At 32.2% G+C, this 144,179-nt stretch overlaps 4 protein-coding genes across 5 annotated transcripts; 1 reads left to right on the forward strand and 3 right to left on the reverse strand.

The window, feature by feature from the left end:
* The first annotated feature begins 3,455 nt into the window (after positions 1–3,455).
* Positions 3,456–15,534, forward strand: LOC144469193 (uncharacterized). The gene is made up of 3 exons (XM_078179175.1): positions 3,456–3,558; positions 13,925–14,386; positions 15,005–15,534. Exons 1-3 carry the CDS (start codon positions 3,544–3,546, stop codon positions 15,098–15,100), a joined length of 573 nt encoding a protein of 190 aa, XP_078035301.1. The 5' UTR covers positions 3,456–3,543; the 3' UTR covers positions 15,101–15,534.
* Positions 15,535–15,765: 231 nt separating this feature from the next.
* Positions 15,766–32,914, reverse strand: Nes (lysophosphatidylcholine acyltransferase 3 protein nessy). Its single transcript, XM_078177680.1, has 8 exons — positions 32,782–32,914; positions 31,237–31,344; positions 25,779–25,901; positions 23,342–23,457; positions 20,541–20,699; positions 19,727–19,957; positions 18,899–19,207; positions 15,766–18,441 (listed from the first exon to the last, which is right to left on the reverse strand). The coding sequence occupies exons 1-8, from the start codon at positions 32,864–32,866 to the stop codon at positions 18,169–18,171; spliced, it is 1,404 nt and encodes a 467-aa protein (XP_078033806.1). The 5' UTR covers positions 32,867–32,914; the 3' UTR covers positions 15,766–18,168.
* A 989-nt stretch (positions 32,915–33,903) lies between these two features.
* LOC144468303 (uncharacterized) lies at positions 33,904–56,981 on the reverse strand. Of its 2 annotated transcripts, none has more exons than XM_078177679.1 (2): positions 56,763–56,981; positions 33,904–38,863 (listed from the first exon to the last, which is right to left on the reverse strand). In XM_078177679.1, the coding sequence occupies exon 2, from the start codon at positions 38,819–38,821 to the stop codon at positions 37,097–37,099; it is 1,725 nt and encodes a 574-aa protein (XP_078033805.1). In that variant the 5' UTR covers positions 38,822–38,863; positions 56,763–56,981; the 3' UTR covers positions 33,904–37,096. The 2 variants fall into 2 exon arrangements, with proteins under 2 accessions (XP_078033805.1, XP_078033804.1); XM_078177678.1 differs by lacking the exon at positions 56,763–56,981 and adding an exon at positions 45,923–46,213.
* A 471-nt stretch (positions 56,982–57,452) lies between these two features.
* LOC144468659 (G-protein coupled receptor dmsr-1) lies at positions 57,453–78,897 on the reverse strand. The gene is made up of 4 exons (XM_078178278.1): positions 78,568–78,897; positions 71,839–72,076; positions 68,430–68,831; positions 57,453–59,397 (listed from the first exon to the last, which is right to left on the reverse strand). Exons 1-4 carry the CDS (start codon positions 78,892–78,894, stop codon positions 59,192–59,194), a joined length of 1,173 nt encoding a protein of 390 aa, XP_078034404.1. The 5' UTR covers positions 78,895–78,897; the 3' UTR covers positions 57,453–59,191.
* Positions 78,898–144,179: the final 65,282 nt, after the last annotated feature.

Below are 144,179 nucleotides of genomic sequence, written 5' to 3' on the forward strand. Positions count from 1 at the left end.
GTAAATGTTTCAGCTTTCATATAAAACGAACTAAGTGTTGCATACTGCAGGGCATTTTTTAAGATAAATATTGCGGCATTTCTACATAGATTGGACAATGCTTAAGCACTAACTAAATACCGAAAACGCGTCTATCAATACATAAGGTTAATTAAAAATGTAATTTCTAGCTTCATTTAGAATTGATTTCAATTTAAAACTCCGCACTTTGACTTGCAACCCTTGCGGACTTTTCTAATATGCTTACGATCATTTATCCAGGAGCATTAGGTTTTCAATAGGCTTAAATAAAATTTTATTCTAAAATTTTAACGGATCAAAATTATTAAAAAGAAAAAATTATTTCTACTGAATCTCTGTTTCTTACAATTTTGAAAACTACTATTTTGCATAAAGATCAGTTTAGTTACCAACAAATATAAGGTATCCCATTTAAATTCTATCCAGTTAACTATATTTTTTTAAATAGAATTATATATTTTTTTATTAGACTACTTAGCTCGTCGTAGAAAATACGACGAACAAAAATATTATGACATTTATCGCGAGATTGGTATAGGAGATACTTAGAAAACCATTCAAAGTTCGATTGAAATACTTTTTAGCATCACCTACAATTTCGAATATATTTAACCGGATTGATTCAAACGGGTCACTATGTAGAAACATTTTCTTGAAATGTAAAATAAAATCCGATAAGCGGGTTTCCAGCCCACAGTGTTAACCCATCGTCGTTTCTCCTCCGCTTTCCTCTGGTTTTCGTTTGTTTCGCATTTAAATCCCGAAATTATGCCGGCGAATTTTACGCTTTGAATATCACGTACCGAACATGCTGATACCCCGGATTCGACGATTTTTCGGTCGCCATGATTTACCCTGAATTTTAATGGAGCGCTCGCGCTCGGATGCCGCATCGTTATTCCATCGGTGTGGCAAAGTTTAGCGGAATAACTAAATTATGTTCGACAGCCGAACAAATTGATTGAAATCGAGGATGTACGGTCGAAATTGTTGCGACACCGATAGTGACGTCAATGAGCCCCACTTTTTTTTTCGTATATCTTTGGGTGCTTTAATGAGTACATATTTGCTTAAAATGGCGTCGCGATTTTGTAATTGCAAGTGATACCATGCTCGTACGCGAGAAATTATAAGCAGAGTTATACAGTAGACATTCCCTTATTCGAACATTTATTTTTATAATGAATGATACATCCTATCGATACGTCTTGTTATCTAAACATTTTTTAGATAATAATTTTTATTAGACTATTGCCTAATAGTATTGCCTATACGACAATAGTACATATTTAAAATTTTGTATACTGTAAATTACAATAATTTTATTATATTACCTATATTTTTTTAAATAAATAATTTACTACGATAATGTTGTACAAACAAGAAAAAAGTTTTAATAAATGAAGAACAACGCCAAGCTTGATACATTGTATTTACGTGTACTTATTTATCAGTGAAGTATAACAAATATAATAAAAAATTGTTGACAATTAGACTGCGAATTTTATGCATTTATGAAAAAAATAATGCAAAACTATCTTCACATAAGAACAATTGAAGGATATTGTCAAATGATTTTTAATTTTGAAGGAATTAATAATTCATTTTCATTGTTTTATGTTCGTTAAAATCAACTTAGTTTTTTTCTACAAGGTAAAATATGTGAGAAAATCTATTCGAATATGAAAAATGCATCATTTTTGTCTCGTGACCCTGTTTCATTTTCCGTGTCCGGTTTTACCGTCGTATCAATTGTAAACACATTTTATTGTGGACAGTTCTGTAGTTATAAATAGCTTTATTTTCTCTCTGTGAAACTAGTCAATAAATCTGCATATTTCGGAATAAATCTGAATGTACGAAATCGAATTCACCAAATTCTTGAAATGGTTTCGGTAAAGTGACGCACTAAATTAATTTCATCGGAAGTTTCATAATAATATTCATGGCAACACTACAGTACGTCTGATATTATACCTGTCTATGCATGAAATATTGAGTATTATGAACAATAATATTTGTTCACAGGTTGTGAAAAAATCTAATTATGTAGATGCATGATAACTAGGTTGCGGATTAGATTCATTTATAATAACAATGATTAGATCAAATGCAAAATAGCAAAAGTGTTTAGACAACTTGAAAATTTTAACTTATTAAAATTATTAAGAAATAGGTCTATATTGTTTTTGCATTTTGTAATTAGTTATGATAATTTCTATTTCGCACTAAAATCCGCAATCTAATAATAATATACATTCATTACAATCACTTTTTCTATATATTACCTTTAATTTACTATATTTTGAAAATATTATCTAATAATAATATACATTTATTACAATTACTTTTTCTATGTACTACCTTTAATTTACTATATTTTGTATACATTATAATCGATTCTTATTAAATTAAAAATGTTGAAGACTTCGTGGTACAAAGAGTGTACGAAATATATTATCATCAATTTGTTGATTAATTTATAAATCATTATAATATACATTTATTTATTAATCATTAATATATATTTATATATCATTATAATAATATAATTTTGCAATTTGTCCGAGTGTAGTGTAATTTTTACAGTATAATTTATAATTACAATATAATCTAATACAATAGATTGTTTTCAATATTCTATCTTACGTTTTATATTATTAAAATAATAACTATGTCATTTTATGTTTAAGATTACCGAAATAAAATATTTAATTTCATGATTCGGCTTTAGATACCTAACTATTTTACTTTACGTTTCACATCATTATAGATTTTAATTATTGATATAAAATATTTTACTTGCTGAAATTTTATGTCCTACTCGAAATATTATTTTATTTATATTATGAAAAATCTATCATTTAAACTAGCACAGATTTCAAATATTTTCTATTTAAAATATTTTTCCTATTTTTTGTATAAATATTACGTAAAATAGCGAAACTGGCTCACTGCCACCCCGCGTGCACCGCACTAAGTTCTGGAATCCGACCATGATAAACAAAATTCAATTACCCGAGACTCGTCGCGATCTGTTAAACGACGAAATGTCACGAAGATCGTACACAGACTCCCCAAACAGACTCGTTTCGAGCCGATGAAATAAAAATGATACACAAAAATGAAACCTTTTTGTTTGCAGTTGCATACTAATTGCAAATGCTAGTCGTTCGGATGGCGCAACGTTTCCTAAGGACTAATCGCAAATTTCGCCTCTCCGTGATTCGTCTAAGGCAGACGAACGGGAAAAAAAGGAACAGCCGGGGATGCCGTTGATCGTAATAAGATCAGGGTTACGTAGTCCTGTGAACGAGGATCGACCGATCGATGATTGAACAGGCGAAGAAAGAAGATCGAGGATGCTCCTTTTCCCCTCTTCGGGCCCGTATAAAAGTCCGAATGTGTCGATCCGGCCAACACAACGGTGAAAGATCGCCAGTGAAAGACGTTCCTCTTCGCGACGTCCACGTTTCGGCCTCGTATACCCTCGTAGTCGCCCGCGAAATTCAACGAGCGAGCATGTTGCTCTATCTGGTGAGTTCTTCCGCTCCAACATTGTGGCCCCGCACGAAAATTCGGTGGATCCTATTGTCTACGAGAACGAAATTTCACGATCGCGCGGTCGTGATCGGGCGTCGATTCGAAACCGTAGGGATCGTTTTGTTTGATTAGAAGTGAACTTTTCGGCCGTTCGGGATCGCGCGCGCGTTTTGTAAATTAACGCTGAACCTGCCGAGCACGGAAAGTGATTAACGTAACAATGACATCTATTCAATCGCTTCACAAGGCGTCGTCTTCGTAACAATTTGAAAATAAGCCAGGTTCAGTGCGAAACGAACATAGTCCGTCAGTGTACTTTGTAAAGGACACACGGAATTTCGCGGCACGACGTTCAACAATTTGAAACATTCTTCGACTTTTGTTGTTGTTCTGATATCGTGTAAAACAAAGACTATTAAGTTTAGTTTCGGCTGCTATTGTTATAATTAGAACGAACATTGTTCGCATTGTTTTCTAGGAATAGAACATAGCAATAACTTTATAGGACCTTTAATCATTTTAATAGATATAATAATAGTGAGTGCTTCGACGTTTTAAAATGCTCACTATTTTTACATTATTTTAAATTACAACTACTGGATTTGATCATGAACGTAGAAAGATACACAATCAATAGTTATAACTGAACAATGGTTGTTCGAAATCGCAACGCGTACCACATTTTCGTGCGTGCATGTACACTCTGTGACACTTTCGGGGACAAATGAATTAAGTGATCCGTGTCGATTCGTTCGCAGGTTATAATTATACCGTGAATATTTATGCATTTAAGACAAAAATTAATTGACGAAGTATAAAACAGTGAAAGAATTTGACGATTTTAAGAATGCCGGTATATCGGCTTATTAAAAGAAGTATATTATTATCAACGTTAAATAAGTTTATTTTTATATTTTTACTATTAGTATATATTAATTAGAAGAAAATTTTTTACCGATTGTTATCTTGTTTTGTATAAACATTCATAGTTTAATTCTAATAGATCGAATTTATAACCGCCTCTAGTGACTTTCTTAACAACGGTACATTGATAATAGACAAAAACAACACATCCACGTAATTTTTTAATAACAATGCTTTCTTCTTTTTTTAATTTATCTTTTCCGCGAGTCTTGTAACCATTAATCACATTTCGAAATGTTGCTTTTCGATTCTGCTATGATGACACGTTGTCGAGGAACTTTTTCGCCGTGATATACGTACGCAATGCAATGTGAATTACAGTGAAAGTACTTGCTCAAAATTCGGTTTCGCAACGTGTAATCGAACGTGTAATATCTTTCATCGAGTCCCACGATCCCCGGCAACTCCATTTTTCAATACTTCCACTGCAGCATCGATGGCGACCGGTTCTCACAACTTCGGACCTTTCTGACCGCCCCACGAATTTCACAATTTCACTCAGAAATTGATCGTCCCCTTCTCGGTGTTTCGAAATATCGATTCCGTAATCGAAACCTTTGTTCTCAAAAAAATTTTCATTTATTATTTCACAGAGATTCGCGATTTTTAAACGAGTACGGCGTATACTTAAATCATTTCTCACGCGTCTGTATGTATATGTCACCGTGTATACGGCAATTCGTTCAAATCTATCCAGTCGAACGTCTTCTAACCCGTCGCTGATCACTATTTTTATTTGCACGGAATCAGATATTTTTATACTTAAATTTATATACATTTTATATTTATATATTTACAAAGATTTAATGCAAACTCAAAATTTGGTGTGCTGTTATTAAATCCGAATTTTTAGTTGTTCGATGTTGAACCTACAATGTCGAAATTCTGCGAGCATCGATTAGATTATTTATAGGTTTTTCAATAACACGGTAGCTAGAAAACAATCTCTAAATCATCGCGTCGCGTTATAGAGGCAGAACAAGCGCCAGAGAAACTGAAATATCCTTATTTCGGAATGAAAAGTTAATTTTCCTTTTAAACAAAGCGCGCGAACACGGTGCGCGGTTCAGGCGGCCGAAAGAAATCGAGTTGAAAGAATTCTTATTTATGATAATGTGTGATAATGTTTACTGTGCGAGTTCATTTTACGCTCTGAATCGCCGGCGAATTAGCAAAGCGATTCGCTCAAAGAAATTCACTCCGGGGAACCGTGTCAAGCGGAATGCGTCTTCAAATGATAGTTCGGTTCCATTTCACCGCACTCCTTCGTACTTTGAATCGCGTTAGAAAAAAAAAATGATAAATGACCTTACGAATTAGCTAAATTTAGTCATCGAGAGAAAACGTTTACTTATCCGCCGGCGTTGTAGAATCGTTTCGCACGCGGTTCTGCCATTCTTTTTGATTCAGTGATTTCTTGTTGGCTATATTTGTATTAGTACTCTCTTGGCACGACTTGAATAAACAAAGAAAAGGGATTCAAACATTTTACGGATAAGTGAGATTATTATTACATAATTCTCCAGTTTCTCATAAATTTTTAAATAGTGAAAATGTTCGAACGTTCATAAGATATTGAGAGAGTAAACTTGATAATGCCATAATCTCTAGTATTCCAAATGATTCTTTGTATACGATATTAATATATAGTAAAAAAGTATGAATTTATTTATTTAGAATATTATTATATTAATTATTATATTTAGGAAGTTATTTTAACTCGTGAAGTAATAAATAAATTGATCTAACATTAGTAAATGAATATCGTTTCATAATTGAACATAAAAATTGTCGGATAAATAAGTGACAAAAGCAAAAAATTGCAAGGTAGTATATTCGAGTACAATTAAAATAACTTAATTGCTTCTTTTCCGTCAATGGGAGATTATTCTAATTTTCATTAGAAATTATACATTCATTATATTTTACTGCCAGCATGGTTAACCTTTTATTATTTTAGTAAAAAATTGTCAAGAAATAATGAAGTGAAATTATTATACTACTGTCTATACAATATAGTCTATACAGCGTTGCCACAATATTAATGGTGTACTAAATATTTGAAGCATAAAATCAATCGATTAAAATCCAATTAAAAAATTGAGTGGAAGGATACCGATTTGTACATATGTTTCCATACGAATTTATTAACCCGAAAAAGATTTTTTAGTGCTTCGCCGCGCATGAGAATAAGCATGATGTATTACGCAAACAAAAAATGGTGATTTAGAAACAACAGTAGCGATTTATATTTCCTTCTATTCTTATTATTAATATTTTTTTATTACTAATAATTTTTAATCAATACATCACACATATCAAATATATTAATTATAAGAATATAACAATATACCAATACTTCAATACTTCAATATATCAATATATAATATTCGAATGGATAAATAATATATAAAGTGAGTAAACTTTCATCTCTCGCAATTAACTTATCTAGTTCTTTATTTTCTGTAATATGTTGTCCCTAAATGTTGAGTTATTATAATAATAACACTCTTCGACTGCCAGTTCGTTGTTCTATTTGCATTATTTTAATGCGGTAAGCGATCAACTTTCTAAATGAACAAATCATTTTTGTGTGTAACGATGCACTAAAACAATCTAGATTGCTTTAATGTGTTATTTCCACGCATAATGCTATTTCGATGAAACTGAGTGCACAAACAATTTTTTATCTGTTGTTACAAATATGATTCTCTTTAAAAAACCATCATCCTAATCAGATGAATTTATAGAAAGCTAGAACTTATTAATTCATCTATATGTGTATGTGTATATACAAGCATGTAAACTTTTCTCGTAGTCACAGTTACTTTTTAAATAGTTAAATCGCTCCAAATCACAAACGTTATCTCTATAAACATGAAATTATTCGCAGCTGTTTCTCTTCGATTGAAAAACCCCGTCATCATTTAAATTACGCGCTATACAAAAATTTTAAATGCAACTGAATACATCATTATTATTACGTAACATAATATAAATTAATTTTCTTTCATAACTTTGAAAGGTTAAATTGAAGAACCGAATAATTTAATGAATAATTATTACTTGATAATAATTAATAATTATTACTCTTAATATATTAAGAATAACTTTTATAATAAATTTTAAAAGTTTATAATTCTGTAGATTGTATAAAGTAAAAGAAGATAAATACGCCAATATATTCTGTGAAATTACTATACTGCGACCAAATATAACGGAGCAATAAACTTATAAAAGTAATTTCTGTTAAATATACTTTTCGAAACTGTGTAGAACTTTCCAGACGAGCCAACACCTAGAACCCTAACGGTTAAGATCGCATTTTGCATTTCACCTTTCACAAAAATGAAAGGAAGTTCACAAGTACTCGTATTACACATCTGAACAGATTAATTACCATAAAGTTCTGTTTAAACGTAACTCGCACTAAACTTTTGAGCGCTAAAAGTTAACGACCCGTATTTCTTCATTAAAATATCATAAGAGAGTTCATTTTGATTACATCGTGTCTCTAAAGTTTAATTTCCAGTAAAAACAGTTTCTTTATGATTTCGGTGTTATAAAATGAAAAAATTGTGAAACTGATCATATTAGTCTATACGATTGTTTTAGTGTTGAACTATTCCAACATGTACGGTTACAGTGCTGTTAGTATAACAAGTATTAGTATTCTTACGCGACAGTGTAGTACTATAAAATACGGTAATCACAAACCACTGGCAGTCAATATTTAATTAAATACTGAATGTTTACACATTTATATATTTATACTGAATATTTATAAATATTCAATACTTATTTTGAAATCATATTTGTATCTTTGAAGACGACACACCTTTTATTTTAATTAATTTATTTAATACTAAGCTAAAGATTAAACGCTACAATGCGTACTTGGATTAAGAAATTTACTATCATTTTTTCCAAAAGAGTCTTTATAATTTCTGTAAATTGTAATGTACAAAACGTAGGACCGACTTAAATGAAACAATTCAGTGAACAAGTCTCACTGAAAATACGGTTGTAATTTCGGCAATTATAAAATCAGACCAGTAAAACCGTTTCTGTTAACGAACCTGCTATCAAGGAAAGGATCAATCCGCAATACTGATGCTTGACCGAAGAAATTGAGCCACCATTATTTCTCAGTGAAAGTGTCGCCATAATTCTTGATAATCGTAAAATCGAAGAAGCGAGACCGGTCTAATTTCGAGCAACGCGGACACATCCTCGGAAAAGGATCCAATCAATTTGTTACAGCACCATTAAACGGTAATATTGCTCGCTTTTACGCGGAAAAGGTGTTTCGTGGAAGCCGTTCGCGCGAACATAATTTATTGTCCCAGTGGCGCGGCGGCGTGTGGTCGCACGAAAGTACCGAAATAGTTTTCCCGAAGAAAGTTAATCGCGTATTCCGTGTAGGTAGTAAGGCGGTGCGCGTCCTCACGTAGCTTCGCGTAGATATGTACCAGAAAACGCAACGAGGGTACGCTCCCGTTCGTTTCGCAACCGATTTTCTACCATGTTAAATTGTGATGGTTTACGTAACCGGTCTTCTCCTAATACGCAACGGGATTGAACGGAACCGCGGCAAACGCTAGCCGCTACCGATCTTGATGGCTCTTTAACTGGTTTACGCATCTTCGAGAAAATTTCACTGTTCGCCGTGGCCGGTGCTCAACGACCGTTTCATTATCCGTCCAGATGCGCCGATTACTCCTTGCCTAGCGCTTCCTGTGTAGAAAAAAGAGCCGCTCGGACACGATGGCTACGTTAAACGTAACAATTTGCTTCTACGGTCTACTCTCTCACACCTGCGTTCTCATTTGTTAGGATCGGACGAGCGAAATTTTACGGACAAGAGACAACGACCGACGAATAAAATTTTATTCGACGCTATCGAATGAATATCCGATCGAATAGACGTTTATCTAGATAAAAATTTAACTGAATAATAGTTCAGTTGAATAGGGGTTTATTCGCATAAGAATTCATTCGCACAGAAGTTCATTCGGATCAGAATTTATTCGTACAGGAATCTATATTGAAAATAATTAATTCGAATAAAAACGATAGAATAGAAAGTGTTTTTTCATCGCTTGTCGATTTATTGCTTGCGTATTACTTTCAACAATTAACTGATAAAATTGGATAAAAATCTCTATTCGCATAATTTATTCTCACGACGGTTATAAACTAGCACTTTTCAACATTGAACCAACTATTATTTCAGATAGTAAGCAGCAATAGGTTAACTTATATTGTAATTATGCTAATCTTGCAAATATATAAGCTGCTAATTTTGCAACGATATTCTTGCAATTCGTACTATTACAAAACAATTTAATTCGTGGAAAACGATTTCAATCGTTGAAGTCTCTGCTGCAATCACTTTCTACATTTCGCAGTCTACAAAATTAATTAACGATATCCATTAATTTCGTGGCAGATATTCAACACTGCATGTCGATATAACGTTTTAATTAATCGTACGATTTATCGATATATTGAAGGATCGTGTATCCTTTCGAAGGATACATTTTCCTCAGAAGAATATATATTTTTGTTTCGTACGTTTTCACCTGTAAAAGCACAGCGAACGATCGATATTGTTGTTGATGAACGCGAAGAATAAAACGACATGTAGCGAAATATGAAGCGGGCAAACAAAGTCATTAATTGAAATCCGCTGTATAACGTGCAGGTCGTTGATTAAGCATGTTATTCAATAAATTTCGTAAGCAAATTAAAAATTAAGGATCAACTAACCAGAAACAATGCAATAGAACGAGTTGTTCAACATAGAAGGAAAAAATAGAGCGGGCAGTCTCGAAAGGAGAAAGCTAGAACCCGAAAGTAAAAGTAAAAGATGCCGGCTATTTTTCCAGATGTACCCGCTGGAAATAATTAGCGCGATAGCTTAATTACACTATGTAGTTCTGTACATAATGATCTCATTCTCCTTTTGTTCTGTTTCAAAATGTGAATTCCGTTTCGATGAGGCGCTTCGGTGAAACACGATCGAATTGTTAGAAAAAAAGTATGTTGTTCCGCGTACTAGCGTTACTTAACCATTGTCTAACGAATCAAACAATTTCAAATAATAGTTATTCACTGATTATGGAAAGGTATCATTGTCATTATATAAATGATTTTACGTACTTCTGACAAAAATTTAGTCGGTTAAAAACAAAAAACACTATAGCTGTCCGATGAATTTAACGATATTGTTACATTATTATTAATTAATTATTAATGTTATTAAGATGTAAAATAAATACCTACGTAGATTCTGTATCTTGAAACTCGTTCACGTTATTCTTGTTTGGCATAAAAATGCGTGATCTAGTTATTTCACGCTCTAAACATCGTATTTACTTACTATTCATCAAACTTTTTCTCGATTCAGGACTAACAAGATTTTTAATATGACAAATACTGAATAAAGATTAATTTCTTACGTGTTTTTCACGCAGACTGAATTTTTCATCGATGCGAAGATTATACGTTACGTCAATAACCACGAAACTAATAGCTCTGCTTGATTAATTTTAATGGTCAATTAGACCTAATTGACCATTAAAGATGACACATTGAATTGAAAAATTAAGTTCCATTATATGAGCTCTATCAAAAAGAGAGCAGATGTTGTATATAATACCTGATGAATATTCTGGTGAACTGTAAAATACGTTTTTTAAAAACTGTGACAAAGAAAAATTAGTATGTTTCGATTCGCAGACGACTATATTCGAATCTACAGTACATAATATGTTATCTTGTTTTATATAAATTATTGCTGTGTCACGGTTAATAAATATTTCTTCTTGTCATTAACAAATAGCAAAAGACATATATACATTGTTAAGGGCTGTGTTCACTGAATGATATTTGCAAACTGTCACTAACATATAATAATCTTGCTAATTTATTCTCAGCTATTTTTAAACAAATATTTCAACAAATTGTATATTGTATAAGAATTAACATATAACAATATATAATTACATTTTCTCTCAAATTTAACTTATTAATAATCTTACTAATTTATCTTGGCCTATTTCTGAAAAAAATGTTTCACTGGATTGTATGTTGTATAAAAATTAACGTATAGTAATGTATAGTTACAAGTTGTCTAATAATTAACTTATTAAAAATGTTTTACGAATTCCAATATTAACGCTCAACAATTCTCCAAATGAAGATTACTCGCGTTTTAATAATTTGTTGCCCGTCAATACGATCAACAGGAACTGCATACTTCGAAGAGACAGTCCCGTTTGCCAAATTGCTGCTCGCATTTATCACTTTTTTGACATATGAAAGTACTGTTCGCAAAGTCACGGAGTAAATCTGAGTCGATGATCGCATGCCACCAATTTCTCGTGTCGAAGGACACGTTACACCACGAAGAATCCGCTTTCCCAATTTTTTTTACTGCACGAATTACCTTCGGGTGGCTGCGGGCAACAAGTGCCCGATCTCTATCGAAATCGACTGGTTTTTCTTACCGTTCCTCTTGCAAATTAATTAACCCTTCACGCTCCGATTTCTTTCACATCGATGTAAAAACAGAACTATACCTCGACCTATACTACAATCACTAATATATAACAACGAATTCGCAAATTCTTTAAAAGATTGAATTTACCGTAGTGCGTAAAGTGAAAGTTGATGTTAAAAATAAAATACGATTGGAAAGCATAATAAATTAATGCGGAACTTCGAAAAGTATATCGAGCTATATATAAGGTTGATTCTTGTTCTACCGATGGTAATATTTATTTACGAGACATATGTTGCTAGCTGTTACTATTCTTTAAATAACTATTTATATTATGCAGCTTAAAAAAGTCAACATCCAAAATTTGTTTACAAATTACTTGTGAAATATCTCTACGAAACAGCTGCAGTTAACAAACCGGTTAAAAGAACCTAAGATCAAAAAGATAACTCCATTTCATAGCGTGGTCTACATGTCGAAATAAGATGTCTGAAAGTCGTAACAGCCGTTCAAATCACACTTATCTTGCAAATCTGGAGCACTATAATTATGGTAGATACAGCTATTATGACGCCAGCTGTTTTCTTTCGAAAAAACAGAGCAATATATTTATTTGCACTGCTATCTGATTTTCGAAAGAAGATGCTCAGAGTCGTGACTGTCCACCCTACTTATCAATCTTTAAAAAGGTAGTCTAGGTGTGTATATTTTTAACTCATTCAGAGATCATAGTGTAGACATGTAAATTACCAATTCATTTGAAAAATGGATGATAATGTAAACATGTATATTGTCTTAATTTATTTTCAATACAGATAATAGTACAGATATACGTATAAATTACTGTTTGAATAATTAGACTTATTTCAACGATGTCAAATAAATCTTTTCGACAATTCTGTGGTTATTGTGAAATATTATACAATGTTTATTCCGAGAATAGTCAGATTATCGACCTCGACATCTTTATATGTGGAACAGAGATACTTATTTTCGGTCGACGCTTTCATAAATTGCATGAATGGTGCAGCAGATTTGCAATCGAAACAAGGATATCGAAATTTCACTCGGTCTCGAATCGTGGAAGGTTATCGGTGAAAACGTTGTCCGAGAGAATACGATTAAAGAGAAATTATGTTAAAAGTGTTAATTACGCGCTGGGACAAAAACGTTAAACACCAGTAACGGATAAACTTTCTTTTATTTTGCCACCTTAATTGTTCGATAATCTAGATTTTCATATAAATGTCCCATATGATTTTGCATCACTCAAGCGTATCAAATTACACTTCTCAATTGATTAGTATTATTAATATGCGTATTTAATAAAATGAAAAATACAAAGATGGCAATATTATTATTCTATACCTAGTCATCTTTGAATTTGATTTTATTAAATTCGCGATGCCCTATTTAACTCTTAATTTATTAATTACGTGCCTAGAAACGTCTTCAAAATATATTGGCTAATCGAAAATCGATATATTTCAAGTTGAAAAATATTTTTTAGTATTCCTGGCAATACTGTACCATCAAACCTGTATTTAAGTATTCTGCTGACGCAGTTCTGAGTTTGTTTAATAATTAATCTTAAAGAACCGATACTTCTGATAAGATCGATTCCATGTGTGAGACATGCCATTTTAGCGTTTTTAACAGACGCCACGCTATATTTAACATTGAGAAAAGATTTTCACTTGCAGGTACTCGTTATTACTCGTTATTTTTCCTTGTCGCTAAAAGTACAGTGGAGTTGTTAGAGGATACTCTCCTTAGATTCATATGGGAATGAATAATTTGAACATAGCCATTGTTGTTTTCACTTACACCAAATGAAGAAATCATAGTATATTAATCTGCTATACATGATCTGAGTTAAAGTATTTCGAATATGGACGCTAACGATGTTCTTTTCGCATTAATTTTCAGACGACGCTACTGTTAGTAGCTACCACAGTGTACTCGAAACCCGCTCCGGAACCACCGAGTTCCTACTTCCCCCCACCAAGCGGTGGCGGCCCAAGCGGACCCGGCAGTTATGGGCCACCTTCGCTTCCGGATCGCTACGGACCTCCTCAGCAACCGCCCGTCGTTCACAAGCACGTCTACGTCCACGTGCCGCCACCGGAAGCACCGGAATACAAACCACCGAAATACATACCGCCCGCGTCACCACCACAGAAACATTACAAGATCGTGTTCATAAAGGCGCCAACGCCACCAACGCCAACGGCTCCGGCTTTGCCACCGCTCCCGCCCCAAGACGAAGAAAAGACCTTGATCTACGTGCTGGTGAAGAAACCAGAAGAAGCACCGGAAGTCGTGCTGCCCACACAGGCGCCCACGCAACCGAGCAAACCCGAAGTCTACTTCATCAGATACAAGACACAGGTAAGGATATTGTTTCGTGCTTTTCGACCAATTACGGGGAGAATTTCTTTTTCTTTTGCATGTTATCTTTAATGTTACATATCTTTCTTACGAAATGCTTACTATTTCCAAATGAATTTCTAAAAGATGGTATAAGTATTAAAAAATTGCAGATTTTGAAAATCGGTCATCGTCTATGGCGAACACTTATTGTATTTATATGTATTTCGTTAAACGTAATAACAGATAGCAGATAATAATAGATATTTGTGAAAGTAAGGGTAATTATTATTAAATTTTTAATTCTATAGATCTTTATAAATTTTAATTTAAAAATTTATTTTAAAAATTAATTTTAATTTTAAATTTTTTAATTTTTCAAGGGTGCTAAAATTTCTAATTTTAGTTATTTGATTTCTTTTACTGTTAATTTCATTTTGTAATACATACTTAGAAATTACATTGAGAATTTTAATAGCAGAGTAAGGTTATACGAAGGGGATTATTATGAACAAGATCATAATTTATAAAAAATAATAAGATGTTAAAACGTGTTCGTAATAGAGAAATTATATTATTCTGGCATATTCAAATGAAAATAGAAGGAGATAATCAATGTCTTGTTCCACTGTTTTACAGAAGGAGCAACAGAGCGCGGAATACGGACCTCCCCCACAATCGCCACCGTCGGACAATTATGGCGCTCCTCCATCGAGCTCCGGTGGTCCTTACTAAATAGCTTTACTTCCCATAAACTCGTTTCCTACGAACGAAATACTCAGAACATATGAATCTCAAACTACAGGGACTTTGTTCTAAATAGTTGCTCATCGATTACGAGATCTCGTAAACGTTGCGGCAACAGGTAATAAAAGTGTTACCGGTATTAATCATTATAGGTTCCCTGAATAGATTTAGATGTCGATACCATTTAGCCTTGTACATTTCTAGCTACTTGCTCGCAACACCCTAAGACACAGATTTGTTATGTGCGCAAAATTTTCTGAGAAACCAACGAGGTAATCGAATGCCGGAAGTAAAAACATATTCAACCACAAATTTTGTATCCGTTCGTCGTCTGTGTTTTTGAAAATGAACGTCCCTTGATATCTGTTAGGAAGCTTTCTAGATGATGTTCGCGAATTTCCGATCGATGTAAATGATTGTAACCTGTGTATGTGTATTTTAATAAATATATTTGTACTTTTTTAGAAACCCTTTGTGTCCGTTCATTTCATGTTAAATCACTGTCTTAGTTTTGGAGGATTTAAGAAACTCGTAACACATACGAGTCTCAAGCTTTGTTTTCAAAAAGCTCGTTATTTTTGGCGTTCCTAAAAGTTTTGCGGGATCAAGGAAGACCTCCTATGATTTACGGAATGTACAATAATACAAGAAAATTTAGTTCGTGTTGAAACAATTTTATTAAAAACAAAAATATAGGATCCCGGGGGTAAACACTTGCGGGGATGATACAGTTTCTTCGAAAATAAATTTGTCTATGAATTAATGTAACATTTAAGCGTACGTCTAAATGTTTCGCTTACATACACAGCAGTGATTGTTTATCAAAGTTAATAGTATAATTTTGTAATGAAAACGAATATCTTCCTCGAAAGAAAAGTATATTACATTTTTTAAAAGCCAATAAAACAGGATCACTCTTGGTTAAGTAATTTATACGTTATTATTATCGAAAATATATATTATTTTGAAATTGAAATGCGAATAGTAAACCTACATTACAGATTCGACATTTTATGTCTGATCGTCTAATTTTCTATATTTATCAAAAATATTTAGAAGAGCATGTACTCCCGGAACTATGTCTAAAAATAATCCTGAGTACACTTTTCTTCATGCACGTTTCTTCACAAAAATGTATCTGCAACACCTACTATGAACAATGAAATTTTCTTAACAGTTCTATAAGTATTAAAAATAATGTTATACTTTTTAATCGGTCATATTGAAAGTTTAAATAACGCGTTGAGTGTCGATGATCAAACACTAAAATTTCCACGAAATAATTTGATGAATGAAACTGAAACTACAAATTTAATTTATTATGACAATCGTCCTACTAAAATTCAATTTGTTCATATACGTTACAATAAAAATGGATTGTGAAAACTAGTCAAAAATTAATGTCAATCATATGTGGCCGACGGAGCACTCAACGTGTTAAATTCAATGACGATAACGTTCGATATATGATATTCCGTATTAAGAGTGATTATTGGCATTATATAAAATCTAAACACGTAAATTACTTTGTACGTAACCAAGCATGTTTATCAGTCATGGTCATTAACATGTGATTTATTGTTATTGAACTTTGGTACAAATACTTTCAAGTTGCGCAGACTAGCATATAATAAAATGTATTGTCAGTCATCCACTGTTTACAGGGTCTCACAAAAAGTCTACTTCAGACATGTATATCTATAGCCAAAATATTTGAATATATGCAATAAGTGATAAACATGCTTTATTGATGACCATAAGGGTCAATTATTGATTCTAATTTTTTCATCCATTAATTTAAAGTAACACTTACTGTTATATCACAAATATCCCTTAGGAATGAAACACTACACCAAATAGCAAGATATATCATTTCAGATGCAAATACTCCTTTAAACAATTCCATCGCAAACTACACAAATTTTTGAAAATATTTAATGTTAATACGATGCATTAAAGGAGTGCTTGAATCCTTAAATTGGAATTCTACAGAAAGAACATGAGCCGCAAATAATTACTACAATAAAATAAATACTACATATCTGATTAAAGCAGGCAAGACAAATGTTGAATTAAAATAATACCTAATTAGAATTGTAATTACACGTACTATTACATTCATCAATTAAGCATCCGTAACATTAAACCTTTGCCTTATGATTTCTTCTGCAACTGAGTTCATTCGAGCTGCTTTATCCTTAATAGTTCATTAGAAGAAAGAGAAATATTGGCATCGGAAAAATAGTGTTCCATTTATATTATAACAATTGAATGACATTCATATTTCTTCAAATCTTTTTGGAATATTCGTCATAAATTTTGCACAACATTATAAAACAAAAGCTTAAATACTCTACAGATAAAGTCTTAGTCCCAAATTAAATAAGATAAAATAAAGAATAACGCCAGAGTCGTTTATACAGGGTAAACCTTTTAACCAACACGCATTTGCTTATCTTTAGTTTCCAATAATACAAACCTCTGGTGCGAGTAAAATTATACATTTGAATGGAACAAGAATTAAAACTGGAAACAACTTGGGTAGATTTATTTATAAAGACGTGTTCTTTTAAAAACTTCACCCCGTACTTTCTCAATGAATTTTTCTATAACAAAAGAAATAATGTTCCCCTGAAATGTAACAGAACAAGTTTAACAACATTGAATAAGCATCTTTTTTGTACATGTAATAAGGTGTTTTATACTTTTCACAAAATGCAACTATACACAGTTACACTGTGCCACACTTTGTAATGTGGTTATACCAACAGTAACGACTTTAAAATCAATATGACCCATAAAAGAAAATACATATTTAAAATCTTTTCGAAATAAACTTTGTACAAAGTTTCATTAAAATCAGTTAAAAATTCGCTGGTATAAATTCTTAAAATATTTGAATATATATTCCGCGTAAAAACACGGCGTATAAAAATTTTTAGACATAAAAAATTCGCTCTTTTTACTTCTGCAACAAGATTTCTTTAAGCACCAAAAAATATATCACATATAGTTTTCTTAAAAACTGCTTTATGATAAAGAGATTAATTTTTTTCTCATTCTATTTGCCTGGGACGTTTCTTCAGGAGAGCCTTCTTAAGTGGTATAGATAGTAACGGGTAAGACAAGTAGATTATGTGACCACAATAATAAATGGAAGAATAAACTTGATTGTAACGAGAAAATGATAAAAGATGGAAACAGGTGACGCTGTAGCCCATAAAAATGAACGTGTAGACGAACGTGAATATTGAGAACAGAATTCGAATCTCGGGATGATTTTTCAGTAAACTTTGTAATTTCTCTTGCTTCTCGAATATTGAAGTCAACTGAAACATGAAAGAAGATTCTATTAATTAGTTGTTTAAATAAGTTGTTCACGATTATGAAGACATAAAATAACATTATTAATAGCGATCTCATTTAAAACTAATTGAATTTAAACATGTTCTGCTATTATTTACATATCCTTTTTGCAAAGATTTGAGTTTGGCAGAACACGAAATATGATTTATCGTTTTCTTTCAAAAAATTTCTCTTTATCCAGTCTTTTAAAGATTTTAGTGATTTAACGAGTGAAAATATTGTGAAGACAGAAAAAAATACTTTATAATATACATCTAATACATATGCAAAATAGATTAATTATTTGGAAGGTGTAGTATCTGTATTAAAATTAATTCAACCACGTAGATAATCAAAAGCTAAGATTATGAGCAGGACGGCTCACAATTTCCCTGTTTAAAAATATAAATGTAATTATATCTAGAAAGAAGTTATACTTACATCTTTCTCAGCATACATAATCATGAACTCAAGGGAAAAGCATACATAATATCCTGAATGAAATCCATGCCACAATGCAAGGAAGAATAAAGTGAAAAATTGGCTATAGAGCTTCGATCCCATGAATTTCAATCTTTTGTATATATATTCTGCACACCAATTATTGGTATTTGTGTTAAATGACATGATATAATGATTAAATCGGGTCGCTGTTTCAAAGATAAACAATTTAACATTTTCACAACCATCCCAAAGGAGCTCGCCTTTTTCATTTTTTCCAGTGTACGTCAAACCGAATGTTGTGCAGACCTAAAATAACAATGACGACATTAAATTCTATTAATGGAATACTTTCAATAATTTATCCAGAAGTAACTGCATAAATATATTGTAGTTATAAATGAATGAAATTGTGTATTATGTTGTCGACCGGAGAAAGTCCATTCTAGATGTGAACGCATCTTTAAGTTTACAATATGGTTTCACTAGTTACAAATAGTATTCATGGAGAATTGTGTAATGTACTTCCCGAAATTGTAAAATATTATATTGCACATATTAACTGAAAATTATAGATGTACATGAAGTTTTTATACAATTACACATTTGTGTATTTATTTGAAGATAATTCTCATTTATTTAGACAATTTATCACATATTTCTAGGCAAAGTCTTTTTGATATTGAAATGAAGTACCCTTACTTTTTACGAACTTGAAGAATTTGAATGATATATGAATATTACACAATTCAATTTAGACATCCTATTGAAAAATGTTTGTGCAAATTAGTATAGCTACAATATTTGAGTATCTTCTGTTCTACTCACCCCTTCAGAAAGTAGCCAGCAACAAATATATTTGTACATATTCACATGGCCCCAGAATCCCATTATAAGAAGCCGTTTGAAGAATGGCTGTTTCTGGAATTCCAAACTTAGCATGTACTGATCCGATATGTACATTGTTCCTAATTGGTAGAGCGACACGTATACAAATCCAAGAAGCATACGACAAATCCCGGGAACAACACAAGGTGGTAATTCTTCCTTCCGAAAACTCTGAAAACATAAAAAAGTCAGTTAATCACATTTGTACGACTATTATTAGCCACATCGCGTTATAAAATCAATATTTAATTCAGAGTTTGTAGAGTATTCATCAGTATAGCAAAGTTATTAAGCCATGTTTCATATAATCAACAATAGCGATTTAACATCATATCAATTCTGTGCAAAACTATAATTGTAATTCTGACAATTAATAGAAAGTATCGTAATAATAATTTTAATTTTAATTTGCTGAAACACCCAAAAATTTATTGCTATATCATTGCTTTTTTAAAATGTTCTACACAGAAAAATACACTATTTTAACTAATGTTGATATTGATGACTAATTTTGTTGCTAAAATAGTGTAATTGATACATTTAATAAATTATAATCAAGCATACATTTATAAGAATTATACAAAACTACTGTCTCTGACACAATTATATTTTTACATTACATATACATGTACAATAAATTCTTTTGTCATGAATGAAGATGAAGTTGTTATTTTCGTTTTGTTTTAACGCAATTAAATTTACGACAAATCAATGAGTTATCCAATTATTAATATGTCATTGAACTGTAACTTACGTCTGCCATCAAGGTTCCGTTTACGTAATCCAAGTACCTTTTCATACTAAATTGTGGTCCAACAAGGAAAGAGCCTGGGAAGTACGAAAACGCTGTAATTTCTAATAATGTTGGTGGCTCTTTTATCGCCGCTTTCTTCTGCGATACTGACAATTTCTCCTGAAATAACAATTATACGGTCTAACAAAAGTTAACTCGTTTACAAAATTCCATAATAATTTCAAAGAAATGTTCGTTTTTATATACATTAAGGTGTTAAATACCAATCTTCGAACTATTTTTACCTCTTACGTATCATTTCAAAAACAAACGTTGATTTTCTACAAAATTCTACTGTGCATATGTACAATTTAAACAGTGTGATCCGAGGGAGCATGATTTGAATATCATTACATTACATTTACGTAAATATTCACCAACATGTAAAAAAACTTGGGAAAATTATAAAATTAGAGTTTACGATTTAAAACTCTCAGAACCATATTTTTTGTAATTAATAAAATAGATTGCGGATAATTGTGCAAAATAAATATTCTTGAGCGTAATTACAACAATTTGATAAGAGAGATAATTATTTTATCTTTGGATAACGCTACTCCATCCATTTTATTGCATTTATTTTGCAGTTTATTGTTACTACAATATAATATATTTTTCCATTGTAATATATATTTAATAACAATATTAATGGGTTATTTTAAAAATTGTTACTTATTAGGTCGTCGCGTTATGACATTATTAATAACCCTTTCAATATAGAATTTAGTACGGACACCAGTAATTGTAAGAACGAGATCGTTGCGTGCGTGTAATCGGATAAGAAGAGAGGTACAGGCGTAACCTAGGGTTAGTAGCTAGCCATTGGTCAGTCGTTCATATACCGTCCTTTCGGCACAGTTGTATGCGTTCTCCTTCAAGTGCTTCATATGTAGTCGAGCTCGTTTTAGTTACTCTTTGTTATCAATTATAAAATTAGTGCGACACAATATCGTAGTTAATCAATAAAAAATGTTGTCTCTGTGCCGATAGAAAGATCATGAATTTAATATTCGAAATAAAATACGATCCAGATTAATTATATAAATATCTGTAAAGGCGACATACATAGTATCGCATCGTATTCCCAATTGAAATCGAAAAGTGCCGAAATGAATAGAAAGGAGTTTAGAAGGAAGAATAATAGCGGTAAGTTTAAAGATGGAAACGTTAACTAATATTAACTAATATTCAATCAGCGAACCCAGTTTCAATGGGTTTTCCATGGGTTTCAATCGGGTGGTAGTTCGCGGGAACCTGTTTCTAAAGTTTTTTGAGTTCGTTAAACCGGTACCCGAGGGTGTCCATTTCTTACTGTAATATCTTCTATTAATTGCATATCTATCAACTACAATTTTTGAATGATTTAAATCTTAGTGTTAAGCACTTAATTAAAAACACTTGATTAATCTTAGCGTTTCATATTTAAAATAAGTTCTCTTCTTATTGGACTTGGCACCACGATATAATAAAAACTTGTTCGACCATGAAGTAATAAACAATTTACCATGAAATTATAATTTCAAGCTACGCATGTGATGATAGTATTTTTTATAATGTTTATTAAACTTTATATCGTAAAGGGAATTTTAAAAAACAGTGTATACTGTATACTATCGGTTTTCCCCATTTTTGTTTTGTGGAACTAATCAATTTGGCGCAAATGTGTGACACAAACATAAAACGTTTAATAAACGGCATTTTTATATTGGATATGATTTGTCAAAACATGTTTATATAATCGCTTAAAAAGTGGTTTTCAAAATTTTTCATTACTCTATTGCTACTATCGAATTTATTAAGAATAACGTGGATAGAGGTAGTTTAAGAGCATAAATTATACAAAAACAAACAGAATAATCTATATAGAAGATATCTCAAAATCAGAACAGATGGTAAAAGCAGATGTGAGATCGCATGTGAGAATGTGTGGGTTTTCGAAAAATTCAACGAATTGTGTCTATACTACATGTATCCCGTACTACATAAACCTAATACATACAACATTTCGATTTATTTAAATTTAGTACAAATTAATACATCGGCAATTTAGCAAATAATCATATTCGTTAACAAGCTCAATATTTTGTATTACGATATAATAGAGAAAAAAATGCCACTGACCTTAATGAACAGAACTACCAATTTCACAATAATTGACGCGGAAAGTATAAATATTGCTATTTGATTTCATTATTTTACATTTAGTATCGGACAATTAGTTGAAAATTGGTGAAATGAAAAGGTCTATACAAAAACTACGTTACTGCAATAAGTATCTTAAAACATCCATTGACAAAGATTGATACACAAAAAGAATCATAAGTGATCCTATTCACATTCGATCATATTTTTGTGAATAAAGATCCAACGTTCGAGCGTTAAACGATAAAAATAGGACTTATCGAAACGAATGAATGAGAAATTGATACACTTGCATAAAAAAAGGAAAGTCATCTATATTTCGTCAACATTCGTACTGACCACGTTCGACAGGATGTTGGCCGAGTAAACATGCACTTACGGAATGTTCAAAGTTCAATCTTCTACATTCTCGAAATCACGACCGAAAAAAACATTCCTAATTTTCAAGAGTTTTTTGTTTGCACGTGAAATGATGTCTCACGTGCTTACATCGCTCGTGCACATCATTTTGTATAAGCATGCAAAAGAAATTCTTACGTTACTGTATGTTATTAGAGGTAATTGCTTTAAAAAACAATATTACTAATCAGACATTAAAATATTCATTATGTATTACGTACATCGGGTTGTCGGCCATCCAGTACATTGAACGCAAGACCTATTAACCGCAGCGTTAGCACACACTGTGGCATAGTCCATTTTATGTCGTAATCATCCGTACCTGTCATGTAATATCCTGGCAACGGTAAAAATAAGTATTAGTTTTGCATGTACGGATTTATTACATTCACTCGTTTGTCATCTGCAGACCGTGGTTATTTACGCAAATAAAACACGAATATATTTTCATATATTACTTCAGAGGCGTTCGAATAAGAGAAATTTTATTAATTGAAAATTTCCTTATATTAAAAATGGAGTTCGGAAGATCATTTAACAATTCGCACTCGAAGCCATTTTACACATATATCCAAAATGAAATTTACAAATTATTTTGGAACTTGCGTTCGTTATTTTAGCACAAAATGCGCACTATTTTCAACAAATCTTTTGTGTGTATTTAGCTATTGTTACCAAACTAATTTCATAATCATTAAGAATAGAAAAGTCAATCGAGGAAAAGTGATTTATTAATCACTTTTACAATCACATTTACAACATTTACAAGCATTAATGATATAGCTATCATAGAACTACAATAAAAAATTATCTAGTTAGTTATCGGTGATCAAAGTTATAAAATAATTTCATATTGAAATTTCAAAACACGCGGTTTTGATCTCTCTGAAAAAATAGTGTTAAATTCAAATTGTAAATGATGCCTCAATACCTCTTTGCTAAACACAGCGTTGAATTAAAATTTTGGAAGCTACCACTTGACCCTGCTGGTAAAAATAGCATTCAATTGAAATTATAAACAGTGCCGTTTGACCTCTTGGTAACAATACTGTTGATTTAAAATTTCAGATGATTTTATTTTCCAACTTTTCAACTTCGAGAAATTAATCAAAATACTGAATAAATATTTCAAAGAGAATTTCTTTCAATTTGGATCGAAGAACGAATTCTGCTCCCTCGGGAATGTTTAATTTTATGGTAAATATTTGGGAATAAATAAGTTTATAATGTTGTTTAATTTTGACAAAAAACATCACATGTTTTATACAATTTTATCTGTAGCATTTGTAGTTTTAATATAGTATCGAGGCATGAACTTTTGTGAACTTTTTTTGGAAGAAGAGATCTGTGGACAGATTATAACGGACGATGATACAATATAATCTACTCTCTGTCAAAAAGCACACTATAGTAGGTCAGGTTATCTCTTCAACGCAACGCTGATAGTTATTTATCAGTCATTCGCTCTACACAAAACCTGTTAAATTATTTCCCTCCTTGAGAGACATTCTTTTCCGGCCATAAGACACAGATTTTATCATTTATTGTACAACTGTTACATGTACTTTTTATTTTGTCTAAGTGAGTTAGTATCAATAAATGCAACATGATCTAAAAATCTGACTTATATGTCAAAGAAAAATACCAAAATTTCAATTTTATCATTCAGATTGTAAAAAAGTTCTCTTACTTAATAGCCAATTAATCTGCAAGTCGACTTGATACTTTTTAATTATTAAAAATTGTAAAAAGTAATTTTTGCTTTATTTTAATTCGATCGAAGTGTAAAATGAGAAACGAGGCTAACTAGAATTGGATCGGCTCAAGTTTATAGAGTGCAAGAAATGATAATAAGCCTTACGCACCCCGAAGTAAAAGAAATTATTTAATAAAAAAAAGAGTTAGACTGTAAAACATAACAAATAATTGATAAGAGAACAATGCTTCTCTTATATCTCGTATGACATGTTCGAACGTATGAACACGCAATATTGAAGACCGCATTAATGAACTCCCACGCACATCTCAAATGATAAATTAATATTGCATGCTGCAAGTTCCGCGACGTGCAAGTGTCAAGTTAAAGCATTAAATTACTTTCATATTTATGTAAGCTCTTGCACGAAAACTTTAATCAAATTTGATCACTAGACTGCGTATTTTATGCATTTATGACAAAAGAATCGTTACATTATTTTCAACTTGTAATAATTATTAAAAGAAAGAAGACATTTCCAGCCAATGTTGGTTTCTTGCTAATAACTAAAACAATTTTTATTTTGCATAAAGATCCACAGATTACTGATCATATTAAACTCATTGTACACAAAAACTAATATTTCATGGAAATAATCAATTTTTGTTTCTAATGCCAAGACTTTTTATAAAATGAAAACTTGTCACATTATTCCTGAAATGATTGATGTTGCAAGTTACTATTACATTAAGTGTGACAATTTTGAAAAATTTTAACATCATTTTTACCAGCAGAGTCACGTCTCAATTGATTATTTAACATTTTCTGCACTAATTATAAATTAATTTGGTATAAATGGGTGTATATAGAGAAGATCGATAAAAATAATGTTAAAAGATGCATAAAATAGCTGTTAATATTTTCATCTACAAGTTATCATTTAAAGAAACAGTATTACATACCCAACAGTAGGTAAACCATGTTGAAGATGAAAGTCACTATCACTGACAGGGTAGTGCCACCGAGATACTTTAAAATAAGATAAGTGGCACATATCGTAGTTCCTGAGTGGACAGTGTTGAACCCTGTAAATTATGTTAATATTATATATATAAACGGGAATTAATAATAAATATTACATTTCTTGGATCAATTCGAAGCAAAAAAGAAAGCGACCTATTGAAACGTTTATAAAAATACATTATTGACAACAATATAATATTTTAGGTGGTACACAATTTCAAACGTGTTAAAATTGAAATTTCGCTAGAATTTAATTTTCGCATGTCATGACTGAATAGCAACAATAATCGATTATTCTACGCAAAACTTTTTATTCGAAACAGTTTGTGTGTGTGCATGAAAAAGTCGAAAGTAGTAAGAATTTAAGTATAGTATTATCGATTTTGTCAAACTAAGCTACGATTCCAAAGAAAAAACAAAAGAATAGTTATAAGGTATGCTGTCATTTTCGTTTAAATAATTCTTTTTACAAAATCCACATACGATTTTATATCGCAAAAAATAAAAACCCTAGATGTCCTTATAATTATTATTTGTACAGTATTGCCAAGAACACTCCATGCCTTTATTATTCGTGATACAATATTGTAGACGAATTTTACTATATAAAATTACAAAATGAAAAATGAATAATTTTCAAATTATTTTTCTTTGTTATGATAAATCAGTAATAATGAAATGAATGAATTGTGCACAAGGACAAAATAATGTCAACGTAAAACTGCTATTGTCAAGTTACTCATGATATCTGCAGATTAGGATATGAACGTTTTCATTTGCATAATATTTCATTGAAAAGACAGAATGAGAATATTTAAAAAAAATGTATACTATATATTAATTTGACAATTATTTTACCACTTCAATGTTCCTGAAATGGAGCTGTCTTTTGAATAAAAATTAATCTGAATACATGTAATCATGATTAACGATCGGAATCACTGATAGCAATGTGATTCATCTATTTTCTGTAATATGTAGTCGTTCGGTAAAGGATAGCCATTGAATTAATGGAAGAATGACAGAATGATTGATAGGAGCGTAAGAGGATAAATAATCGTCAATGATGATATACGATTGAACATGAAAGAAACGTGTGGTCGATGAATTTCCAAATTACTAGTCATTTTGATTAGTTTTCATAAATGAAACCACTTTACATATAGATGTGCCGCGATATTACGCCGTACATTATATAAATAACTTCCGAAGTTTCTGCCATTGTTTGCTGAGCATACATTTGCATAAGGTAGTTATTCCTAAACAAAATGCATTCGCAAAACGTTACGACTGCCTTATGACAGCAGTGCACAGTCAAATTCACATGGAGTCAGAAACAGACATGTAAATTTAAACGTACTGAACACCTTTTCCTTCCAAGAACTGACTTGAGTTCCGCTCGACAAAATATATTATGTATGTCAAGCAGTAACGGTTAAAGTTTACGCTCGAAGACATTTTGACTCTCATTTCGATTGTTTCTTGACTTTATTATGTTCCCTATATGGAATTTAACACTTACTCCTGCCACACTGAAATTGTTATCTGTTTATTAGATACACACTTCGGTAATGTAAAAGTTGCTCGGAATTACAATATAGTTTTCATCACAGTCTAAAAGTTGCCATTCGATTCTAATGGGTTAAAGGTCGTCTTACCTTCGTAATTCTAGCGTCAATGGATAGCTAGGATTATTCTGATTAAAATAAACCAAAACTCTATGCAATTCTGACTACGTTTATTATATACATTAATAATAATAATAATTATTATTATTATGCTATAATAATTATACAATAATTAGCAATGAACATAATAGACGTAGTCAGAATTGCATGGGGTTTGGGTTTATTTTAATCAGAATAATCCTAGCTATCCACTGATGTTACCATGATGAAATTAAAATAAAATTTTCTTTCTTCTCGTCTGACGAGAAAATCTTATCGAAACTTTTCAAAAATGTTTATTATAATTCAAATATCGATTCAAAAATTCGATTAACTTTTATATGAACTATTTTTTTATTATCTTTTGGCTTTTGCGATTTATGAGCACTCGGGTAGGTCTAATGAACACTTGCGCAGAGTCTCATAAAAATCGGTGTGCATCAGTTATCTTGTGAGTGGTATACATTTAACCGTGCGTACAACGACTTCCTAAATGCTATTTATTACATACTTACAAAAGCGTCACTTTAATGAGACATTCTTTCACCGAGACTAAAGTTTGTTACGACTTGCAAGATTAAAAATGAAGCTCATAAAATTAGAAGACGACGACATGAAAGCTGCTCGAATTGCAATCACTTTAACGTCACAGAATAAAAAACGCTTAACGACATTCTTACGGGAAGATTTATTTATCGCTGTAAAGAAGTGCGGTGCACGTCGAAGAAAATGTTACGCGTTTCGTTTAAGACGTAGTAATGTTCGCTTCGGTACCCGATACACGTGCATCGTGTGACAAACGTTTTTTTCTAAGAAGACATTCATAAATAATAAATGTTAGTCAACATTTCCTTTCCAAGTAGTACCGAAGCCAATATTATCAATATTTTCATATCAATTTAACGAGGAAAAACATTTTGATTTCATTTGATACTACATTATATTTATGAAAAAAAGTTTATTTAAATAATTCTGGAAGTATCGGAATGTTTTCAGCGAAACAATTTTTACAGAAATGTTCTTTAATACTGTTAGAATACTACTCATTGAATAATTTTTAGTGTTTGTTGTAATTATGAAGCACTTTCGATTAAAAACTTATCTATTGCTATTACAAGCAAATTTAGAAATTCTCTTCCAATTGAAATGTCTAGTTCCAAGAATTTGTCTCTATCTGCTCTTATTTACATTATACTCTGTACTCTGTAAGTGCAAAATGCAAATATAGTTTCTGTGATCAAAATTACCTTAATATCGGCGGAGATATTGTTGAAATTTGTTGTAGTGATTTCTCCTCAGCCATTACCTGTAGGAATGTAATTTCTAACTAAAAATCGAACGAAACATTCAACCGATAAAGTTCATTTACAAATATAATGATCGCATGAGCTGTGTGAAGAAGCTACGTTGAATTTATCCTTTGATTATGTAATTTCGAATTTTTATAAAGTGACACCCCTGTAAGCAACTACTTACAGTACCACATCTGTCGGATTTGCATATTTTGTTAAATTTAAATGGGAAGAAAATATATTCAATGTTTTTTATAAATAATAAAAATTTATTTTGTAAATGCTAGTTCAAAGGAGTTCTATTAAAAAATTATGAAAGAAATATGAAATATTTGAAGCAGAAATGGAAATAATAATGAATTTTCATTTACTGCGTTAAATCAATGATATGTACAGAATAAGACATATTGAAATCCATGCACTAACTCTATTTGGATTAATTTTTTTAGAAAAATAATCCTAGTATTTGTATGTGGTATATGCGATACTTATACTCAATACATTACTTCACTTTATTGTTTGGAGAAAATTATGTTAAATTTTCTATGATAATCTATTGATAATTATAAAAAGTATCGAATAGTTTTCAGTTGTGTAAAAAGTGTGTTGTGAATTGTTTTACTATTTTATTACTTGTTTAACAGTGAACTGCTCCTTGGAAATAGCATTATCACCTTTTTTAAATGTTTCTAATAAAAGGGAGAATGAAAGTTTTAATACGAACAGCAAAAATTATAAATAAAGGTCATACCATCGTACAATGTACATATTCTTGGTAATAACTGTTGCCTTTTATTTTGAGAATCGTAAAAAGAAAATGCAGTATCCATAATATAGATTACTGTTATAATACTCCAATCCACTTATACGAGGCCTAAAAACCCCACTCAATATTGAAAGAAAAAATTTAATCGCACTACATTTTTTCAATTATTATTCTTGGGTATATCTTTTTCTCAGTCAATTTTCATTTGTACGTATACTTGGAAACAGAAGCTTTCATCGGCAATTGAACAGGTGTTAATACCTAGAAATTACCTAGCAGTAAGTCAATCATGATACTAACATAAAAAACGTTCAGCTCTAGGAACAGGTTCAACTTTCGACATATGTTGAATCATATATCATATGTCTGATAAACACAACAAATTCGAGGAATTGTTACCATTTTATCATGGGTTACGGTTGATTGCGTCAAAAACTATCGTGAATACAAAAATGTATTTTTACAAAAATTGAATAGTTTCAATTATTTGCTTATTATTATTTTAGCAGATGCGATGTCTAACATTTCATTTCTTGGTACAAAGTTCCATGTTAAAAAGAGAAATTTGTTCATCGTATTTCCTAAATTAACTTTCAGCATTAAAAAGTTTATTCTTCCATAACATTAAAATTTTGTAAATATAATGAAATTATAACTTTTTTATATTTTCGATACTATATGTGCTAATCAACAGTACACATACCAAACACGTTGCAGTTACATATATCTTTATAGTACTGTATCAACGTTATTACTACATAAAACTTGACTGTTCCAGTAAAGTTATTTTATTTTTATCTAACATACTTGATCGAAGCAAATAGATGATTGATGCAATGTGAATGATTATATATACAAAATATCAAAACCGTTTCATATATGACAAATATAACATCATTGGTTGATTAATATAATAATATTACCATTGCAATCGTGAAAATGAAACAAAATATATAGCGTCCGCTCTAATTATGAGGTGCAGGAGCTACACAGATATTTATTTCTCTTTTTTAATAACTTTAGTTGAAAATAAGTCAATAGTATATATTTAAATTCTTTAAATGCTTTTATTGCTTCGTATATGGTGAACTTATTTTTGTAATACGTGCATAATATCCGCAATATACTGTTACTATTCAACTCAAATTTCAGAAACAGGATCGGTTTATCTACCTCAGATTACATAATACGTGTACCATTATTGACGCGAAATTTACGACAAAGGTAAAATATTAAATCAAAGATTAATTAGTTTTTAAAGTTATTTTTAGCAGATGCAGTTACATACTTTTTTTCTTAAATAACTACAAGCTGTTACCAGTGGTTACAAAGATTGCTACTATGCTCACTTTCTATATTTTGCAATTCTGTGAAAAGTTGCTTATCTTTCTCCGATTATATGTAACTTCGATATTTGTGAGTTGGAAAATCGTCTCATAGCAAATATTATAAAATGTCTCAGTTAACGCTAAACGTACCAAGTATGTTTTTATATGTAATATACTATTTTATATGTATATCAATACTGTTACGTATGGATTCAACCATAACAACAGTAAAGGATTTTAAAAATGCCATGAAAAAAAAACATTTTGTGAAATTTAATGCAATTTGAAAGTAATTTTCTGATATTATTCTATAATAAGTAGGAAATCAAAACAAAAATAATTACCGTAATTCCAGTAGCAAATTAAAAGGCCGCAACTCGTGAAAAATAAATGCTGAGAAATTGGACTCTTTCCGTAAAATTTGTACCTGTGGAGAAGGGCGATTGGAAATCCTGAAAGTTCAATTACATTTCCATTATCTTTTAGTTTTTATTAAAACCCCTTGAAATTTCACATCCATAAAGCAGCCGTTATTCAACACCCAAGTCTATATACAATTTGGGGCTTAATGTTAATAGTACTTTCTACGCTCCTAAATTCATGATCACTTCTCTTAATTTTAAACTCAACAGCTATTTTTGAGAAATTTACAAGGAAAGGAATTTCCAAAAAGATTTTTTCTTTTTTTAGAAAGTATTATTTTATATATATTAAGTTCCGAATGCTTTTTACGGAAAATTCTTGATTACTTAAGCAAGAGCACCGAATATTTTCTCGTGCAAATATTAATTTACTCTTGTGTTATGTAACGCAGTAGGCAAACACATATTTGACTCGTTGAAGACAAATACAATACAAACAAATCGAAATGCAATACAATTCTAATTTGTATAAGCAAAAGCGAAAATTAGCATCTTTTTTCAAATTCTTATCACATCTATAAAGTAACACAGTAAAAAACAAGAATGGTAAGGATAATTTTTCCGTTAGGCAATATTCACATTAAAATGCGGCAGAAAATATAAAAATACTTAAATTAATTTAATTATTACGTTTCACCTTCTTTGTATCATCATTGTTACAAACATTACTATTTACAAAACCATTGCTACAAGAAAAGGAGAGGACCGAAAATTTGATAACAGGAAAAGTAAATGATCGTTGCTTTTTTGTTGGAATTATTATTGTAATATTGCGCGAAGAAATTCAAGCTCCAATACACATATGTACACATAAACACACTTGCAATTTTTCATCGATTGGGATAGTGGATACAATAATTCATTAGACAGTTGCATTATTTCTGTACAAATAATAAAACCAATTTATTAATAATAGTATCACAAAGAAATACTACAAGAACACACAATATCCAAACAGAATTAACGTATTCATTATCGATGGTAATAACATGAATCGAATATCTAATAATGCCTTGTTTTCAATAATCGTTAGAACTTATGTAACAATATTCTTTTTGTACAAAGAACAACGGGAAAAAGGAAAATACATTAAATACCATAATAAAGCATCAAATTCTGTTAGTAATGACACCGTTATCATTATTTCCAGGTTTGAAGCGAGAACTTATCCTATGCGCATGAGTCAACTATCAAGTGTAGGTAACCTTATCCAAACATTTGAATGCCATAACCAAATCTGATTGTCATTAAATCTTCAAAAATAGCGTAGATATGATGGGAAATATAAAAAGACAGCAGGTTAAAATAGATAAGAATCGAAACTTATGTCGATTATGCAATCAATGGTTAAGCACAGCAACTGGATTCAGGTTATAGGTTAACGAACGCCAACCACAATTCATGGAGACAATACAAAAAATACGAAGAAAGGAAAGGAAATCATATTTTGGTGACTGGTTCAATTACCAAGTAAAATGGAGATAAGAAGTTGGAATGCTGCTCCCGAGACACCTATGGTATCGGAGATACTCGACAATACACTGTTGGACATTGCCAGTCCTCGAACTTGATCTTCTACTTTAAAAATTTTACTATGTATTCGAACTGAATTTGTTACGTTTGCGTTGAATTTGCGTTCAGCTAACTAATTTTTCAAATAAAAATATTTATAATTTTTCGTAGAGATACCGTGATTCGTCACCACCGAGGTTATCAAACATTTGTACTAAAGAGACGATCAGTAGCAGGAAATGAACTTTGCGTAATGGTCAGAAATGCGTTCGGAAATACGCTCAATTAATGTGAAAAAATATTTTATCGGTAATGTTTTCAAAGAAAGAATTGCGTTTTTAGATTACATATCTACTTGTAAGTTACGAAATTAACAATATAGCTTCAAATTTTTATCTGTACAAGAGTCAACATTTCGATTAATTTGGGAACGCTCGTAAATGCATCTCAGCGATGCACACCAGCCAAACCTATATGTCAATGACAGCGTCATTTCTTATACACTTAATTTTGAATTTTTTTTCGATTGCATATATTAATACCAAATTAAAGCGATTTGCACGTTCAGTTACAGAAATTTAAATTTATAATATATTTCCCGAATCCTTTGTAAAGGACTTAACTTAATTAAAATAAAGAACTATTGTACATATTGTAATATGTAAAATGACATCTCTGTAAAGTTACTTGTAACAATTGTTTGTATATAAAAACGTATGTATTTATAAATAGCTAATATAGTTCTTATAAACATGAATGACAATATATATTCTTTTTTTTAAATATTTTGCAAACTATAAATAATACTTACCGTGAAAGTAAAGGAAATTTATGTAATAATAAATGGAACTATTTAATTATTACTTAGTTTAGTGAACTGTGTTTTGAAATACTGCGAAAAATGTAAGCTGAACCTTAATTGTAACATATTCGTAAATAAATTTTACCTACAAACATACAAATCGCTAAGATATATAATTTTATTCGATTTTAAATTAATAGAATAATAATTATGTAAACAAAATCGTTAAACAGAATTCCACCAGTTTGATTTAGGAACGAAAATTGAAAGAAATATTCTGGTAATAAATAATCATTTAATAACTTAACTCGTGTCATACTATACATTGTTATAATCGCAATATAAAACACGAAATCGCAGAATTTGATGAGTGGCAGTTTTCAATGATAAACACGCCTTCGATTCGACTCTTAAAATTGGAAAAATCGAAATTAACTAACCCTTCGCAATCCAGCTACAAAATAGCACAAAGGTATTGGAAATTGTAAAATATTAATAACTAGTGCTCAGTAGGCATTATGGGCTGCTCTATGTATATGGGCAAGAGGTAGCAATGAATTGAAATAATCAAAATACAGAAGATGCAATTCTATGCTAATTAATCTGGCGATAAGTATTTAAAGGAAATTTATGAATATAAAAATAATTCGATGTACAACAAAATTTTGATCGAACAACGAATTTTGTGAATAAGTACTTCAGAATCTTTTGATTTAAGATCCTCTATAAGAGGACTTGTGTAATTAAAGCATAAATTAAGTTAATACTATACATTAAGATCTTGAAATTCATGTAAGATTCTTGTAAATATTGAGATTCGCAATTATTTCAAGATCATAATATAAATTGCTGTATTCATTACTAAAAAGATATTACAAAAAACATGGTTATTGTTAGCCTGACTCTGAATTTTTTTGCATTATTTTAATCATACTGCAAACACTATATTTTTAGCGTTACGATAAGCACGTTATATGCCAGAATAGAAAATTTAAAGTATTAGTAAGTATTCATAACTACCCGTTGCCCGTAATTTCTTTCGACATTTACAACTTGAGCTTCTGAAAATTCAAAGCATACTATAAATAATTTTAAGCTACCTATATAATCGTAAAACAATTTTATTTAAGATTCTTCTAAATATCAAAATAAATATTATTTATAATTAATACAGAAAGTAGCCCTTTTGTATTAAATATTCTGTTCACGAAGGGTAGATATAAAATAGTTATCTCTAATATAGAGACAATAAACAAGCAATTCTATATTAATTTATATAGGGTGTCCCTATCAAAGTATGATAAATTTTATTTGAAAATGCAGTATTGTAACGTAGCTAAAATTTTAAATGATACAAATCCATTTAATGAATTTAATCATTACGTACATATTTTTGAAACACCCCATATATTTCTTATTAGAAAAATTCTGTATGCTTTGAAAAAGCCGCCGATTCGTATTTAGAAAAATATATCGACCGTAAGTTTTGCAACATTTTGATCGCCCGTCTTACTTTTAAATATAAAGGTATTTTTTACGTACATACATTTTAAATTTTCTCCTATACACGCGCACGAGCATACGTACACACGCACACATACATTTGAAGAAATTTGCTAATACACAACGAGAATTAAATTAATTTAGCGTTTGATTCATCTGCAAAGTTTAACTCTTCTTTTCTGAAATTATTGATTTCATTACTACATGAGAGGTTTCTTTTTGTATAAAATATAATCACAAAATATTTATCTTATATACTGTCAGATTGTACATTACAGAGACAACAGTCACATTTAAAATTTGATTTCTTCGTTACATTCAATATTTGTTTAAAAATAAGCTGCACTTTGTAAACTAATCCATAGGCAACCAATCACGCTTAATAATTATCTGGGTCGGATTTCAGTAAACAAGATACACTGTCAAGAAATAGTATCTATTCCTATTATGATTATGTAATACGCCAGCTCAATATGTGGAAGTTAAAAATATTAATACATGTTTCAACTATTTTTTGGCAACTTTTATGCACAAACATCATTGAAATGTTTGTATAAGTAGAATAATTAAAAGATGTTTTTGGTCGTCTATGGATTACTTAAATTAATTTAGATGTACCTTCAGAAATCGTATGAAAAACATTCATCTGTACATTTCTCGCACTAGGAAATTATTTTATACATATGCACTCCCATACGCAATAATTTTTGTATAAACTACTTTTTTCATAGCTATGTTATCACTTTGATTAGGAAATGAAGAGTCAAATCGATGCTTTAAATTCTAATACTGCCTTATAATTCCTTCACTGAAGCTGATTTAATATCATTCTTACTGTTCTTGAACAGTTTCAGTGCGGAGCAATGATTTGCAACTATAAGCACACATTGCCAACCACTGCTCAAGAAATATCAGAAGTGACCGAGCTTTGTATTAACTTAATTTTCCATTAATAATTCCATAACGTATCTTTGTAGTTTTTAAACTGTTATCTAGAAGATCATTTTAAGTAAGCATTTTTCTTCTTTCACCATTTCAAAATAATTACGTTCACTATCATGGTAAAAAAAGTCCTAGTTAATTATAGTGTTGGAAAAAATTGATTAGTATATGCGTTATGGAAAACTTAAAACCACATAATTCCTCTAATCGTTAATGAAGGAATAGACCGTCTACAATTTTATTTGGTCCAAGCAGGGTATGTAAATGGTACCCTGTCCTTCAGAAGGATTTTAAAAGATTAAAAAGGACTCGGTCAAACAATCAATCTTTTAATATTATGCTTTACTGACTACAAAATAAGTGACATACTTTCATCTAACTTGAAAATTGTTATCGTTACGTACCCCTTTCATTAAATATGGCCCACTATTCTCAATTGTTAATCAAATTTACGAAAATGTAGCTTTCGATACAGTTGATTATACGGCGTATTTCGTATTACATCGAACATACAAATTCCGATACAAGTAATTGTAGAATGTATAAAAATAAAGGTATTCTTGGGTGTTTCTGATTTATGGAACTATCATTTTGACATTACACTAATATGCAACATACAGTAAATTCTTCCCAATTGTCTTTCAGCTTGTAAACAAGAATGGACAATTTGAGAAGAAGAAATACGATCCGCAAGGCTCGAATAATCGTATCTGATTTCCCTAATTGTCTATTTTTGTTTAAAAACTGAAGGACAATTGAAGAAAATTTACTGCATCAGCTGCATTTAATCGATTTAACTGAAACGTTTAACTAAATAATTTATTTCTATTAAGTAAAGTAAACTGTGTTTGAGAATTATACAAAAGATCGTATTTTCAACTATTTCAGTTATTGAACTTTCATATAAATATTGTCCTTACTCCGAATGTCTTATCAATTTATTGAAACACTGTTTAAATAAATTTTAAAGCACTGTGAAGTGAATACCTCCAGGAATCAGAAAAACGCGTGACGCATTATTTTTCAAAGAGTATACGGATATTCTGCAAGATAACTTTTAATTAGTGGCGGCAAGTGTTCAGTAGGCAATTTGCACCTATTCACAACGAGCCTGGCTAAATGACTAAGAGACCTAACTTCCTTAACTAAAGGCTTCGTCAAATAAATCTCGCTATAAAGTTGGCCGCTATAGTCTACCCAAACTTCTTTCCTGTGTTCGTCAACGCTTTTTGAATATTCCACGTAATATTCTAACATTTTGATTGGACAATCAAAAAGTGGGATAGCAAAAGCAAGTCTAGGTTCAGCATCTAATCGAAACTGTCCTACAAAATAGTGAACTCGAACAGAGGTAGGTCCTCTGGCAGTTTGTACAGATATAGCAAAGGTAAATCTGCTATCCGAACTGTCTCTCATTAACCACCGTCCTACCGCAGCTTTCTTCAATAAATTTTCACTCTGTTGCCAACTAAGGCCTTCGTGATACCAACCACATATATGTAAAAGTCTTTTAACTTCGCTAAGTCTAGCCGCATCTCTATCCATTGCATAACTATCGAAACTCCAGGGGCAAGGCATTAGCCATGAGACTGGTGTAGTCGGCGTTCTGTCTCTTCTTTCTTCAAAATGTTCTTCGTTGTTCTCGACTTCATTTTTTTGTACCAAACCTCCACCATTAAAATTGTTTCTAGTTTTCGATGCTGTACTTGACACAGAATTTGGAGGATTTGCAGCAGTTGCCGTAATATTTACTGTACACTGTCCTAAACTGGCAGGAAGTTGTACAGTTGCATTTACTTGTATTTGAACTCCTGGATTAGAATCCAACAGTACAGAATTACGATTTTCGGACACTGGAGGATTATTGGGTTTAATATGATAATGATTTTGCATATGATTGCAACAGCAGTTGAAATTTTTTCCTGCCTCTGCTTCTTGGTCGTTTTTCTCAGAATTATTGGATTGTTGAATGTGCATAGCTGATGCAGTATTAGCTTGGAAGTTGGAAAGATTAGATTTTTCTTCACAGTTTCCGGCCATGAAATTTCCCATTGATGTTTCCACATCTGTTTTCTGAGGTAAGAGATTTCTTCGAATTCCAGGCAATTCTTGACATCCACTTGGTGGTAAGAGAAACATTCTACCATCTCGTTCGGCATTTTCTTGTTGACCTTTTTGCTCCGAAAGTGTAATTGATACCTCTTGATTTTCAGTTGCTAATGTTTTTTGTACAAAACAGCCACCACCAGATAATTTTGGACGGATTTCCATATGCGGCGCCTGCATGAGGACACCAGAGTCTGTGCTTTGAATCAAGCAACCTCCGGATTGTATACTTGGTGTTGTTATTGTTACACTACCACCAGTTAAATCACAACTTGTTGTGATTTGACTCCCACAGTTCTGATTCTTCTCAATTTCGTGATTAAATAATGGAAATCCATGACCTCTGAGGTCTTTTTCAGATCTTTGTAGGAAGATATCCTTTTGTTTATCGATTTTTGGTTTTTCTAAATCAAGTGCCACAGATGGGTGGTTAAAAGAATTAATAATAGGCTGACTGTGAATAATAGTGGGAGCATTTATAAAGCAACCACCACCACTGGTGTATCCTTTAGGAACTAGAAGCCCACCATAATAACAAGCTGTCGGGTGAATAAAACCATTATTTTTCTCTATGTTTTGTGGTTCACAGCAACCAGGAGCTGGAAACCGATGACGACAGTTTGGACACATTACTGTCAACATTTTGTGCAGATTTATATTACTTTCAGCATAACAGTCTTGTATCTGTAACAAAAAAAAGGCTTTATGAAACATTTTTTCGGACATGCAATTCTACAACAAAATTAATTTCGAGAAGTACATTATCTGTTTTTATTCTGTTTACGTAAAAATTATATTTTCCTAACACTTTAAATATTAATTTTACGTATCTTGAATCCTTAAGTTTTGTAAATGTTAATTAAAAAGAACTTTTATTTCGTGTGATAAATTTTTAGGCTACATAAAACATAGAAATGTATTCGAGTTTTATTTTCATATGAATATTATATAAAAGAGAATTAGAAACATTATTTTGAAACTACATATTATTATTGAAATTATAAAAGTATAAAATACATAATTTTACCGCCTAAAACATTTTTAAGGCAATGTAAATATACATATATAAATAAATGTTTAAACACATTCAAAAAGAGGCTTCTTCATTTTGCTTTAACAACTAACAAATTATATACTTCCTTATTTCGAACATATATTATACATGATTATTTATAAGTGACTCGGATAATTTACGTAAGTGATCGCGTTGCGCAAGACATTTTCCATGAAAAACAGTTCCAACTAAAAATACACCTGCGTAATTTTGTTTTTAATCATAATCTTTTGGCTCGTGAATGTTGTTTATATTTAACAGGAATTGTGCGATTAAATAATATGTATATTTTCTTAATCGTATTTTATAGGATTTTTTAAAATTTTCTTTGTTTATTTAATACCTCAAAAAATAAGAATATTCGGTATTTGTACATTATACATCAGCTCCACAATAATTATAAACATGTACATATAATGTCCACTTTGTTTTAATGAGGTAAATGCTTTAATTTATTTTGATTTAGAATTAAGTGATGTGCATACGTATGCTAATTATCAAAGAATTATTTATGTATTCAGTTTTTCAATCATTCTAGTGATTATATTAAACTCGATACATAAAATCAATACATTACGCATTAAAAGCTTCTTGTTCCAAGAATAATATACGCAACCGCTTGAATTCTCGCAATCTCCGTTAACGAACGCAAAAAACAATGAATAAACGTAAACAAAAAAGATCGAGCGGTCTGAAATTATTCATATTTCTCATAAACAGACACGATATAATTTGTGGAAATACATACATATGTATGTATATTAACACAATTTTTACCGATTCAAATTAGAGTTAATTATTTCTCGTACCAGTTTTTCTACATTTCAGCAATGTCATATTTCTTATTCCTTCACATATGCATATCTGAAGAATTATTTCAGAAATTATTTAAATAAAATGCAAATGAAAATCAGTTTGATATGAAATACAATACAAAAACCATATTGAGAATTTGCAGGTGTTCGTTGAAAAGAATTAATAATTTTCCATTGACGTAAGACGGCAAACAAAAAGGAAGCAACTGACTTCCGTCAAGCTCAAAAATTGCTCGAGTTCGAACGAAAGAGTACATTTACGTTTCCAGAATCCTTGAATAGTGACAGAATCGAACCGAACGCTCGCAGAACAAAAATTTTGCCTAAAAAATTTATTTCCCCGAGTATACGTCAGGATCATTCGAGGGGCTGGTTCATACAAGAGTCCGTTAACCTTGCCAGTGTCTCATCGGGTTATTTAAATAATCGAGCAAAGCAAACATCGAGTCCGATATCCATGTACTTCCTTCCATGATTCGCGGCATACAGAGGGGCCAGGTGTCGCATTCTACCGTGATCTCGACAGGAATAGAGATGCATCTCTTTCGACATCGTTCGCGCGCACCGCCAGCTGCCTTCTTTTCTCATTGTGTTTTAATGGGCCACGTGGCAGGGAGACGTCCGAGTGTTAGTAAAGCGGCACAGAGCCGCTTTTCCACGAACGTTTCGCAACGCTAGAAGGCCAAGCCCCCATTTAGAAGTTGTTCTTGGCCTCTCCAACTCCCCACTACTACTCTCACTAACCCCACCATCCCCACCTCCCCCTTCGCCAATGCACTCACCAACTGTCACTCGCTACCCCCACCACGCCCCACCTCCTGGACTACTGGTTTCCTTGTATCAAACATATTCAGAGCTCCAAATATTTATCCTGCAGCGTACGAGATCGATCTTGTCACGTACCGGCTACCAAATTTAAAGGACCAAAGCTGTAATTCTCTGTTTACAGAGATCCGAACTATTCGACTCGTCAGAATATTCGTGTTTCTCAATTGAAAAAAATATTCTATTCGAATATTTTTAAAAGATTGAAATTTTCATTCTCCCATTTCGTAATATCTTGGAAATTACACGAATGTTTCTATGGGAAATTGTTTCCCATTGATTCGCTTATTAATAGAAAAATCGTTTCAAAGTACAATGAACCGATGTTCATAACTTATGAGTAAATACGAACCTGTCACATTTATGTTAAGTAATACTAAGTTCGTATTGCTTAATGCAGGGGTTTCAAACATGCAAAGGAAAAGGAGAACATATTCAGGACAATAGAAAGTTGGAGGAAACGTAGCAGTTTCTCAACGATTACGATAAAATTGCTTCCTTTTAACAGAATTATTGATAATAAGAATTGCTCTTTTGATTTTCTTGGAGATGGGTGTGCGAAAAATTTTGAACAAAAGAATATTATTCGTTTTCATTTTCTAAGCGGGTATGTTACGATAGGTTCAGGTATTACTAGATCGGTAACAATAAATTGCGACGTTTGATACAGAATTTTCTAGTTGATAAAAGTTCCTCGATGCTGCTCGAATCAATAGAATACTAAACAAAGTTTAGCGGGAATCCGAAGAATCAATATCTCTTGTAACTCCAAAGAATCAATGTCTCTTGCGACGCAATGTTCCAGTGAATGGTACACTTTCACCAGAATTATCGCGTCACGATTAACAAACCTCTACAATATTCATTGTATGGAATAAAAGGAACGACAGTCGCTGCCAATTTCGAGAAACGATTTCGCATTGCGTCATCGATAAAGTGGTATTATCCGGAACCCTGTAAACGTTTCCATCAAAACCTCTCCTATATTCCTGCAACCCCCTTAATTCTCGTTATCGATAGCCGCTATAACGATGTAAATATGGTATCAAGAGTTGTGACGACAATCAAGATAACAGTTTCCACGAACGTTCAAGTTCAAATGCAAAATCTATTTAATCCACGATTCTATAACAAAATACGGGGAACTATTTAAATAGTGAAATTATCTTAATTGCTCCTGTTATGTAACTGACGTTTTAGATCATTACATGAATAACAGGTAATGATTGACAATTAAAGAAGATGCCAGGTTTAAATTAACGATGAGTGAAACTGAAAGATTGATCATCGATGAAATAAAGAGCTATGCTTAGCTGGCGCCGAAGTATACCGTTTTAACATTTTGGAAGAAATGAATTACGAAATAAACAGGAGATGCAGTTTATCTATCTGATAAAAGGGATCTAGTGTCCACTCCACTCCTTTGTATAATTCATATGCTATATATGGGCCTAAAATAATTAAAGTAAAACGACAGCTAGAGTATCGTGGGAATTGATGTATTTCGAGTCAATTTAAAATAAGAGAGTTATAGTTTAGGAGCTACTGATTAAATATTGAAATTACTATTTATCATTGTTAATTGTAGACATCATGTTGAGAAGTAATTAATTGTAAAAATATTTCGTTTGATGACGTCAATCGGCTTTGTTATCAAATCTTGCCTGAAATATTGGTCGGGAATAAACTGATAAGAGACAGGTATTTTAGAGATACTAGAATATGATGTAGATTTTCCTTCTACATTTAATATTTTAAAGAAAAAAAATGTATTTGTTAAACTTTTCTTCTTTGAATGCATTTTCTTACTCCAAAAGTTTCATCTTTTATTTTAATTTTTCGACTTTACATGGAATTTCATTGGATGATATTTCTTCTTTGTATGTTCATTAATCTCTATTTTTTATTTATCGCATCACCCAGCCTTTATTCTTCTCCGGCCATCTGTTCTCTTCTGCCGTTGGAATGCTAAGGGGAGTGAAAACGACGAACGCAGGGAGAAAGATAGAGAGAGGGGAGAAAAAGAGAGAGGTAAAGAGAGAGAAAGAGAGAGACAAAAATCTTCAAGCAAAGAGGACTTCGCAGAATTGAATGTCGTAGTTTTATTTGAGGAAACAGAACGAGGCCCCAATGGAGGACCACAAAATTAGAAGAAACCCACGGGAATACTTTTCTATACGTATCAACTATTCATGAATCGTTCTAGACAAAACTATCGTCTATCTTTCAAATTACTGAATTAATTATAAAAATATGATTTGAGATAATAAGCGTAGATTTGTTAAAAGTAGGATTATACACACGCGTAATTATATGAAGTAGATGAAATAAATTAATATACGTGCTTTATAAATTTGACAAAAACGTTGATGTTATATCTCATAATCATAAATTACTTTGAAATAATTACAATAATACACTAATGAGTAATTTGAAAATATGGCATTTCGAACGTGAAGATGAGTAATTTAGAAATTTTTTTAACGAGACATTTCAGTGCGTGTTATTGTAAATATGTATTTTGTATACAACGTTCGATAAGGTATCTTACGATTTGATTGCAGATGAATTAATCGACAAGGTGCACGACAAACCGACGAGAAAAGGTTGTTTGAATGAAGTAACCTAATACAAAAGTTCACAATGCGTTGTAAAAAAAATAGAATTGCAGAATGCCTGCTTAAATAAAAGCGATATTTAGTCAAATGAAACAGCAAATGAGAATTGAAAGATAAACGACCGGACGGGGGAATAAATGATTATTTCGAGCAAGTATAAATAAGGATAACAGGGAATCGGAGGAGTGCATAAATTTTGAAGATGCGACGAACGAACCAACGAACGAACGAATGAGCTGTGCGATGCAGGCTCGTAGTTACAAGGTGGTTCGAAAACATCATAAATCGAAAGAAGGGTTCGGAGCCTACCCTGCTTTGAGGGGTCTGGCTAGAAATTCGTCTTCTCGGAAAAAGACGAACTGGGCTGATGACCTGTACGCCAGCGAAATACAGTTCGTCGTAGCGAATGCTAATTTTACTGGTCAACTTCATCGATGCCTCCACGGTCTTTGGTCTACAGGCCTGTTCAGGAGTCGCGATCGGCTGATGAAATGCTGAGATAGCCAAACAGGTTTTGCATAGACACTTCTATTGCTGCGTTGGCAGACTTCGACGAAATAGTTAAGAAATCCGTATTCATTTCACCAGAAATGACCGACAGACTGATTTAATTATGTACGCGGAATTCTAGTTTTCTGCATTCAATAGCTAACATTTAAGCTAATCGTATATTTTATTCACACCGATCATGTTCTATATGCATTTTTTAATTGTTCGATAACTAGGTAATGTAAATTTTGTTGAGTAAAAGCATGCATGTAGCCATCGAATTACTAAAAAATATTTGTATTTTATTTCATGTCTCTATTAAGATCTTTCATTCGTGCAAGAAATGTATACTTTGAAATTCCTTAGATTCCTTAACAAGAAAAGTAAAACTCCAAAATCGTACACTTAGGTACGGAATTTGTAATTATAATGCAAAATATTTTACTGTTTGTATAGTTGTTAAGAAGGAAATAAATATGATAAATATTGTATGTACGTCTGAAAAGAATTTCATGCATTCAAAACACACAGAATTGACGTCAACGAGTACAGCAATCGAATAATCACCATTCCTGAATGACGCTGTAGCTGGCCTCGTTATCGGCAAGATTTCCAGCAAGTATAATGAGAAGAGGTTCGCCGAATGAGTGGTAACACGGATTTTATCTCTTACAGATAAGCGTGAATTTTATTTTACAAGGCTTCGGGGAAATGAACCTGCTTCCGTGAATGATTCTCTTTTGTCATAGCAAGTATTTAGAACGTCAACCTCTAGACGTTGACGAAGTTAACATTGTTCTGAGGAACGTGACGAATTTGAAACAATAGATGTTTTTTTTACGCGGAACGTTTTCTTGGAAATGTTTAAATTTAAGTAGTCTATTTCGTTACTCCTTTTAATGAAGTTTATGAATAATAATTACTTCCAATACTGAGTATGCTTTGTAACCTTTTGTAAAGTAGTAGATATTTTGTTAGACTTATTCGTCAAAATATATTTTCTGTTTATAACATTTAGCATTGTTATACACTATATTAATATACTGTAATTAAATTGTATAACATTTTTATTACGTAAATATTTATGAAATTACTGTCATGTATTAATAATGATTCAACTGTTTAGTAATTCTTTTAATTATGAAAGAGACATTATAAAAAGTTCTAATTCCATATAGTTTCTATTTGTGCAATCCTTTTAATTTTCAGTTAAAACTGTCTCTTGGCGAAAGCAAATCAAAAGGAAGTAAACTAACACCAAGTGATTCATACAGTGTGTTAAATATTACAATTCGCGATAGTAAGGCCGATTCTAATTCTGGCATAGATTATGCTTAATGAACATGAAATTTATAACAATTTCTAAACCTTTCAAACAAGTCTGTCATGGATATCTGTTGATAATAGCTGCAAGCATTTTCAAAACACTTCTGACGTGCTAGAAATGACAACGAAACGTCTAACTGACATGAAAAGTGTGAAGCAACGTTACAAAAATTAAATGCTTGACTAGTAACGATTTCAAACATGTGCTGGATCATTTTGTAACATTGTTTGCTTCCTCGAGAGTGCATTAATATTTATACCCATTTGAACTCTTGTCAAACAAATTCTTCCCTACCTCCAAGACCGAAGAACTTTTGACATTTTTTCAAATATGGCAGTGACATTTTGTTTAAATAAAAATTAACAATATTCTAAAATAACCGTCGACGTAATGAGAAGTCGAAAAGTGACAAACAAGTGACTGCGTTCAGCCGATTAGTCAGTTGACAGTTCCTGATAAGAATGGCATTCTAAGAATTCGAAATATTTGGCACAATTTGAAGTTTGAATTGTTCGAACAATGAATCGGTATTCGAACTGCATCCGAACTTCGAATAGTTCGAAACTGGTTTGCATGGTGGAAGAAGTTTAGAGCATTTATTAAAAGCCAGCTCACCGAAATAAGTTTTTGTAATCTGGTGACCACCGGGAAGAAATCCCCTATGAAACTTTCTCCGAAAAGGCACTTCCACTTTCACCTCACGTCTCGAAAATAGCTCGAAGCACTGCTAAAAATAATCTGTCGTTGAAGCACAATTGAAATTGGCAAAATTGTCAGGCTAGCTCGTCGACTAGAGGAGAAAGCAGTAAAGGCGGAGTGTTCATTTCTTTTGAAACACAGTTTCTACTTAAATGTTTGATAAATGAAATATCAAAAGACCATGGAAACGATCTTCCTGACACGAGGGTCTGGACAGCACTGGCGCTGCTGCCACTGAATGAATCTATAATTGCTTTTGTAGAAGCATGGAGTAGGGGCGAGCACGTGATCCGGCCAACAGTGGTGGTGGAAATCGTGGAAAACTCGTTGAGGGAGCATTAAGAACTCTATTCTAGCAATGGCTATGATGGCGGTATGACCAGGCAAACAACTTTCGGTAACCGTTGTTTCTCTGGTTTGGAATACGGACAGAACAAATAATTATTTGTCTGCAGCAATAATAAAATATGAAGTCATAAACTATACTGATCATCAGATGTACTATATACTTCTCAGCGTTCAGGTAATAAGTAGATATTCGTGGTGGAGGTAAATGTTTATAGGGAAGGGGGCTATGTTAGTACAAGACAAGCACAAAAGTTGTTTAAATGGTTTCAATTATTGGAAGATAAACATCGTATAGAGCGTTCATTTGTAACGTTGTTAGATACCAATTTTGCATTTTAATAACTATGTAATAGCCAATTTTTATAAATTTATATGCGTGGAACTCGAATTGGGAAATCTCTTTTTTCCTATCATTTTTAACTTTTAGAAAATTTAATTTTGAAAACAAAGTAAAATTTTAATTTTCAAGGATTTTGTCCGCTTTAACTATAAAAGCTAGAAGAATGATTTTTACACATGTCGACTCTGTAGATTACGAATGATACATGCATATAAACATTTAAATATGTTTAAATAACAATGTTTAAACAAGTTGAAACTTCAATGCAACAATTTTACGGAAATTTTCCAATTTATTTTGAAAATTAAGGGACCGAGACAAAATCTAATTACTAATTCTAATTTAATTTTAATTAATATCTAATCTAATTAACGTGTTGAACTTACTGTTAAAATTGATATAATAAATTTCTAGAAATGGCTACTTTGTAAGCTATAAAAACTTATAGTCATTAATGTTTAGAAACACTGACATGGATGTATAAGCTATTTTATTTATTACTAAAGGGAAAAGGTTTACTTAATTGCGTAATATAAATCATTTTGGTTCAGATATTTAAGTTTTAAAATAAATTGGTGCGATAAAATTAATACATTCAAAATGCCTCGCTTCATTGAAACAAGGCTCATATTTGTCAAAACGTTTATATTGTACCATTAAAGAATCTACCATTGCATTTGAGAAAGTATACAAAATTGTTAACTCCAGCAACCAAATGTTTGGCTGCTAGAGTTAAAATAACAGAATCGCTTAAAATAGAAAAAAACAACTAAATAGAAACTCAGGATGATGGAGGAAAACCATTTTTGAATTAATGTTTAGTGCATTGAAATTAATAATAATTGTTCACTGGTGAATATTTTTACAACGTTTATTAAAGAAAATAAATTGTTAATTTTGTACGAATATAATACACGTATTATACGAAATATTGAAAATATATTGCTGGCGCTGCTGTCGAAATTTACAGTCTAAATAAAATTTCCAAATGTTTTGTATAACTTACATATTTTTACTAGTTTGTCTTTGTTTAATTGTTTAAAATGACACAAATAAATAAAAATTAAATTCAAAAGACCTACACCAACGTATTACCAAAATATGTAAAGTATAACGAAAACTTGTATTGTCAACATTTCCATAAATAAACTAAATAAAGAATTATGATTATTCAGCTCAAACCGAAAATACGTAGAAACTGAAAAAAGTTTCTATTCGAGACATTTGTACTTTCGTAATATTCAGACTGCGGCTTTTTATGCTTATATAAAATATTAACAATAAAAATTTTAAGAGAATTTCAAACCTCTAATACACCATTTTCAACTTACTAAACTTATTAATAGGAATCCTCATAGCTCTTACGATTCTATTTAACTTCAGTTCCATTCAATTGACTCAGAAAATATATTCTTCGCATGAAGATCCTCAATCCAGTAATAATACTGAATGCAGCACAGACGTATAATGCAAGTGCTGGATTCCTAAGGCAGCTATTATAAATATTTCATAATACTTTAGACTTAGCTGCAATAAATTCTTGGATGTTATACAATGGTATAACGAGGGAAAATACGCCGAGGAAAGGACGTTTGTTGCAATTGCATGATAGTCACGCGACTATAATACTGTCTGCAGTATTATAATTATTATAAACTAAATTACGGAGAAAATAATCTTCGAAAGTTTTGCAGAAGAGAAGTCGTTTCTCAATCTTGTAAATATAACTCGGAATATTTTTAGAGAAAACATATAAAATGCGAATTTCATGTGTTTGTATGAAAAAATTGAATTTCATCCTGTTTATAAACTGAATGTAATCCTTAACAAAAGATAGAAAGTTTTATACATTAAAGGAATTATACTCTGAAATATGAACTAATATTTTTTTAAGTTCTTAGGAAGCATTTACGCCTTTTATGTTTAAAGAACAGAATATCCGTAAGCATTAATAATTTGAGATACTAGTGTTTTTATTTAACATCACGTAATGGACAGTCCGATACGGCTTAAACCCATCACTTGAGCATGTGCTCCGGCGCACATACCTCGTGGAAAAATGGATTCCTTTTAACTGGTTTACGTGCGATCTCGTCTACGCTATCACGTCATCATTCTCGCTTACGAGTTCGTATTTCCGTGGGCCTCTCGTCGAAACGTCACGAATTCCGACGATTTGACGCCGCACACTTACGATCTTGGCTGCCAATCGATTCTCGCTGCCAGTCTGCCTCATCCCTCCTCCATCATTCTCCTCCCAATGTTCTCGATATTGGCAAACATTTCGCGAACTGTTATTCGGGCGGAGAACAGTTTTCGCAAAATCGTAAGGCGTAACGCAAACACAAAAATAGTCGTACATTGTGCAAGATGTTAATTCAAAAAGACGCTTTAAATAAATATGAACGCTTCATGAAGTTGATGTTCGTGTGAAATAATTTTACATTTCGTGTCAGTTTTTTTTTTTTTAAAGTTCGCGTTTCTAACTCGCTAGTCGAAAGTACTACATACCATGTTTACTATCAACTAGAGAACGTTCGAAATAGTTTATAATTTCGCAGCCAGGATGTTTATATACATTGCCTTATTAATACGACATGAAATACGAAATTGTCGTTCTCAGTACTGAAGAGAATTTAGATTAAAATTACTTTCGTAGAAAAACGATTATAAATGTATCTGTTTACAATGGATTCATTTCAGATTACTTTTAAACAATATTTTCACACACGTGACACAATTTTCTGAATATCATCGTATTTACTTGAATCAAAAATATGCATCCAAGAAATATTGTTAAATACATATTACACAAATATTCAGTACATCAACCAGTGGTTGATGCGACAATAAATAACTAATTAAAAAAAAAAAATATTAACTTTGATTTTCAAATTTTTTAATTGTCAAAATTTTAACGAAAATTTTAAGTAATATGTAATATTACTTATTATTTACTGTAAAATATAAATTTTCAACGTTGAAATTTTGTTAATTAGCATTACGGATTTAATAAATATTATTAAATAAGCATGGCAGAAACATCAGCCTTGATTTTCGAAATTTCTAATTGTCAACATTTTTTTACAACTTTCAAATTTTCTGAGTACCAAAATTTTATTAGATCTGACAATACTTATAACGGTTCAAAGGAGCAGACTGATGGCCATATCTGACTATTGATGAAGAATTCTGGAAGGGAAAGAGATGGAGCAGGGGGAAAAAGGAAGAAAAGAAGAGAGACAGGCTGAGGTCTATAGAGAAAGGAAAAGAAAAGGTGTAGAGAGAAGGGAAGGAAAGAGAGAGAAAGAGAGAGAGAGAGAGAGAGAGAGAGAGAAGAGGAGGGGAGAAAGGGAAAGAGAGAGAGGAGCCGCGTACCTAAGACACGTTATTCTTGTTCATTTCCAAGAATAAATCCGTAAGAATCCAGCTGGTCGCACAATACGAGTTTCTCTCAACAAAATACATTTACTCCCTCGGTCCCTCTCCCTTTCAAATATTTTGCGAATTCTCGAAATCCTAAAATCCGAAATATCTGAGTTCCATTAGTCGTTTTTCGGATCTTTTCGGAGAAATATTGAAATCTTATCTGAAGTCTTTATCGGTTACAAATTTTGCGATATCTATTGCGAAGATTTTTCGCGATACGGTGTTAATACAACATTTCGCGCTTTAAAAACTATATTTCATAATGTATTTCCACTTATTTTGATTAAAACTCATTTTATGTATTCTAGTTATTTATGAAAATTAGAAAAATCATTATTTAATAAAAATAATAGCAACTCGGATGTTCTTTCCGACTATAAAAACTAAAACAATATATTAATTTATCTTGTAAATATAACAAGATATCCAATTACGTTATATCTATTATAGTAGTAAATAACCATAAACTTCTAAAATGATTACCTTAAAATTTCCGTGAGGTTACTCAGAAAGCATAACGGACAATTGACACAAGGCAACTTTTTTCTTTCGCAGTCCCGAGGCTTTCAGGGAAGATGAGTGCATTGCAGTCGACCGAATTATTATTCATAGATCCCATGAATCGTAAAGAATCATCAGGAAAACGCTCCCTTCTGATGCTACATGGTGTGTGAAAGAGGAACACCTGGTAGTGAGTCACGATTCTGAAATATGTATCCTAGCAGACCATGTGGCGTTTCTTTTACTCAGGCATTTGTATCTTCCGATTAACGATTACCTCTTAAGAGCGTTGCAACATTATTAGCAGTTTGCAACCGTATAATCTCTGTGGGGAATCGTGAAATGCATCATTCGTATTTTTATCTCGAATTATCGTCTCGATCGAAATTAATATTCAAGTAGTACTTAATTCAAAGAATTACAAAATATGTAAGTTTTTTCAATTACATCACATAGTTCCTAACAGTGTCGCATTTTTAAAAATCATCGCAAAATTCACAAATGTGAAGTTTCTTAACATAAAATATTAAGAACGTTTCGAAGACAATGATGTATATTTTATAAGATTTTATAAGACCTTCTGAAATGTTATTCGATCTTAGTCGAACTAAGGAATTGTCCCAATCGAATGTGTAGCGATAACAAATGCGGCTCGTGCAGTATTTGAAACGTGTCTTCCTATATGCGAGTATTTCCCGAAAGCTTTTATGTTTGTTGAACAATGAATGGAGGTCGATTCCGTTATTAGGGACACAATACGCTCCATTGTACATTGACGGAACCCCTGGTGGGGAACATTTCGTGGTAACTTGCCGGCTTTTACAGAAATCACTTTTTTGATACTGTCAGGTTCCTTGAGCATGTCTACACAAAATTCGCATTTCACGACACTTCATAGAATCATTTTTTATCAAGCGTTTATTCTTGTTATCGTGATAAACGCCTATAAAAATTCTCTTCCAAGAAACCAATGCTACGAGAAATCAACTCTTGTTAAAGAAATTGAACAATTTGTGGGATTGACGATCGTTGATCAAATACTGTTACTTTTCTATTAGGAAAGAAAAATGTGAAGGACGAACAAGCTACTGATATAAACGCCACATAGATAAACCGTTACTGATAAGACAAACGGTAAAGTTGGAAATAATTAATGAGAAACTACAATTATGTCTTCAATGAGATTTACGTAAAACCAGAGCTGCGAGGTAAAATCGGAGCTCCATAAAATTTTCAATAAGTTGAAATATATTAGTAAAAATTGAAACACTAAATAACAGTAATATTTCTTATTTAAAATATATAATTTGCACAACGAATAATAAAAATCACGAAGTACTACTCCAAGTGTTTGATATAATCTAAACGCTCATTTAAAATTAGTATTTGAATAAGTTAGTATTAATACATATAAGTAAAACAAGTATTTGTAACTAAAATTTCAAAGAAAAGTTCATCTGCAACAGGAACAGATAAAAATATTTATTTACGAGTATCTATTTCAAAAGTTTACCTTGGTCAGCTACGCCAAAATAAACAATATACGACTATTGTTAGTTTCACTAACAACTTAATAGAGCAATAAAACTGAAATAAAGATGCGTAAAAAATGTAGGAACATCAATGTTTTAACACAAACTACGCAAATTAGAGCCAAGGTATTGCTAACGTTTGTGCCTCCACTGCAGAAAATAACTTCGAAATCTAATTCGGACTTACAGGAAGGTCCAATAGATGTATCATGCTAACAACGACTTGACGTACGTACATAAAGGATGTAGTAAGACCAAGTTAAACATGTTAAGAAGCTTGCGAGATTTCGTAATGGAGAAGATACAGCTCCCGGAAATTTCTAAGAAAACCGTATGTGTATTTTGGTGCCCACGTGTAATGTTGGTCTTGTTTTGATTAGATTGCAGACTTTTATGGTAAACTCTATTTTTACAGTAAAAATCATAAAACTCTGATAAAAAGAATCTTATTTTCTGTGTTGATACTAAGAATTACCGAACAGTAAATATGAGTTCTCCAAAATGCTTTACAAAAGCTATGAGATTCCGAAAATCAAAATTTTCTTGAAACATGATATGATCACGAGTGAATCAATTTGTTCGTTAACTTTTTAAAAAGGCTTTTCTAAATTTCCGATAATCACAAAATAAAGAATTTCGGTTGGATCATTTTGATGCTTCTGGTAAATAGCGTTAATGGCTCCAGCGGATTCAGCGAATTTTATTAGTTTTCAGACGTTGCAGACTATAATTATAGCTTGGTTGTTCTACGAATCAGCAATAATGTGGGTTCTGCTGTATTGGAATATTCGAATATGTCGTCAGCCCAAAAGGTGACCTAATGCTTCACGTTCAGGCTATTTAGCCATAAAAGTTGGCGATAATTGCTTTCCAAGGAAAGCGAATGATTTTATAATGTTGCATTGCAACTGCACATAAATTAGAAAGCTTTCCGCAGAGGAGGAATTACAGGCTGGGAGCATAAAGGTTACTATATGGACGCGAGCGGGTCGTTCATCGGCGGATCGGGGACTATTTCAGAGAGGATTCCAGGAACGTTTCGAACAGAGAAATCGAGAGACACGCTATGCTCCCATTTCAGCTGGTCGCATATATGGTCCTCATAGAGCCTGTTATCGTATCTGTTACTCTGTGGTAGAGTCGAGCATCTTATCACAAACAAACAAACTCCTTTATGACGATTATACCCGGTTCTCTCGAATCGACCTTTCCTCGAACTGGTTGTCCAAGGGCGCGCCTCCTGATTCAAATCGAGGATTGTCCGAAATATTCCGCAGCCATTTCGCTCTTTTTTTTGTATTGTTTTGAATCCTTCCTCTTAAGAGATATCGCAAATCTAATGGCATACTCCCTCGATCATTCTTCCAGTTATCGAGAATGTAAAAAATTAATTCTACAAAACCTGTTCGGTTTGTCGCCGGAAGCAACAATCGCTAAAAGTGTGTCCAGGCTTTTAGTGGCTCGTGAAAATTAGAAGAGCGACATTCTTGCAGCATGTGCGAACGAATAAGTAAGTTTGTTTAATGATCTCTCGTGGAGGATATCTCCTAATTCCAGCATTTCTGAATAAAAAATGCCCAAGCAGACCATTTCGACACGTTTGTTAAATGTAGAATGCAGAAGACTATTTCCGTCCATTCGTTCTAAATTCGTATCTATTCTATAAAGAAAATGTTTATTTTATTCTTAAAGCCATATTATTATTGTTAAAAACAAATTGGAAACATAAATTAATATATTTTTCATTCAATGTATGGATTTTGAGAAAATAATTTTCAAACTGTGTTCGACTATCTTTACTATTTTAAGACGTTCTGATTTGATTTTTCCGATTAAATTTTATTCCTCTGCATGCTGCATGGAAGTCCTGTACAGTGTACTTGTGTAATAGAAGAAAACATAGAAGAACCTTCGATACTCTGAGGCGTAATACGAATTAATTAATCGATGAATTAGTGTGAATGGTAAACATTTGAATATACCGTCGTTCAAAGACTATGGTTAGCTAATGCGACTACGACATTCCAAAGGATTCAGCTTACTATTCTAGAATAGCATAAATGAGAAGGAGAACATTTGTAGGAATGTTCATTTTCAAATTACAATTTTTCAGTTGAATAACTGTGCTCACACTCTGAATTTTAATGAAATTTCCTGTATAATTTAATTTAGTTACATAGATTTAGAAATAGAGAAAATAAAAATATATTTGAGGAAACTTTTTCATGTACAAAATTGTATCTTCTTGAATAATTGTAATTACTATTTATAAATATATACTTTAAAAAATTTCCAGAAGGAAATTTCATTAAACAAATTTCATTTTAAAATATGTAGATAAACTTAGCTTTTTAATTTATCCTCTCTAATTTTAAAGATTTAATTTTTTCGAAAAATATAAAAAAATTGAAGTACTCTAATTATTTTAGTAGCATTTTTTAATTACATAAAAACAAACTTAAATTTCCAAATCCAGTGTATGTTTATTAAACGAATTTAATGGTAATACATTTAAGCTATTTTAATGGTAATAATTTAAATAACACTTTTAAGAAATCAATATTTTAAATACCTATTTAGGCATATGCAGCTCTTTCAACTAAATGTGCAAAATGTGATTGATTGATGCAAAAACAATAGAGAAGTAACGTTAAATTAGGTATAGTAAATGAAAGCAGTCATATTTGTTAAATATTAACTCTTTTTTGAATTTTTATATCCATATTTATTATTCACATTTTATATTTTTATATCCAGTTTGACTATGCCTTCCGAAAACATTATTTAACTTCTTAGCTTCCACCAGCTAACAGAAGGTATTAATTATTAGTACAATGCTAAAGAGAAGGTCAATATGTATTTGAGAAATACATCTAAAAATAACTATAGAAAAATGAATAAGAATACGATTGAATTTACAGAGAATATTTAATTTACAAGGGCTAATGTTTTCATGCTATGGAACATTTATTATAAAAAGAATAAAAAAAAAAGTTATGAATATATATGAAGATCAAAGTTAAATTCAGTAAAGTATGTACATTATTTAAGTAATAGAGAATGACAATTTTTAATCATAAGAAAGAAACATATTTATCTTTTAAATTCGTGAAATATATATATTTGCATGCAATAGGGTTATATTTTACAGTGGCAGATTAAAGAAGTGAAAGAATATACATATCTAGCAGTCCCCTTCAGACATGTAAGTACATTTTATGGAGCCACAATAATTTTGTAGTAAAAGCAAAACCTGCATTTGAAACAATATGGAAACTACTCATACTATCAAGATCTAAGACCTCGTACGCAGCAAAAAAACTGAACGGTGTTATAGTAAAGGCAACCTTACTATATAGTGCAGGAATCTGGGGCCTGAACCATACAGAGGCACTGGAAGAAATGCAAACAGACTTCCTGAAAAGACTAATGAGCGCACCCAGATATATTCCAGGGTATATGGTAGGAGCATAATCAGGAGTAATAAAATTAGAGCTAGAGTTAATCAAGGGAGCAATAAGATACTGAAACAAACTGGAAAGCTTAAACGATAAAAGATCTTTGAATAAATACTAGGGAAGACAAAAACTATGGTAACATCTTAATTAGAAGACAATTTGGGTCACATAAGATCAAATTCCAAAAGTTCTGTATCGATATCAATAACATACCTTGTACATTAGAAGGAGAGGAGACATTAACCAATATCCAAATATAAATATTGTGAAATTTGCAAAGAAATAATTGTACAAACTAGATTAATGGATAAAATTACATGGAACTTAACAGAGTCAAAGTCTAATCATACAAAGAATGTGAACTGCCTTATCTGCAACTTCAACTTATATTATATTCACAAACAAAATATAAAACATATCTTATGGAATGTTGTAGAGAATATGAACCATGATATTATTATGGACCATATACGAACCATGATATTAATAATCAATAATAAAATTACCAACTTAGTTATCAAATGTAACTATATCTTTTATTTTATAGACCTATGTAAATATATTATTATGAGTTATAAAGATTACTATTTGTAAAGGACAATAATATTTTTCTTGCACACAAGTATAATTTTTAATAACACAGAAACATGCAAGAATTCCAAAAATGAAAATCTTTCACAGCTACATTGGTAAATATGGCAAATGTTTGTGGTATATAAAATCATTGACATATCAGGTTTCAGAAAAAAACGGGATTAAGATGTTTACCAATTTCGTGAGTACTTGGAGTTGTATACTTATCAATTAAGATTAATACTGACGCATACCTTATTCAATGGACAGCTTTTTGTGTTACATGTAATATCAAGATAACAAACAGTAAGAAGTACTATGAAAGATAAATATTACGTCATGTTTTCAGTAGGGGGTTAAATCAATGTTACAATAATTAGTAACATCTACTGAAAAATTAATTTTAAAAAATTACGCTTTCTTTCGCTATACCGGTTCTTTGAAATTTCCATTTTTTTTCGTGACACGTACTTATAATAATTCAATAATTTACATGGAAAGTGACAGATGGAGGAAAAGATATAAAATTTGCATGATGTAAAAATAAACATTTAGAAGGATAAAGGTGAACGTACCTTCTATGTCCGTTCTGAAAGCGTCTCCTTCTTCGTACACGCACAGTTACAACAGCAGAATGGACACTTAAGTCTTGAACAGTTGCACCAATGTTTCTTCATCTATGAAGTATTGAATTTTAAGACTATCACGGATCGTTTTCACTGGTTTTACATTTGTAAAATTGTTTGTGCGTGCGTTTCGTTTCGAAAATTGTTTTGTAGCGTCTCGAACGAGCTTGCTCCGCCATTGGCGTTGCTAGTTCGAGGAATTAACAACAGAGTGAGCTCGATTGACAGCGATGCAATTCTTTTCAAATTTCAAATCGAAGAATCGAACACCAATTGGAAATAAAGGTTTATATACGCAGTACATTTTACTAAAATTTAGTTAACAGTGTAGTATAGTTTTACAAATCCTGTAGCTCATTATGGTTCGTACGAATTGCAGATACAATTGATTAAATAAATAATGTAGTGTTGAAATCAAGAAGCTTGTTAAGAGTTTGAAATTTACGAAAGTTGAATTCATAGCTGACTGATTTGAAGAACAGAAGAATGTTATGACAGCATCATTATCATCACAACTATGTAAGTAGTATAACCTGTAAATTGATTTACATATTTCGAAATATACGGGCAGGAATAGAAGGATAATATTTGATAATCAAAACTACAATGAGTGCTGTATATAATTTATAATATGTCAGCATTTGTTACTAAATACAGATGATACGACTTAGCAACTATTATCAAATATGGTTTTCCGTAGAAATATGAATATTTACAATTTGTACATTTTCCATGAAATTAAATGCTATCGCGAAAGTATTATTTACATTTATTTAATTCTTTATTCCGCCATAAATATATTTCACTGATAACAAAATTGATCAACATGTTCAGCGTTTAAAAAAATATTTACACACTTGGTACTATTCGTAATAGATTTATGTAAAGAATTAACACCTTAACACGATTTGCATTTCTAGTACATCACAACAAAAATGACATGTATTTAAACGAATAACATTTCAAATAATGAAAAAATAGACAAAATCTTGTGATCGTCAAATATGTTCGAAATTACAATTTTTGTAACAGACTTTTAATAGTTTGCGTGTGTGTATCTCTATATTTTTAGTATCTTGTTTATAGCTTTCCCGAGATTAACACTGTAAATTTTTCTGTCTTATTAAATCAAGTTTTTTGCCAGTCTTATTTAAAAACAATTTTATATACCTTTTCTTAGATATAATTTTTTGTTCGATTTGTAAATCTATTTTGTTACAATCCAACTACTAAGACAGTGCAACATGTTCTTCAACGAGAGTATATGCTGTTCTTCTTTGGCAGTGCATTTTAACTCGTTGTTCTACTAAAAATAATGTCGCCCTTTTGTATCTAATCGGACAACTATTTCGGAGAAATTATTGCGCAACGGTTTAATGTAACATTTGGCATTCACCGTGCCATCGAGAAATGCGAATCTTTCATTGTATAACAATGTCACCACAACATTTAATGATCAAGTTATGTAGTTGAGATCTTATTTCGCAGAGTGTTGTGTCCCAATTTTTTTCATACGACCTTTTGCCGTCTATTCGAATAAAAATTATGTTTTTCTCTCGTAGCAATGTCATGACTAATGCACTAATGTTCTCTCCAAATAATGACATAATATTTGTAGACAACTTTGATACTTTTCTGTAGCATGTTAAATGTTCTAATTAGTAAAGGTACTTTAGATCACGAGATTTTCTTATTTTTTCGATTATTTATAAATGGTACGATATCACCGTATGTAAACGTACTTATTGACTTTGAATAATGAAGATATACGCTCTGTTAAAGCAGTATTTCTTTACAAAATGTTATCACGAAAAATTCGGGTGTACAAATTATTTTTCAACACGCTGTATATCAATTTTGATGCATTTAGGAATACATACGTGGTAGTGTATTTAACTTTATTCATTTATCTTTCGATGGAACATTGCTTTGTTGCAATGATAGAAATGATTTGTTTCTCTCTTAAATTCAGTACGGCAGTGGTGTTCTTCAATGGTATTCCTAAATTCATTAAAATTTGATAAATATTTTCGAGAAGTCGGTTCTTGGCGCCATCTACCGACACATTAGTGCAACTGTTACGGCATTCGTAACGGTTACCTCATAAGATAAATTCGAAATAAAAGATTTCCTTTATTAAAAACATTAATAAAAAAACCATTAGAGTTACGTTCTCATTGATGTATATGTAGAAATAACTATTTTACAAAATTAATAACTATGGCTTCGTATCGGATGCCTAATAGAAAGGAGAATGTTATGAGATAACAGATTGTTAAGTACATAAAATTTGTTATTCAAGGAACTGATTCTTAACGATTCAGTGTTTCTGGTGGACGAAAACATAGTCGAAGAAAGGTCCACCATTTCCTTTCTAACTACACTTGCGTCACTTGCGTTACCGTATGATTTGTCCCTGTATGCCCATTGTTGTCTATAAGAATCTGTTTTCCTGTATTCCTGGTGATTCTCCAGTTCTTACAAAAGAGCTCGTTAAACGTTTTTCGGAATTGTCTGCTCATTGTGCAGTAAAGGATGAAATTTATAGCGGAATTGACCAGGGTCAACATATCGATAACGTCACCTGAAAATCGAAAAAATTAATTGTATATGTGATTACGATTAATAACTCAGTATAAATGAATATAAGAAAATGGTAAATATATGTAAAATATATTTCGATAACTATACAATTTAACAGTGCTGATTTCAACGGTCTTGATACATATCATCAAAGTTATCATCCTAAACAGTTCAGAACAAAGTTGATGATATAGGGATTCAATTGTCTCGAAATTTAATATATTCATGTTATATATAAAGAAATACATTTACTATATTTCTTTCAAATCATTAGGTACATTGATTTCGATATTTTCGCTTTACAGAAAGTCTTTTTTTATAGTGATATATATTCAATTTTATTGTGCTGAAATTGGAAAATAGAATCTCAATTTTGTAGTAAATGAATCAAGTAAATAATACGTTTAATAAAACTACAATGCGATGTAAAGTACGGTAATATTAATTTAATGCCTATTTGAAAATATTAATTAACGTCTTTTCTGCATAAAGAAAAAATATTTATATACGCAGAGTTTAGTATGTTTTCAGATTAGAAATCAGAGTTTCTCTTAACTGTACAAACAGTTTCTATGCTTTAAACTTTCTCCTAGATGCAGCATGCTTTTAGCCGTGATACAATGCAACTCCCTTTCACATACATGAAAAATCAATTATCGTATAAAATACTGTTTCCCTCTACAGGACATACGTTTTTGTTCTTTTATAAATAAAGTTAGAGCTACTAAAAAATAAGTGCGCCAGCTGTTTACTTATGATTACGCAGAATGGTGAACATTATTTTCATGTGTGTAATCTTTTACTGAGAACATGATCAACATTTAGAGATATCACTACAAATGTTTTTCGATATTGTTTTCTCACCAACCTTATCTTTTTTAGAAATTTTTTCTTTATATAAAATAATTTTGTATGGAAATTCTGTTGTTTTTCTCATTGTGTGGAATTTCTAAAAAATTCAACTTTAGAAGATATTAGAGAAACTGAGAATGAAGGTATGATATTTCTCAAATTCATACTAGATGTTACTATACAAAAATGGTTAAAATTTGTTGTATATTATTATTGCTAACTTTCCGATAAAATATTACACATAAAAATGAATCTATAACTAATATTTTGTACATATCCTTGATTCGATTTTTGTTTTGTTATTGTACTTTGTTCTACAGTCACGGATAGAATTAAAATTCTTCTTTTAATTTGTTAACAAGACTTGTTGACAAGGTTTCATGATAAATCAGTCGAGTCTTTATATGTATAAAGGTGGATTTATATTTCTGCCTGATTAGTTCAGTTCTAATGTAATATAATATAGAGGAAATAATTACTCTTTAAATAAATAAATATACATTTTTTGTTGTGTATATAAAAACCTAAAGCAGAATTTTCCTCTAAAACTGCCATCCCCCAAAAACTACTGCCTATAGCTTATTTACCCTGCATCTAAATCCGCCTGTGTATAGATGAACTTAATATAAAATCTAAATGAATCTATAAATCAACCTAATATAATAAAATCAATGAGCAAGAAGGAGAGGATGTTTTAATTTTATAAAATCTTAACAACGACTAACGATTTTACAAATATTCGGATCGCTCCCTTCAAATTATACACACAATGTGCATTATGCATTGTGCGAGTTATTGTCTATCAACATTTAAGTGCGCAATCGTCCCATAAGGTCACGTCTTCCCTTGCTCGTCTCCACGGTATATCCTCTTTCCACATCACCATTTTAGCCAATAAGGACATAGACAAAATAACTGCCAACATTTCCAAGGATCGTACGAGTCAGGAAACATTAACTCTGCAACGGACGCACTATCGTAAAGTTTACGATAACGATCTTTTGTATTATTATGCTTCTTTCTGAACATCGGCAACACTCTAACCAATTTCTACTCTTTGTTTTACTGTTAGGGTTATAAAAGCAATTTCCGTTTCACTCTGTTTATTATCGCGAAAAGTCTCTTTTTCTGGCAATCCTAATTTGATATCGATTCTTTTATATGAATACTATATTTTTCATGTTTCTGTATTCTCTTTTTTATACAGAGTTGAAGTCGTAAGCAAAGGGTTACGAATTGGTGCTTCCATTCTTCGTTAGTTTAACTGGTATAATAATTTTCTCAAAAATTTCTGGTATTATATACCAGATAATAAGATATATAATATATATATCTTATTGATATTTTATTTTTAGCTAGTGTATAAAATTATCAGAAGTCGTAAAAATTAAACTTTTATCACAAAACGAAATAGAAGTGCAATGTTGTCCATATGTAATTGTAGACGATGGCTTACGGCAATATACATTTCATTCTACAGGAAAAATGTTTAGGTGTGTTGAATTACCATAACGTTACGTATTGATGACAAGAATGCGCGGTTCTTTTGTTCGACAACATAAGACCTCCAGTTGTTTCTTTTGCTCATAAAAATATAAAAGATGACAAATTGGAAGTTCTACCACATTCACCTTATACATATTATAGTCCTGTCACTTTATTGGCTATTACTTATCCTTTCCTATGTCACTCTTCCTCGCGAAGAAATACTTCAAGAACGATGCTGTGCTAATTGTGGTAGTTAGCTCACTCTGTGCAAATAAAGCTCAAGATTTGTATTTAAATGGAATGTTCAAGTTTGTTGAGCGTATCGAAAAAATTGTAGGAGTAAGTGATGATTCACTTGCTTAATGAAGTTACATTTCAAAAAAGTTCTATCAATATATGTACTGGGTGAGCATCATTAACTGCCGTTTAAAAATAACTGGTAAACGGTTTACTTTATGAAAAAAGTGTCAGGTGTATGTTTTACGTTCTTTTACGAAGAATGCGTTAATAATGCAAGAAAACAGTTTTTTACTAAATTTTTCAAAGGTATTTGAAGGCTATTTTAATTATTTTAAATAGAATATTGTATTTTTGTTTCATTATAATAAAAGAGTGTAAAAAAGACGAATTCAAAATAGTATTTACAAGTGATTTTAAAGTGACTTTACAAATTGTAAAAAATTTCTTTTAAATATAAACGAACATGAGACTGTATAAATTATTTTTAAATCTGATACAGTAAATTTTAATGGAGCCTCAGACTTTGCATGCGAGTTGAAAGGGTTAAGGCTTGGTCATAATGTTTGTGCTTTCAATAAGAGTCTTATATTTCATGATCTTAAGAACATTATTGCAAAGTTCTAAATAAAATTTCGTCAAACTATCGAAGTATAACTGGTTAGATATTTGCAAGCGCCGGGTGTTCCATATATGGAAGCCCTTTAAGTGGGAACTTAAATTGTCGCTTAACTTGACTATTACCTAACTATTAGCTTCTAACAGCATACGAACACGTGGGAAGGATATGGTGCACCCGATTCGCCGCTCGATAAGTGCAAATTCGCCACGAAAATTCCGCGTTGTTATGTCTGCTGTTGATATCGCAAGAGATTCATGATATACAATGAAAATGATACAATATATTTTAGAATTAATTAGTTATATGGTTTTATTAACAGAAAGATTCTAAAAGTCAAAAGATTCGATTATAAGAAAGAAACTATCTTCTCTGTTTGCATAATCATTAATTTCGTTATATCTGGCTCCGAAATTATTTACGTTATGAAAAATATTTCCCGTTCAATTAGTTGTAAAGCTAAATATTTATGAAGCTTGTCAGATTTTATTTCGTTTAAAATGATGACAATCATAAACATAAGTAGATTAATTAAGAAAAAGTAAAAGCATTTAAAGAAATTTAAAACGCTGTTGTTTTATTTGCAACGTAATAAGTTAATTAAAGATAGAAATTTCTATGTAGTTTCTGAGTCTTGAAATTAACGCAGACAATTTTTATTTTTGCATAAAAGTCCGCAGTCTGCTCGCGTATATTGCTAGAATAAATAAACAGGTGATAGGCAGCTTAAGCTGCTACAGGTCTTATATCAATTTGCAGAACCCTTAGGTTGTATGGAACCATTAGGTGCAGGAAATAGCATGCTAGGGAAGTGTCTGTTGGAGCAAAGTCACGTAAAAAATGCGACGCACGTTGTATGTGTGCCAGCGAAAAACAGAATCTCTGCGTCAATGTAAATGATTTCTACGTAAAATTTCACGTAAATTTTTTAAAAAATTTGTTACGTTATAATTACAAAGTATTTTAAATTTTAAATAAATTAGTTTTTGTGAAGGTCGTCATGTTTCGTATTATCATGTATGCTTTCTGCGTACAAAATGATATTAATCATAAAATGAATTTACTAGTTCTATGAAGACATACAAAAACAAAATGTTTTTAGTTATATTTGGTAAATTATTCAGGACGAAAACACACAAAAAAATAAAATTGTCGCATTATATTAAGGGACATTATTCAAAATAAAAATAGGGGAATTAAAAATTTCCTAGTTCTATTAGAAAAATGGTTAAAAACGACGACGATCTAATTAATATAACTGTGAAAGAAAACGCAGTATAAGGGCTTAATTTGATTGCTGAAAATTGAGTAAATGGTTAATTGGGTAACGATTTAAATGCGCCCTGTCAAAATGACCCGGTAAATGCAGTCCGAGAGTTAATATTAAAATAATGTTTAGAGTGTAATATCTTTTAAAATAGATTGAGATATCCTTGCAGTACCAAAGAGATAACCATTGCGTCAAAGCTGAATACTATTGTCGACTGGGCGTGCCTTGCGAAACTATTTCGTTTGTATTCAGAAAACGGAACGTGATGCCGAACTTCTATCCTCGCCATACGTGAGCTGATGCTCCCTTCGTCGAGTGATATAAGTAAATTTCCACCTGCATGTTTAATTATCGAAACAAAGTCGGAATTATCCGCAGAAGTAATTTTAAACTGTGCCATCTGGTTCAGAAACTTCCACATAATAATGCTATGCAAATTAGAGATATCGAATATTGCACATGAGGTTTTAAAGAATTCATAATATACATTTAAAGAACGATACATTTAGGGATAATTATTCAACTTTAATTCATTGGATATAGATTGTGATGCAAACTTTAAGGAATTTTGATGATTACATAATTATTATTGTTATAAAATAGTATAAACAATTTACTTTTAGCGGTCTATTATACTATACTGAACGAACTAAATATTACTGGCACTTTAAAAATATAAAAGAGTTATACTAATATTATCAATGATAATTTTTAATCTCCTGGTCTTGGTTTAATTAATCAAATGACATTGATATTGTGAGAAATTATATAAATTAAACCCTTATCTTTAGGGTTTTGACAACAAGAAATGGATTTTCAACAAAGTTTTATAAACATTTGAATTTGTCCGAAGAAGAAGTACAACATTTTTTAATTCATTTTGAAATTATATCGTTTATACTTAAAGCATGAAATAACAATCGTAGTAAAATTTAGGATGACTATTACATTAATAATTTTCAATCGCTTTTAGCATTTTTGCATGGAAGATTAATGAACATGTAGTGATATCAGAATAAAATTAATCGTACAGATTTTAATTTTCGTGCACATACTATACATAGAAGAGCAGTCATCCTGCTCTAAAAGATTAATATTACGCATTTGGAACAGAGGCGAGGCAAAGGCTGTATTGTTTTCCACATAACGCTACTCCTTTCTCATGGAAATTGCAACAATTATGCGCTATTAAAACACTGACGTAAAGCAACAGAATAAATTACATGTGACAATATAGGGTGACCTGTCCAGTGAACGAACACTTAAGCTGCATGTTTGTTAAAATGATCGTTCATGAATCGTTATATGATCCCCTAAATAATATTATCCTAAGCGAGATTCTTTACTACTCAGTTCGTACATCCCCGAACACAATTCTAGCATTTTTTCGTAGTTCAGAGCGCATTTTAATGTAATCGATTTGAATAGGTTTATATTAGCTTTTAAATGGTCAGTTTTAACTCAATTATTTATGATTATTATACCCGAAGTTTTCGTATTGATTGATACTTTTATTCATTACTTTTCCTTCATTTCAGATGATATTTTATTTAATTATAACTGCATTTAAAAAAATGTATTCTTGTATTTACTTATTTAGATAGTAAAGTTGATCCAACCTTTAGAACGAGATTTTTATCGAATTATGTGGATGAAATCATCTACATCGCTGTCACATTTAATTTAACAGTTGCGAGGCGCACTCCAGAAAGTAATTTGGCGAGCAATGCGACGTTGTTCCATGATGACAAGAAATACCATGTTGTCAAGCAAGACGTTAATTTTCGAAATGGTTTTCAATCTGTTTTCTGCTCGCACAAATAAAATATCTGTATTCATTGAAGCGCGTTTGAGGGCCAAAGGCAAAATATAAGGGATGTCTAAAATCTGTTTTCGAAACTTTTTAAGGAAACAAATAAAGCATCAGTTCATTATTTAAATTTGTTTCAAATTATTTAAATTTGTTTCATTAATTCTTTGTACAATAGAAATATTTGATTCATGTATTACCTAAATATGTTATACAATATTTTGTCAAAATGATTAAATAAACGATTTCTTAAATTACTTTAAGCGCGATATTGTAACTTCTCACTGCGAAGAAAAAAGTTCCGTTGTAAAACGAGTCGAATAAAAGTTAATTTTCCGATTAACAGATCAAGGTATGTGTGTGGGACAAAATGTTGCAAGTAAAACTTGCTGTGGCTCGAGAAGGGAATTTGTGACGGTGACATATCTTACTTCAAGTGTCTCAATATTCAAGGGCTCGCGTCTTAAAGGGCTAATGTTGGTCTGTGTACATAGACACGTATAATATATCGATCTTCGAAGGTTATTTATTGCCGGTTAATACTGGCTTTATATTAGTTTATAAAAGTAATAATAAGATACTTATCCTAGTTTTCAACGAGTGTTATTACTAGATTGCGGATCTTTATGAAAAATAGATATGGTTTACATAAATTGAAAGAAATAGAGATCTAATAAAACTGTATTTCTTCTCTTCATAATTGTAATGTATTGAGAGGCACGTAACTGAGTAGGGCAATCTGTCATAAATACATAAAATCCGTAGTCTAGCTATTCTGTATATTGTAACACATACACGGTGAAAATAACTCATAAATGTAATTTTAGAATTTGAATATACGTAAATTAAAACATTAATGACCCGCCATTTTCACTGGTTCCGTGAACATAGTGTTAAAACTTACTTTCGCTAACCGTTTCTAAGGACGGCTTTAGACATTGATACAAAACGATTTATCCTAATTCTATCATCGAGGACTTAGATGATGCTTTCACTCTCACAGAAGTTGCGCATTCAATTTACTGTCTGGCATTAATGCAAGCCTTCATGCTATCAGGAGTGATAGATTCTTCTCGTAAACTTCTTATCTAAACTTCACAACAAAAGTCGAAAGACGTTAAGTCTTGGAATCCTGATGGAAAGGCTGGCTACGTCCACCCTAAGTGAATGGATCTATCATTTAAAGACAGAAAGAATCCTTCTATCAATGCCCATGATCATCGTTTTGAATATAGGTGTCACTGAACAATTTCAAGAACGTTTAACTCTCATCTGTCCATAACGTCAATTTGACAACGTTTTAATGTTTCAGAGTAGTCTGTTATTTTTTTAAACTTTTTAATATACAGTATATATGTCTCTATCATTATGAATCAGAAAACATATAACGTAAAGGTGTGACCATTTATTACGAAAGGGTCACTTAGCATCAATTTGACGCAACCAAATTTCACGCGCAATCATGTTACTTATTTTTCTAGAAATAGTGTCACTTATCTCTTCATCGAAAACATACGTATAAGCTACAGACAGATCAAATTTAATACTTTGAAAGAATCTTCAGAAAAATGTTAAAATGGAAAAGTGACGTCGATTTCATGGGGGAAATAAAACAACTTTTTTCGTTAGTCTCCTTGAAGGTTATTTGAAGTAACTTTGAAACGTCTTTAAATGAAAACATGTTTCTTTGTCTGAAACATTTTTTAATCAAATTTTATCTTACAATAGTATTTAACACAATGAAAAATTTGTTTACTTATGAAACTTCTTTATTAATTATTGTAACTTCTTTATTGTTGTTATTGGCTTTTCTATTGAATTTACCTGTTATAATTACGTGCTGTTGTATTTAACATTTTTCCCAAGAATGTGTTATTTTAGAGATAATTTGCATTTAAAATTCTCAAATCAACACCCCGTGCACTTCATTTTTCTTCTGTTTCGTGCGTGTCTCAAAACATAGAACAAAGAAATAAGATTGTTTCCCTTTTCCTTCTGGACCCAGGGCTTCGATAAAACAAATAATTCTGACATACTCGCAGAAATCGCCTGCAAATCATTCTTCTTGAAGATGTGCGTACGGATTACGTAATGTCCAGAACTTTATACAGAGTTCAGTACGCGCGTACGTAGTACAGTCGTTCACTAAAATATTCTAACACCGTTTAGAATTGAGTAACTTTTTCAAAAGTGGATCAAATGGCTTGAACTTAGTTTTCAGGTGTTGAAGGGACTACTTTGGTAAACAATCTCTAAACAAATTTTTGCAAAAATTATGGTTGGTGGGAACGAAAAAAAAAATAAGGAAACGATGTCTTCAACTTTTTGTCAAGTCTTTCGAAATCGATTAGCGTTGTTATGAGTTACGAACAATTAAAAATCGCAATCACTGTACATATTAATCGATGTCATTGTTTAAATTTTCTAAGCTCAGATCAAAAAGACAAAAATGCATCATTGTTTTATGCTCTTCATCATACCAACCGATGGAATTTTTACAAAAATTTGTTCAGATATTATCTAGCAAACTAGATCCACTGACACCACAAAAAAAGCTCGAGTCACCCGGCACAATGTTGAAAAAGTCACCGCGTTTTAAAAGGTGTCCGAATATTTTAACGAGTTTTCACGTCACGACCGATCCTATCTTTACTTTCGAAACTTCGCACGTACATCTTTCTTTCCCTCAGCTGAACCGTCGATTGACGGTTACCAAAAACTTTCGACAAATGTAAATATACGTTTCATCGTACTGACCTAACATCACGTAACAGGTCTCGAAAAATCCTTGTCCCAGCAGCACGCTGAAAAGTCCCAGGATCCCTTGCGGTAGTTCGGTGAGCAGAAACAGGAGTAAAACTGCCAGCAGCATCATTTTCGTTCTATCGGTTTGCCTCTCCTTGTCTACCCTCCTGGAGCTCTTCTTCCGATCGAAATTCTCTTCGTGAATATTCGTTAGCTTTTGCCTCCTTCGTTTCGCCTCCAGCAAAACTTGCAGAAGTTTCAATATGACAACGGTCAAAACGACGCAGGGAAAAAGTTTTATCACGACACTGTAAATCCAGAAATTCAATTCTTTCAGAATATCGGCGTTTTTCCCTGTTTCCGTTAATCGAACGAAGTAGAGGGTCGTGTTCACCGTTTTCCCTACAGACGAATCTAAAAAACAACAGAGTTTCATCGACTGGTTAATCGACCAGCTCGTAACGATCGCGAGCATTGCGAGATAAAACATTTATGGCACACGTACGTCTTAACTAGGGTGGATGTCCCCATTAACGTGCTCGCGAATTAAAAACGTATAGAGAAAGGAAAGTGGTAAATACAAATTGATGACCTATATTGTTTTTATGTTTACCTATAAACACGTTAGATTCAGGGAGTGGTGTCAATTTATATATAAAACTTTATTGTTCTATATATTTTTAATCGGGGCCCACGATAATTAGGACAACCATCCTATTACACTTATTACTAGATAGTGCATCTTTACATAAAATTAATATGCAAAATACATGCACGATAAGATAATGCGAAATAATGAGAAATATTTCTTGTAATTTGGATTACATTATCATTTATCTGACTTTGGGGTATATAATCGACTTTGGGACCTTGTATAATCGATACATTTGTACAAGGTGTCTATTTTATCTGAAAGTCTAGAATATTTCAAAAATTACTAAAAATAGTAGGAAAATGTTTTAATCAAAAATGTTTAGTAGCACTGGTTTTTTAAAAATAGAATAAAGAATTTTCGTATACACTGTATTATAATACCACTTAATATGATCCAAATAAGATGCTATCGATTTCATTTTTGTCAACGAGAACGTTCAAAATCGTTGTTCAATTCAACCATCACACTACGGGATTAATGATCGTCAGCATGTTCATAAACGTTTGGATACCTTCCGATAATCATAGAAATAATTTATATCTGATCACAGATACCTGTGTATGTACTTTGACATTAATCTGTTATTCCTTTTACGTAATGCTTGAACGTGTCCTCTGCTGTTATAAATACAATTTTGCGGTCATTATTACTAATCACGTAGAGTGTAATTGACCAGAGGTGCGGCGTATGGTGGTTCGATTAAACGATGATTTACAATGTTTCTATTGACGGAAATCATTTCGATAGCATCTCATCGGATACATATTAAATTCTGCTATAATACCGTATATACAGAAATACAGCATTCCATTTAAAAGAAATCATCACGTTCACCAAATTCACCATCATTTCCTCGCCAACAAGAAAACTGCTTATGTCATGACATACTCCCTCTCATGTCAAACAATCGTTGTTAAAACCTTTTCACATTATCATTCGTAGTTTCTGAGGTATTTTGGTTTTCCAGACGAAACGGACACCATTTGTGTAGAATTATATGCAAAGTGTATTAAAAATACATAATATGTAAACGATATGGAATACGCAAACTATGCAAAATGAAAACTATATTTTTAAAATCTTGTAGTGACGAGATAAATATTAGTAAATATCATAAATATCTATATTTTAAAAATATTTTGCATTTGCATAAAGATCCTAATTATATTAAAGATACTAATTCGATTTTACAGTTACAATAGATATAGGAATAGCAAATTATTAATGATTGTCCACATATAATAATTTCTATTGCAGACATTCTTTCAATATAAAATTTTCTATCTAAATTTCAATTATTTTTCCAATGTAGAATAAATTTCCATTTGAATTTCAATCATTCCTTCGACCTCGAATATTTAAATTACAATCATTCCATGATTTTTAAAATTCTAACTTCTAATTAAGATTCCAATCATCTTTTTAATCTAGAATATTTGAATGTCAATAATTTCACCAATATACAATAATTTGTAACTAGATATCAATCGTTTTTTCAGTGGTAGAGTTTGATCTATATTTTCTAGGGATTCCTTTCAAAAGCAATTCCATTTGAAGTTATTAGAATTCATGGCTTTTTGCGCATGCTAAAAAATCGATAGAAAACTCCAGTTACAATCTGGATGCTGAAAGATAGAAGCAAAGGAAATGAAATAATCTGAATTTTTTACCGGGCTTGAAACTATTTCTTACTACGAAAGTATACATTCGGTGGAATGCATACGAAAATATGTATTCGATTCTTATCGTTTATTCTGAATTTTTTAATGAAAAACATACTATTCTCAGTTCATTGAAATTAGAGATGAATGAAGGAGAGCTGTCCAATTATTAGTTTATAAATTATAGTAGTTGGAATTGCTGAAAAGAAAAGAACGGTGGATACAGATTCATTTAAACTTTTAATTGAGTACAAATATTTAATTGTAGGGAAAATATAGTGATATTAATTTCTCCCGTTGCTGTACTTCTCACACTTATTCACATAAAATCCCTTGTCAATGAACGTTTAATAATACAGATGTGACTGCTATCTTTGTCCAGCAAAATTTTACTATTTTTAGTAAATTTTACTATTTTTATACATTAATTGTATTTCTATGTTTTTCTTTAGCACAGTAAAAACTTTTGCAGAAAAAAATTCAGATTGTAACTATTAAGTTTTGACTATTTTTAATTCTCCGGCATTTTACGAGCAATTAAGGAAACGACTATTTTTAGACGCCCGGCATTTCACGAACAGTCAAGAAAGTGACTATTTTTAATCATCTGTAATGTAACGTGTTAAGAGAAAGATTAATATACTTCTATAAAATTGAATACTGCTGGAAAGTTCATGAAAAACTAATACGCTCTTACTCAACACATTTGTACAGTCCCATGATTAGATTAGTGGACCGATTTTTATTCCACATTGAAAAGATTCTCTACATGAACTTATTCTGGTTTGCGCTACCTATATGTTTATTCATTATAAATGAGTGAAACGAAAGCTAATTTTAATTATACAGCGTTAATACAGGAAGCGCCGTGCGGAGCAATAAAAATGAAACAGATATGTTAACAGAAGGTCGCAACGTACTTTCTCGGTACGATTTTCAGAATTTGTTCCCTTCGTTTTTCTTCGCGACTTTATTACTGTAAGTCGTCCGTTATAATGAAACGCGCGTATTACTCCTTTGAGAAATTATACCCGCTTCTATTGTCGCATGCATTATGCAAACATTTTCTTAATTACACTTTATTTAACTGGGTTACACTACTCACCGCCGAGAGATTCCGTTTGACTAACTGTCATCCCGTTCGAATCCAGAACCTCCACTTTCTCTCTGACCTCCGTCGTGATGTATAAAGGTACGCAGAGCACAGGACAGAAAGCGTACGTAATCAAAATCGCAAAAATAGTTCTTCTGTAACTGCACCATTCTCTGTTCTTTTTCGCAACCGCCACGTACCTCCAAACCGCCAGTATCAGAGTTAAACAAATTGAAATCGTATGGCAAACCTGGAAAAGTAAATTGGTAACCGTTCAGTTATAACTTATCGTTTATTATACATAGAAAATACACGTACATTGATCAATTTCATCCAACTTTGTGCGATTGACCAGGTACCATAGCTATATACTGCGGATTTTTGTGGAAAATATAGGCTGTTTGCATTGGTTGCGAGAGACCGAAACGATATAAAAAGTTCTATTTTCCAGTATACATTTTGAAAGACTGAAATCAATGCACATATTAAAACAAAATGTGAAGAGAATTAAATATACATAGAGCACAATTACAGTAACTTATACAATTTGCGTTGTGATTGAAATAGCTAATTGATTATATTCTTTATACTTAATTTATCCATAAATGAATAAATATGCAGTCCAGTCATAATCAATAAGAACAAAATAATCGTTGTATAATTATCATTTTAATATTTCTATTTCAAAATTATTATAACGTTTTCGTTTAAATCTGTATGGTTAGAAAAAACAGTTATATGCGATCGAGTATGTGTGCCTGCGATATAGAAAAGTATTGAACAAGTAATTAATAGACTTCTGATTTTATACATTTATCGTAAGAATAAACGTTTAAAGAATTTAAGAATACTACTGTATTATTTTCAATTCTTTAAGATTATGAACAAAATAAACGTCTATTCAGCTCCAATGCTTTGCAACGAATTGCGAGCAATTTTTACTTTCCATAAACATCCCCAGTTTATAGACACGACATTGATCAGTGTACGAATACTTTCTGCTCCCACTGCAGATCTACTAATTAATATCATAATTTTGTACTGTATAGACTTAATTCCCCTAAACAAGTTGCCACGATTCGATCGAACTTTTGTAGTCTCTGAGTGAGTGATCACTGTCCTAAATAATTTTGTAAAATATTAGGCTTGTACATATTTTCAGTATTCCAAACAAACACATATTATTAGAAATATATACACGATATAAGGCCAGATCACAATAAGCAGGAAGCAAAATAAATTAAGTCCGCTACAGAAATGTACGTTAATTATCCTAATCTATGTGACATAGGATCTCCTTTTCACTTTATAACAACTGCAATGTTCTGAGACTCTGAGCTAATATTGTGTACTATCCCAACACTCTATTTATAATCCATTTTATAGTAAAAATTCAATTCTCGATGTTTTTGTAATTTTATATATCAGATCGAAATAAAATACAATGGACTGTTTATTTAGAATTAGATCGACAGATCTGCTCGCATTTTTCATTTTGGATTTCGTTCAGAGTTGGGCATATTTTTTTTTTGAATAATGAATAATTTAATAACTTTTTCATCCGTAGATTTATTCAGATCCAATATTATTCATTGTTCAAATGATAATGCCCAACTTTGTGTAACATGACTTCGGTGTACCAGCCATTCTTTTGTAACAATCATCATAACATTTGATATCGCGTTTAAAAGAAATGAGCTGGTTTTCAATTTCACGATAGGTAATCTCATGAATGATCGATAGCGTGTACTATGTCCCGTCCGACGATTGAATTCCCATTTTTCCGGCACTGAAAAGAAAATTGCGATTTAAAATTTCAATATCAAACCGGGTGGTTGATTATTTCGTCAATAAACTGTAACGTGCAAACACCTTGTGCACACGTGCGACCTCGAACAATTTCGAAACTACCACGTGTGTCGTCGTTCGTATACTAAGTTTTCTGATTTGAGTTTTCTGTTCTCCGTGCTCAGACAGTACAAGTTCCATGGGACCAAAACATTCTGAATTTATTTCCGTCCTTGAAAATTATTCTACCAAAATATTACAATGACGTATTTATATACCTGTACGAAAACTTTCCTTTTTATCCGTTTCGTTTGATATGCTAACACATTACGCACGGTTTTCAAATCTTTTAATCCACACGTAATAATATACACGTTGATAACCATAACAGAATAGAATAACTATAATTAGGGTAGAAATATGACTGTGGTGACTCGACCGTCTCATTATAAAATCAGCATTTTTAAATTTCCAGATTTTTTAAAAAATCGATTTTGCAGGTAAAAGTTTTGAAAAAATTTAGAGTGTTATGCTCTATTAAATAGAAGATTTATGAATTTTTTCCTAACTTTTCGCCAAGTAAAATAGAAGAAATAGTGCATATTCTGTTAACTTGATTTCACCTTTACGGCGGGGTAGGGATTTGAAAATTGGTTGAGAGGGTTCTCCTTGAGTAGTCTATCCAATGATCTAAACAAAAGTCAATTTGGTTAGGGGGACCCATTTGGCATCTTATCCGGCTTTACCCTTTGGGAAAAGAAAGGAAATGGAGACGATGGAAAGGTATAAAAAAATACGCATTTGATAGAATGTTGAGGAGTTTGTTACATTTCATTCCACTACTTTTCTCCCTTCGCGTTAATTATTTTATTATTATTACTATTGTTTGTCATTGGGTCTTTATAGAAAATAAAAATTGTCTGCGTCAATTGTAAAAAGCAGCAGTCAATTAGAAGTTTCTTCCTTTCTTCAACAATCGTAATAAGTCGAAAATACTGAGACGACAATCTTAAATTAATTTAATCTTTTTACGGTTTTGTACTCTCGCTACTTATATTTGTCATAAACGCATCAAATCCGCCGATTATGTGTTATCCTTACTGTTACATTACTCTCAGTCCCATGTTTAACATCCTCATTATAGTATCGGACCATGTCTGCGTCTATTTAGAATTACTTTCACCACCTGTTACATGTAACAGTTACATTTCCCACGGAACTACCTTGTCTGCGTTTGCATCTTATATTTATTTATTTGTTTATGAACGAATTGAAATCTTCAGCACATTTCAACTTCAAAAATAAGTCGCAGTCCGACGCCAAGATCTTTGAACCACTTTAACCCCCTGCCCTCCCCCCACCCCACAACATTCTTCGTAGAGATTCGTTTCTTCTATCAAACCCCCGAATTCTGCATTTCTCAATGTTCCCTTATCACATATACATATATGTAAATCCAGAAGACAATCTGAATCCTACCGGGCACATAACCCACAAGATCTTTCCAATCGAGCACTCCTACAGTATCCTTCCAAATACAGAACCAACACATTCAACCAGAATTCAATATACACATTTCATCTCGAAGTTGTGAAATATATTTTACAACAAACAATACCTAAAGTAAAATAAGTCTTAGAACTTCTTCGATGTAGAAAAGTATCACATTTTGGGACACTCTTCTATTTCGTTATGGTAATGCAAGGTAAGGGAGCGAATAATTTATTCGGATAGTAAATGAAGAATTAGTCGAATAAATAGATAGAATAATTTCTATTTGAAACAAATGTCCTTTTTACAACTATTTATCGATATTCGATTTCACTTATATTTATTCGAAGCAATTCGAATAATACTGAATTCTGATCGATCAAAATGACTGGTTTCACGTTTTCTGGTTTAAAGTTATCGAAATGACGTAGATTCTTTCATGGCAGAAGATCGAATAAATTTTTTAGTTCAAATATACATCGGGGCAAAAACGTCGAAAGGTTTCAATAAATTCGGGCCTGTTATTCTTATGAAATAACACACGTCCATCACTTTTGTTGCTCTGTAGGCTTAGCGTTAACAAAGTAAGAATAGAGTTGCGCAGAATATCTCCAACTAACTTGGAGATAAATAAAACGGGTTCGATTTCTTGAGAAGCGCATGCAAAAACGTGATAAACAGCAGTATATTATTAGCATATCCAACGTTTCATTGTTATTAACGAAACACTTTTCTGTGATATTGTGCTTACACGAGGGGCGTTGGAAACAATCGTCTGCGTATTTTCATTTCTCGATCTTACCAAAAAATGTTCACGCTATTTATTGACGTCGAGAAGTATTCTGTATGTGTTCTTGCTCTGGTATTTCTGTGGCTAAATGGCATGGGAAACAAAGAGAAGAGAGATCGACGAAGGTGTATCATTACCGCTTGGTCAAATACAATTCAGTCTTTAATTATAAAGAAGAAGACTGATTCGCTATATTGAGTTGATTGCTTTCCAAACATGTAGGTCAGTTCTCGTCAAACAAAATAAGGTAATTGTGATCGGAGGAATGAACGTCTCAGAGCTTGGCGCTAATTGAATTGTTTCGAATAAATATTTTTGTCTAAGCTAATTATCGGAATGAATTCTTTTCAGTGAAATATTTTACTCGAATATCGGTTATTCCTCATAAATTGTTCTACCTATTTAGGTGAATAATTTTATATTCGAATAAATTATTCACATAATTTTTTATTTGAATAACATGATATTTATCATAGATTTGTATATATGTATCTAATATAATTTACAAAAGGGTAAATATAATCTATTAAAGGTAAATATGATTTGCAAACTGAAGAATTTGGAGAAATTCTATTAAATCTCATTGATACTTATTATTTATACGATGACATATATTTCTTTGTTTCAACAAGATTTTTAAGCAAAAATATATTTCTCTCTGAATATTTCCATTATTCAATGAGGACTGTATAGAACACGATTTTCATTATTAATGTTCTTTTATGTTCAAATAAAATTGGAAAACATGTTAAGAATTACTTAAGAAATTTCTGTAAGACATAAAAAGATAAGATATAAAAGTTAAAATTGAAGATAATTTATTCTATGTAATAGTCTCGCCGATTAAAAAAGTAAGCTTATCCGAAAAATCTTGTTCTCTATTTCGCAATTAAGAGATTCCACAGATTTACTTTTCAAAAGCCGAGTTTTAGAATTTTCCTTTAAAATTTTGTGGAACTAGAAATTGTGAATTGCCAAGAATACTTTTTATCTATAAATTGTAAATTATAAATTGTGTTTAACTAAAGGCAACACGATATTGCGATTACAATAATTTGTTCACCGTGATCGATTTTCCATTTTTGCAAACGAATGATTAGTATGTTGTTTACTTAAAAACATTCGTCTAGGAAGTGTTTTAAAGTTTACAAAAGTACATTCGTGAAACGTACTTTAGAATTCGTTGATTTTTACGTGCATGCACCAGAGTGTTATTTATAATGAAACTAAAGAAATGAACTTCTCGAGAAAGAATGATAATAGCCATAAAGGCCGTGAAAGTTACAATCAGTTTAGAAGACCAAGAATATTTATTAAAAATTGTTGCTGCGAAAGTTTCGTCCATAAGAGAGTAAGTTGTAAGAAAAGATGATTATCGCGTATACGAGAAGTTCGTCGATATACAATAGACCTCGGCGCATTATTTAAGATTAGATTATTTAAAATCACGTTGTCTAAAATATTATTTGAAACAACGCCTTATTTTATTTTATAACTATTTGAAATAACATTATTTGACATAATATGGTATTTTAGTTTCTAATTGCAACTTCTGTAACATCAAACAATCATTGCAAGTAATTATGAAATTCTTCTTGAAAATCTGATTGTTATTTAATTATTATCTTTGAATCTCGGTTTTACTGACATCGACATTGACACTTCTGCAAGCATGAGCACGATCTGATGATGCTAAATGATCGTCCGTTAATGAGAAACATGTCCCTCTATAATAAATAAATATCGTATTTCAAAAGAAGAAAATAACGAACTAATTCATTATTTAAAATTGCCATTATTTTAACCCTTTGCACTCGATTGGTGACTCTGAGACACCACGAAAATTATTCTGTCACCTTCTAAAATAATGTTTGTAGCAACAAAGTTTAATTTTGAAAAAATTATTGAACATGAAACAGTGAACATCAGAACATCACAAGTGTTAATTTGATATATATAAAATATACTTGGTTGCTTAAAATGGAAATACTGTACAGTAGAAAAATTATTTCAGATTTACAATTAACCCTTTGCACTCGAGTGGTGACACTAAGGCACCACTAAAATTATTCTATTTCATGCCAAATTAATTTTGCTACAATAAGGTTTTGATTTAAAAAATTGTCAAGTAGTAAAACTGTTGGCAGGAGTCACAAGAATAAATTTTGTATGCATAAAAATATATTTTGTTAAATAGAATGGAAATATCACGAACCAGAAAAATTATTACAAATTTACAGTTAAAATGGCTCCGAATGCAAAGGGTTAAATGGATCGATATTATCTTCATTTTCAAGTAACAACTTGATCTCAAGTTATTATCAATTACTATTTCAAACAAAATCAGTCCAGGTGTGAAACACAATACGGAGTAAATTTAACAAAGCTGAAAGCCGTTTCGCGGAATCGGTTACGAAGCAATATGAAAATCTATAATTTCGCAAAGTATTCACTGGATACTTAGGAACAGCTCATGCAGATACTTTTCGCGAACATCGGCGCGTCAGTTTGCTGATCCTGACAGTGCGCACTCCATCATATCGTCTTAAAGTATGCGTTCCCTTTTTCCCCCCCTGTGCTCCTTATTTCGGAACTCTTATCGTTAATCGAATTCCAAGGAGGACAAGTCAAGGCAAGGGGAGTCCTGACCAAGTAATAAGATCGCGTATTACCTGTGCGAAGTTCGAATGGAACAGCACGAAAATCGCCCATCCGTAGGTGAACGTATCCCTCCGTGATCGACGATACAGGTAAAGATGGAACGAGTAAGGAATGTAATCGATCATTACGAGCAAATCTGCCACAGCCAGCCCCGTCAGAATGATATTCGTCGGCGATCGCATCTCGCGTCGGGTTAGAACGAGGATATTCAGGATGTTCGCGATCGAGCCGAAGATGCAAACGAACAGCGAGATCCATCCGTGTAATTGAGAGTAATGGGAATGGAAAGACGACAGATTACAGACGAACTGATCGGACGTCGTCGCGTTCGAATCCATGGCTCCGTTGTTCCTTCGTTCTTGTTGATACGATCTCTCGACTCCCGCCAGACAAACGATCTTCTCAGTGCCTCGAGACGTCCGACGAGATTTTTGATTTCGAAAGATCAGTCGCACGTAGTCATCGTGGATCGAGCCAATCTGATCGGATTGGAACTTGTACGATTCTCGACGAACTTCAAAACCGCATTCTTCCAACACGAAAAATCTAGCGTTGTTATAAATTCTGTACGTCTTCGGCTTGGAAATTATTTCGACACGTCAAACAATTTTTAAATACATTGGTTTCTCAGCTAATCATCCCCGAGGATAGTTCACACTCGCGTCTCGCAACAACCGTTCACGGTATGTTTCGGTCTGGTCTAGCGAACCTCGTTTCGCCTTCTATAATCTCTCGGGAAATAATCCTCCATCCACGACGACGTATTTCGAATTGGTACAACGGCTTCCAGATTCCGATATTTCATCGGTCTCATCGGTGCCGTTTCCTGTTCGATTCTCGCCGGTCGACGAAACTGTACTGTGGTGGACTCTGGTGATTTCAATATCGTCGAGAAGTCATCGGTCACATGTTACGCATGTTACGACTGCTGTGACATGTATCTATCTACCCGAGCGTAACGTTTTATTAAGAGTAACGGCGACGAATTTATCTGATTGTCTACATTTTATTATTCGATGGTGCACGGTCACCGTGTCGGCAAGTAGAACGTCAACAGATTTATATCTGATCGTTCTGAACGTCGACCGGATACGTGATAGCAGTTCGTTTCTAGAGCGATGTCGCACGTTGAGCTGAACTATTTCTTTTTTTTTTAATATCACCGGTTGACGGAGAGCGTTTCAACTCGTCCGGCGACGCACCACGGAGTGCAACAAGCGTACTGAGGATAAACAAACTTCAGCTTGGCCACGATTATACGTACACGTCCACGCGCAGCGACGTCGGCGGAGCTAATGCCGTCGCGTCGCGACGCTGCCGTGCCGGTCCGCAACTGCCCCGAAATTTCAACGCAGACGCAGATCGTCTCTCCCTCTCTTTCGTTCGGTTTTTCCTACCGAGTTTTCATCTTTCACTTATATCGCCGATTTGTTCGAATCCCGATATCCCGGCAATTTGTAATCGGACGTGCACATTAAATTCGTCAGGCAGGGTAAAAGTGTATTAACCGTTTCACTCGAGGGGCGACACTAAGGCGCCATTGGAAATTGCTATATCTCGTTCTAAAATAATTTGAACATTATCATATTTGATTATGTTTCAAAATTCAATATCAGATTTATAAAATGCGCTAGATTATGTAAAACGTAAGTGCTGTAGATCAGAGAAACTATTCTGGATCTAGAGTTAATATGGTTCTGACTGCAAAGGATTAACTAATATGCCCATTGAACCGATGTCCATAGTTTAGGATGAATTCAATAGTTTCGTTTACCTGTATCGCTCTTCTTAAAATATTTAACCCTTTGCACTCGATGCCATTTTAAGCTTAGATCCAAAATTGCTATTTTGACCAGCTGTAGTATAGTACTTAGTATAATTTTCTATATGAGATTAAGTCTTGCAACTCGTAAAACTATTCTGCTTTTAACAGAAGGGTATTTAATAATGTCAACATTATTTTGTTAATTATATAATAAGTTTCATTGTCGCTTCAGAGGCGCCACTCGAGTGCAAAGGGTTAAGTTATATGCTGATGTCTTTTATCTAAGTACGAATTCGCTCATAACTGAAGTATATAAACGTCACGAAATATTTAACAAAATATACGAAATAGTTTTTGAGCAAGTTACCGTATTCTTAAGAAGTTGAAAAGGTAATTACTATGTGTCAGTTACAGAGGCTTTTTTAATTGACGTCTGTTTATTTCTGTACAGTAATATAATTATTGTGTATCAATTGATATACACTGTTCTAATTACTGTGTTTTAATTTTTGTGATAAGTTCTAGGTAAATAACCCCAAAACAAAGAAATGAAGACAAGAAAAGTTCCGTATTAATTTATGTGGCACAATTTATTATTTATATTTCGGTACTGGCAATATCATGTGTAGCGTGCACATATTTTACTGAACCAAGAGGGTAAGCTTAGATGTGACGCGTGATTTATCACGAGAGAATCCAGTAATCATTGCATGCATCAAAAAAGGCACGAAAACTTAGTTCAGTTCACTTACACCGTGATCTAGTTACATTGTACAGTAATAGAAACGAGATGTAAAGAGTTTAACCGAGTAAGCATGGCGAGAGTGTCTCCAAGTCGAATTGAACTTGCCACACATCAAACGACAGTTTCTTCAAAGAAAACTTTTCCCTCAGGAGGCAGCTTAGTATCTTTATTATTGGTATAGTTAAAGGATTGGATGCGATTTAGAATTCCAGCTCTACTTTTCCTATTCTGTTCAACAGAAAATTATGAAAAATTTGTGAGAGTTCCAATTCGAAAACCGATTTTTAAAAGTTCAAAAAATATATAAATTTTCAGTTTCATAACTAGATTGTAATGTGACCACTTTTATATTGTAGTCTTTACCTGTTGTTATAGTTAGTAACATATAACTCTGTCATATTTTTCGAAATGGGAGCAAGTATTTAAGAAAATGGCAAACTGATTTGTTTTACCTTTTAGTACAAACAAATTTGGTACACTCACACAATCAATATATATTTTTTTAATTTAAATAGTTGCTTTTCATGCAAGATCGACTACAATTTTATGTAGTGGACGAATTAATGTAGTTGTTTGAAAAGTTTTATCTTCGATAAATATATATTTTCGAATAATTGTGTGTATAAATAGCATAAATGGTAACTGGCGTTTATGATTAGTGAATTTAATTTTCGATTTTGGAACGTCGGAACAATTTTTTCAAATATAACTTCGCTGATGCTCGCATTAAAAATTGGGTGATTCAGTATCATAACAAGAACTTCCAGCGGTCTCATATTTGGAAACAATAACGTGTCGAATATTAAGGAAGTTTTAGAATAATTCTTTAATCTAATTTTCAATGTTATAAGTTTTACATTTCATTGTATACGCTATGCAATAATATTTATGAACATAATTATACACTCACCATTTTAAAGATATTTGTAAAGCAATCCATTTAGAATATTCGTAATATAATTGCACATAAACGGACCTCAGATCATTGGAGATCAACCGTATTTTGAAAATTCACCTTCCACTTAATTTCGTTGCATTATACGTACCCCGATATCCCGCTAATTTGTAATTGGACGTGCACATTAAATTCGAATCCTCCGTTCTGTGACGAACGCGTCTCCACATACGTCAGGTAAACTGTGCATGTCACTGCAATTTGCGACTCGCGAAACACGATTTCAAAGTATGATCTGATAATCATTTGATTCGTTTATAAATCCCGGCAAATTCGAAATTACGTTAACCCCTGTAAATTTCCGTAGCAGACTCAGAGAAAATTAAAGGGTAGGTGTTCTATATTTTCTTTGTTATCCCAACCGAGTGGAATTTTTGACAATTTTTTTTTTCAGTTTTTCCGCTGTTTAAAGAATATTCGTTGCTTGGTTCGTTTCAAACATTAAACTTACAGATTTTTTGTAAACGTTATGTTCTTCTCTAGTTGACGAAAACACAAGATAACTTTTACGTAATAATTAGAAAACATTTCCTTTTTGCATTTTAGACTTCATTTTATCTTACTTTACTTTACTTCAGTAATTTAAATATCGTTAGTCAAATTAAAATAAAATTTAGAAAACATAAGATTATCAAACGGGACGATATAACAAGAAAGATAGATATTGCAAAATTAAATAGACATACAGGGTGTACCAGAAGTCACTCGCAATCGGAAAATGAGGCTCCTGAAGTTATTTGAAGCAACTTTTTCCTTAGTAAAAATGTAATCCATGGCTTCGTTAACGAGTTATTGATGAAAAACACTGACCAATCACAGGCGAGCTCGGCTAACATGAGGCGACCGAGCTAATCAGCGGAACTGGGTTTCGCTCGTTAGTCAGTGTTTTTCGTTAATAACTTGTTAACGACGCCTCGCAGCAAATTCTAGTAAAGAAAAAAGTTGTTTCAAATTATCTCAGAATCCCCTCATTTCCTGATTGCCAGTGACTTTTGGGAGACCCTATATGTTATGCCAACGTTATATCAAGCTATTAACAAAGCCGCGTAATTATAGAAAATATTGAATTTAGAAATTTTACTTAATATTTGGAAAGCAGTCATTTGATTGCCCTGGTGAGTTTTTTAATTACTACCTCCATATAATGATATCAGCTATTTGATTGTCACGTTAAATTGTTCACCTTATTCACGCTTGAAAATCCTAACATTTTTATCCTAAATTCAGTTAACCGTCACGCAAGTGATCGATCTGTTCTTTGAAAGACTCGTTTTCTTTGATGCAAGCATGGGGGAGACCCTGCGAGCACATATGCACACGTGTAGTAAAGTTTAGTGGATGCAAACACTTATTAATCAATGCATGCACATACTAATTTCATAAGTAAATGTATTCACGTGCAATCAAATTATAACTCCCCGCTATTAAGTGTGTAACGTGTTCAAACTTGATCACGTAAAAACATGCACAAACAATAGTGCATCAATTTAAATGAAACCTTTTGCCGGCAGCTGTAGACACATATCGCAGTGCGTGTGTTTTATTAGACTGTACTGGCAATGTTTGTACGTAATGTTCGACTTCGCGTTGAATCGCGCAATGTTTATTTCAACATTATTGATTGATCATAGTCATGGAATTTTATCGTATTCTATTGTATATCCCTAAAAAGTGAAATAAACGTAAGCAACAATATTTCGAGTATTCTAGAATTTCGAGGAGCATATTTTTCTATATTTCACGTAAAGAAAATCAAATGAATTTTGTGAAATTATTTAAAATTGACTAATTTAAAAGTATAGCTTCTCTTTGACAATATTTTTACCGTATTTTATAAGAGGATACGATGTATTTAATATATTTTTATTAATAAAGAAATCGGTAGCAGGAAATTTGTTATTTCTAATGCGAACAATGTCGGTTAACCCTTTCGGTACGAGTGCCGGATATATCCGGCGTCCACGCGACGACCGCTGTGGACGAGCGCCGGATATATCCGGCGTCCGCGCGACGACCGCTCTGGACGAGCGCCGGATATATCCGGCGCACGTGCGATGACCGGTATGAATAACAGAATTTTATATAAATAAATCTTAATATTTTATATAAGTACCTCTGAATATCTCTCAAGTTACAAGCAACACTTTTGTTCAAAAATGTCGTTTTATTAAGCACAGTTTTTCTTTAACGCTTAGAAAATATTTTCTTATAAAGGAGGACTCGTCATGTGCGGCGTCAATTTTCGGCGCGGGGCCTCGTACAACGAGAGTGTCATGGTGGACAGACTGCTCGTACCGAAAGGGTTAAAATTGTTGTTACGAAATGGTACTTCTAAATTATACATATAATACATTATAATATCATTTACAAACATCATACATAGTAAGATAAATTTACATATTTATAATATAAAATAAAATATTATGTGAACATGCAAATCTATATACCACAAATTTAATATATTATATTTAAATTGAACACAATAGACATACGTGTGCATTTATACAAAATTATAAAGAAGAGTAAGGAAGAGATTTGAAAAGCTGTTCGCGTTAACATCGAATGTTACACTGTATCTAATTGTTACATATCACTGGGTCGTTTCTTGTAGGATACCCCACTGTATCTATTTTAGATCATTTATGATATTATACGATTATCATACATATAGCTCACGGTTGTCTGAGCAATCCTCGAACTCTGTAAACTATTATAAAATTTGTAGTTTTGTAGTTCAATTGTTTTAAACTTGCAACAATAGGTTCAGATGGAACAATTATTTTTTAATTTCGTCATTCGAAAGTCTCGATGCTGTTTCTGTCTTAAAAGTTAGTTACACCTATCCAAAATCACGTAAACCTCGCGGCTGTGTATAATTGGGATGAAATCTTCGCGTTCCGAATGCAATCACGCTGGATTTCCCGGATTGGGAATCTCGAATCTCCCCTGAACTGTGCTTTGATTTAATCCGTTTAAAGATATTGGTCGGGAACTTATCCACGATTAATCCTTATCCACGGTAAAGACATGTTCAAGGTAGGGCGTAATTCCTGATATATGTGTCTGGCAGTCGAGTGTTAGGTTGAAAAAGATGCCACTAAATAGGAATCAAATAGCGCGTCTGGCCATGACTTACTAATTCTACGTACTACAAGCCACGTGAACTTGACGCATCTTTCAACACGATCTTTTCGTTAAATGTTATCTCTTTTTCAATCAATTTTTGTAGGTAGTATCGCCACCCGTACAGTTGTACCACGATTTTGGTAACATATAATTATTATACGTCATTCGTTTAGCAGATCTCCACCAATACAGAGGTGTAGAATCATGTTATGGTGGTCATGACGTATAATTTTTGTACACCCTATGCAATGAAATCAAAGTTCTGGACTAGTTTTACTTACGGCGAATACACAGTTTAATTAACGATATTTACATTATTTTGCATTTAAATTGCTTGACATGGTAGAGCATTTGTATACAGTTTACGTAGAAAATTACAAAAAAGAGTTTTATGTGATAGATATTAGGAAGCGTAGCAGAACATATTCAATTGCTGTGTTGCGTGTTTGCCATATGTGTCATACTGGTAAAATTTATATGTAATATAACCAAATTACATTTTTCAAAACTGAAATTATCGTGAAATACCTTATTGTATTTCGTGCTAGTGTCACAGATGTGACACGGGTGTAGCGTCCTTGTCAACTGCGTCCAAATTTTCGTACGCAAACGAAATTTATTTTATTGTACATTAAATTGGATTTTATTCATAACCATCGGATGACGGTCCATTTTCATGATTATACAATTGACAGTATTTATCACTGGTCCATAGATCTCTGGACGTTTGCGGTTTTTAAAACGAAAGAAATCTGTTCTATTTTTTCGCAATTAGCAATCTTTTAGTTAATGAAGGAAACTTTCATTTGATTTTAATTTTTGTAAAACGACTTACGAAAATGGGAACTTGCAATCTATTTATAGTCCCAACATTATTCATCAATTTTTCGAAACATATTTTTGTAGATATTTCTTTTGAATCTATTAGTCTCTCTAGTGCTCCTTATGTAACAGTAATTTATTTAATCGAATTACTAACAATTGAATAAATACGTTAATTTAAATAAGCTGAGCCAAAATGACTCTGCAACTAATGAGTTAATATATTTTACATTCTGTTTGAGATAATCTTCTACCAAATTTCGCCTGACTTTATTACTTTTTATAAAAACGTATAGCATATTCATAAACTGCCACAGCGATTTTATATTGCAGTTAATATAGTACAAAATACGCGTTATTGCAATATGTTATGAATATTGCTATAAAAGAGCAAAAGTTCAGTAACCACTTCTATGACATGTGCAAACTAATTTATCTCCGCCTGTAATTTATTTCTGCCTGTAGGAAAGTAAAACAACACGATTTACCGTTTTCAAGCCCCAAAAAGTGTAACGGTAATTAGTTGAACGATATTATTTCACGATAAAATATTCCCTCGATTAAAGAGTAATCTAAATAGCTGTAAGCATTTAATTAATAGCTTTTAAGACATTGTAAGGACCAAAAGGGGCGACGTCAAAGGAAGCGTGCGACGTCCGTCGCTACAATGGCAACATTTTATCAACGGAAATCGGCTAACGTTTTTCGTCTTTTGGTATAACGACCATAGTTATTCTGGAAGCCGAGGAGTCAAGAAGGTTAAGAGTTGTCGCGTAATCGTGTCCTCAGTTCATGGTATTTTCTGTTAACCCCTGACACAATAATATCGAGTCAGACTCGTGACAGAAATTTCATGCAAGAGCTACGAAATATGAATATTATTAGTTTTTTCTACATGGAAATAAAAATGAATTTTTCTATTATCAAAGTCTAGAAACAAAAGTAGATAAAGACAATAAAGGAAATAAAAATTGCCTGGTCCTATTATTAAAAATATTAAAGACAAATACCACCAAGAAAAAGTTGGCTGTCTTTGACGTGCCTCTGAGTTACAGATCAACGAAATATTTCTTCTTCGAACTGTTCGCTTTTTCACGATTTTTTGACAGCTCCGTGCAAGTACAATTGCTTTTTGTACACATTAGGAGAAAATTCGCTCGCGCGAACCTCCGTCGGTTGCAATCGTATTTTGTCTCCGCGTCCTTTGTCAGGTTTTTCCAGCTTCGCGACTCCCACCGACTTCCTCTATAATATTTCCTGCTTCTAATGTTCTGCCCAAGGTTTCGCCCGAACTCGCTACCTTTCGTACGCGTTTTGCGGCCAACAGCTCATGACCCCCCGGCACGTCCATTCTTTATTGCTTTACCACTTGTTCCATTCGTTTCTTCATTAGTCACCGCGTTCTATTCTATTTCCATATTCCTCCTTCTGTATTTTTTAAATACCGCCACTTGTGTGCTCGGGACAGCCACAAATATGATTCCGCCCGGGAACGTCGACGTTTTTTTATGTTCGTTGCTTGAACAATTCGTTGAGGTTTCGCGGTGAAATAGCAGAGTTTTTATAGAAAATTAATTTAATAGAAGAAGACTGTGGCCGGTACATAACCGGCAGTAAGTATCCAGACACCAGGATTGGAAATGGGCAAAATTTATTCGATCGACGAATAACGAATAAAAATAACATTATTATTTGTTATAAGCGAATTACGAATAAAGATAAAATGTTTAATCATTATTTGCGAATAATGATTGAGAACAAAATTTTTATTTGTTATTCGATGAATGTTTGTTCCAATAAGAATAAAATTATTATTTCTTATTCGCGAATGATAGGCAATTTTGCTATGTACACACGCATAGAAATTTTAAAACAGAGCAGAAGAGCCTTGATTGTCACCACCCTTTTTATTTACATATTTTCTTCTCATCTTCGTAGTAAGATGTGTTGAACTCAAAGCCAACGATATTCCGCTGAACGAAACGCTGATATTATACTAACCTTGTCACCCTTGATTATTCTCACACTTGTCATGTCGCAAGAAAAATGTTCGAGAAAAAGTTGTGATATTTCAGATTCAACTTCTACGGTAAATTGGCATTGTAGAAGAACGTTATTGAATCGTGAAAGAACGTGTCATTGTAATACACGTATAATGACTCGGAAATAAATTATTTTATTTTGCAAAGACAAGTAACATTTCATTCACGAGTGAATTATTTGTGAATGAATTATTCGCATAATACAGAAAAACGTATGGCAAAATTGCATTACACAGGTTAGGCTAGTTGTGTATTAATTAAAAATTCAGTAAGAATATGATTTAATCTACATCCAATAACGCAGAAAATGTTTTACACATAAAAACCTGTATTTTCCGAACGAGTGGATAACCAAAGCTAAAATTTTATATTTGGGGTCCTTTCGCAACCCCTCACAATAGCTATCAAATTTCATCTCGATCGACCACTGGAGTCAGTTGGAGCAATATCCATTATTTCTATATTGAGTTAGTTCACTCTGTCTCTATTTCATATGAATTAATCACAAAATTGAATTTAGTTATAATTTTATTAAAACAAAACTTTTGTCAACTTCAACAAGCATATCACAATAATATATTGATCAGAAATGTCAAAACATTATAAATTGCCTCTTTTGAATCAAATATACTCGCTTATATTACGAAATCACTTGTCAGTTCTACAACGTTAACAATTTCATTCAAGTTATATTATAAAAATGGGTAATTATTTTCTAAGAATTTCGCAGATTGTATTTAAAGAACTTGGTTTACAATTCCCGTATGCAATTCCCTTAATCTCGTTCACATGTTCTTTTCTTTTCCTCTTCCTTCCACACTCTATCTAATTGAAATCTAAAATGTAAAACCTGCTAGAGTTTCGAAACTAAACGAAAGTATCTAAATCTGAAACACCTGACTGTTCTCCCGCAATCAAAGTTGGGAAACCGAACACAGAGTTTCTATTGCAGAAACTCGGTCCAATAACTCTGAATGGCTGCCGACAAACGTCAAAGATACCCGCTGTTAGAATTCGGATGTTGTTCCAGCATGTGTGGTTCTTTTCCGCGATGTTTGCGAGAGTTGAGCGCCTGCGATGCTGAACGCTGCGCGTTCTAGACACCGAACAGGGTGAGGAAGCAATTGAACGTTTCTACTAAAATCACCGGACATGTAACTTTCGGCTTTCCTCCCTGTACGACCATCTAAAAAGGAGAAGTTTACTGGCCCGAAGTCGATGTGCAGAACGGTGCGAAAGGAATACGGGCGACGAGGGGAACTAATAACTTTCGAATTCAGCTGACTTTTCTGTTAGCTGAATTTATCTGTAATTATCGTTTCGAAAGTTCATTCGAACGTTATGGTTTTTGTCAGATAACGTAAAGTATAGTAAAGCGGAACAGTTTACCATTTTGGAGAAGTTGTTTGGGATGGAGTAAATCTATTAATTTAGTTAATTTATCAATCTATTGGTAAATATGTCAATCTAGTTGTCATTGTTACTAGATGATTGTGAACGAGCGTGGAATAGCGTCTTGTTTTTCGAATATTATTCTGACAGAATTGATCGTTACGAATACATATTTTAATTATCGTTAATTAAGTTAATCGATATCGTTACTTCATGCGAAGCTTTCGCGATGTTTAAGCAATAAACCAATCAGGTGTTTAAGCATTATTACGACGAAACATTTTATACAAAGCTTATACTGTGTAGATAGAAATTAGTTACAGATATGTGCACTTTATTGTTTATCTTCTACTCGACAAAGCGTCACCCTTTTAAAATAACTGTTCAAAACAATATCAATTTATTAACTGAGTATACAAATTCATATTTTCCACGGGAAAGGATCGTTGAGGGCCATTCCTTTGAGACCTTTGTTCTTGGTGGTCAGCGCTGCATGTTTTGACAACGGCAAAGAAATGTTTAAAAGAAACGTTAAAATTAATAATTGTAATAAATTTATTCGATTATAAGTAATTCTTCTAGCATGTAATAATAATAATTAGACTGCGGATTTTGTGGATTTATAACAGAAATGAGTGTTTGAAACACAAAAGCAGTCACTCTACTAGAAGTATTCAACAATCTAATTATATTATTTATAACTCAGTAAAATTATTCATGTCCATACCTTCCATATTTATTGCAATCGATGCAAAAAATTTTTATTTTGAATAAAGATCTGTATAATAATATGTATAATAATATAATATGGTATAATAAAGCTATATATTATTATTTTTATACATGAATTATATAAATCTTAGCAAAATGTTTATACGGAATTATTATCAGGATATTAAGTAATTTCAATGTAATAAACGTTGATATATTTTAAAATATATTTGTATTTTGATTAACTATTATTATTCTTAAAGGAAATTGTACATGTAAATGTGTTACATAATGCATCTATATTATGAATTTGTTATATAATATATTTATAAATGTATTTATGTCTTTTATATAATTACATATCGCATCGTACATGCTAGGTTAGAATGTGGCACTCACGTTTTATCAATTCAAATGCGATTCTGTGAGTGAGAGAGCCATACAAAAACGATTCGTGCGAGTTATAGAAATTATTTTACACGCGAAGAGTACCACGTATTCGAGTCGACACAAAAGATGTTTCTGAAACATTTCAATGCAATTTTCCACGACAGATAAGTGGATTCATTCGATTCCTTTGTGTTCCACATTCGAAATGAAATCAATTCGCGATCACTGCGAGCACGGGTCTCTCCTCCTTCCTTTCGTTTTGTCATAACGAAGCGGTAAAACTGTTTCGATGCGTGAGGCTATTAATGTTTATTAATTTATATATATATTCTTGTTAATCGAAAACCAGGTTGCGGAGCTCCCAATTAAATAAACTCACTCGGCGCAAAAGTTACCGTGGCCGTTACCTACGGCCTCAGCTTCTCGGATGCAATGGATATTATATGCAAACACGTAGAAGGTTTTTTCATAGGACCATTACAGATACTTTAAATCAGTGTCTGTGTGTGTTAATCTTTTCGCTGCGTATATTCAAGGTGGTATACGGTGTCCCACGAAACTGTCGCCACGATTTTTCGAGCACTTAACTATGACATTAATGAAGCCATGTAAAACCTTGTTCGTGTATAACCTATGTATTACATAATGGAATATTCATAAATTCATGTTCATGTTGTATGAAAAATGTAACTAAAATCTATTAACCACGTATACACGTATAATTAGGATCTATATATTGTAAAACTGTTTCTAATAAGTGTTCTAAAATAATTTGTTCTCATGGCACTTTTATTACATAAATTCTCGAGTACTTTTATAGCGTTTCATCACAACGAAAGTTATAAATTTTACAGGAACAAATAATATTTTCTTAAGCGAAAGACAGAATTTCTTCAGATACGAGAGGTATCTGTACATTTTCATTCTTGGGAAATGTATTATTTTTGCGAGAACGCTCATTATTTGTATACTTTGAGCTAAGAGATATATAAAGAAAGGGAAATAAAGCAATCGGAAAGAAATATGATGAAAAATGGTGATCGACGAAGGAAGGTGCCCGAGAAGTTGAAAGAAAGTGGTGAAGCCATAACGAGGGAAAGTATAAGGGAGAGGGTGCGGTCAGCAAATGTACGCTGCTGTTTGGGAGGGTATCCGGGACCACAGGAAGCCTTCGTAGAAAACATTAGAGTCCGGAAACAGTATGGCGAAAGTTAAGGGGAATCACGGAATAGAAAAACTTGTAGAGATACGGAAAAAGTATGGAGATCTAATTGACCGAGGTACGAGAGGGAGGCAACAGAAGAATAGATTTCGGAATTCAATGGAAATGATGAGGGTTGGACACTTTAGTTTTGGAAAACTAAACTGTACGGTAAAAGGAATAAAAAAATAATTTAGAGAAAAAGAGTACAAAGAAATGAATCGAGGAGATAAGTTCAAAATACAGAATAGGATGATGTAGAGACAAAGAGATGAAAAATATTTGAATAAATTTATCAATAAGTGCTATACGCTGTATCCTATGGAATAGAGACAAAGAATTTATCTCTAAACAAATTGGCAGAATATTAAAAAAGTTTCAGAATTTTTGTGTTTCAGCTTTGATCTAATTTAATTACATTTAACTATATATATATATATATACTTTGCTTAATGGTCATTTACGTCGACGGATTTTACTAATTTTTCTTATCTTACAATGTGCTACAAAGATAGAGAGAGACAATTATAAAGTGTTTGCACTTAGAAGTAAATAATGGCACAGCATAGGGAAAGTGAGCAGAAGAAATGGATTGTCAGAATCCGAAAGTAAGAAATATAATTTGAATATATTTTGAAATGTATTCAATGGTAAAAATCGCTAATTAAAGAAATGTAGCAACATTAAGGTATATTTTATATCACTTTATTACAGGGTATTCAGGGTTGTGTACCGTCAATAACAAAAACAATGACAAAAAGCAATGACAAAAGCAATGATCGAAGTGTTTATATAGCTCGCTTGTGTGATAGTATGATGGTCGGTGGATGGATGGGTAACAATCAGCAGACGTGGCTCACGAAAAGCAGAAAACCTGAAACAAATATTATAAAATGTAAATACAGTAACTTTACATAAATAATTCAGTTAGTTTCATTTATAAAATAATTTCAGCGGTTCGGACATAAATTGTCAACACGTAAGTGTTGATCAATATTTTCTGAAATATTGTTGTTCATCATTTGGCTAAGCATTGCATATATCTTCTAATTTTCAAAAGATAAATGACTTGACAAAAGATTAGATGACCTCTAATTTGTTTTGAAGTAGTCGTCTTCCACAGATGACATGACTGGTTTAGTCATTAAATCGTGGTATTGGCTGGTTAGCAGGGTACGTTGGCTACACGTCGACTCCATGCTTCTTGTGATGGTGATCTACCGGTTATTGTCTATCTCATGGTGGAACTCCACACTGATAAAAGCAATGATCGAAATGTTCACATAGCTGGCCTCTGTGATGAGTCTATGATTAGTGGATGGATGGATAATAATCAGCTGGTGTGGTTTACGTAAAGCAGACTGAAAACAAGTAACATAAAGTGTATATACAACAATTTTATGAGAAAGCCAGTATTTAGTGAAATGTTGTTGTTCATCATTTGGCTGAGTATTGCATATAATAACTTATAATACTAAGAACGTAAATAACATGACTCCATGCTTTATGTGATCCAATTCCCGGTCCAATTCGTGTTACAGAATGCAATAACCGGAACGTCCACATAGTTGTCCTTTGTGATGATTTGATGATCAGTGAATGGATTATTAAGAATCACCAAGGGCTCAAAGAAAGCAGACTGAAAACATATTATAAGGTATGTATATACCTTTTTTTAACCAGCACTTAGTTGGATTTATGAGATAACTTCAGCGTCCAGTAGCTGATATAATCAACACGTGAAATGGGAAGGGGGACCAATATTTACTGACGTATTATCATTCATCATTTGGTTAAGTACTGTACATAATATCTTGTAAACTAAAAAGATAATCGACCTGGCGAAGGAGCAGATGACCTCTAATCTGTCTTGAAGGAGCCATCTGCCATAGACGACATGACTGGTTTAGCCAGAGAAGTCTTGAGGAAAACATGGTCGAACAGCGACAATGACGGCAGCAATGACAGAAATGCACATATAGCTTGCATCTGTACTGAGTTGATGATCGGTGGATAGATTGGTAAGAATCAGCATACGAAGCTCATGGAAAGCAGGCTGAAAACAAATATTATGAAGTAGATACGCAGTAACTTTATACAATAATTCAGTTAATTGAATTTATAAAATAATTTCAGCATATCATCGATTTAGTCAACACAATATTTATTGAAATATTGTTATTTATCATTTGGATAAGTACTGAATGTAAAAAACATATACAGGGTGTCCCAAAAATGTCTCGCAATCGGGAAATGGAAGGTACCTGTGATCATTTCAAGTAACTTTTTCCTTAGCGATAATATCTCCATAGATAAATTACCTGAATCTAATTAGTTAAAGTACCAGGATTGAAATGATCTGTATGTGTGTCAGCTATATGTGTAGTTCCAGTGTGTTGAGCAAATGTTAAAACTGCTCTTTGGCCATGTCTCCGTGGAACGCCATGCGAGGTCGGATAAGGTCGAATGGACTCTCCTGGTCTTGGCAAATAGCGAAGGATCGTTGGTGACGCGATGGCATTTCAGATCTAAGTTGCTGCATTCCACTTCTGCTTATCCCAGGTTGGGGTTAGATTGAGGAAACTCTGAGGTGTCTTGGACTGCAAATAGTCACCCTGACGATCGTCTGATGTGGCTATGCCCATGATCTGTTTGTCCTGGGCGTGGAACTACTCCAACTGTGTCTCTAGGATGGCCAATGTGGTCTCGAAAATGTTCTTGGTAACGTTGGTCCAATCCATCATCTTGAGACGCTCGAAGGTTTGCGAGCCAAGCGCCTGTTGCACGCGTTGATTCGCAACGAGAATATCCATGATAATGTGAGATGAGTCATGGCACAGTGATAAGAAGTGGAGAGAAGTCCGGAAAGTATCCGGCTCGAAGAAATAAATGTTGTGAATTTTAACTTTGAAAAAGATTGATAGAGAGGTTGTAGAATGTACTGTATGACGAAGAGAACGCGTGTTAATTAAATAAAAGTATATACTAAGAATTAGTTCAAAATACAAAGAAATTAACAAATGAGATAAGTAGAAAATATAAAAAATGGTAAAATGATGTAAGGAAAAAGCAACGAATGTGGATTTCGCGAAAAGTGCAAGTGATAAAATAGATTGAGCGATCAGTGATAGTTACAAGGTTATAACGATAATTATTAAGCGGATTATTAAGCACAACTGTCGATGTCGTGGTCTGAAGACCTATTTATACCGTCGCGGGTCATGGGACAGAAAAGGAATAGGAGTGGGATTTTTTAATATTGGGAGGACATTGAATGTTCGTTACCGCGAAGGAGGGTAATGACCTAACGAAAGGTGCTGCTTGAGAAACAATAAAAAATAGGTAACCGATTTGATATTGGGAGTTTTAGGAGGATAGCCCAGTCAACAATTTTATCGTCACAGTATAAACATGCGGTTGTTTGGTGTGTATTATTGCTGGCCGTTCACCTGGGCAAGCATCGCGCTCGGTCAGTTGAGCTCGATGCTGCGTACAAAAACTAGAGTCGCGCGAGCTTTTTTATATATTGTAAATAAGTAAGAAATGGTTCTGCCATGATATTTGTAGTTGAGGGGAAAATATATTACCATTTTTACCTTTAAAATGAAAATAAAAAGTAACCGTTTCGGAGAATTCATTTCGAAAAGAAAATGAAAATAATACCGATATATATAAAGTAATGAATTATTTCGTTATTTATTTGTTTCAAACATTACAAGAAACAGAATTGTTAGCATAATATACGACGTAAAGATTTTATTTTCAGAAATCTCTTCATTAAGTTACTTCAAGCAGAACGCTTTCTTCATAAACATATAGAGCTTCAAATAATATGTAACAGAACAATTGTATTTTAAGAAATTTGAGCCAGACCCAGAACTTATAATTAGGTCACTATATAATTTTCGTGAATAATTTCATAGTTCTGTTGAATGATTAAAGATCAAAAATCATCACATGCACGTTGCTTGAAATAATATTTCATTATTATTATTATTATTATTATTATTATTATTATTATTATTGTAATTACGACATTTAATACATACTAAAGTTTTTTTATGAACTTATTAAATGAAGCATATCTACTACACTACTGTACTAACTACATTACGATTATGATAACTGTAGTCTATTCTGTTCTATTATATTCCCTTTTAAAATTTATGTTTTAATTAGCCATTTTGTCTTTTATTTTGTGAAGTCTTTCTCAGTATAAATGTTAAAAGCAATGAGATATTAAATGTTTCATTTACATTAATTAATTAATTAAGAGAAATATGAGAAGAATCTTATTTTTCAAAAAAATATGTACGTGTACTTTTTCTATAAGTTTATTCTCTCTCATAAATCAATAGTTAGACACGTCGAATACCGTTTCACATTGTTACTACTAGTACATCTTGAGGAAATCCAATTAATAATTTCTTTTAGCACAACATAAATAAATATTTTGTCTCTATGAGCTCAAATAAATCTTGAAGTATTTCGTACAAACGGGAACATTTCATTAACTATTTCCAATACTTCCTCAAATAGTTTTAGCCAAGTCTGAATCCTTGCTTTCCAGAATACATAGCACGTCGATGTTTTCTTTATGCTCTTATTGTCAAGCAAAAATATTTTTTATCGAAAACCAAACCACAAAGGTGCACTAGTTCCTTCAGTTCATGGTCGCTAGCGAATCGATAGCCCCCCAGGGAGAGGACTTTGCTTTACCAACTTCGAAAGATCAAGTCTTCTTATTTTAATCAATAGTTGCACATATAGTGATATATTTCCAAACTTTCCCACGATAAATACACTTCAGGAAACAGTCGCGCGTTTCGCAGATATCTATATCTTTTTGAAACTTTAAATGAGCCTTTTCCGATGTCACGTATTCGATGTAAAACTGTTCACGAAAGAATAATAAATTAAAGATTTTCGATATAATCTTTTAGTTAATTTTAATTATAATTTTAGCGAAATTTTTAGTACAAGTTGGAATTACATGAGAATTTTGAATAGAAATATAAATTATAATGGATTCTTAACAAAAATCGTTCTAAGAACTTTTTAATATAAATTCTGTTATAATTTACATTCTTAATAATTATAATAATTAATATCATAAAGAAGGAGTCCCAAATTTTAAAGTTCGGCGATGGAATTTTTGTAATCTTTTGTCCATCATTCTTGTAATATATTTTCACATGATGTTACTTTACAATAATATCTGCACGGTTACATTTACAAAGCATACTTCGAGACAGTAAAATTAATTACATTAGTTGCAAGAAATAAACAATAAACTGTTCCTTCGTCCTGGAACAATTTTAATAGATTGACAAATTTTTCTATTGTTTTAAGAGAGATCTTCCTACTGTTTGAAGATTCATTAGCACAGTTTCGTGATGAATGCAAAAAATCCACAGTCTAGTTATAAGACGCGAAATGGAGTCAGCTATTTCGACTTGAAAATAAATAGAAAAGTCGCTTTTAAAGTTCCAACTCTGATTTCTTGCTAAATAAGATGCAACTGTTTTGAATATCTCCTGAATCAGCAATTTCTGAGACCTAATGTAAACCTTTTGCAGACGAAGCATCTACGGCAGCTAATCTTTGTAATCACTTAGAAGTCTCGGTTTTCCCAGTGACTCTCTGATCCCGTGCAAGTCGGTTATGTTTAGACTACGGAGTTCACACATTTCTAAGAAAATGGTTGAAATTTTCATCATAAAAATATTTAAAATATTTTAAAACATCTATATATTATTTTCAACTCGATGCATTTATTAAAAGAAGAGACAAAATTCTATTTGCTTCGTATTCGTTGCAATCCGTGGTTTAGTAAAACTTTTAAAAGGTTTATTTTGCATATATATTTTATCTATTTATTAATGCTCTAAACCAGATGGCTTATTAGCAAATACAGAGTTGTTGTATATACATATATTCGATATTACTTATTGTTATTATCTATTATATATTCTTACGGTACATTGTTTAAGAAAATTATAAATTATTCTTAGCCCTGTTATATCAGAAATATATAAAAAGAAACTAATACAAAGAGGAAACTTGTTCATTTACAAGTTTTTCTAAACAAATTTAAATGTATTATTTAATAATTACGCCAGTCGATAATTTTGTAATCTAACTTAATGCACGGTTTTTTTGGCTCGTTTCAGTTTCTTTGTTCTTCATCTCCTTATACTTTCCCTACCTCTCTCCTCCATAATTTTCTTCATAGTCTCCGAACCTTCTCCTTTTTCGCTCAGAAACTCTTCTTCTGGCTCCGTAACAACTCACATCCAGTTTTCAGAATTTTCTCACCTTTTTTTTCCACTCACTTTTGTTAAAGCAATTGTGAGTTTAAATTCATAATGTGCTCGTTTAATGTAATGCGTTCAAGAAATTGTAAAAGTAATAGCACGAAGGAATTTCTAGATAAGACGATAACCATTTTCATGTCAATGGCTGCTTGTTTAAACATTTATGGCCCTACGTCTTTTAGCAGTAATAGCATTTACATGCAACAGCATGGAATTCCGCACTAAATTGATACGTTCGAAAATGGTTCAGCTAAACCATTTCTTAGCAGAAGATAGCCTATTTAGATAACAGGACATCCGGATAGTAAAACGTTCGGATATTAGGGTATTCGGATAATGGCTGTTTCTATACGAGGTGTTCTATTGTGCTCTTATCGATTGAGTATATCGGTATATTATAACGCTGTCTGCGTATTACAATATAGCGGCGCTTGTAATTGTAACTTTCTGTTTGTTTTGTACGTACATAATTTAATATCCTCGTTTATATGAACATTTACTGCTATAAGCAACGTCAGTAACATTTATTGTGTGTCGTATATTTTTATCTCTGTTATTAAGTGTTAATATGTACAAATTAATTCGTGTATCTTACGATCAATTCACTTTTTTTTAAAATACATTTGGTTACAATTTTTGTATTTTGTTGTGACTCAATTGGTCATTAGAAAGCTGCAACTTTTCAAGCAAGATAAAAACTGTGTGCACTCATTGCAAAATACAGAAGCTACATGGATATTTCCTACTTTCTTGACTTATTTTGTGATCTCCTCGTTATTATTATAAATGCAAGAAATCCTTGTTAATTAAAATGATCATTGATTAAACTGTTCATCAATTAAATTTCTCATTGATTGAATTTTATCATTAATTAAATTTTATCGCCAATTTTATTTAGTTACGAATTATATTTTGTTGTTAATTAAATTTAGTCATGAATGACGCGTTATTTGGCTTAAATTCAGAAAAGATATGAAAATAAAGGTAGAATCATGTTAAATGTCACGTCACGTAAAATCACGTGAAATCATGGGAAAAATAATAATGCGAAATCCGTTCATGCGTAACTTATAAACAGCATGAAATGACAGAAATACGCAGGCTTGCAGTCTTCGAATATCATACGATTTCAGTTGATATCACGTGACGCGACATTAGCATGTTTCCATCTTTAATGTCAAAGTATAGAAAAGATACCGGCTGTGTTGCGATATTTTAATAAAAAAAAAACAGCCTTTCACTTAATTAAGTACAATGAAACAATAAATTCTCGAAAAAATTTTATTCATTCATGCACGTAATAATATTTTCCCCAACGAAAGTAGTTCGCATGTTTTTTATTTAAATTACAGCCATAATTTTCATTCACGGGTCTTTATTCAAAATTTAAGTTCAAAATTAGTTTTCATGTACGAAGAAATATTATGCGTTCTGTGGTCTCCGTTCCGTGCACAGAGGCCATACGCAAGGAATGTCCAATTATTCACATCGCTGCTCCCGGCAATCACACCGCGTAACGAACATTGACATACGGCAATTAGATGAATTTCGACGATTAATCAAGTGTAATGTGTACGCGACGATTTATGTTCGCGCACGTCCGTGTTCTTCGGCTTAAGATGATATTCCAATGTGAACTTCTGAAAAAATCGACTTTATTTTTTTTTTGTATATTCTTAAAGGATATAGTTTCAAAAATACATCCGAGGAAGTTTACATGCATACTTCTAAAATTAGCGAAGTCATGGTTGTTTGAAAGACGCGATGAGCTTGTATCATTATCGATATACCAAATTTTAAAGGCATTTTTATCGAAATTATGTTTTCCATGATATCTCAAAACCTACTTGACCAATTGACATCAAATTTTAAGTACATATTTAGTAATTGTTTAGAATAATATGATGACATGTTATTTAACTATTTTTAATCTTTATATACGTGTAAAAAGACTTGTTATTAATTTGCATTTCGATTTGAAAAGAATTTGAAAAGTACGATTTTAACTATTATGTTATAAGTATTTTATTATATTTTAACTATTATAACTTTTATAATAGTTAAGTACACAGTTGAGAAAGTATACTGCTGAAGATGAAAAGTGGAATACGGTAATTTATAGAATGATTTGAGTACAATTTAAATATTTACTAAGCTGATATTACTATTAAAATGAATACAATTGTATTAGCACTAACATAGATAACGCGTATTTAACATTGCTAAAATTTTATATTAGTCTTAGCTGTTACATATTATATATTAGGCTAGAAATTGACGGGGCAGCGCAGAAACACATTCTGACGCATCATAAAACGTTAATAATTATTCTAATTGACTGAGATTTTAAAAGATGTCGGTAATTGGCGACACAGTTCAATTTTAAGCAAATTTTAAACGAAGTACGATTTAGGAAACTAGCACATACATTATTGGTAACTTCCCCTTACACCTCTGACTGTTATCTAAAACTTTCTGTTTTAATATATTTTTCTCTTTAAATATATGTTGAAATTAAAAATTGCGCAGGTCGCGCATTGAAATGTTTGGCCCCAAAAGCTGATTAAAGTATTTTATTCGTTCCCGAGAGAGCAAAAGTAAGTGTTTGGAATAAAATAATGCCATTATTTTTCGGTCAGTTGTTCCGCATTAAATGGCGCGGTATGCATTTTTACAAATTTTACGGGTCACCTAATTAAACATGTACGCACGTGCAGCATAATATAGTTGAATAAATGTTCCGTAGCATAAATGTTTCTATCCCCAGAATGGTACTGTATCATGCGTAATTTTTCCGAGATCTTCTGAGATTAGTATCGCTTTTACTTATTCCTAATATAGAGAACAAAAGGGAGATACAACTTGAAAGTTTATTAGTATAAAGTCTTAGTACAAAAAGTTATTCGAAAATAATTTCTCGGAATTGTTGAAATATACAGCAGTTATTCGTTCTTCGTTTTAAAAATTTAACAAATTACTTATGTATTTGCTATTATTTTAGCATATCGACATCAACGACTGTTTGTTTATTCTCTGTCACTAAAAGTTTTTCGCAACAACGCTTTCGGTATTAATTAATCAATTAGAAGAAATGTATTGTTTTCAAAATCATCGTAGTCGTTCGTGAAAGTTTTTGGCAGAGCATACATAGGTACATATAAAGAAAAACAACAGAAATAAACTAAAAAATACATTTCCTCATATTTAAATTCTTATTTAAATTTTTATTTACATATTATTCTCGTCGGTAGTGATTAAATGTCATAGTAATAATATACGAATTTTCAAAAACGAAAAATTTGTGGCATTTCTTATTTGAATTATTCGCTAGCTTTTTAAAATAAACAGTTACGCAGACAGATCTGACTACAGATTGCGTTTAACAATTAATTGTGTATTTTACAAATGATACAGTACAATGCCATTTCGAATGATTAATCGCTAGAAATAAATTATCGATAAAATATCTTCCATTGTTACGCCAACATCTCTAGTTACAAACTATTTCATGTATCATTTGCCTTTTGAAAGATTTATGTACTCTAACTCAATGTGATGGATAGTGTATGAAAAATAAAAAAATATAAAGTAATAGCGTAATTAAAATACCTTAATTGAAACGACAGTACCACGTACATAGTTACGATTCAATCAGCCATAAATGCAGAATTATATTTATCGCCGAAAGACTTTAGTTGATAATGATACTAATGCCAAGTTGCTGCGAACTCAACCTAACTGCGGATAATTATATAACTTTGCGAAGAATGAAAGTTTTATTACCAGTTACTCGAGATAAGGACTTCGAGCCAGGGGCAAATGTTTCACGCTATACACATAATTTCGTCGTCTCGTATAAGGAACTGCGAGATACTGCACGATGGCCAACCATGCCTCGTTTCCTTAACAGCGAATTTCAACGGTTTTTAGTCGATCGCGAAACTGTCGTATACAGATCAGCTGTGCCGGTCACCATACATTGTAAAAGGTCAATGCACCATCGTCCGAAGTTTCACGTGGAAAATGCAATCGGCGATTTCGTTTACGAGTTAAAATAGTGGCGACGGCTTCGGATCGTGTTCGAACCAATGAACAAGTCACAGAGCGTGAGCTTACCGAATTTGTTTAAGAATCGTAAAGGATATCTATTAATAGTAAACTCACACATTTAGTTGAGAGTACACTTGTTGCTGGGAAATGTCGATCACGATTCACAAGGTCGGATCACTGACCCCGCACAATGTTCAGCTGAACCCACGCCAATGACCATATCGAGCAAGGGATGCGATCGGAGGGTCCGCCGGTATGAATTGTATGGCTAAAATAGAATTAATTGTCGCAGTACCATCACCAAACACTGACCGTTTAATTAATCAATGATAATTCTGAGTTGTGAAGATATCCGATGGTGTGTTCTCCTTTTGTACCGCCTCGAAGAGGTGTAGTATTTCGACGGTGTTACAGTTCTGAATATTCGCACTCCATGAACACTCAAAAAATCCGGAACTGCTCTTTTAAGACGTTCCGTAGCCGCGCGTACAAAATCAATCGTTAATCCCCACAGGTAATGATTACTTGAAGAACCTCGCGGAAGTCATGACCCTCGACGGCCTATTCAAGAATTTGAAAACTTACCTACTATCATGACTAACGCATCCACGTGAAGATAAATTATCTAATATTTGTGCTTCGAAAGTTTCGCTTTATCTTGAACTGTGTTAATTAATTTTGTTTAAACATTAGATTGTAAAACAGACAAGAGGGTGCTAGAAACTTTCATTAGGAATGGAAATTCTTATAATCAGTACATAACTAGAAACAATAAATTTATTAGTAGAATATTTTTGATGTAATGATTCTTCGACATATTCATAGTCGTAAAATCACTGTGTAAGTTTGATGTTATTAACTGTTAGGAAATGATACGATAAGATAGCTACGGGAGTGCTTAATAATATAATCAGCAAAAAGAATTCTTGTAAATATTAGACGACAAGAAGAAATTAATTTATTAATGATTTAACAATTTCTCGAAACATTTGGGCTCGAAAAATTATTCCACATCTTTGATTGTATCAGTTATTGTCACTAACAAACCAAATGGCAAAATAGCCAAGGGGCTACTTGACCATATTTCAAACAAACGGGACTGTTATAAATATTAAGAAGACAGAAATAATTTTATTAATGAAAGAAATTCGGTTGAAATTCGGTTGAAATTCGTTAGATTTCGTTTGGTTTTTGAATGTTGGTTCGGTTTCCGATGTGATTCGGTTGTTCAGCGTTGGATTTTTTCTTGAAATTGCACTCGTGTATGGGTTAGCTTGGCATTCCTATGCTGGTGTTAGATTCCTTGTTTCGCCCCGTCACTCTTTATATATACTAACTAACTAATAATTTATTTCTGATTATAACAGGTCATCTGCCGTAGGATCATCAGCCGTCGTGGCATCATCAGCCGCCGTGGCATCATCAGCCGCCGTGGCATCATCAGCCGCCGTGGCATCATCATCCGCCGTGGGATCATCGTTTGCCGAGGGATGCATGCGAGCGTTTTAGTTAATTATTGCGTGCGTGCGTTAGTTAGTTATGAACCGCCGTTGTAAGAAAGGGAGTCATAATGAATTCTAATTTCATTCTGACTCCCTTTCGAGTCTCCACTCCAACCACCTCCTTGTGGTGAGACTCGGGCAATCGATGTAATTTTCGATTTCTAATCAGCTATAAATTCGTTTGCAACTAATTCGAAATCGATAATTACATGGAGCTAATGGCTGTGATGTGGTGGTGGATTTTTTAAGTATTAAGTAGACTTTGATGTTGTGCTCGTATTCATGGTTGGGCACGTTGAATATGTAGCAGCACGTTGAAAATTTACGTTCCCGCCTCTCGTTGGCTACTGTTTTTCGTTAATAACTCGTAAACGAGCCGCGGATCGCATTTTTGCTAACGACAAAAATTACTCCAAATATCCTCAGGAACCCCGTATTTCCCGGAGTTACAATAGTTTTGACACATCTTGTATATTAATGAGCGTACCATCCTTTAAAACTAAGTACGTCTAGGATCGTTTCTAGTTTTATTCATCAGTACTTTCTCAACGTATTTTTTAAAGTAGTGTTTCTAAACACTTTAATTAATCTTTATTTTTTCAGTATTTCTAGAGACCCTAATTAAAGAATAATGACCCTAGGAACTACATAGACAAATATTTCGTAAAGTTTTAGAAATTTCTAAATTTGTAAGTCATCTAGAGGATGTTACCCAGACGTTAAAATAGATGGCAAACAAAAATTTATAAATTATACTTTCTTATTGACTAATATTCATTTTCGATATTTGTTCTATCGTTTTGAAATTACGTTCACTGTATTACTGTTTTTCCAATGTGTTTCAGTATTTGAAAGTACTTGTATTTGTTTGTACTGTCTTTCTGACGTGTTTAATTCTTTTGAAATTACGTTCATCATCTATACTGTTTTCCTAATATATTCACTGTTTTAAAGTGACGTAACTGCTTTCTGACATATTCGCCTTAAAATTACATCCAGCGTCTACAGTGTCTGCACAGGCATCGGAGACGCTGCGCGTAATAGTAATTATCGCGAAATAGTATGCGCGAGGAAGCGTTATTACAAATTTTCCGGCAGACGTACAAATCCTAACAGTCATAGTTACGTCTCTAACACACCTTTCTAAAATTACGTTCGCGGTTTCACTGAAGCAGCAGTAACGTAATTGGGCCGGGTTCGATTACGGTCGAAACCAAAACGCAATCGAGAATACTGTTTCAAATGTCGTGCGATGGGAAAAAATGTACTTGGGTTAGCTCGAAATCGTCGGTCAAAGTACGACGGTGCATTTCACCTTCCCGTAAGGGTTCGCAATTTGTCCGGCATCTACGAATTCACCTATTCCAGTCGGTTTCAACAGCTCCTTATGTAATTGAACAGACTTAGAATTCGCTGGCTGCATTTCATACGCTCGTTGACTCGAGCTTTCGAACGTCAGATATTACGTACACTCGAGTAGCTAGACGAAAGGTAATGTTCCGAAATGTCTTTATCTGGATAAGTTAGTTACTCTAGTTTGAGAAATCGACAGGAATGTTTTATAATTTCTTTGATTTATTTCAAATTTAATTTCGACTGTAATAAGTATATTTACATGTATCTTATCTTTCCACCAAAAATATTTCGGAAACTAATGAATTATTTAGCATCCGTTGCAACCTTTTTATGCGCGAGAAACAAAAGAATTTTTGAGCAATTCAAGTTCTTGCCATTTTTATAAATATGGACATTCTTTTTAGAGAAATGCAAATAAGCTGCGGATTGCCATTTTAAATGATTAAAGAAAGGAGGAATATTATATACAATTTTTATTCCTTGTGAATGGCGCAGAAAATTTTTGTTGTTCATAAAAATATTCGCAGTCTCTTTATAATGATTATAATTCTTGATCATTAGAAAATTCTCTAACATTTTTAATAATTTTTCTTTACTTTCAAGAACCAACTATCATGTTTTTCAAAATAATAATGATACACTCCAATATGTTTACATTTATAAAAGTAAAAAAGTTTAAAACAATTGTATACTATAAAAGACATTGAGAACATTTTTAGGATAAAGTTCATTAAAAACCATTTTTTTCTATTGAAAAATAAATTGGTGTCATGGTCATTCTTACTGTGTTTACTTACTTTCATTTCGTTAATTTAGTTCATTATTTACGGTAAGCAGTGAACTCTGTTTACACCTGTCGTTTGAAATGCAAAGTTGTCCACTTAACTCGAGCTCCAGGTACTGCATGCCTATATACTGTTACATTATTGCAACGTAATCGTGCTCGAAACCACTGAAATTCGTCGAGCGCTACGTACACGGTTCATCGAGGAGCTGTTGTAAGCGAAACTTTTCGACAACGACCTACTCGACGCTGTCTGATTTGTACCGCAAGTAGACTCGTTTTCATCGGGAAAATGTTCCCAATCGATCGACGATGTTTCCTCCACAGAATTATTAATCGTAATAAAAATGTGATTTTCACTTCGTTAGAAGTGTCGGTCGAGAGATAGAGACAGAGACAGAGACAGAGAGAGAGAGAGAGAGAGAGAGAGAGGGAGAACGCGCACTTTGTCGTCTCCAGAGTCCACTCGTGCGCATTATCGAGTTTGATCCCTTTCGGATTACAGTGGTCGTCCTGTAAGAGGCGACATTGTAAATACTCGATTTATTGACCGTTTTCTGGCGAAATAAATAACTTTTTCGTTAATCTTGATAGCGGTTTTACGGTTTTAAATGTTTAGGCAATTCGTTGAACAACTCTGAAATGATAGAAAATTATCTGTTGGTTTCTTGATGTACCGGATGTCTCACTGGAGCTGTTAAACAGCAATATTTCCATTGCTATAATATTGCTTTTAAACAGCACTTTTCTATTGCTATAACATTGCTTTTAAACAACAATACTAAAAATGTTGGAGGAACAAATTGTATAGTTCTAAAGTACACATATTGCAGTGGAAATAGTTTTTTCTTAAAGGTCATATTTTTTGACATTTCAAGGTTATCGATGTTTTCTTAAATGATTACGTACCTTGAGTACGAATAAATTAAATCTAAAACATTTAGAAATGAACACGAATACTGAAATTACTAAAAAAGAGAGATCCACAGTAAGAAATTCTGTTTTTTATTCGAATCACAACCGATCACGGCGCGTCACTTACAATGTCGACGAACAAAGCAATGCTGAAGTAATAAACAAATTAATTAATGAACTAAAAAAAAAATTTGTTACCGTTTTTATTTGATTATCTGTGCCCGCTCGTGGAAGTATAATAGCGACGTGCAACGTGTACGAAAGAAACGATTAACTAAATATCGCAGAGCATTGTTACGATACAACAAAGGAAATCGTACAGCACAGCGGGAAATGTTGAAAACCCCACCAGAATCAGTAGGAAGTGAGAATGCGCTAGAACCGCCCTGACGAAGACACATGGTGTACATGTTATACAGTGGGTGGAAAAAGTCTACGGAAACCTTTTAATACGGTATAACTTTTGTAAAACTGGATTGAACTATTTAAATTATTTTAGGCAGTTTAGATGAACTAGTTTACTGGACAATGACTAAAGTACTCTACTTTAATTTTTCTACTATTTTAAATGACAAAAACACATAAAAGTTCCACGTTTTTACAACTCATTTGAGCCTATGATGAAAAGCTAAAAAAATGTGTTTCGTAGAACTCGGTAACTTAATATGCATGCTGAAAATCACATTGAAATCTATCGACGTACGAAGTAAGTGTCACAATTACCGTATCCTTACAATAATTTTATTTAGAAACAACATTGCTAAATTGAAGATCTTTCAAATTTTTTAAATAAAATTTGACGTGTAATTTTCGTAGCTGAATAAATTTCTGATACTGATTTGATGTATTTTAATTTTGAAAATAAACATGACAAAGAAGACAAAAATAAATTACCTGTCTTTGGCTGACATTTGTAAAAACCTGCGATTGTCGCGATCTTTAATTGTTTACAGATCACAACAACGTCGATCGATTAGAATAAATTTTTCAGTGTGCGTATAAATTACCGAGATCTACAAAACGCACTTTTTAAATTTTCGCATCCAGGTTCAGATAAGAAAGTTAATAATAGTCTACTATTGTCTCTTGTCATTCCAAATGACGCTAAAATTAAAAGAAGATATTCCAGGCATTGTACAATGACGTAAACTGCTAAAATTATAAAAAGAAATTCCAGGCATTGTACAGTAAAGTAGTTCCTCTAATACCTCCAGAAATTCGAGTCATTCGATCCAGCTTTGAAAAGTGTACTTTCAAAGGTGTCCGAGGACTTATTCCACTCACTGTAGCCAGTGCAAGGGAGAACCTAAGGAAGGGAACAAGAGCGAACATCGAGCACAACGTGCAAGCAGATTGAAAAAAATAGACGAATCCGGTTACTATGTGGAATGGAGGACAAAAAGGATACAGCGGAGGGGGCGTGGATTACAGGGGCAGAGAGCAATGGCCGAGATTAAGATTGCGGTGATGAAGAGGAGACTAAATCACTGCATAGAAGTGAGAAATGAAGTTTCAGGCACGACCGACTGAAATGTGGGCATCACAAAAGCCAAGATAGAGGAAGCGGTGACATAATTCGAGATCTATCGCCCGGTCTCAAGTATTGAGGATGCTGCGTTCCTACGAGAGGCCGCGAACCCGACACGGATTAATTTATCTTAACCAAACCTGTTTGCAAGCTTTGTTGAAATATCACTTGTCGGAATATGTACACAGGCCGTTTGGTATTAACAATCCAGATATAAATTATTATCATTTGAATTATTCAGCTAACTTTCCGAACCTAGTTCATCCGACATATTGAAGAGTTTAAAAAATTGACTAGAATTACGGAGGATTAAAAACGATTATACCGAATTCAATGAAAATTAGTAGAAAATATAACCACGTATAGGGTATATCAAAAATGTTTAACAATACAAAAATGGGGAGTACTTGAGGTCATTTGAAACAACTTTTTCCTTTACAACAATTTTCTCCGAAGCGTCGTTAACGAGTTATTAACGAAAAACACTGACCAATGAGAGACGAGATCAGCTGGCGTGAGATGATCGAGCCGATTAGTGAAACTGAGGATCGTCTGCTCGTTGGCTCTGTCACGTCGCGCTGGCTCGTCTTTTATTGGTCGCTGATTTTCATTAATAATTCCTAAATAATACAACGGATTGCATTTTCACGAAGAAAAAAGTCGTTTCAAATGGTCTCAGGAATTTCTGGAACACCATGTATATTAATATAACGAAATACCTAAACTACATCGTAATTGAAGTACATTTATATTTTGTTGTTCAATTAGCACAACTTTGCCATAGTTAAATGACAGAGGAAAATGTATACGATGCCTTAGTTACGGCCAAAAGTGACCCGGTGTCGGCTCGCCGTGTCGCTCATTTACGTCGGCTATTCGACTGTTAAACGCGTTTCTGCCAAGTTTGAACTTTCCAAATCGTTGCCAGAAATATCTGAGAGACGGGTCAGGCCAATTTTATTGAATGGCTTCCAAATGAAATTAAAATTACAGAAATTGCTTCCGCCACTAATCAAAGTAATTCGACAAGTTCTTCTGAATGAAGAGTTTTGCCAAGAACTGTATAAGAATTTTATTCACGAATTTATTTTGACCAATCAGGAATCATTTGATATCTTCACAAAGATTTGCCAGCAGAATCAATTAGCCTAGTTCTTGTTACCGATATTGTGTAATTGCAAATGATACTTATTCGTACACTCAAAACATAGTTTAAAATGAAGTATACGTATGTACGGTACGCGCTGTCTCAAAATCGACGATTCTTGTAATTAATTATAATAATACGAATTAATTTTTAAGTGAAAAACAATTCTTTATAAAATTTCTTAAATTTTCTTTATTTTACATTCGTGTATATAATCAGTTGTTTTTTTTTAGAAAATTATAAGTCAAATAACTAGCAGCACATCAAATGCATCACATATTAATAATTACTTAAATGAATTAAGGTAACATTATTACAGTTATTCTTGTTAACAATACTGGGAGGCTGAAACGTACGACAAATATTAAAATAGCAATGCGAAAGCATGTAAAATAATGTAATATTGCTAATTGCAATTAACATTATAATTAATTTTATTATCATTAATGTTAGAAATATATTTTGTACTTACACCTATTATTACCTTTATTATAAATTACAGGATTATTGTAAATATTAACATTATTGTTATTATTATGATCGTCGAAAGTATCCATTATTTACGCTCTGATTTACCATGTTTACTGTTTGCAAATGTGTTATCCACGAATAACCATCTGGAAGTATAAAAGCGGGATTTCCGACGTAATAACAACGAAATTTTTATGCAAATGTTTCTTTGACCTGATTTTCAAAGCGTTTCTTTTCCCACCTCGAACGTTTCCACTCGTTGTGATTTTTCGTCTGTTAGGAGAAGCCGTTTCGCGTCTTATCGCGAAACGTATAATAATTCCGTAATCCTCACTATACACTGTATTTAATTATTTTTAAAATTAATGTATACATGTATATATATGTATGTTCAAACAAGCTGAAATTGTTTGAGGATCAATATCCAAATAAATAGATTAAAATTACCGGCGTTATTTTGACCGTTTCATCGCAAGCATTTCATCAATAATGTATAAAATGGTGAATAGCAAAAAGTGGTATAGTAAAACAGTACTTAAAATATTATTTGAAAGTGGCGTTCTTCAAATTCTGTAGAGTTTTTTATTTTCTCGTCAGACATCGAGATTTGACCGATGACATAACTCTGTGATACTTCGTAAAATAATTCGCTGTTATTTATATTGACAAAGTAAAGGACAAAATAAAGAACAACATAAAATCAATCACAAAAAAAAGGACGAAATAAAGTACAAAATAAAGAATAAAATAAAATTATTTAAAAAATTAAGGACAAAATGAAGAACGAAATAAAATCAGTCATAAAATGCAGGAAAAAGTAAAATTGTGAACATAATAAGGGACAAAATAAAGGATGAAACGTAATTATTCAGAAAGTAAAGAATAAAATAAGATTGTTCAGACAATCATGGACAAAGTAGGATGTTCACGAAAAATTAAATAAATATTACAAAGAGATGAAAATTTTGGAAACGAAATAAATTTAAAGAAAGTAGTAGTGTAATAAAAAATTGTCGAAGAGGAACACGTGATTATCCAAAACTCTAGTTATTATAAAAATCCAATTAAATGATCGGGCTTTCATGTAAGTTTACCACAGTTATTCCGAAGTCTCGGTTTTAAACGGAGCACTTTTTAAAAAGCAAACCACTGTAGGAGCGCGCATCGCAGAATGTCCGTGATACGGCAATTGCTAAAAAATTTAATGAAATTGCAAACTTTCGCGGAAAGTTTTTAACGTCCGTTGATGCAAAAAGGAACCAAGCTTTTACGGGCATTAAACGCGGAAACAGAATCCAGCGGAGTAATCTACTAAAAATCTATCTGAAGTTGAAAATTATCGTTCACTTCATTATTAACAACTGGACTGAAGCTACGTTATTTCAACAAATACAAAAAGAAAAGAAATTCGTTTCGACATTTTTTTTCTTGACACAAACAATAACTTGGAATTTTCGATTATTTCCAATTTATTTGAATCGAAGGATGCACGTGGTCGCCGAAATATGAATATTCGAGAATTATACTGTTTTCAAAAGAATGCGGAGGACTTTGATCGTTGTCCCGCTCGAAATACTATATGATCGACAAAATGAAGTTTTACGTGACGGCTAATACGAATGCAGTATCAATATATTTTCATATAGCCTTTATAAAAGAATATGTTAAATCATTGTCTACACCGTTGGTGTTTTATTGGGATACTGTAAACGATCACGATTTTGTTACATTAATTAATTAAAATCTATAAAAACTATGCTTAGAACAAAATTAATAACACGAGCGTTAAACAACACTAAGATTTTAACTAATAATAAGCGTATAATTATACTGCAATTTAACGCATGGATTTTTGTAATATGTAAAGCAATCTTACTTTTTAAGTATAATATTTGATAAACGTTCAAAGACTGTTGAATAATTATGTGCAGTTTTATTCATATTTTTTGTGCTGTTAAAAGTAGTGAGGTATCCATGCCCTATTATTAAAGAGCTTACACTGTTAATATAGGTCAGTATAACCAATTTAGCGAGTAATACCTCTGCATTCTTTCTGTGGCTTTATGAAAACTGTTCCCATCAAATACAATAAATGCTTAATTATTGGTTTATTTATATTCACAGTATATCAGATAAATTTTTTATAATAAATTATATAACAGATAAAAATATTAGTCTTCAAATTATGTTGTCGTTGTTTGAGCTACTTGTAATAAAGTAAATGCATCATTTTGGTTATACGTACATTTAATGATGCTAAAAAATTGCTGTCAAGATAACTGACACCAAATTGTTCAATTCCAATTATTAAAATTGTACAAATGCTTCCATTGGCAATCGATAGATATATTTATATATTGGGATAAATTTTGTAATCTATATTATGCAATGCATGCATGAATATTGTAATTTTATACAATTGTAATATAATATTGTAATATTATAAAAAATATAATACTCGACAGTTCTTGAACTACTTATCGAAAGTATTACATTAAACTGTATGCGTTAAATTGTTACTTTAGACATATTAAAAAATTCTAACAATTGTACAGTGTAACATACAAATGAAATAATACACGCATTTCAAGTATTTTCTTATTTAACGTTACCACAAACTTGCAATCGAAAAATGAAAAACTCGAGAAACTTGGAGATCGCTCTTATCTCATAGTAATGTGTTACCGAAAGAAAATCGTTAATTTCTAACATTCTGCTATATGCATATGGAAAGTTCTGTGCGAATTAGAATTTTGGAATTGGTTGGTTTCCTTATAAGGTCGACTGCAAATATTTATCTTAACTTCAATTTCCACGCGGCAATCTAACGAAACTAAACTCAATTAAAACTTCACCTAACCGAGCAAGAAGTTTTATTACATGTCATTTACACGTTGTTTTTGGATCCGATTATCATTCACCCTAGTTCACAACCGAACGTCTTACCGGAACAAGCGATACAAGGGTGGATGCGAGAGTTTTACTAATTGCACGACGTATACATGACAGATTCCGATTATTGTAAGAAAGTTACGATTGCCAGAAGTTTGCAACTTCAAATCCGTGGGATCTTCTATCTAAGAAAGTTTCGGTGATGAAAGTTTCGGCTGTAAACAACGTTTCTGAAACAAATCCAGTGTTTCTCGAGTATTTTTGGCGTAGGCATTTTCGTCAGAATTGACGCTTCTTCTGACAATAGTACGTCCCTTTCCGTAATTTATCGTCGCGATGAAAACTCATATTCCAGTTCACCTGTCCAACCAAAGACTTTAAAAGCTATTAGTTAGATAATTCGAACCGGAAGGATTTTATCTATAATTTATATCGTGTAACATTAAAACTGTGACACGCCATCTTGAAAAATTTACATTTGCAAAATGATTTATTTAAATGCTTCCAGCAATAGCGTGTTAATTGTATATCTCATTGTCTTCTAACCCTTTGCGCTGTAACATCGTCAGACTCGAGACAAAAATCTCAAATGGAATCTGTTATAATGAATTCTTATCATTTATAGTGTAACTCGATTTTGTAAATTGGACCTAAAATTCGACACTTTAATTTCTACTGCATTTTAGGACTAATTTAAAAATTCAATGATAAAATAACTAGATATTAAGTGTGTATTTATTTGTTTATTTAGGGCTTGAGGCGAGGAAAAAAGTAGAAATAATTGAAGTACGCATTAACCATCATTTATTTACCATACATCCAGATGGTACAAGGATGTCCTTAAGACGTCTTGTTTCAGACGTTAAAACGACGTTCAAATCGGGCCGTCTTTAAGACGTCTTTAAGATGGCTTTAAAATGTTTTCAAGTCTTTAAGTCATCCATTTTGGGACGTAAGACGTTCAGACGTGACATGGACGTCTTTAAGACGTTTAGTGCTTATTGGGTAAATATGGGCAAAGAATTTAAGAAAAATAAATGTTGTAATATAATATAGTTAATTCCAAAGTAGTTGATATTATCATGACAACTTCGTCTCAAAAATCGATGCGTAATTAAAAACATTCATTCGTTATCAAGACTCGAAAATGCTTAAAAAGAAATCAAGTCTTCAGAGATCTATTAACGTAGCTTTGAGGAAATCGTAGATCAAGATAGTACGCAGTAAAACGTTATTGTCTCAAAAATGTAACTTTTCATTTTTTGTAGGGAGAAATATAGACAAGGTAAACGATTTAACCCTATCACCATAATTTTTCTTTCAAGTTACATGTTCTACAAAAAACTGTATTGAACAAAGAGGAGTTAATTTTGAACAATTAAAAAGAACAATTAATTTTCTCCTATTTTCCCTTACAGGAAATGGAAAGCTACATTCTTTCAACGATAACGTTTTTATCATAACGCGGAAGAGACAAACGTATACTCCAGTGGCTCACGAAAAAGCGGTCGCTGCAATCTTTTCTCAGGCGCTTCAAGGGTAACTCAGAGTAATAAAACAATAAACTCTTTCCCCCTTTCAAAGGAAGAAAGGAAAAAGCTTCCGCGGGGTGTTGAACCACTTTTTAAATGAAAAATTTGTTTTGACTACAATACGAATAAGCATTCTGGTCAAATTCGAATAGTTTCTCCTTTGCTTTAAAAATTGTATAAATTTTGCAATACTAAACTATAAATGACTAGGATTCTTCAGAGATGTTTATTTAATTTTGCTATTACTTGCAGTAACGGAATAATAAAAAAAACTCGCGTTTTTTTTTCAACTATTACGTTTGAATCTGTAACGAAAAAAAGATGCATTTTACAAACCTGTGAACGATTAAAAAGTCTTATATAATTTTCAAAGAGATTGCAACAACCAACTGGTTAAACTGTCGCCTCGGTTGCTTTTCGCTTTATGTCTAATTTATGAGACGATTTGATGATACTGTTACCAAGGTGCCAAATGAAGGTGTTCGATTTATTAATCACAACGTTTACTGTTATATTTTTATTTTGCCGTTCGTAGTATCATCGATATCTATTTCTCCGAAGATGTTTGTCGAAGAATGCATCCGGAGCAAACGAAATTTAATTTGAATAGATTGAGGAAGTACCTGGCGACAAGCTATGCCCGTTAACTTGCTGCTATGTGACTAACGCTCGCATGCCTCGATTCATTAATACAGGAAATACGCGTAATTGGCGCCGATATTACCGTCCTAAAAGCGACCCAATTTCTGTGTCTTGTTTAATTTCCTTCATCTATTGTCAGATATTAATTATGAAATAACAAGGAACGTTTAACGATCGTTACCTATCCCGAATAACTTTATGTCATTCCGAAAGCGAACACGAATGAAACAGAATATTTAGGCGACGGGAGAGGATTTAATATCTGCAGGTTGTATCTTTAGGTTGTTTTATATTTGTAGGTTATATCTTTAGGTTTTTTTTAGATATTTTCAAAATTTTGAAACAGATAATATTAATAATGGTAAATTCAGCTTAAGCAAGCTTAAAATAAAAGCCCCGTGTAGATATTTTTGTAATTTTATAGATTGTTGAATTGCGGCGGGTAACGGGTTAATCTCCTTACTATTTTAAACTACATTTATTTAATCTTTCTATATATGCATAAAATTCACAGACTATTGGTTAGGATAGTGAAGCCAGTTACTATGGAATACTAATTAAATATATTTTGTATCACTATTATTATTACTTATTATTGTTGTTACGTCAGTCATTATTGATATTATACCTATTTTGTATACCAACGTTATTCCATTTTCTCCTTATCGAACACCCGCAAATCTTCAGCAAGCAATGATTTCACCCTTTACTCATCCACAAACTTTGCCTCATTCTCGATTTCGATCTGTCCTTGCCACATCATGCCTTATCATACATCATACCTTACGCATCTGACCTTATCTTTATAATTTCTTAAGCCCTCACCACTCAATTTAGAACCTACATGCATGTACATCATGTTTCCCTCCCCCTATGTAATCTCGTTTAGAACAATACTTAAATTTAAAAATGTGTATCAGAACAATCTATTTGCATCATCGACACACATATCACTTTATCATTAAGATAAAAGGAATTTAAACCTTGTTAAATCCACTGATTACGACAAGAACTCTCACATTTCTTGGGAAACTCTCCCGTTGTGTTCTGACAAGATAACAATAATTAATTTTATATTTATCGATTAGGTATATCATTTCTGATTTGAATTCAATTACTTATTTATTCGATAAAATTAAATACGCAAATGCTACAAAAATTGTTTCTAGAATATAAGGAGTTAGATTTATATATTATATTAGGGCATTCGATTATAATTAATTTCGCATTTATCAAATAAGACATACTCTTTTATGTTGCTTATTCTTACAATCAAGAAATTTGATTTTAAAGTTTATTTTTACGAAAAAATGAACAGAATATAGAGGGATATGTCTTATTCGATGAATATAACGTTAATTATGCTCGATAGCAAACTAAAGGCGCAGCTATTGGTCACCCCATAGTGACCTGTCCCACTACCCTACATCGGCTACAAGCTTCGTAACTCTAATTTATGCTTGTTCGCAAAGAGCTTTTGCTTCCTGAATTCTCGGCTGCCCGAGCTGTATCTTCTCGTATCTTCTCGCTCCGCCTTTCGACGAGCATTCAAGCTACTAAACACTTTAAGCTTTGAGCCTTCAAAGTTTTCAAGTCCCCAAAAACAGTAACACATTTTCACTGAACGAAATTAACTCGTAATGCTATTGCTTGCTACGGCTATTAGAATACTTTTACATATTAATAGTGGAGTTATGGAATCCGCCAGAACGACACACATTGAGGCAAGAATAAAGTTCTGCGGCACAGAAATGTAAAATTCAAATATTCTCGCGTAACGATATCAGATTTTATCAGATTATTATGCAATACTTATGTATTTCTACACGTAATGTAGTAAGAAAGGGATTGTAAATCATTTTTCAAGTGATCTTTAATTATTTTATATTTAATTACTCAAAATATATGTTATTTGCAGCTAATGTTACAATAACGCTCGTTAAAAATTAAAATAAATGTTTTATTGTTACTTTTATAAATTACACCTCACCTCAATAATTTTTGATAATTCAAAAGCATATTTATGTATGCTGCGAATCATTTAATTTTCTCTTTAATTTTATCCATTTCCATCGGTTAAAATAATCTTTGCGGGATATTTTAGGAACGACGGACAATAAATTCTATCCAATTGTCCATTGTTAACATCTATAAAAACGAGCCAAAATTGTCCTCTTTTGTTTACAGTCTGGAGGATAATTGGAGAGAATTTACTGTATTTCGAGGAATCTTTTACAACCCGAAAAATCAGTTTTCTTGAAATTGGTAGACATAACTCTCCAAGGGATGATTTTACTCGGCACAACCCGCAACTATACTAAAGCACGTATCACAAATAAATCTGTGTAATGGATGACTCTATTGCAGCTACTCTACTCACACAACAGTTTCATAGTTTCCGGAAATTCACGTATGACCTTGCTTGTAAATTGAAAATGTAGAATAGAAGCTGCGAAGTTGTCGCCTCGGAGGATTAATCCATTGTAATTATAATTTGCAGGATGAATAATCTGATAAGCAGTGCTTACTATTTTTACTTATCATTATGTAAGTCTTGATAAAAAGGCAAATGAAATAAATTATGAAGTTGCTAAACATTAACTTAACTTTAAATTATCTTTAGGGGGATTTATAAAAGTCGATAATTGTATAAAAATTCGTGAATAATTTTTGTGGTTGGTTACTTGTAATAAATGTTATATTAGTATCTTTCGTTTACAATAAAATTGGTAATTGATAACTACTGTAATAGATCGCGAATTATTTATACAGTGGCTGTACTATATCTTGTATTATTTACTGCATCACTTTCTCCTCCTGTTGCTTTCAACCCTGAACTCCCTGCTTTTACGATGTACGTTTCATGTTCAATCTATATTTCACCTGGCACACCGTTGGGTACGCATTCGGAATGAATCGCGAAACAACTTTATATAGTCATAAAAAAAAACATTTCAGTAGTAGAAAGCTAATCGATACAGTACTTTATTTCGCGTATGTTCCAATTGATCTCGAATGTGCCGGGTCTTTCGCGAACTTCCGCCGTTTCTCCTCCCAAAAATTCCCCCCTCGATTTAGAACGACGAGATATAACTTGCTCGGAAAATGCCCATTGACCTCATTTTCGCTATTTCAATATGATATATTAAGCTCGATAAACCTTTCGAGCAAGCGTATTGTGTTTCCAGCGAACTGTAGTGGCGTATGCATCGGTTGACACAGTGCTCGCATTAGTAACTTTGAGTGCGAAGAATTCGAAAAGAGACCGACGACCGACTGCCACGTGCTTCAAATCTGTTCAGTTTATTTTGGAATTGTTTTACAAAAGCATTTAAAGAGTCGCTACGATTTGATTATAATATTTTTGAGTAATATTTTCATTAATTGAAGTCTCAATATAATTTTCTTCACATTTTCTCTGAAATACATCTTTATAAAATATATCATAGTTTAATAAATATTGTATGTCTTTCTTAACCAGCATGGTGTTTTTCACACGTATACTCGCCTTGAAGAAATGGCAAAATTTTGTGTCACGACGGATATACTCGCCTAAAATATTTAACTAGTTAACAAGCGATAAATTCTTCACAATTGGACAAAAAGACTCGAACTTTTCTTTGCGATGTGAAAAGAACTAGTTTACTACGTACAAAGGTATTGTCAAAAATTGTAATTCGTTAACACTGGTTTCATCTTTTCTCTTTTAAAAATGTTGAAATTACAAAATATCTCTTGCAGGAAATAATTGAATAAAATTCTTCACTTATATTTATTCAATAATGCCATTTTTATATAACAACATACGTCGGTCATTTTTATTCATCTGTAGGATTAGTTTTTTATTAGTAATAGTGAGAGAGAATAAAAAATCTCCAATAGAGTTTCCAGTAAATTCTTAGAAATTATTCTTGTGAGTATGCTGTTGATTTTATACAACAATTAATTGAATAATATTTCGTGTTATACAAACGAGATAACTGCAGCATGTCGTATAATGTAACGCTGAATCGTCTATTGCTGAAATTAGTGCCTATAATTGTTAATTTGCACCAATGCTTGCGGTATATTTGCAAATGTTGCAATCGAATTGCATATGTTTGTATTTACTATGTATCTTACTACCAATAATGTGTTAGCATTGTGTGTGTTCCAGGTAAATCAAATTGTGGACAGCGTACGTATCGCAAAGTGCCTGTACAAATAGTAATCATAGAATAGCAGTAAATAATTAATAACAAGAGAACATAGTAATTGTGTTTACTAGGAAATATATTCTTCCCTCTCCTTCTCTCTTCTTGATTTAATTATGTCCCTCGTCCAAGTTGCATCATTAGCATAACTAAAGCAAAAGAAAATTCTATGCTAGAATTTTCAATTAAACCAAGATAATAACATTAAATTGTTCTAATGTTAAAGTTAATATACGAAAGTTGACAACACAAAAATTGATTTCCTTTAGCAACAACCATTTTCAGAACCATTTTTATATCGAGTGCATATCATAATATTCGTGGGCTCAAAATGCAAGTAAATACATTTATAAACAAATTTAGTTCGATGAAGAATTTCAATTGAATAATTTAAACACAAAATTGATCTCACAAACGATTACAATTCAAAGTGAATAATTAAAAGTTCATAAAGAACTGCAATCGAAAGTGCTCGAAATACGCAAAATTGATTCGATGAGAAATTACAATCGAAAGTTCATAAAATGCACGAAATTTATATGATGAAGAATTATATTCGAAATATATTATCATTTCACGCATAAAGCTAATTCGATGAATCGATACCAATCGAAAGTAAATAATTGAGCAGACGAAAATTTATTCGATGAAGAATTGCAATTGAAAGTCACATTTTACATGAAATTGGCACGAATGGTTCTTAAGAAAAATCGATCTTTCAAGTAATCTCACTGAGAACACATGCTTCAACGACTTAATTTATGATCTTTGCAGAATCGATTGGCGGTGTTGGCTGGTCCTTCGGGAAAGTAAGCCATCCTGCCAATTAAGTCGTCTCAGTGAAGACTGGGTTTCCGATTTATTCGACGTGAAAGTAAGAAGTCGATGTCAACGAAGTTACTTACTTTCAGATATTTTCTTTAGCCTCTTGAACTTCTATTTCTACTTCTTTCGAGCTTAGACCAAGTGCCTTTTTATTCCAATATATCTCTCGCTCGTACGTTTGATGAAGCAAGTTTTAATTGTTTTGCCGATATTCCATTTGGAGAACCGAAATTTCATTTTCAATTCCATCTGCATCCTGATCCCATTATACGTAGATGTTATTTCTCTTCACGTAAATTTGATATCCGTTAAAAAAATATATTTCATTTTCTGATTCTTTTATGATTTTAAACGTCATAGTTACATAGTACATTCTGCGAATTGTTTAATGCTTTATTCAGTTTACTTTGAATAAAATCAAACGTTGCCTCTACCATATAACATTATTAGTTTCAAAAGAGTTGTAGAAATGCATTTACGCACACAGTAAAATATTTGAGATAAAGAGAAACTATTCATGTTGGAATGTTTCCATTCTCAGCAACATTAAATTAATAAGTTAAGTAATTTAAGTAGTTAGATTTCGATACGAAATTAAAATAGTATTAATCTCCATGTATAAGATGAATTTACCCACATAGATTTATCTCGTGATCTAGTTCCATAACTATTACCTCAAACTCATCAAATAATCAAATAATAATTAACAAAAAAAGTTAAACAATTTTTCCGAATTTTCTGTGAAATCGACAAACAGAATCTGACTCGTGTAAATCAGAAATCAATGAAATGATGCATTCATTGCTGTCTTTTTCGAACAGTAAATAATTATGTTAAAATATAAAACGTTTGTTAATAAAGTATACTGAATATTAAACTTGTAGAAGGAACTGAGCACTACGAGGCAAAATTACGGCGACTTTGTAGTGGTCGGGGTTTGAAAAAATGATGTAACTTTTTAATTATTTGAAACATGTAGCGCAGAACTTGTTTGAAACACGTCGTCGCGTTACATATTCCAATGAGAACAGATAAAAACAGTTTTTGAAAGTAAAAATTTTATTTCGAAGAGAGGTTACAAAATATGAAAAAACTTCAGAATTTCTTTATTATAACATTATGGATCTTCATGCAAAATGAAAGTTGTCTTCAAGAACAAGTGCCAAGTAGCAGTTTCTTTCTTTAAACATTTTTGTAAGTTGAAAACAATACATAGACAAAGTTGAATTTAAAAAATTTGTCTAATGTTTTAAATTTTATCTACTAATTTTTGTAAAAAGTGCATAAAATGCGCAGTATAATTATTATCAATTTATTAAGTTTGTTAAAGGAAGAAAGTAGCTTCTAATTGGCTACTGTTTATTAAAACCGATATAGATAAATTTAATTTTTTAATTTAACTATTGTAACCAAATTGATATTCCAAGTATCATTTATTTATAATATTTACATAAATAATGAATAGTTCAAGGATAGCTCGTGTTTCTTTTGATTACGCAAATTCCAAAGTGTTAATTTGAATAGTTTTTGAACAAAACCCGTGATCTTTATAAAAAATTCCGTAGTAGTAAACATTTTTTAACCTAAACATACAAATCTGAACAAAATTTTGTCTTGAGATGGAGAATAACTGTTTATGTCGATCTCTGGTAACTGTACATTTTATTTATCGATACTTATATAAAAGTTGTTCGGTGAATCGTAATTTCTATAAGATAATAAAAATTATGTTTCGATGCATCGTTATCTAACCAAATTAAAATTTACGTTGCTGTTTGCGTATAGTTACTTATTTAATATACTCCTTTAATCGATTGTGAATTTCGACATGTAAGTTCGTGTGCTATGCAGTATATCATGCGATTTTCAATCAGCTTAGTAAGGCACGCGGTGCCTTAGACTTAACAAAATAAGTTTGATATGTTTGCACAGCCGATGCCAGCTTTCCTCGCGAAAGGCGACTGCAAAAGTCGAGATAAGAGGTATTTTACTACCAAAACTTGATGACGTATTTTTTAACGCATTATTAACAACAGAATAACGAGTTGATTTCCATTTTTGAACATGCATAAATGTCCGTAAACCAGACAAAATGAAATATCGTGAACGAAACACTTAACCTCATCAGGGATGAATTTTTATAGTAGGGAGCAATTTACTTAATTGTTTCTTGTTTATTTATCATCCATCTCACTTCAATCGATGAGGTTTTTTTTGTATTGCTAAGGGATTCTGTAGCGAACAGTTTTTCAATTGATTCTCATTTTCTTTACATTTAGAATAATCATAATTTTAAGAAAACTTAACGTACACGTACGTGGCAATATCTCTGAAGAGGTTAATGAAGTAATCATAAATATTTGATAATTGCCACTAAGTTTAGATTTTTTATTTTTATTGTCTTTTTCATGATTTTTGGCCAGTAACTATGAAATCTAGAGATTACCACGTCTCTCAATGTTAATTGCTGAACTGTTCAATTGTTCGTTATACGTTCAAGATAGTAAGCTTAACAAAAGACGAGTGTTGTATTTATTTTTACACTTTATCTAATTGCAATTTGCTGGATAAATCTTTTAAACAATATCTAGTGTGCTAGTTAGTTTGGTCCAACTTTTGAAAAGTTATTCCGTTTGAGAAATTGTTTAGATTTTACTGACCCACCGTAGATGTTCAGTATCACAGATGCAATTACCATCTATAATTCAATAGTTGGCGCGAGACGGTTAACTAACCTTATTAGTCAACGAGTCACAATCTCCTGCACTAGATAGAATCACAATCAACCTCTGAATATTATACCGAGCATCCCGAAATGCACGATACAATTAAACATCGTACAAATAAAAACTGGTGTGCAAATGAAAAATACGAATTTCACATACATTTTTAGCGTTATCGTATGAAATTATCCCCTGAGACAATTTATACATTGTTTATATAAATTGTTTACAAAAATTGTTTATACCAGTGTAGCGCCCAGTCGTGCGCACAAGAGAAAGTCTCTTCTACGTGCAAACAACGAACGTAATTTACGACTCTCGTTCGACGAAGCTATTTTTGAGTCGACATTTTCCAGATCTTTGCAACGCATGTTTATTAAAGTCTTTTCCGAATGTCCTCAATAGCAAACAGAGACCGTCGTAAATTAGGGGATTATCTGAAGGGCACTTAGGCCGGACGCGCATCGACTTTCGTGCACGTGGGCCCGGCACGGGTGGCCTGAAGAAAAGTCCCACGTTCGCACGGTAAAACGCATCCCCTCCGGTCACCTCGCCGTTCCGAAAACAAGCACGCCACGGGCGTAAGGAGTAGGCGGTGATACGGAAAAACGAACAGCACTGATTGGAAAATACCCAGCGCGCGGGTTAGCCAATCAGGGTTGTTTCGGAATTTTACCAGGGCAAGCGCGAAGTTATAGTTTTTAAGAAACTCACTTAGTTACGACGCGTCTTGAGATCAACGTCGCAAAAGCACACTCTCCGAGTCAGTAAGCCAACGGAGAGCTATTGTACATTTTGTATATATCTTAGTAAAAACAGTTAAGCCTCACTCGCGTACGATTAATCAACATATCTACCCACACCAGTTACCATAATTATATTAACATAATTATATATCTTTACTTAATCAAGTTATAAGTAAAAAGTTAAATTGTGCGACATGAAAATAATTTTTATATTTTGTAAATCCTAATAAGATTAAAACGATGTAATTGTTTGTTTGTGATTTATTAATATTATGTGATTTGCCACCCAGATATGTGTGACGCATGATAAAAGTGTTATTTCGATTCTCGTTCAATATTTCAAAGCTGATACGTTTTTGCTGGTTTACGTCTTTAAAATTTGTAAAAAGCATTAAAAAATGTGTCTGGGACTTCAATGGTTTACGATACTCGTTAAAAAGAGCGAGAAATGTCTTATAGCCATTGATCCTAAAATCAACCCTTTCTCTGGAAATGAAGTTCCATTATTGGGACGCTGCTTGGTAAATTCAATATGTTGCGAACAGAACCAATTACGATACGGAGAGGTAATAACAATTTATCTTCGTTGCTGTTAGTACGTAATAATTCCGTATTTACAATCATCAAGTAACATTTCTCTGTGTCGAATGCAGAATCTGTACAAATGATTTTATGGAGGAAGTATTGATTTTAGGCTCATTGTTGACCAGACATTCCTTACTGTTCTCGACGAGTACTATAAAGAACTAACCAAAAATAATTACATATATAATATCTTATTTAAACAATGGATTAAGCGACAACTTGTTCTTATGAAATATCCTTTTTGTGTAGATTCAAAAAAAGGACATTTATATGTACACACATTTTAAATACGCACTGATTAGTTAAATAATTTGAATATGTAATTATTATGTTTAATAAAGCTTGTTAGAAATGTTTATGCCGATGCGGGGTTATTTTTATTAAGTGATAAACTGAGGGTGTCTTATAGTGTTTACATGCTAATTTGTATAATATTTTTACTTGTTTTTCAAAAATACAATCACAACCTGAAGGTATGTTTGTATGATGTTTCACATTATATGTGAAAAAATGATTATTACTTGCATCCTTGTTAATATTTGTGTGCGAGATAAAGTATCTAATTCGTACAATCACACGTGTAGCAAACTTTCATGACATTTTAATTATGTTATGATAAATTTGAGCCGGTTGGTCTTCGGATCATGGTTGAAATTGAACTTTCAGGTATGATAACAAACGGTGACCTCCACTGCAAGTAGTATAGTCGGCTTATAGTGCCGCCGCTTCTCGACTTATGGGCGATTATAAAACATTTAATAACGCCTCGCTTTAACCTATGCATAATTAACCAAAGTTCCTACATTATTTAAGAATTTTTCTTTTTTTTTAGCGAAGGTGCAACGTTCCATTAGGTTTTGCAACCTGCAAACAATTTATGTTTGTTTGATTAAATTTTAAAATCAATATTATGCAATTATACAACGAGTTTGAAATAGCCAGAACATCGTGAGATATTTTTAGATGAAGTTACTGAAGTTCAAAGTTCAACAATTTTTGAATGTTAATTTAGGGTTTATATAATTTTGTGTACAGTATGTTATACTGTTTGTAAATTGTTATCTATGCGTCATCTTCGTTATCGATATCTCGTTAATTTGTCGTCATTCAACGAATCATGTTCGCATTACTATCTTATTGTTCATCGTTTTTATGTTTAATTGTACCGCGCGAATTCTGTCGATCTTCAATAATACGCGCTCGAGAAACTTTACAATATTTTTATTACTTTGGAAGCGAGATGTCATGCGAAAAATTGTGTCGCGGATTCTCGGGCTGCTTGTACAAGAAGAATTACTTTTCGACGTCCGCAACATAATTTCCGGGGCTGCATCCGTTGAAATTGACTTCATACATGACATACCGAATATTTCTTGGCATGTTTTAAGTGGCGGCGAAAGAGCTGACGTAAAATGAAAAATGCATGGCCGTATAAATGCATGTTGCACAAGCGTTTATTTCGTAACGTTTTAACTCTCATTGTCGGACAATCCATTCTATATCAATTTTAATTGACATCTAGCTTTTAAGTTAACGTGGCAACAACAAATCAATGTAGTGAAAATATGAACAGTTAAGTAAATTCTTTCATTGAAAATAAATGGACTAATAACTGTGCATTATTATTGAGATGTAAATTGTTTGAACGATTGCAAAGAACAAATTATGCTGCATGGCATAATTCTTTTTTACACTTCTTAATTAATTAATTTCTAATTGATTAATTAACATTTTTATCATATTGCTGCAACAACTATATCATTAAGAATAATATGCTAATTAAATAATTACGTGTTCAAATACGTTGTTCTATCACAAAAGCAATTTCCAAGAAAGACGCGCAGTGGATCAAGAAAGAATTGCACGTTTAATTACATGCAGATTAGGAAGATATTATAAGTATATAATTATATATAATTGCTGACTGGTTTAAAAATACTTAACCTATAAATATAATATTTTATATATTATTTAGCATAATATTAATATTAACTATAATATACATATAATATTATGTACAATATTATATAACATACGTTATATTTAAAGTGGATATATTTTATATAACACTTGCACAAACAATTTGATATATGACGAATATATTGTCCCACGTAAATATAATGAATGAAATAATTGAACAAATTCGTTACGTAATTATAATTAGTTAAACGAAACCAGAAAAATACTTTTATAATATCAATCGTTACTCGCTGTCCGAATCATGTAAAGTTACGTCTCCGTTCCAGTGCAATTGCTGTTCGCTTGTACATATTTCAATTTTATCATCGTACCGCATCGCACGAGAAATCGTGTTATATGAAAACAGTGGTCGCAAAATTTTTGACGCGTTGAGGGATTCCAGTTGAACTCATATTATACTGCTGTCTACTGTGCGTGTTGTGACAGGCTGCCGTCAGATTACAGTCTGTCAAGAAAATATGTTTCCTTCAAGAACTGTAACACATCTTCAATATCCATGTAGTTGGCAACGTAGCAACAAATCAGTGAAATATGTTCGATCTTTAGAATTAGTAATAACAGGACTGCGGATTTCGTGCATTTATGACAAAAATGGTCGTTTCTAATTTTAAAAAGATAAAACTATGAAAAGGAGTATCGATACATTCACATTCAACCGACAATAATCGTTAAAGAAAGGAATAAATGATAAGTGATTTCTGATTCTTGCAGCAAATGTGAATGATTTTTATTTTACAGCTGTTTGAAGGAACTGTCTCTGTTAACAACTTATTCAAAAACCAGGATACTGAAGCAGCCCGACAGATATCCGAGCTTTAAAACTAACGTCCTCGAGGAAGTAAAAGTACATCGTTGTCGCTGCTCGACAGGAGAAAGATTCGCTTATCAGTATTATGCCCGACGTTGTCTATTGGACCAGTCACGTGTGCTTTCGGGCGGAAACGCACCGGAATGGTGTGTAAGAAGGTGAAATTACTCAATTGTCAAAGTTGAAAGAAGGATTACAGTGGGAACAGTAAGAGGGACGAATAAGACAGAACTTGTAACTTAGTAAACTGGGTCAACTACTTTCGCGGGAAAAAACTCATTTCTTTAAAGTACTGTTGCACTTAATCCTGAGTTCAGATTACACTGAATCTTTATCTGTGCTCTTCTCCGCCGTGTGTCTGTCAATAAGTGAAGTCTAGTTCCTTCTTAAATTGCATAAAGTAGGAGAAATACGATGAGTAGAATAAATATAAAAAATGCAATAAGTTCAGTAAATATAACAAATGTAACAAGTATAATGAATACAGTAAATATAGAAATTACGATAAATGCAACAAGTATAATTTGGTAGTTTCATAAAGATGATTATATCTTTATTAAGATTATCATAATTTCTTATCTCCAATAAAATTTTATTATTTTTATCCTAAAAATCTTTAATGTTCATAGAAAATATAGTAAGTACTATAAGTACTTACAGTAAGTACTATAATAACTGTTTCCACCCCCTTTGTTGTAACACTTTCCGCAACCTTCATTTTTCATTAATAATTCAACTATTTACTTGTCGCAAGTCGAAAATGCCGCGATTAAATAATAATGTCAACAACTAGTTAACATTTTAGCATAAAACTCTTTGTTATAAATGTTGCAGTTTTTGCGTAATCGTAGTTCTAAATCAAATTATTATTTTGCGACACGGGGCCTTTCCCGTTTACGTTTCCAGGTTTCGATAACAGAAAAATCAACGATTTATTTTAATCCAGAAGGAAAGAATAGCATTGATATTTAGTAGATTATCTATGAAATCTTCGTCACGTGTTTGACTCGTTGTTTCAGCGCAACGAGTTAATCAGATTAATTCTGCCCATGTAGAACGGCTGCACGTGTTTGTCCGAGTTCTGTGAGAGAAACGCGCATGTTGCAATCCCAGGCAAAGCACACGTACACAGTTATATGTAGTCATGTATATTTGTATAACCGCGCAAGAGAAATGCACAAATAGGTAATTTCTTGCATAGAAAAATGCCCACGAGACGAACACTGCTCACACCAACAAATTTTCACGCCGAAAGTTGAAGTTGGGTCATGTATATGTTTTTGTCTGGTCATCTTTTATTTGCACCGACGCTTATATAATATACAGGGTGCTTCTGATGCGTGGATACCACCGGAAACGGTGCGAATTTAAATTGAGAAACACATCAACAATATAAAATCAAATTTTATTGTTCCAGATATTATTTTCGGGAATATTGAATTTCGAAACACGTCGAATAGTTGCACTTTTAAATATTGTCTATGTTAATTACAGAAAAGATAATTTAGATGAAAATGTTCTACCCGTTTTTTTATAATCGTAATATGTTAAGTAAGATGTAACGATATCCTTAAATGTTTTTAATTCCGTTACATTTTGGATTTAACTTAATTTAAAAAAAAAAGATATATACTCACTCGTGAAGTACAAGAATTCGTTTATTTATTCACAATTACAACCTGTCATTTATTGTAACTAGTTTGTAATAATCGGGCAAAAATTACTCTGATTAAGGACTGGGAATTACAACTGATTAATTATTAGAACTGATCTATAATAATTGGCAAACAGTAATCTGATTAACGATTAATAATAAATTAATTTATTAACGATTATTACTTGTTAGTTATTATATATAATTATTGAGCAAGAAGTAAGCCGATAAATGATTAGCGATTAGATGTTGTTAGCTATTTTAAATTATTATAAATTAACTATAGTAACTAATGTATAATTAACGTTAACCATCAATCAGCTTTGTTCTCTTTCAATTCTGGTTGATAGTTGATAGCTTTTTTTAACTGAATATTTTATATTGTTTCGCGATGAACGATCGTTTAATTTTTCCTTCGATTGTCTGTTGACATAGTTTTTTACGCGTATCGCGGGAATTGTTGAAATTGTTTTTAACCGATCGTCGATATCGAATTATTCGTAATATTTGAAATGCACCACACTCTTCTGCGTGTACAGTTAACCTGAAAAGTTAACGTGCATCTGTCAAATGTTCAGTATTTCAGGTAAACCAATAGAAAATTGTCATTTCGAGAAAATTAATTCCGTAGTAAATGACCACGTACAAAATGTATGTATCCAAAGTTGCCAAGGACATGTTAATATGAATATAATTTTCTCCGACAATAATGATATCAATGATAACAAAAATACTGTATCAAAATTAATGCTTCTATTTATGCTATTGTAATTTTTATGAACTTTATATCTCTTTAAATAAATCAATATAGAAATTAATTTGCTTAGAGTATCTTCAGTTTTTATAAAATTTGTTTCTATTCAATAAATTTCTATACTAATGTCGATTTTTGTGCAATTAGTTTAGCAACAAGTTGTGCAAAATCTTCATGCATGTTCAAAATTTATTAGATAGCTGCGGAGTTTTGTCACAGACTGTAAAGCAAATGACTTTCATCGACCGTAGAAGAATGCGATTGCTTTGTAATATGCATTGTTTACTGATATATGCGAACATTTTCTGCCGATATTAAGTTTTTATAATTATATATATTTACGTGAGACGTAGAATTTATAATAAACGATAAATATATTTGTTGTTTATTTAACTAAAAAATCTATTCATAACTAACTGACACGAGGTATAATTGAGGCATTAACATTACAAGCTTCTGTCTCATAACTTAATTAACTTAGTTGGTATTTTTCCGGTTTGCTTCCAAAATAAAGTTTAACGACTGTCGTTTTGTTGTACCCGAATCGAAATAATAACTACAATGTAATAGTCGAAAAAATAATAACTATATTCTCTCAGACAAGAAAATCTTCTGTCATTATTACAAGTATGGAATATCGTGAATGTCGCGAATGGTATACAATATACAGGGTGTCCTAAAATTATGTTACTTCCGAATGAGACGTTCCTGACGTCATTTGAACTAAATTTTTCTTTCGCTCAAATGCAATCCGCAACTTCATTTATGAGTTATTAATAAAAAAACGCTGACCAATGAGAGGCGAGATCAGTTGGTGCGTTGACTCATTGACACGATTGTATTCATTGCTCTAGCCGAGCTCGTCTCTCATTGGTTAGTGTTTTCCGTTAATAACTTGTAAACGAAGCAGCGGATTGCATTTGCACTAAACGAAAAGTTACTTCAAATGGTCTCAGGAACCCGTCACTTCCCAAAAGTGTCATAATTTTGGGACAGCCTGTATTATTTTGTTTGTATTATACAAAAATGTACAGTTTTTAAATTTTATTGTACAACGTTGTTTATTCTACTGTGACGTTATCTCATAGTAAGAACAATTCAGTTATTAGACGATGTGCGATTGAAATATTCGAACGTTTATCTTAAAATCATAATTTTATAGTTATGAAATTGTTGTACTGATCATATGCAACGATATTTACATATTATGCATAGGAATATTATGTAGAAACATACTTTAGTCTGTCATTACTTCAATAAATTTATTTAAAACAAAAGCAAATGTTTATAATGGATGGATATTATATTACCAAAATTTGTTTAACTATTATCTATATGGATAGCAAGAATGCAGTAGTATATGCGATGCATATCGCCCATTATATTTTATTTGCATTAACACAGTCTCATTTAAGATCCGTGTAACAAAAAGTAATTAATAATTTAATAATGTTGTATATTATACAAAAAAGAAATACAATGCCGTTTTTAGGTGGCATATTTGAAATGGAGAAAATAAATAGGAATATTCGAAGTGAACATTCATTTTTTTTTAACTTCAAATAAGCTAGTATGAAAAAATATGGTGAACTTTTAAAAGGATAGTTTTGATAGCGATGTCCTGTTACCAACGATTTCGTTGTGTCTCGTCCATAAAAGGCTTAGCCGGATAAAATGGTCAAATCTACCCTAACAGCTTTTTCAACGAATATTGCACGGTTCGATAGCTTGTCCTAGGAAAAGCCCTCTCTGCAAATTTTCAATCTTTTAGCTTGCCCGTAAGGGTAGTTGCGTGGTAAATCAGATCGCATGCGCTTCTATAACAATTTTTCGCTTTTTGAGCTTCCTAAAATTTTGAAAAAAAATTATGTGACACATTTCAAACCATATACCATGTATTAAAGAAGTTTTTCAGATATTTTCATTGCAAAACTATAGTCGCCAAAAATATGAAATACACCCAAAGAATTCGAATAATTAGATTTCTCGAAAATAAGAAATTTAACTATTTTTGTATTCATTGTTTACCTTTGTATTATCATTGTTCAACATATTTATTATTGTATCCCTTTCAGATGCGTTAGTTTTTCTATAGGCCGTAACAAAATATGTACAAATTGAAATTGCTTGTTAAAAACTTGTCAATTCTTCTAACCTGGGTTCGAATTGACCACGAGTCCATCGTTGGAGCATTAATTGTGTCATAGATACTATCACTATTACATATAATATTTATCCAGTTCCCGATTAGATATACATATGATTATATATTTATAATTTATATTAAAGCAGCAATCGTATCAGTTTCAGGAACACAAATATTACGCGTAGAGTAGAAATCTATTTCGGTAAAGTTGTTAAAGGGTTGAAACAATCCGAATCTCTTGATCCAATTTCAAGAAAGTTATTTCATTTTAGGGGACACCGGAATGGTTTCCCGAGCCACGGCAAATACTCTCAGATTCTTCAACCCAGAGTACAGAACGGCGTAACTCCTTTACAAAGATCATCGGATATGGTACATAGCAGAAGTATTACAGAGAAGGATTTGGAGCTGGACCTGAAAAGTTGTAGATGGAGACTGAACGACGGTCGCATCGTCGGAATGGAACTGCAAGAGCAGAACGGCCTGACGAGGTCTGTGTGGGGAGGACATTTAGTCTGTTTGAGGCTGTATATCAGCACCTTGGGGGACCTCGGCATTTGTGCCGCGTTTCTATTGGAAATAAGTAGGGCGCGAACCACCACCAGGGATGGTCAAGCCGGATAAATTGCACCAACGCGACGCTTTATAATCGGCTCGCGCCTCTAAGAGGGTTATTGAAGATTTCGTGCTTGACTCCTGTTGTCGATAGTAAGAACAAATATCCCTGAAGCTGAATTGGTCAGTAATCGATTTTGTTCTGATTACTTTCGCAATCGATTACGAAGAACAATTCAGGTAATCATAATAAAACAAGGTAATCGTTACGTGATTAACGTGTTAATCGCGACCAACGAATAGAGTAGCTTTGATTGCTTATGCTGATTATTAATCATGATCAATAAATAAAATAGATAAAATAAAACGAGGAAATGAAACAAAATTAAATAGAATAAAACAAAATACAATAAGTTAAATTAGAATGAACTAAGCCAAAATAAAATACAATAAATTAAATTAGATTAAATTAAACTCAAACAAAATATAATAAATTAAATTAGATTTTAAACTACACTCAAATAAAATATAATAAATTAATTAGCTTAAATTAAACTCAAGTAAAACACGATAAATTAAATTAAATTAAACTACACTCAAATAAAATACAATAAATTAAACTAGATTAAACACAAATAAAATGCAATAATTTATACACCGTCTTACTTGTTTAGTTAGTAATTGTGATAATAATTAATCATGAATTACAAACAATTAAATAAGGTATAAATCGACGAAATCTGTTTACATTGTAATGAACAACAAATAATTAAACATCGTATAAATCAGTTCAATCTACGAAACACACTGTTTAAATTTTTTTGTAAATTAACCCCATGGAACATTTCAGAAAAATTCCAATCATTTTAGTCTAATTTTGTAAAATGTTTTCTACTTTAACGTGTCTCCGTATATGTTTTAGTGACTGACTGTACACGCGCATCAAGATCATAAGCCAGACAATGTCCATGTTCCGAGCGTTGGTAAATATCATCAATGTTTAAAGCAATTAACGCTCTCAATTCAGAACAGTAAATAATTTTGCTGCGATAATCGATGGACTATGTGATGAGCAATTACACTTAGCCTTTGTAAAGCTTCGTAGAACGATCGTTTCTAAATGCAATTAGTTAATACCTCGTGATCAAAAACTTTGACATAATCACAGCTAATACAAGTCTATAATAGAGCCGTAGTTATTTTCCACCGTCCATTGAATTATAATAAACATAATTAACAATTATATGTACAAGATTTGAACCAATAGAAATAAGTAGACTCACATTTCTCGAGTGTCACGTGATTCCGCGTGACGTGATATTAGTATAGTAATATAACCGTGACATTAATATAGTAATTAGACTGTGGATTTTATGAATTTATGGCAAAAATGAGCAGGCATAATTTAAAACGGTGAAAATATAAAAAGAAACTGAGAATGTTGTTATATCACTTATTAAAATGATTACAGACAGAGAAAAGCTTATAGATCGACTCCTATATGTCTTGCAATTTAGGTAGACATTTTTTGTTTTACATAAAGATCAACAGATCTACAGTAACTAAATTGCGGATCTTCGCGCGAAATAAAATTTTTCCTCGTCGATTATCTAAAACAGAAGTTTAAATAAAAACTTTTTAAAAAGTATCTTTACTTTTTCGTAATTATGTCAATACAGCGGCAATATTTGTAAATTCTTCTTGTATCTTTACTGCACTGTGATTTGTTTATCCATTTTTGCTATAAACACGTAAAATCCATGGCCCAACGATAACAGACGCTTCATTCAACGACGGAAACTGCATAATTCACGATATTCATTCACATGTCGACCGTATTGATTTCGTGGAAGAATTATGCATATTGAACAATTCTTACGAACACGTGTAGAATCATGTCGACCAGCCTCTGAGGTCAAACACTGTGCTGCGCGACGACCGAAACGGAGGGTGGAAATGCGTCGGAAATGTCAGCGGAAAAGCGAGAGCGGTTCTCGTGGGGCAAAGAAAAAAACTCGGTTCGTGTTTCCGGTTTGCCTCGCGCGATCCAGAGAAAAATTCATTGTGATCACAAAAAGGTCGGGCACGTTTTCAAGTATCCAAAGCGAATGAACTGATTCATAGTCACGACCACGGCCACGATTCCGCCCTTTTGTCTTTCCGCTGCGAGCACATGTACAGCACGCGTGCTGGCTCTGTTAGCGATCCTGAATATAAAATAAAACTATTTAAATAATTGCCGATATCGGTTTTTCTTTCTAGCATTTATTCATAAAACGTTCACTTGCGCAAATAGAAAAAGGTCGCTATGTGAAAGTTGTAATGCACGGAGAAGGAATAAAATCGTTGATCATCTCGTTGGTTAACAGACACGTACAGAGAGACCTCGATTATTCGCACTTCTGTTGTCTGCAAACATTTTAGTATCTGTATAAACAATATTTGTGTAACTAACGTGAAACATATTGTTAGAATTATAGTTTGTAATTCGCGCCTAATCATAATTATGTATAAACATTTATCGAGCGGTTGCGCCGTTTTTGTTTATCGACCATACGATGTTGTCTTGTCGACCGATCTGATCGCATCCTTCGTTATGTTGTACAAACACATCGCGTTACATAATTAAATACAATACGTTATTTCTTATTCAGCCAAATATATATATAATCACGCATCAACTCTAACACATATTAATATTAAACATATAAACAATACTTATCATTTTCTTATTTATATTGGCAGTGCAAAACATTTTAATATTTTTATGATCAATATAAGCCATTTTAATATTTGTGCAAAGAATATATATCATTTTAATTTATATTATTTAGAAATAACTATTTAGAAGTCATGATTTGTGATATTATTGAATAGGACTGATTACGCGCAAGCGGATGCTAGAAACTCGAAATCCGAGGGAACAGTAATTGTGTCGTTCCGCTTTCAAGCCACGGTATTGCAGCTTCTCGACTAGGATAGGTAAATTAGCACAAAAACGACATAGTTATTACAATAAATTTTAGGACACAGTTCTGCTTTCGAATGCGAGTAAATTAAAGAAACTCAGATTAGATAGCCGAATAATGCTGGTACGGAGAAAACGTATCAGGGAGAATCGCGAAATGCCCAACCCGCAGCGAAACGTGGGAGTAGCTGCAATGTGCGCGTGCATCGTTAAACGGTGATTACGTAGAAAGCTCCAGACACTTTTTAATTATTTCCGCGATGGTTCGATTTTATAATTAGTTCAGTTGAGAATTTATGTAATTAAATGGAGAATTAAATGTGTGCAATTAATTACGGAATTAAATGTATGCAGCGAACTTAAAAAATAAATGAATGCAGTGGTTTGATCGATGGGGAACATAAATATATCTAATTAATTGGGGAAAGTCGTATTAATTATGCAAGTCAATCGTAATTAAGATCAGCGTTATTGGAAGAAGCAAATTGAAATCGGGAATAGATTTAACGAAACGGTCGATACATTATATGTGAAATAGATTAGAGACGTATTAAAATAAAAAGAAACCATCATTTTTTGTAGTACAATATAATTAAAACGATGTGTTCTTCTCTTTTCCGAGTTTCGACGTTAAAAATTTTAAACAATGCGCAGCCTCAGTTTTATATTGTAATGCGTGCATTTTTTCCACCTGTAAGCACATGTATTCTGAATCTAATTATAGGTCATTACTTGATTTATTTAGAAATATTAATCTGCAAGAGCTTTTCAAATAATCGTTAGATTTGTGCTAATAAATATCACGAAAAATAAACTTCTGTGCATTTTTGCGAATTAATAATTGTATTAACGACTTTCGAACGAGTATTACAACGTACACCGTATTAATAATTTTGTCTTCAACTGTATTCGAACTTTTTTTCAATGTTTCAACATGTGAAATATACGTGACATTTATTATCAGGATGAACGGCCGTTTCCTTTTTACTTTTCGTTTTCGATCGGGACATTTTCGCGATCAATCATCCATTTTACATTTGCACGAACTCACAGTCATATTCGCAAGCTTGCTGAACAGTCCCCCATCATACGTACACGTTCACAGAAATAAATATGTACACTCCCAATTTAATCGAACGAATGCATTATCGTTTCTTGGTCATTCTTGTTACAAAGTGAAGAGTCCGTAAAATAAAGGAGGATAAATTTAGGATTTTTCATTGAGGGAGAATTTATTTTTAAAGTAATTCTATGGAAAAATGTGTCGTGGTTTTATTTGTTAGGGAAATTTTGCATGCACTCAAGATTTAATAGTACACTTATTTTCTGGTTTTTTGTAAATTTCTCTTATAATACTTTGTTTAATACTTTATTTTATACTTCATATACTATTTCATGTAAGACTTCACACAATACAACATTCTAGTTCATATGCTATTTCATAAACTACTTTATACATGTATATACTACTTTATATACTACTTTATATGTATACTGTTTCATATATTGCTTCATATAATACTTCATATACTACTTCATATTTTACTTCACATCTATTTTATATTTTACTTCATAAACTACTTTATATTCTACTTCGTATACTACCTCATACTTTACTTCATATATGTATACACTACTTCATGTACTGCTTTATATATCTTTTCATATACCATTTCATTTACGGCTTCGTATTTCACTTCATATCTACTTTATATTTTACTTTAAATGCTTCAATAAACTTTATAAATATACTACTTCACATACTACTTCATACAATTTGTTGTTTAAATATAGTTTTATTTATTAGTTCACTCCACTATTTCGTAAGTAATATACTATTATCGAACAATAGAAGCAACACTTGAGGGGGTAAGAGTCATAATAGTGCAAGTCACGTTTTACTCATTACTACAAACAAGAAATATTATTATTAATTACAAATGTATTGATAGCATGATAATCAAATTTATAGTTAAGTGTAGAGATTACGTTCTATTACTAATGTGTAAATTGTCGAAAATGTGATTTACATTTCTACGACTTTAACCCTTTTTCAGTTATTAATAAAGGATGATAAGAAAAACTTACTTGTTAGTAGATCCTGAAACATCGTTGAGTAATCGAACAGCTATGTTGATCAGCACGCCTTTGTCTCGAATAAATTCGTACGTGATAAAGATAATTTGTTGTTATCGTACGATAATTTTTACTTAGTTGTTTAAACATTGATAGTAGAAGAGTAGAACTTACTTCTAGTTAAAACAGATAAATAATATCCACGTTTGATGGATTATGTTCGAAATCGCAACTAACGAAACCGACACGATATTATAGAACAATGGATTTAAAGTCGTATGGGAGAGAAAGGGTGTACTGGACAATCGAAACGAAATTTTTTACTCATGAATTTACGGTTCGTTTTTCGAAAGAAGATCCCTGAAATCGTAATGTTACAGTCCTCCGGTCCGCTCGTGTTACTTCAAGCGAACAACACAGCAGGTATTTTGTTCCGAAAAAAAAAAAACGACCAACAGTTGCAATTTGCAATGTCGAAACCATGAGACAGATGCTGTTTGCATTCGAGTGTTTCAATAATAAGAACCATTGCCTCATTATCATGCCAGTTGATGCATCCAGTGCAAACTGTTATCTTCATTTCTAAAGATACGTATGCATATAAATATCAAGCAAGAAAATACACGATTTTAGCACAAGATGTACTGCTTTTAAAATTTGTATTTACTTTTTCTTATCGTTCTCATCTGTAATTCTCGTGAAATTAAAAAATCAGTATCGTGAAATACTATAAATTTTTAATTATCGGTTAAAATTATAGATTTGAAATCGGTTACACTGAAATTGCTTCTATATCTGAATCGCTGTGATTCTTCCATTAACTGCGAACACAACTGTACAACTATCACATAATACAATTATCTTTCTCAATTATATCCCCTGATGAGTCCACATGGTCCGTTGGACAAGTATACGCCAGCAGTATAAATACGGTGCGAACAATTGCTTGCAATAAGGATGCTTCTTCCCAACGGCATCGATTGAAAATTAATTGAAAAGATAAACCGGTAGTGTGGTTAAATCGAATCCTTTAACGAGTTCCTGGTTTCCGCGCCAGTTTCGTGAAAATCCAATATTAACGATTCAAAGACCAATTTAAAATCCTCGAAACCCGTTGCTACATTGCCGATCACCTAATTTTCTGAGCGATTCAATTCTATGCACTTATATTAACAACTCATGCGACTTTTATACATACTGTTTTGTTGAAACAATTGAAAATTGTATTTTCAATTAAACATTTTATTTAATTTTATTGGATACGAAAACAACTTAACCCAGCATAGGTTTGACAGTGAAATAAGATAAATGGAATGTTTGTTTATCGATTAAGGCGAGCGTATTTTTCTAACATAATCGAATATTTTTTTATCGTTTGGCTATGGCTGACAGTGGTATCGAAGTGCAGGCATTTAAAGTAGTCACAGTCGAGAAATATCAGAAAATGCAGGAACAAATTTAAATTGTTTCAATTACAATGGAAAGGGTTAGTACATGTAAAACAATGTATGCACTGTTAACTCTTTTTACTATAATAACAAGTCTGACTCGTGCCAAAGATTCCATACGAGATCTACTAAATATGAATATTATTAATTTCTTCTAAATCGAAATAAATTGAATTCATCTGTTGTTAAAGTCAAGAAACGGAAGTAAATAAAGACAGTAGAAGAAACAAAAATTATCTGGTTATATTAAGGGCAGTAATTATTAAGGGCATTAATTCTATTAAGGATGAATAAGTGCTAATCAACGCAGCGTAAATGCAGTCGTAGTGCAAGAGGTTAATGAATTGTTAATTCAAATCAAATTATAATCGTCGTTTGAAATTTGTATAATTCAGCCTATTCAAGCGTAATCTATTATATTTTTCAAACGTTCATATAATTCCAGTTTATTCCAATAATCCGAGGCTCTATTACTACATTTACATTGACTCATTCTATTTCAGGAATTAAAAGAAAATATTTTCAAATTGTTTTTAAAATTGAAAGTTTAATTTAGAATGTTTATTCCATACGGGGCAGTATACGTAGTGTTACAAATTGTTTTCTCAAGAATTTATGTCACGTGCATACGCCGTATCGTGGATAGACAACCCCCCAGGTGTTCAAGGTGGCGTCCCTCTTCACCGTTTTAAATGGAATGACATATCAGTTCCTGAAGGATTGTACATTTTTTCTGACACGCGGAACGATTCCTTCATATTTTACATAATTTCCGCGTCGTGCGCGAGAAACTTTCAAGAAAATCCTCTCCGCTTTAATTCATCACGTTGATTCACACCAATATATGTCGCGTGCAGAGGTACTTCTCATCTTTCCAAAATGAATAATTTAGCATTCTCGCGTTATTTATTATCTGTAGACGATGATCTCCTTCTTTATTACTTGTTTTTATGAGGAGAAAGTAATTTGTAAGTAGATCTTAGTGGAAAATAAAAATTTTCGAAACTTTACATATCGTCAATGTTTGAGTAAAATTTGATATTTCAGTAAATATATGTTATATTAAAGTAAACGTGCACATTACAGTGAAGCGTACAACACATTGTTTATATTGCAATATTATTTTATTTATTGCATACGAAAAACTAATAATAAAAATGGAAAGAGATTAAGAAAACTAAAAGATAAAATAGAAATACAAAATTCATCAATTATGATAAAATAAAATTAATATCTTCGTTGACACAAAACAAATCATCACCTTATGTTGAGATGAAGATTTACTGCACCAAGAATAGGCGTCTATGTGATATGTTTCTAATATATTACGCAAGATCGAATTTCATGCTTTTTTTTATTTCCATACAAATGGTGCACGTGTAGGATATTCGAGAACAATGGAGTGGGTAATTAACTCGTTGATGCATTATCCACGTGACTGACAGGTTTATTATTAGTTCTAGAGCTTGCACAGATGAGCCAGACTGATGCATTTTATTAAAAGTTTGGTTTGGCATTGTTGTACTTGTTGTTACACGTATTAAGTTAGAATTATTCAGTTATTAATATTATTAAATTCATTAATATTTACACTATTGTTATTAATTGTCAATGTAATATGATTTTGTATTACTACGTAATAATTTACGATATGGATGAGTATTTACAGTGTGAATTGTTAAGCTATTTTTATTGATAATACATGTAATAATATAAATAAGACTAAGACGTTGTCAATATAATATTTTTTTGTATTATTAAATAATAATTCTCAACATGGTTCAGTATTTATGGATAAGTGCTATCGAAAATATCTCGTTATATAAAAAGGTGTTGCTGATGGAAGGATCTGCACGTTTTGCAATAGTTACTTAATTTTATCCTTTTTACTTTATTACATTTGCTGAATTTATTCTTTTACATTCCTCTAAAGGTTTCACATTTTCCAACTTCGCTTTTTCACTGTACTATACAATTTTCACATTTACCAACTTTGCTTTTATGCTTTAACCTACAATTTTCAAAGTTCCGACATTTCACCACTTTTATTATAATATATACTTGAATTAAGGAGTTTATCCAATCATTTTCTATGGACAGAGTCTATATAATGTCAACAACCTCAAAATAAAAAAATGTGAAACCGGTCAAAATCACATGCATCCATAGGTCAAGTGTTAATAACTTCACTAGAACCGAAGTAGTATCTATTCCCTAAATGTTTATAGCGTTTCAAATTGCAGTCACGCATTTCTGTTATTTTTAGAGTGTATAGAACCGATATCCTCATGAATTATTTATATTATTATAAATTATACGAGTTAATACAATTAGATTTCAATAAAAAAAAACTTTTAGGATCGCTAATTTGTCGAAATATTTCGACGAGTAACTATAGGCACTGTCGACGTACATTGAATAGTTAACGTTGAACATTTCCAGTCACGTTCAATAATCAAAAGGTATTAGCACAAATTGAATATCATAATCCTATAAAAAGTCCTCGTGAAACTTTCACCGTTCGATCTGCGTTACGGTCACCCACCTAGATATAGTATACCTGTCAGAGAATACATCACTCGATGATGTATTGCTCGTTAATAAAAAAATAACCGTGTTCGAATTAATTAAGGTAGTTATTTACTGAATCTTTTAACAGAGAATCCGATTCAACCAACATAAAAGAATCAACTTTTTTAACTTTAATTAATAACAGCATCAATAGAGGTTTTAATAACAAAAGTTTCAGCCAGTTCATATAAAATAAATAAAACACCAAATTATTTTAGGCTAGATCCGTTTGAGAATATTATGTAATATTATTTACAAATTAGTGAAAAGGTATTATAATTTATTGGAAATATTGAATAAAGAATATCAATTTACTTTCACAAGCAAAACGTTTTCTAGATTTATAGAAATTCGTTTATTTGTATAATTATATATTTAGTATATTAAGTGTAATTGTATATTATAATTATATTAATATAAACTACAGTATTTCAATATGAATCTTTTTTCAATATTCTAATAAGTTATTTTCCAGAAAAATTATTTTTGTTGGATAACCAGAATAACCATTTAATATTCTTTGCGATTGTTGTTCATTAAACAAGATTTGCCACTTGTTATGATGTTCGAGATCTTTTTTTTCATAATAATTAACAAAATAACCGAAACAAAACATTTAATATATTAAACATTTCATATGTATTTAATAAATTCCAATATAGCTTACGAAAGTTGTACGGCGTTTCGTAACCATTCGTTCACCTAACTGCTCAAAAATAAGCTCGCGGAGATAAATTCTGCTCGAGTTGATCTTCGACACGAACATCCGCCCCTAACTGTCTTAACATTGACCTTCTGACCCTTTCAAAGTTACCCGGCGTAATTAAAGTTAGTATTTAATCCTTTTAATACGTTGCTCAAGTATCTCACCGTTCTCCACTTCCGCGTGACAATCTAAAGACTCCAGTTTGTTAAAAAAGTTAGCAGAAGAGAGGGACGACCGTAAGTTTGAAACAAGGTCAGATAAGACGGACTATGCTCGGCCACTCGGCAACAGGTTGGAGAAAATTCACGGGACGATTTTTCACGGCGATGTAAGAGGAAAAATTGCGGTCTCAGTTCTGTCTTCAGATTAAATATTAATAGCTAAAGTGTAGTCCGGTGGGAATTTAATTCTTGCCGCTTGTATCGTATGCGAACTATACAGGGTGTTCCAAAAAATATGTAATAACTCAGAAATGGGAGATACTCGAGATTATTTCGAGTAACTTTTTCCTTCACGAAAATGTTTTCCGACGCAACGTTAACGAGTTATTAGCGAAAAACATTGACGAATGAGAAGCGAGCCCCGCTGAGTGGACGAAGCCCACTTTTGCTCATTAGTCAATGTTTTTTATTGATAACTCAACGATGCCATACAGAACATTTTTGTAAAGCAAACATTTTTCTTGAAATGATCTCAGGTATCTCTCATTTCTGGATTGTTAGACATTTTTGAGACACCCTGTATAGTAACTATGTGCTAGACAAGGATTGTAAGTTGCATTCACTGTACATGTATACTCGCACAGGCTTCCAATCATGATTTACACACGCTGTTATTGGAGGACAGAGTTTAGAGTTGTCCTACTTGTATCCAGTAAATATTTATTGGAAATAATTATCCGCATGAATTTTTTTCAGCTCAATATTTTACTCGGATAACAATCATTTAGTAATCGTAATAAAGTCTATTTATTTTTTTAAATAAATCTTCCCGTTTTATTCGAACAAATTATTCGAATAGAGATTGTAATATTATCGAATAGTAATACAAATAATTGTTGTCCGACTTGTTGGTGGCGAGCATATAAGTAGGGAAACTTGAAAACAGTATAATTTTTTAAAAATTGGACTAAATGACTTGAATTTCTTTTTAGATGGCAGAGCAACATATCTACTAGACAGTGACAATAATAATTCTTTTTTCAATGTTGTTATTACTTTCAATTATTACTTTGCAATTCAAAATCTTGAAAATTTTTCACAAATTTCCTCCGGAAACAGATAATGTTTATATTTGTCAGTGGCTTTGCGAATCGCCGTATAAAAGAGTTAAAACGAAACCAAGAATTCTTTTCAATATTCTTTGCAACAAAGAAGGATACACGAATACAAGGAAGCCACCACGTTTCTATGCCACATGTCTTTCTAGCGAATCACAGTTTCTACACTTTTTGTCAAGGAGTAAACGTTTCTGCAATGTTTTTCATCGGAAATAAAATTCTTTTACGTCTTTTTCAGAAAAAAAAATAAAAACTGTTTCAGATTTGCTTGGAAGTTCAATCTTTGATAGTACCAACTGTGGTATGTAAAAAAAAGACGCGTTTAAAATGTTCAAAGAATTCAAAGCACAATCATCGATACTCGCTTCGAACCTTCCGGAGGCGTAGCAGAATATTTATACATATATCACTGTATCAGCATTCTTCGCGAGTTCAGCTCCGTTTCCATCGATTTTCAAAGCCAATCGAGCTTGCTTTCCGCCATTGGTCACGTATCGACGGTCTCCAATTTTGCAGTGCAATGGTACCGAAACTACTAAATACATTTCGCTCCACGTACTCGAATTTTGAACGGAAACTGTCGTCCAACGTTACCAAAAATGCTAAATGCATTCGACAGCCTTTAGCGAACGTAAAAGTCGATACATAACGTAGCAACTGCCGCAATCTTTCCACCGCTGAAGTTTCTTTCCAGAGTCGCCTTTCGAGTCGTATTATCGGAATTGTAGTTTATGCTTTGTAGAAATCTACCGTTCTACATTCTGTGGAATTTTTCTCAATTTAGATAGGCAAAATTACGTCTCATGCGATATCAGATACTCGTGCTTGGACATTTGTAGTTGCATTCTTTTCTTTCGTTATTCTTTGTTATTTTCCTGTATTATTGTTTGCTTGTATTTGATTCGGGTTTGCTAGTAAATATAAAGTTAGGCACGATTTATTACGAATACTTTTTTCAAGAGCCATAACTGAGCCAGTCGCTCCACTAATTGATTAACTCCATAAAAGAAAAAGTGGAGAAATGCAATAGAATAATGTATGTTGTGTTTAAAAATTCTCTTTATAATTTAAATCGAAATAAATATTGTAGAATGCATAAATACAAATGTAACTTTCATCTAACAGTATATAACATTTATAAGAAAAAATAGCCAAAAGGTAATCGTTAGTAATGTTACCATTGTCATGTAACTGGAAAAGTTAATCTCGATGTGGTAAGTGAACGGCTCAACTTCTTACACAAAAAATATACAGTTCCGTTAAACAAATCTACTGTCACCTTTAAATCTCGGAAGCATATCCATCCAGCAAAAATTTTGCA

This window comes from Augochlora pura, chromosome 4, assembly GCF_028453695.1.
Source record: "Augochlora pura isolate Apur16 chromosome 4, APUR_v2.2.1, whole genome shotgun sequence".
NCBI lineage: Eukaryota > Metazoa > Arthropoda > Insecta > Hymenoptera > Halictidae > Augochlora > Augochlora pura.

Excerpts from the sequence above, each read along its gene's own strand:
- Nes (XM_078177680.1), bottom strand. The coding sequence starts at position 32,866 with ATGTCCAACAGTGTATTGTCGAGTATCTCCGATACCATAGGTGTCTCG. Across the intron at positions 25,902-31,236 it reads AATTTGCTACTGGAATTACG|GGTTCAACACTGTCCACTCA; the intron begins GTAATTATTTTT and ends CATAATTTACAG. Across the intron at positions 19,958-20,540 it reads ACGGAACCTTGATGGCAGAC|AGTTTTCGGAAGGAAGAATT; the intron begins GTAAGTTACAGT and ends TTATGTTTTCAG.
- LOC144468303 (XM_078177679.1), bottom strand. The coding sequence starts at position 38,821 with ATGTTGACAGTAATGTGTCCAAACTGTCGTCATCGGTTTCCAGCTCCT.
- LOC144469193 (XM_078179175.1), top strand. Across the intron at positions 14,387-15,004 it reads TCATCAGATACAAGACACAG|AAGGAGCAACAGAGCGCGGA; the intron begins GTAAGGATATTG and ends ACTGTTTTACAG.
- LOC144468659 (XM_078178278.1), bottom strand. The coding sequence starts at position 78,894 with ATGGATTCGAACGCGACGACGTCCGATCAGTTCGTCTGTAATCTGTCG. Across the intron at positions 72,077-78,567 it reads TCCATTCGAACTTCGCACAG|GTTTGCCATACGATTTCAAT; the intron begins GTAATACGCGAT and ends TTACTTTTCCAG. Across the intron at positions 68,832-71,838 it reads TCAAACGGAATCTCTCGGCG|ATTCGTCTGTAGGGAAAACG; the intron begins GTGAGTAGTGTA and ends GTTGTTTTTTAG.